Source organism: Microcebus murinus, chromosome 9 (genome assembly GCF_040939455.1).
Source record: "Microcebus murinus isolate Inina chromosome 9, M.murinus_Inina_mat1.0, whole genome shotgun sequence".
NCBI classification, from domain to species: domain Eukaryota; kingdom Metazoa; phylum Chordata; class Mammalia; order Primates; family Cheirogaleidae; genus Microcebus; species Microcebus murinus.
Window position 1 is genome coordinate 17,657,501 of NC_134112.1, and position 144,179 is coordinate 17,801,679.

At 36.7% G+C, this 144,179-nt stretch overlaps 1 protein-coding gene and 1 pseudogene across 2 annotated transcripts; both read right to left on the bottom strand.

The window, feature by feature from the left end:
• Nucleotides 1–7,943: 7,943 nt before the first annotated feature.
• SEPTIN7 (septin 7) lies at nucleotides 7,944–107,968 on the bottom strand. 2 transcript variants are annotated; one of them, XM_076006315.1, is made up of 13 exons: nucleotides 107,732–107,968; nucleotides 70,611–70,713; nucleotides 47,083–47,189; nucleotides 37,575–37,675; nucleotides 36,573–36,707; nucleotides 30,726–30,843; nucleotides 27,694–27,786; nucleotides 26,265–26,361; nucleotides 24,574–24,625; nucleotides 20,237–20,362; nucleotides 14,232–14,367; nucleotides 10,027–10,166; nucleotides 7,944–9,008 (listed from the first exon to the last, which is right to left on the bottom strand). In XM_076006315.1, exons 2-13 carry the CDS (start codon nucleotides 70,618–70,620, stop codon nucleotides 8,969–8,971), a joined length of 1,155 nt encoding a protein of 384 aa, XP_075862430.1. In that variant the 5' UTR covers nucleotides 70,621–70,713; nucleotides 107,732–107,968; the 3' UTR covers nucleotides 7,944–8,968. The 2 variants fall into 2 exon arrangements, with proteins under 2 accessions (XP_075862430.1, XP_075862429.1); XM_076006314.1 differs by lacking the exon at nucleotides 107,732–107,968 and adding an exon at nucleotides 72,957–73,053.
• LOC142872900 (large ribosomal subunit protein eL21 pseudogene) lies at nucleotides 71,031–71,734 on the bottom strand (annotated as a pseudogene).
• Nucleotides 107,969–144,179: the final 36,211 nt, after the last annotated feature.

A 144,179-nucleotide genomic window follows, 5' to 3' on the forward strand; every position in this document is an offset into this window, starting at 1 on the left:
CGTAGAATAGTAGGCGGAGAGGTAAACTTAATGTTTTCCTTTTTGTGTGTGTTTCCTATTGTTTTATTACGGTAAAATATGTATCACATAACATTTGCCATATTGACCAATAGTTTGATGGTAGCATTCAGTGGCACCAATTACATTCACAATGTTGTACAACCAAAAGTTTCCCTCACCCCGAACAGAAACTCTGTACCTATTGAGCAGTAACTTTCTATCCCCTCCTCCCAGCCCCTGGTAACTTCTAATCTGCTTTCTGTCCCTATGAATTTGCCTAGTCTAGATATTTAATTTGTGAAATCGCACACCATTTGTCCTTCTGTGTCTGGCGTCTTTCCCGTTTAGCGTCACATTTTCAAGTTTCATCCACGTTGCAGCATTTGGCAGACTCTCCATCTCTTTTAAAGGCTCAATAATATTCCATCGTATGGATACAGGCCACCTCTGCTTTCCATTCCGTCCCTAAACACGTGCGCGGCTCCACCTGTCGACCACAGTGGGAAGCGCCGCTGTGACCGCTCGCTTACGGTGTCTGCTGGGCCCCTGCCCGCGCTTTGGGGCATGCACACCCGGGAGTGGAGCTGCTGGGCCATATGGAAATTGTGTTCAGCGTTTTGAGGGACCACCAAACTGCGAATGCTTTATGTTTGGTTGTCATGTTCTGTTTCAAGAGTCCTAGTTTCTTTTGCAACATTCTTAAAACTCCTCCCCAAACACATAAAAAGAATAGAAGGTCCTGAAGTCTTTCTGGAGCAAAATGAAAACCGACCGTTGAGTGGCGTGGGACACAGGAGCGGCGGAGCCAAGGCTGCCCCTCCCCCCGAGATTCCCCCTCCCCCTACCCGCGCCCCCGGCCCGCTCCTCCTGGCGAGCGGCGAGCGGGACTGCCACCTTCCGCCCCAGCGCCGCCGCCGCCAGAAGGGCAGCCCCGTGGGAGGTGAGGCAGGGGCCGCGGGGATAAGATTCCAGCCCCCGCTCGGCCCCAAGCGACCAGCGCCCGGGGACCCGACGGGACCCTGCACGAGCGGCGGCCGCCAGGGGGCGCGGAGCCACCACCTCCGCCGGGCGCAATCCTGGGAACCACCGCGCCAGCGGGCAGTGGGCAAGCGGATCTCTGGGCCCGCTGGGGGTCCATCGCCCCAGGACGTGGGGCCTTGGGCCTGAGGGCTCCAGGGGTGGGGAACGTGCGGCCTTAACGCCACGCGTGGCCTTCTAGACCCCGAAGTGCGGCCTTTTGACTGAATCCAAATTTTACAGAACAAATCCTTTGGGCCTTTCCTGGGCCCTTAGAAGGGAAAACAGATTTTGACCATATCCAATTTTCTGTAGACTTTGACCTTGCCCTGAGAGTGTCCCCCTGCGGGATGCTTCGTGCCCATTTTCCTCCACGGCTGTGGGATCCTGGAGGGCAGGAGCCTCATGCACTCGTGTGTCCCGTTTAGAAGGGGAATACGCCTCCTGGTCTGCCCCCATCCCTCCGCCCATGTCCCAGACCCTGAGCGCAGAAGTCTGAAGAATGAGCGAATCAATCAATGGAGGATTTGATGAATGAATGGGAAAGAATAAGGCTGTCTCCCAAAACGGAGAAATGAACCCTAGACCCTTGTGTCAATCCTGCTGCTGATTCCATCCCATCGACCCACAGGGTTTATTGGCACTGAAGGGGGCCAGGCCCCGGACACTGAAGTGATTCTTTTTAAATCACTTGAAGGAAAATGCAAGCACAACATCCTTAATTGGGGACTTCGGGCTTAATGCAAAATGCAAGGTATACAAACATGACTACATAAATATACATTTAAAGATAAGGTGGCAAAGAGTTTTTAAGTTTGATTAAAAGCTCATTAAATTTCAACACATTTTGATCATTGTACTGTTATTATGAGAGTTTCCTTATCTCTAGGAAATACACACCTAAGTATTTATTATAGTACAAAGGGTATCAGGGTTGCAAATGTCTCAAAAATGTTTCAGAAAAAAGGTATTGGCAACCTTTGTGAAGTTGTCTGAAATTATGCCAAAATTGAAAGTTAAAAGAAAAAAGTTCATTAAAAATCTGTAATTGAGCAAGGGGCATTTGGCAATCTGTTGGAACAGCTGGCATTGGGGTTGGGGGCTGTCCTGGGATGTGGGCTTTGCCTGCATGTGTGGCCCATGGAGTAGGGGCCAGAGAGAGGTGGAGTCCCATGATGGCCTAGGTTCAAGGGCTGCCGGGGTATAGAGGCAGGAAGAGGGGTATAGGCCAACAGCCAACACAGGCAAAGCCCCAGGATGGCCCACCTGTTATGTATGGAGCTGGTGCATGAGGCGTGGATCTGTCTAGCTGACCCAAAGGCCCAGAATGGCTGCAGAACTGGCACCTCATTTATCCACAATCCTTATAGGGAGACAAGTTTTCAGGAGCAGTGGAGGTGCTGTCTGGCTCACAGTGGTTCTTGGTGACCACATCTGCACCACCCTCCACACTGGGACTGTCGCAGTTCTTTCCTGGGACTTTTCAAACTCTGAAGAAGAGATCCCACTCGATTTTCTGGTCAGGAAACTGTAAGGATGTAAGCTGGCCTTCTGGGACATCTGGTCTGAGTGGGTCAGGGGCGTGGGATAAAACATTCTGCAAGATGCATCCCAGAAAACTATACAGAGGGTTATGAACTGAAAAGTCCTGAATTTACTGGCTTTGCTCATGTTGATACACAAGCCTTTAGAAATGCTTGCATATTTGGGCAAAAAGATGTGTACAGAAATGTTCACTGTAGCACTGTTTGTAAAAACAAATGTTTATTAACCAGAAAATGGATAAAATGTGGCAGCAGCCTTCTAGTACTCCAGCTCTTATACAGCCCCTTCCCACACTGAACAGGCTGAGCTACATTAGCAATAGCAAACTGGGAAATTACATGTGTGTTCTGAAGCAAGGTCATAAAAAAACACTGTGGCTTGTGCATCACTCCCCCTCTCAGATCACTTGCTCCAGGAGAAAGCCAGCCACCATGTCACGATCACATTCAAGCAGCCCTATGGAGAGGTCCATGTAGCAAGACTGATGCCTCCTGTCAGCAACCTGTCAGTGATGTCAGTGAGCCGTCTTGGAAGCATCTTCCAGCCCCATGCAAGCCCTCCGCTGCCTGCAACCCCTCACCAGAACCACCCAGTCAGCCCCTCAGTTCCTGACCTGCAGAAACTGAAATAATAAATGTTGCTACAGTTTATTGTGGTTTAAATGCTATTGTTGCTAGGGTTGGGGGGGGGCACTTGTGTAACAACAGATAACTAATACAAATGTCATATGATCAATCACACAGGAAATTTTAGTCTGCTTGTGTTTACAAAGTGGTTAAAATAACCACGTCATAGAACTCTCATGAGCTTTAGTTGACAAGCCTACGTGAACTCTCTGCATTTGGCACAGGTGCTCCACACTTATTGCTTGCACTTTTCTGATTTTGTTCTCTTCCCTCACATTTCCAAGTGAGTTCTCTCTCCCTTGGTACTTTTCCCAGTTTGAATATTGTCTAAAATGTTCACATTTGGTAGGATGAGTTCATCAGTTCTTACAGTACAAGTTGGAGAGAAAGCACATCTCCTCTCCAGGAGCTAGAATCGGGCCAGCCCTACCTGCAAGGAGACCACAGAAGGTGAATTTTCATCAGTAGCTCCCACTCCATCTTCCAAGCATGAGGAATAGGGTCTAGTTAAGCACGAATGAGGTGGAGATTCGGGAGAGAAAATGCCAATTTGAGTTCCTGGCACCTCTGCCCTGCAACCCAAAGGTCTAAGGAGGATCTTATTTTGGTGTCTTGACTGAAAGAATTGTGTTCCTAAAATACTACATTAGTTTATGTTTTTTAAAAGTTTACAAGGCTAAGCAAGAGATTTGTATAACCACACTGAGTTTTATCCCCAGGGAAAAATAATTGACAGCCCCTCCTACTCTCAACAAAACAAAATATATTCCCTGACTTCTGAAAAGCAGGGGGAAAGCTCATATTAACACCAGGGGCCATGCCAGGGTACCCATCGCTTCACCCACTATTTGCCAAGCTGCTTAAATTACTGGCTTATCCGGAGACACAGGGAACTTTTCCATGCCTCCACTGGAGTGGAGCATATATTTAAATATGAAAGAGATCAGTGAAATTCAAAGACAAGGGAATTAAATGAAGAGAAAAAAAGTTGTAAGCCTTTGCCAGACCAAGTTAGTCCAGTAACCCCCACTTGGGTGAGCACCAGCTCCTCACCCATGGGGATTCTGTGCTCAGCTGTCATAAATATCCAGGGTGAACTACTGCTCCTTGCAACACACCTGGAAGACAGGGAGCTAAGTGGAGGCCCACCTCGAAGGAAAGAAAAAGAAAAAGTTTGTTGGCAGTGTCTGACCCCACTCCCACCAGCCCACCACCTGTGCCGAGTCTTCACAGACTTCTGCCTCTGCTCTCAGAGGTGTCCACTACCTCCCCCACCCCAGCCAAAGGGTTTCAGGAAGCCTGAGTCGCATTAGATTTAGGCAGGTCCACAAATGCTGCGTCTAAACCAGGGGTTCTGTGGCCAGTAAGGTTTCAGACTGCCCTCTGAGAGCCTGGCACAGAACAAGGTCTCCTTTCACTTGACCCTCCTTTGCTAAAACAAGGCTGTTTGGCTGTGTCCAGCACCCCATGGGGCAAATGTCCAGGCCAAGAATAGTCTTCATTCTTCCCATGAAGCTTTGAAAGGCTTCTAAAGAACACAGGAAGTTGTCAGCCCCTATTTTCTACTGAAAACAGCTGACACTAAACTTTGAACATTCTATGGATTGATCCCAAATTATGAGAACCAAGTTTGCTTGAAAAATAGCAATGTTTTCATTAGAAATGAGAGACCAATAAACCATCTCAGCATTACTTGCAAAGAATGACATATTTTATAATTCCTCCTACTACTACCTTTCCTCTTGACCAAAGTTATTTCCATGGAATTAACTCCAAAAGGCTATCTATCTCTGTGTACAAAGAAGCAGGCCTAGACACTTATCATGGAACAATGAACACTTACTGAAAATGAACCATCACCTAAAACTGGGGAAAAACAATACTTTTTTGATCTGTCATGGCCGCAGCAGATCATCACTTCCATCAGCAACCAAGGACAATCTCTCAAGGTCCCAACACCTTCACATGTACAGTCACAATGTAATCTTACCCCAAACCAACAGAGGAGGTATCGGACCTATTTTATAGGTGGGGAAACAAACATTCAGAAAGGAAAAGTAACATGCACAATTCAGAGCTGGGATTTAAACCTAAAAAATTAGCATATCAAGCATTTTCTACTCCTGCAAGCTGCCTGGTGACCAGCTGACCCCCTTAATTGGGGAGCATCCACTCTGTGCTAACTCTGCAGAACAGCACCCTTTACAAGTGCGGTAGCGTAGCACATTGGGAGGCAAAAGACTGAAGCACACAGGCCCTGGTGTCACCAAGACCTGTTCAACTCCAGCTCTGCCAGTTACCACCTGTCTATTACACATCTCTAAACCTGTCTCCACATCTGTAAAAGGATGATACTGCTACTATTAAGGATTAAATGAAGACAACACATGTAAACTACTTAGCTTATCTCTGGAACAGTACAATTATGGGCTGTTGTTACTACTACAAACGAGAAAGAAATCCTGAATAAAGTACAGGGACTTACATTTACAAGCTTTTAATAAGAAAGGATTTCAATTTATTGGAGTGGCAGACAAATCTTCCTTTTAAATCAAGTAGGATGCCATAGCAATCTTCACTAGTACCTTCTCTGGTGATGCAATAACAACTGAACATTAACTATCCCCCTATGATCAATGGCCTCCAAAGTATACAATGCTAATAATTCGTTGGGGCTTGGGGAGAAAGTGCTAATCTTATTTCACTCTTTGAAGTTTTCTTTCATAATGTTCACGTTAGCATAACAATACATTTATTGATACTATTTTTATTGATGCATATAATTATGGTCACATGTTCAAAAGCATTTTTATAAGGATACAGGATCAGGCTGGAGACAGAGATCTAGATAACTTTCTGAGTCAACATTTTGCTTCTGCTGCATTCCTGGCTATCAGCCATCTTTTCTTTCTTTTTTTTCACTTACTATATCCTGACTTCACTCCTAGATCAAGGTTTCTCCAAGAGGAATGTTGGGTAGTAATCTGACACCCAACTAGTGAGTCTGAAAGTCATGAGTCTGTATCTCCTCAGCTGTCAAGATTACAACCTGAGCTACACAGAAATAAGCTCTATGTCCAATTCATTATTAACTTGACAACTTGTGAACCTGGTAGGGAAACAATTAGATCCCATTCCACTAGGTGGCAGTAAAAGTCTACCCACAAGGTGCCCAAGTGGTTCACTGTGATTAGTGTTTACTTGGTCAGTCCCACTTAATTAGCAGAAAGACAGTGGTTAACAAGATGCCTCAATTATATAACGCCTCTCACAGTGGACAAAAGGCACTACCGTTTTACTTTCTATAGGCTGGCTTTTCCTTATGCCTTCCTGAATTTTACATGTATTATGAATGACCATAACAGTTCTCAGAAATCCACAGGCCATGTAGCACAAATATTAATAGCCCTCAATATACTTAAAAAGCCTGTACTCAACTATCAAAAGCCCCAGTAAAGTTGCATAGGGCCCCTATCAGATTCAGGTAAAACCCTGGGCATAACATGGATAGACTTGTGAAAGTTTTCATTAGGGTGATAGAATAATAAAGGAGTCTTACAAATTTATCATAATAATATACAGAATTTTAAAATAACAACTATTTTCCAGAAACAGTACTTCACTAGGAAGGAAGGCAGTCCATATAAACCATTCCATTTTGTATTCTCCAAATTCAGTAGGTTGTTCTTAACTTTCTATAACTGAACATTTCTGGCTAAAGGTGTTAACCCAATCTCTCAAACACAACAACTGGAAAAACAAAAATTAAACAAAAAACACCCAAGCAAAAATCCCCTGCTACTTATATATAACTACTCCTGAACATCCAATTCTGGTCTTTGGATAACAGCCACGGGGGTAGGTGTAGAGGAAACTCACACTTCTACCTTAGTTAACATAGTAGTCCCGCTGCAATTTATTTTCCACTCACACCATGTTACATTCTCCAAAAGCAGATGGTATTTTAGGATTAACAAAACTTTCTCAGAATTTTCAAATAGTGAAGGCAATGACAGAAGTTATGTTTATGGCAGTATTCCTAAATCATGTTTTTAATGCCCCATAAGATCTACTTTAAAAATAGTACCCTAGGATGGATTTTTATGTAAAGTCAAGATACTATAATGTGAATAGTTTCCCTAGTATGTTTTAAAATTTAGATCTAAATATCTTTGAAAAGCAATAAGCATATTTCAAGCATACTGATTTATTTATATCCTTTTTATAACAAAATTACACTGCACCCCTTAAATTTATACAAATAAAAAAATCCTTCAGCCTCTGAAATAAACAAAAATATTTGCCAATTAGAATGATCATTTTCCTCCTCCTGCTTGAGTCATTAATTTTAAAAAGTAAACAGACATGGTATAACATTTCAAAGTAATAAACTGGGTTGCATTAATTATACTTAAAATATCATAAAGCATTGTTAAAATCTTTATCATCTGACCTTAGTGAAAAGAAATTACACTACCCTCTTTCCAGTTAAAAAAAAATTCAGTTTCCAGGGACTTGAGAGTATGCCTAATAAGAATGAGCTGACAATAGTCCTTTGGAGAAATAAACATATGAATGAGATACAGAAATGAATTAAGAGATATCTCTTAAATTGGAAAATCAGTACATATGCATTCTAAAAGAGACAAACATGAGAGATGTCATCATGGAGGCAAATTCAAGGTGAAAAGCTTCTTCCCAAACATACTCTACTCTTGTATGTCAACTGTAGAATATTTAAGATCCCACACTCTCTTACATCACAACATTGTTTATTATGTGAATTTTTTACAATACGAACAAAAAATACAGAAATGCAATATATGAATACAGCTAAATGCAGAATGGTGACTTTTTTTCTCTTCAAGAGGCCATGATTCCCATTTCTAGTAAAATAAAGAGACTGCATATAGGTAGAAACAGGTTGGTCGTTAGCTTCACAATTTTGCCTAGAAATGATCTATAAATGCATTTTCCCCCCTGCTACTTACCATAAAGTGTAAAAAGGGAGTTAAAGGAAAGTTTCCTTGTTGGTTCCTACCATATGAAAGATGCTATATTCTATTTTAGCAGGGCCAATATATGGAAAATATCTAAATTAAATGTTATTACAAAAATGAAGCAGTAATGAGATTCTGGCTAAAGAGGGCACTAAATGAGAATAATATATATTTAAAATATCCAAAACAAACAAACGAACAAAAAAAAGGTTGTTATAAAAAAGCTCTAGGTGCACTGTAAGCATATAGGATTTTTTTTTCCATGTGTATTTTTAAACAATGGAAGTGTCAAAAAATAGGGTCAACTGTGTTAGACTAAATTACATTATTGTATATGCTGCATCGAATGGAACCTTTGTATAATAATTATCATAGAGAAGCATAGTTTGTATCATATTATGGCAATTTATCCTCAATGAAAACCTTCCAGAGTCCTTTTATTTTGGAATATCCTGTAAACAATCAAACCACCAGAACATGATTGTACAACAGTAAAATGTTCTCTTGCATTAAATTGAAGATATCTGTTTAATAAAAAAAGGAAAAGAAAATGTAGGAAAGGTACTTAGAGCTGTTACTTTCTAAGTACACAACACCCTAGACAAATTCAAGGCATCTTAATCTCCATCAAGAACAACAACAAAAAAATAATTTTTGTCATGCTGTTAAATCCATCATTATGGATAAAACTGGTGCAAATTGGTCAAACGGATCCAACAAACACTGATGTCCAAGCTGGCATATTGGCAACTAATACGTAACTGGTGGTCAATAGAGAGTTTAAAAGATCTTCCCTTTCTTCTTGTTCTTTTCCAAGGTTCTAAATGATTAAAGGAAAATAAGATGAGTGACCACGTTATAAACATGACAAACATGGGTAGCAACAGTTAACCCAACTATAACTATGTTGGAGTTTCAAATACTACTTTTTCTTATAAAAATTAGAAGATTTAGAAGTAAACAAAATAATGCTAATCTATAATAGCATTTTCTTAGACAATCACATATTTGACAAAATTCCAGGATAAGCAGTAAAAAATATGGCAAAATCCCATTTTAATATATGAGGACAACTCTTCCCAAGTGAAATAGCACAAATTAGAAAACATCAGTTATCAGAGTGCCCTTTTCTCCTACTGCCATTTGTATTCTGAGGTGCATTTGCTTTTACAAATATATTTTCCTCTTCTTTGAAAAAAGTTAATAAAAGTATAGTCTTACAGAATAAATGTCTAATCTTGAAAATGTTTTAGCAGTGAGGATAAATTATAGAATCCATATAGAGATGCATCTTTCCAATTTTAAATGGAACTAATGAAGAAAAGAAGAAAACTAAGGTTCAAATATTATTGAATTTTTTATACATTGAGAGGGAGTAACTAATTAGCAGTATTAGAACTTAGATGTCCAATATTTTATCTTCAGGATTTCATTTTAAAGAAATAATTCAACACAGTTAAAACATATCCCTAAATGTACAAAAGATCTTTGTAGCAGTGTTCTCCAAGTATGCCCCAAACTGAAAACTCTATGTCCAGTAACTGAGGGGAAGAGGTAAGAAATCTAATTACGGTGAGTTAACTGGGGAGAGTGTTATGAAGCTGCTAAATTATAATTATGATGATTAAGTCATGGAAAATGCACTAAAAAAACACTTATAGTACACAGACTGTATCCATCTACATAAAAACATTCATCCAAGAAAATAATTATGCTTTAGATACATGATAGCAGATTATAGCTTTTTAAATGTTATTCTAATGTTTTTTTAAATGAGTAGGAAAATAATTCTTTAAAGTATTAATATACACATTTCTTAGGAATCTGGTATTAATTACCTTGAAGAGTTCTGTTGTTCTAAAATACGTTGTTGAGCTTCCCAGTTTGCTTTCTCATCCTCAAACTGACGACGTTTCTCCTCTAATTCTTTGTGCTGTGCTTCCAAATTCTTTTTCATTTGCTCATGGCGCCGTTGGAGCTAAATCACAGTATGATATATAAAATAAAACTACTTAAGAAATCAAAAGCAGAAGTATGTTTCATCCAGACATCCTAATGTTAAGAGTATAAGCACTGAGTCGCCTTGCTATAAATTCAGGGTACTACCTGGAAACCATTGTTGAGGATTCCTCCCACTTTTTAAGACCTGTCACCCAAAAGGCCAGTGACCCCAGAGAATATTCTTGGGAAACAGGAAAAAAAAATGCAACAAATTTACACATGTGTAGCACTTTATAATGGACATTACTATCTTATTATCTCATTTTTCATTAATCACAAATATATTGGAGGGAAGACATCATTGCTCCTACTGTATAGACAGGAAACAGTCACAGGGTTTAAGATCACTAGCAAGAAATTGGCAAAACAAGGACTTGAACGTAAGTCTCCTTGTTCCAAGTTCAGAAAGCTGAGACAGGTGAAAAGAAAGCCAGTTGTTAAGAACCTAAGAGCTCCAAGATCCCAGTAAGGTCCTCTGATTCTTGAAAAGCAGTGGTTCTCAGATGTTGGTCTTCATACAAATCACCTGTGATGCTTGTTTAAAATATAGAATCCTGGACCTCACCCAGATGTACTGAATTAGAATGTCTGGGTGTTAAGTCTAAAAATCTAGATTTTCAACAAGCCCCAGTGATTCTGGGCCTTCCTACACTGAGAATTAATGCTGTATAGAATTCTGGCTGGGGCCTGTAATCTCAGCACTTTGGGAGGCAAAAGTGGGAGGACTGCTTAAGGCCAGGTGACCAGCCTGGGCAACACAGTGAGATTCCCCACTATCCCCACCCCCATCTCTACAAAAAAATTTAAAAATTAGCTGAGTGTGGTGGCATGACCCTAGAGCCCTAGATACTTGGGAGGCTGAGGCAGGAGTATCGCTTGAGCCCAGGAGTTTGATGTTATGGTGAGCTATGATCCATCCGGCCACTGTACTCTAGCTTGGGTGACAAAGTGAGACCTTTCTTAAAAAAAAGAAAAAAAAATGTTGGCTAAGATTGGGGAAACACCCATGCAAAATACTGCAGAAACAAAGAGCTTTAAGTCCAATTAATCATTAAATAAATAATTTCATTCGGGCACTAGTCAATCTATTTCTGAAAAAAACAGTCATCAAATTAAAACAATCAGATTAAATTTGACCACACCAAATATCCAAGTATTATTTGAATTATGTTCTACTAAAGGTTTTATTGCATTGGTGAGTTAACATCTTGAATTTGGATTATAATATAACTTTGTATACAATGTTTTCTTAATTATTTTGTAAATCCACAAAAATTGACTTCATATTTATACCTATTGCAAATACTTCACGCAATCCCTACAAAACAAAACCACCAAGAGTACATTTAAGCAAATATGAGTCAAATCAGAGGTAATCTTGATGACAGCAAAGAAGTTACTAAGAAAATATCAGAAAGCAGGAACATGAGAAAATTATAAAACAAGTTATAAAACAAAAAAAAAAGTGAGGAGTATCACATACAATTCAGAATAGTCACCTCTGGGAAAAACAGAGAGAGAGATACAACAGGGGAGAGGTGCTAAAGGACTTCAAATGAGTGGTAAATGTTCTATTTTTTAAGCTGGGTGGTAGGCTTACAAGTGTTCATCACACTTTACCTTGAATTTACGTTACATGTTAAGTAACTATCTTTTGTGTTAACTGCAGGCAGGTAACTTCCCTCACTTTCAAGAAACACTTGGGGTCAAATGTGTTTTGAAGTTCAGAATTTTTTAGGTATTAAAAAGGCAATACTACTTAGAAACAGGTATATATTATATTTATAAAACATGTTCTAGGCTATTTTGAGCAACAGCTATAATCAAACACATTATTTTTTGCAGTAAAATATATAAATATTCACAGTAAGTGGGATAAAAACTATTAGTTTATGTCAGGTTTTGAAGTTTTCAGAGCTTTTTAGGTTTTGAAATTGTGAAAAACAGGATTGTGAACCTATGTAGTGATTAACAGCAAATTTAAGAATTAACTGGGTTCAAATGCTAGTTTACAACTATGTAGTATTGACCAAGTTATTTTATTCTTCCTCTCATTTTTAACGGGGGGTGGGGGTGGGTGGGGGGTGGGGGGAGGCAGGGATGGGCAATAATATCTACCTAGTAGGGCTGTGGTGTGGACTAAAGGACATGACGCATGAGAGATGCTTGATACTGTGCCTGATACACTGTAATGCTAGATACTACTAGCTGTGCCCCAAACATTTCCAGCACAATGGATTTGAGGATAAATTGTATTAAACAAGGCTAAATGGGTTTCTCCACCTACTTATTTATTTTATATATATCATATTGACATGACACACATATATATATATATATATATATAAAAATCATGATGCTTTCCAAACAACAGGAACCTAGAATAGGTATACTTAATTAGGCATGGCTTTGATAGAATTATTAGCAGGAACTTGGCCTAGATCTCTCACAGGTCCTTTCTATGGTAAGAAAAATTCCATTTTATAAAGAGAAGTTTCTTAACATTGTCTTCATCATTCACAATAATCATGTAAATTCCTGAAGGGTTCTTTGGCTATAGTTTCACAACTACTTGTTTATAACATTTACTCTTAGGAATAGGTCCTAAAATATATCTACATCAAATGTAAGTTATACTATTTTTAGATTTTCAATGGAATCTAAGTGTGGAGATAATATAATTGACTCATTGACTCTGATTATTCCTGTTTTTTCCCCTTAGATATAGACATTCCAGGTTATTTATGAACTAGTGAGAGGCAGAGACTCAAACATATAGATTTAATAACAGGCTGATAAATAAAAAGAGTAAACTTAATCTCTAAAATGTTATCTTAATAATTTTAATTATTTGTATTATAATAGCAACATCTAAGATAGTGAATCTTGATTGGGTGTAGGTGTGCACATGTGCACACACATTTCGGTTTGCCCAGTGATTATGAGGGCATTGCTATTGGCATTTAGTGGCAGGTTCCAGGGATGCTAGTCTTGCAGTACTCAGCAGTCTTAAACCAGGAGGAATTACTACTCCATATCCCTGCTAAATTAAACTCCTGACAAATATAATAATAATGAAAGATTTTTTATAAGAAATTATGAGAAAAGCTCAGTAATGTAAGAGAAATTATGTGGAATAAAAACACATCCATAGAAGTATTGAATACTTTTCTCACACTATGCATTTTATCTGCTCAGTGGGTTACTTTTGCTATGTCTTTAGTCAAAAAAGGTTTCAGTATTTGGGGCAGTAATTTACAAAAACAATGAGATCTACTGTGAGGATGTAACAGAAGACATCTGAATCTCTCTTTAATATATTTAGATACAAATATTATTATATTAGTGAAGCCACATAAAACATAAGGATCTCACTAAATTTTATCACTAAAAGTTATGTGAAACTAAATGTGTGCTCCAACATCTGAAGAGATTTCAAGGTAGCAGATATGTCTGCTAGGATGTTCTGCCACTACCCTGCCCAATGTTGTAACACTGGGAATTACTTTGATGCTACATTATAAATAAAGCCTGAGTTGTCTACTGAACATTACATTCCCTCATTTTATCCCCTTCGACTGTAATTTATCCAGGTATGTCCTTACTTCAGTAAAGGTTATTTCATTTCCTTCTTGCTTATTCATATACAAATACATCTGGTCAATTATTATCCTAATACTAGTTATTATTCTTATATCCACTCAAAACTCTAATCTGATCTTTAGTATTCTTACACCACTTGTATGGAATGACTTATCTTATTTTTCATAACTTAAATTTATTTATAACTAATAATTTATTGAATAAGTATTCTGACTATGTCATCCTACATGGTATACTGTATCCAAGCACTTACATACTGAAGTATATATTATTTTATTATAAACATAGTGCTTGCTTTTAATTCTCCATTTTATTACATTTGGGTATTATATTAATTTTGAAAAAATATATATACACGGTTATATTATCTATATATTTTATTCCATATATTTGAAAAGAAACACTATGTCTGTAAGAGATGGAATATTAAATGGATTACCTCAGCTTCAGAGTCCTTCAGTTTCTGAACTTTTTCTTTGACCTTCATCTCAAATACTTGCTCCATCTCCATCTCCATCTTCTTCATTTTAGCTACATGCTCCCTTCTTTCTTCTTCCATTTGTGCCAGAGGGCTCCTGTCATGAACATTAAGCATAATCATTAAATGTCTGTGAATGAAAACTGTAATATAATACACTGTAATCTAAAACACCTGATTTAAAAAATGAGATGCTATATATAAAAGCCATTATTAAACTCTGTGTTCTGCTTTTGGAAACAGGATCGAAAATAATTTCTGAATTATTTTCATACTGTTTTAAATGACACAAAATACAAATTTAAATTTTTCTGTACAAATGGGTTATGAATTCTTCAGAAACTTTACATTTTAGAAATATATTTATAACCTGCAACTTCCTTCCATGAGATTTCACATATAAACTTAAATCTCTAGTGAATAAGTATGAAAAAACTCTAAATAAAAAAGCAATGGTCAGTGGGATATTTAACTTGGTGCATACCAAACCTAAAGAAGACACACAAAATTAACTGTAGAAGGAAAAGAAAGGAAATATTTCAAGAATACACTCATAGAATGAAGCATTAGAAGGAAATCATTTAATTTTGTACTTTCCATAAATAAAATTTTAATGTGGAAAAAAATGAGTTAATATATGTAGAATATTTTTAGTTTTACTAGAATTTCAAGTGTTATAATCTCTCCTTCTAAGACAACTACTTGACACCACAACAAAACAGTTAATTAACAATAATTCAAACTTATTTTGGTAGCTGAATTGATAAGCCAGAAACAACTACCAATCAATATCTAGAACTATTTAGGGATGCAGAATATTTCTAGACCCCTTGTGATAACTTCAATGCTCTTGAAAATTCATTCCACTTAAATATTTCAGTGTCTTAAATTTTAAAGATGTTCAGTGATTTAAAAGAAAGATATACACGCTGTAGAGATAATCAAGAGCAAATAAATATTCTGATATTATTTTTGAAATGCCAAAAAATAAACGTAAGCATAGTCAAATGAAAACTGTTCACTCCACTGACATTAAAGTCCATGGGCTCAATTCTCTTTGAACAATTTATGTTCAAAATTTCCACACTGAGAAATATTTACTGGTATGCTAAGGCTAGTATACTTAGAGACACACCAGAATGCCAAAATATCAGTATTCTACTATAGCCCCAGAGCAGACAGAGAAGTGGGCTCTGTAGCTCTGAGGATCTCTAAAGATTATTCAATACAATGGGACAACTTAAAAGAGGAAGGCCCTTCTCTGACTTGGTTAATACATATGACCTTGGCCAAAAGGCTGAAAGAGGTCTGACTTTGATAATATAGTTATTTTGCCTCCATCAAAACAGGCTTTGACCATTGAGTTGAACATTTTAAATGGGTGAATTTTATTTCAATACAGTAGTTTTATTAAAAAACTTTTGGCTTAAAAACAAAAATCAGGCCTTGGATTTTACCCATACTTCATGGAACAGTCACTTTAACCCTGATTTGAAATACTCTGATTATGGTGACTTGTCTTCTGATTAGACTGACTATTTCTGACTGTCACAGCACTCTTCTTCCCTATCAAGGAGGTGGACAAGGAAACTAGATAAAAAATATTAAAGAAGGGCAAAAAAGGACAAAACACTGGCTATCAATTTTCCTTAGCAAAAGGAAGAACAAAGATGTGATGTACTGTTGTGATCAAGATGATCTGTTTTTGTAATTAGTGTAAATTAGAATAAAATATTATTAAATCAAGGATATTCCTTCACCAAAAGAAAACTTACTTCTATATGCAAACCTGCAGCATATTTTATGAATTAAGCAATTAATCAGAAGTTCTGAAAATGAAGCTAACCAGACATACTAACTTAGAAAGAGAACCTGCATTCAACAAGTGGGGACAGTTGTAACAAATTTTCAAGTGTAAATTTTTTTGTTAAAAGTTGGGAAGATCCTTAATAACATATTCCTCATATTAATAGCTGGTATTTTTAAGACAGAGGCCTCTGATCTCTTGGGCAGAGAGCATCAGTGACTGCCCTGAAACAGCACATCAAATGTGTGTTTATGTTTGCCAGCATGTTTCCAATGAAAGGGTCCAAAGCTTCTGTCAGATTTTCAAAGAGTCTGTAACCCCAGTTTCCCCTACTCCCAAATAAACTTTTTAGACTCTAGATTATCCAACAATATAGCTATAATTATAAATATATTAAATTAGAATTCAGAGAGAACTGTATTTTAAAGGTAGTTATATATTCCTACTTATCATAACCTATCTATAAAATGCTGATTTTACTTTATCAGCATTTAAAAGGGGCAGGCAATTCATGTAAATATAAAGAATGCCTAGTAATTTTTATAAGGTTACCAAGAGTAAATATTGTCATCTAAATTATTATTTAAATGACTCTTGGGGGAAAATAGGAGACTATACAGAAATATGCAATGATGTTTTGAAATCTGCTTTTAAATTCAAAATTTAAACATTAAAAATTTCTGTACTGTACAGTAAAACTGCTTATGTCTTTGGAAAAACAACCCCTTACATGTCTTCAACTGTACTGTATCTAAAAGAACAAAAATTACAGAGACTTAGTCCACTTAAACCATACTAAAAGTAGCAATTAAAGGCAAATGCATAGCTTTCACAATTAAATAATTAAGGTATGTGTCCTAAGTAAAAAATTTATAATAACATTTGTTAAAGCTAATTAATTTATTTCCCAACTTTCATTAGTAATCATAACAAATCATTATGAAAATCAATCTACTGTGAAAAATCATCTGACAGCCTGTCCAAAATTCTAAACCTACTAAATACGTGTACTTTCAAAAGAAATTTGTAATATCTGACATTTGAGATGTTATGTTTTTTAGCCTTGTACAAACACTTGACTCCCTGACTAAATGAATTAACATCCAAGTATTGAGAAAATGTTCACACATTTCTAAAGCGGATTCTTTAAAGCCTCGAACCAGTAAAATCGACCTTTCTTTTCAGTTATTCAGATACATGTACTTAGCTATAAAAAAAGCACCTTACATCAGCTAAAGCACCACAAGTTGCTGATAATTTTTTAAAAATTAACTGGAATCGGCTGGGTGTGGTGGCTCACGCCTGTAATCCTAGCACTCTGGGAGGCCAAGGTGGGCGGATTGCTCGAGGTCAGTAGTTCAAAATGAGCCTGAGCAAGAGCGAGACCCCGTCTCTATTATAAATAGAAAGAAAAAAAGTAGCCAGGCATGGTGGTGCATGCCTGTAGTCCCAGCTACTCGGGAGGCTGAGGCAGTAGGATTGCTTGAGCCCAGGAGTTTGAGGTTGCTGTGAGCCAGGCTGACGCCATGGCACTCACTCTCGCCTGGGCAACAAAGCGAGACTCTGTCTCAAAAAAAAAAAAAAAAATTTAACTGGAATGTTTTTTAAATTGGCTAACATTTTCAAGACAACTTAAGATACAAGATAGAAAATTTCCAAGTGACTTCTTTCAAATCCAGCAGGTGTTATTCAATGAAGTAGTAAAAACCTAATTTATCAAATCATATCAAATAGTTATTCCAATTACAGCCATTCTTCAGTTGGTTCAATCTTCTAAAATGCTTATTTTCCTACTTAATATTAAAATAAAGTAATGCTAGCTCCTGGGGCAATCTGCTTTTTAGCAATGCAAACTTTTTTCTTTTTTATTTGCATAGCAAAGTATGGCCATGATTCATCTCATTAAAAGGTACATTTCCAAGAGAATTCTACGCTTAATGCTTTCACCAGCATTATAGTTTCTCAAGTATCCCACACAAAATTTTGTATATGTATAAGAATTTTTAATGCTACTTTAAGGTTTATCATTTTTTTCTGAATTACCTTACTCACATCCAATAGCACTACTTTAAAAGCCTTATATGTGAACTATGATAATAAACAATTCCTTATATCTAGGAAATAACAAATGTTTAAAAGAAAAAATTGAACACTAAATGCATACATGTAATGAAAAATATGTACCGATAGTACATTTGGCTTTAACATAAAAAATTATCAATGGCATTGTATGTGTTTTTCCTTTAAACACCTAAAAAGTAGACAAACTAATGAAAATGAATTTAAAGTGGGCTAGGACTTTATGAACAATATTCACTCTACTGGATCCTTATATTTTATGCTAAAGTTGTTTAATATAAATTTTGCTAAAAAAAAAAAAGACAAAAAACCTTTTGCTCTTTTCTCATGCAGTGAAACTTACCTCAAACAGAATCTTGTTATTTTAAATGTAAAAAAAAGGAACATTTTTCTATTCCATTATAAGGAATGTTGGCCACTATAAAGACAGTATAGCTACTTTGAAAACTCGTCTTTCTCATAATTTACAGAGATGATCCTTCAAGATTATCTTTTAATAGTAGATAATATCTAGCTACAAACATACATTATTTAAAATGGTTTCATAACACAGCTATCTATCATATACTGACATTTTGGTTAACATGGACCACATATATGATGGTGGTCCCAGGATTATAACGGAGCTGAAAAATTCCTATTGCCTAATGATGTCTTGATGATCTTGACCCTGAGTAGGCCTAGGCTATTGTGTGTGTTTCTGTATTAGCTTTTAATAAAAAAAAGTTTAAAAAGTAAAAAAGATTAAAACTAAAACAATTTTAAAACAGAAAAAAGCTTATAGAATAAGGATATAAAGAAAATATTTTTGTACTGTTGTACCATGTATTTGTGTTTTAAGCCTAAGTGTTATAAGAGTGAAAAAGTTAAAGTTAAAAAGTTTACAAGTAAAGAACTAAGGTTAATTTACTACTGAAGAAAGACAAATTTAAAAAGTAAATTTAGCATAGCTTAAGTATAGCCTAGTGTACAGTAATGTCCTAAGCCTTCATATGCACTCACCACTCGCTAACTGACTGACTCAGCCAGAGCAACTTCCAGTCCTGCAAGCTCCTTTCATGGTAAGTGCCCTATACAGGTATATCATTTTTTATCTTTTACACCATATTTTTACTGTACCTTTTAGATATAAAAATACTTACCATTATGTTACAACTTCCTATAGTATTCAATACAGTAACATGCTATATAGGTTTATAGTCTAGGAGCAATAGCCTATACCATATAGGTTTGTGTAAGTACATGCTATGATGTTCACATAATGCTGAAATGGCCTAACGACACACTTCTCAGAATGTATGCCCATTGTTAAGCAATGTGTAACGTAGTTATGATCTCCAACAATGCCAAATAAAAGAGAAGTAGGACACAGACATGCTTACCAAGAACCCTACCAGCTTCCTCACTTGTCTCTTTTTTCTATTCTATCATGAAAGCACCACAGATTGAGATACAAGCTTAGTAAGGCAAAGCTACATGCTCGGTAGTCACATCTCTCTAACAACCAACAAAGAAATTCAAACTAATCCAGCTAATTCACTCCCTGAAAATATATAATAGGGACAGAGAAGATAATCAAGACTACATTCATCTAAATATTCCTTTTGTTTGGGCCTTTCCCTTGTTTCCATATAATCTGTTAGTGAAAACTCTACCAAAATGATTTATTTTAAAAAGCATCCACTAAACAGTAAAAGCTTTATATTTACTCTCCTTAAAGAGAATAAGGGATATTTACCTTACAAGTAAAATCGGTTAAGAAATCTTGGTAATAACTATTCTCTTTTCAGTAAGTTTTTGAAGGATGTGTGGTATATGGATTATAAAGGTGATGGCAAATGAAGAGACTGCATGGTATTTTGACTTAAGGAACAAATAATAAAACAATAATCCCTCCGACAATTAAAAAGTAAAATATAAAACTGCCAAAACAAAACTTAAAAATACAAAATTCTGTTCTTGTACAAAGAGAACATTATCCAAATTTTCTACCGAGTAACCAAGAGAAATTTGATGAAAATGAAATATGATTATTTACTACATAAGTAATACTTTTTCTGGGGGGAAAATGTGTACTTACTTAGTAAGCTGTCCTTTATTCTTGTTGTTATCAACTCCATTGTAAGTCACAGCTGCCAGTTTTCTGCTTCTGTAGTTCTCATAGTGTACATTATTAGTAACATCTTTCAAGTCCTGCATATGTGTTCTGTTATAAATAAATAGCAGAAGTTTGTTTCTATTAAAAAGTCTTTGATGTAAATTGAAAATTTTACCAAAACAAAAATTTGAGATTTAAAATGAGCAAAAGACTAAGGAAAGTGGCATTCATCTGTCTTTATTTCCACTCAAAGCATACCAAAATGAACACCAAATTTAGGTTCCAAATGAGATTTTAAGAGCCATAAATCCCCAAAGCAGTTACTGAAGGATGATCTTTCTACAAGAGTATTCATCTTTATAGTATATATTTAATTTTCCCAGAGGAAGGGAGAGTAGATTAGCTACTACTGAAGTTGATAAAACCTAAAGGAAATTTCTTTTCTTTTAGCAATATTAGTAAGGTAATATCTGAGTTTTTACTAAGTCAGTACATAGGGAAACTTCAGGTCACATATCAAGTTGTTTTTAAACTGGGGAATTTCAATTTAGAGTAAATTTCTGATATTTCAAACTGTCCAGCGAATGTGGTATTTTGGTTAAACAAATTTTTGCTCACAGCATTTGTATCATATATAAATCAATACATGTGAGATGATTTCATCATTCTTTAATGAGATGCAGAAGACACCTTGAGCTGCTCCATGAATACCCTTTACCAACGCAGTGTTCTCGGGTATACATGGCGTGGCAGTACTCTGTATTGTTCAATACGTTCTTTTCTCATCATTCATTCTATCTTGAACTTCCTGCATCTGCCAAGTTCCATCTTTACCACCTTACCAAAACTCCCTTCCAGGAGACAAACATAAAGTTGTACTGTTTTTATTCTTCCTTATATCCAGAAATCTTTACTATTATTTCACAATCCAGCTTCTTGAAATACTCTCTCCCCCTTTGTGAGTAAAACGTGACTTTAAATTACTGATTCTTCTCCTACTATCTGACATTTCCTTGCAGTTCTCTGACAGTTTATTCTCCCTAGTCCTAAGTCTGGATTTTCCAAAAGTCTTACCTCCCTTTACACTCTGTCCCTTGATAAATTCTTCCTCTCTTATGGCCATAACAGTTACATGGAAAGCTCTACTACTCTCCACTTTAGGCAAGTCAGGCTGCTCCCTACTCCAAGCATACCTGGTCACTGAGATCAAACAGTTCATGCTAATCTGTCTCTCTTTCTCCAAACAGTTCCACTACCATGGAAGTCTTCTTCCTATCCTTGAAGTTCAAGGCACTCCAATCATGACAATTTTCTTTTTTGTTGTCATTAATTTTTTGGTATAGTACATATCACAGGCGACACCATACTTCTTCAACTATATTGCAAGCTCCCCTTTGCAAGGAATATGTCATTACCTTTTGTACCCCAACCACGGATAGTAGATAATAGATACATTTAAAAAAATGTTAACTAAAGACTAAAGCTCAGACATGATAAACACTGTTGACTTTCTGGAATAAATTATTATTACCAGTTTCTCTGAGTAGAAAACAATAAAAACAAATACTTGTACCAATATAAAACAATTTTTATAATTTTAATTATATATCACATATCATCACTACATCATTGAAAAACAATTAAAGAAGCTTAGGAAAGGTATTTAGAAGATGGAATACAAAATGTATAAAACAAAAATAAAGTGAACTTATTAACTATTAATCTATTTTTGTTAGTGTCATCTAATATTTTAGATAATGAATTATTTTCCCTTTCACTAAAATAATCTTCTGACTACCTAATTATGTTTTTCAGGATACAGAAATCTTTATTTCCATTTAATTGAATATGTTTTATCCTTTTAAGATTCAATCCACTCCCCCATTCTTAAAATAATTCAATAATCAGCAATACAGTTTTCCCCCGTTTCAGGAATTTGTCTCTCCCATTTCCCATTGCTGATATTATAGCTTTCTCTTCTCTCCTTTTGTTTTCCTTCCCTATTTGATTTCTGTATCACCTATCCCCACACCCTGAAAATATCTGTATAATTTTCTTCCTTTCCATTATCCTTCTTGTTTTGCCTACAGCAGCCAACAAAATGACACTTATCTAAACTTGTCTTTCTCAGAAGCAACCACCTATTCCTAACTTTGAAATGGAAGATTTCAATTACTTGGGATTTACAGACATCTGCAATATATTTGTATGGACATTTCCTTCCTTCAAGTATGTATTAAATATCCACTAGCTGCTTTTGTCTTAAAGATATGAGCTATATTAAATATACATCTTTCTTATATAACTTTAGAATTTTTAAGCATGAATGTCTTGCTGCTTTGCAGTATTAAATCTTTCTGTGGGCATGGTCAATTTGCTCTCCTTTTATACCAGGAGTCCCCTTCACCAGCTGCCAGGCTATGTACCTTCAAACACTCAAAATAATCTCTGGCTCAGTAACAGGCCTTTCCTTCTATAGTGCTGTAGGTATGTAGGCAATTACTGATTGTGTATTTTTAAAATACACACAAAAAAGTTATAGAATACCACTGTGTCAATTACTGGGCAAGTACCACAGAAGATTTAAAAACCAGAAGGATATATTCTGATGCTAAGCACTAAAAATAAAACAAAACCAAAACAGAGGGAATGTCAGGGCAATATCTATTAAACATTCCCTACATATATACTGTCATAACAGTTGCATTATTAGTTCTTTTGAAGTCACACCTTATGAATGGGAGAGAAAGGGAACCGTTTGTAATAGAACTTGAAATGATTTTGCATTCTCAAAATCCCACAGGATGACCCTCTCATACCATTTGCTCTTCTCCCACTATGTGAGGCCTAACAACTCCAACTGCTGAATCAGCCCTGTCATGTACTTCCTACCAAAAACACCTGGTCTTGTGTTCCTTTGGAAAAAGATCAGTTACATGCCAATTTCTTTGATTTCAAAATTCACTCTCATCTCCAGTGTATCCCATGAGGTAGCAGTTTGATTCTTAAATTTTCTCACTCTCTCATGACAATGACCTTATTATGCCATGATTTCCGATTATCATCCATATGTTATGTTACTTTCTGCTACATAGCTAAAGAAATTCCTATGCATTTGGAAAGTGGGGATTAGTAAGAAAATGAATAGATAGCAACTTAAGACAGACACCCAAAGCTAGAGGTTGAAGAGAGTATGTGGTGAGGGTGTAGAGAAATAAGATGAGGGAGACGTGGGAAGAGGAGATAAGATAGGAAGAGGAAGGACTATATCTTAACATGAAAACACTGAGGTATACTTTGATCCCCCTTCCTATTCCTTACCTACTATGTCTCTAGTCCTATTAAACTTTTTCTTCATGATTTCCTCTCTGCTGCTGCTTTCCTAATTCAAGTCTTGGTCCTCTAATCAGGATGACCTCAATGTCCTGCTCCCATAGGCTTTCCTTCTCTTTCAGCAGGTGTGTAAGGCACAATTTAGATATGTTTTCTTGCCTGGTAGGAAGATTTGGTTTTGTTTGCTGTGTTCTAGTACATAAAAAAATGCCCTACTCACCAGCTACCAGGCTGTGCACCTTTTAACATTGAAGTCTAGCTTTTGACTCAAAAACTAGTCTTCCCTTCTAGAGTTTTCCCAAGCGCGTTTCACATTAAGCAAAAACACAACAGCCTTTTCTATTCCATTTTCCATAGTTATTTCAGTATTAAACCTCAACATAAAATATAAAGAGATTAATTTTTTTATGTATCTCTAGCCACCCAAATTATTCTGTATTTTTCCGAATGACTTCAAAACCTTGGAGAAAAAAATCTAAGTTGTCTCCATGAGGTGCTTACCTTCATTGCTAGAATGAGATTAACAATGTAAATTAAGGCCGGCACGGTGGCTCACGCCTGTAATCCTAGCTCTCTGGGAGGCCGAGGCAGGCGGATTGCTCGAGGTCAGGAGTTCGAAACCAGCCTGAGCAAGAGCGAGACCCTGTCTCTACTGTAAATAGAAAGAAATTAATTGGCCAACTAATATATATAGAAAATATTAGCCGGGCATGGTGGCGCATGCCTGTAGTCCCAGCTACTTAGGAGGCTGAGGCAGAAGGATTGCTTGAGCCAGGAGTTTGAGGTTGCTGTGAGCTAGGCTGACTCCACGGCGCTCACTCTAGCCTAGGCAACAAAGTGAGACTCTGTCTCAAAAAACAACAACAACAAAAAAAAACAATGTAAATTAGCTACATTCAAAGAAGGCAAAAAGTAAACCTGTCGAACTCTAACTTTATCTATGGAAAGAAAAAACTTATGCCATTTTTATCACTGTTCACACTTACCTTATCAACATATTTCTTAGAATTGTAAAATCACAATGTTCACCATTTTCAACTGTAAGAAAAACAAACAGACCACATATATTATTTTCGTTAAACCCAGTCTTTTAAAAGGAAATTTCACAGAAACTTGGAGGGTAAAAACATTGAGACAATATGCAAAACAGCTTAGATCAATTTTTCATGAAGGTTTAACACTAACATTGTACTCAATTTAAAGGCATGACAGACAAGTGTACTATAGCATTACTTTATTGTAGTTTCAGCCTCATAGATAGATATATAAACCTAACAAGTAATCTGGAAACAACCAACTCTAAAATTTTGAAAGGGGAAATACTAGTAGATGATATAATTTAGACTATTATATAATAATATACACTTTAAAAATTTAGTGGTGTGGGTGAGGACAGAACCACTTCAAGAAAAACCTCCGTAAGGTAACTAAAATGAAAAGGTGTAATGTAAGATTCTTTATTTTTCAAAAATGTATCACTGATAGGAACACTACGTGGGAGTAGGAGCGGGACTGCAAACTAGTATTTTCTCCGAAGTATTTTCTGCAAAGTATTTTCTCCAGTGTGTATTTTTAAGTGGTGTATAAGTTCTAAAGCCTCAGCTCAGCAACTGAAGGTTTGTTGCCTGGGCATGACAGAGAACTGAGAATGAGGTACTGGGTTACTGGTGGGGAAAATCACCCCAAAAATACATAATTGTTCAAAAAAAATCAACAAATAGAAAAAACAATCATGACTTAATCTTAGTTGCAATTTACTATAATAAAGATGGTTAAATCTCACATTAAACCAATATAATGAACACAAATTTGAGGAAAACACTTCTGTGCCAAAAGGAATTCTGAAGTTTGATGTTATCAGATTTTATTGGTATTTAAAAATCCTTACAAAACTAAACAGGATCTTTTAATAATGAAATTGTTTTACTTTAAAGATGTGATGTCAAAAAAGGTGATGTTTGCCCTGAGGAAAGGAGAATGTAAATGTTTTAACTAGGCTTATAAATGTTTTCAATCGTTCTTGAAGGCCCCTGACCCATCTGAGACTCAGATAAAAGTGATGGGCCTTGTCTCCAAAATGTTCAATTTCGGAAGGTTCACCAGATCCCTCGGAAGCAAACTTTGGATCCTGGGTAAAGAACTCCTCAATTATAAGCATGTATTTGAACAAGAAAATAAAAATAGTCTTACTGATGGGGTGGGGATGGGAAGGTGGGGCAGGTTAAGTGTCCCTTATTTGAATCGCTTGGGACCAGAAGTGTTTTGCATTTTTTTTTTTTTTTTTGGATTTGGAGATATTTGCGTTATACTTACTGGTTGAGCATCCCTAATCCAAAAATCTTAATTAGCATTTCCTTTAAACATCATGTAGACATTTAAGAAGTTTCAGATTTTGGAACATCTCAACATTTCAATTTTCTGATTAGGGGATGCTCAACCTGTATTACAATTTTAGGATTTAACATATACTTGCCTGACCTAGTAGGATACAAGATCTGAAAAATAGGAATATACTGATGAGGAAAATGAGACTAAAAGAAACTGAGATCAGAACTATCCTTGAAAATCCAGAATATATCAATGCAGTTTTCATTATTATACAACTTACTATAAATACAATTTTTTAAATCACATTTGTAAGATCTCATGGAAAGTCATTCACTGAAGAAAACCTTACCTTCAGCAACACCCCAAGGATACTGCCTTCCTCTGACCCTTTTGCCATTAACTTCAATGATAGTATTACTACCTACCACCGCAAGAGGTAAACGGTCCTATAAAACAAAGTATTCTTGTTCAAATACAACTCTGTAGCCTTCACAAATTCAAAAATAAAAAGTTACATTACTCAACAGATTAGCAAAAAAAAAAAACTACTTTAATAGTTTCTGCATTCACTTTTAGAGGCCATTCAACAAATATTTAATAAATTACCACTAAATGGTATTAACTACTAAGGTAAACAATAAGTAACATATTTTCTCTGAAAATTTAAGAATGCTAAGGAATATACTAGTCAAATTATTTGCTAAAAATTACTCCAAAAAACTGTCCCATACTGGGGAAAAAAAAGAGTAAAAAATGTATAGAATTTAGACGAAAAACAGTGAAGCTTGTGACCAGTCTGCCTACCTGATCACAAACCAACTCTAACAGTACTGGAAGAAGGGCATAGTATATTTGCTAAGCTCCAACCTTGGAACTTCAGATTCAGGTGACTAGATTTGTATTCATCCTTACTAACTCAGAGTATAATCTTTCACAATTCTGTGGTTATCAGAAATACGCAAGTACCTATTTTATAAAACTTCAGAAATTCTTCATTGGTCAGGTATAAGTATTTCATTATTCCAAGATATTTGCCCACATAATGCCATTATTGGGTACACTGTTTTTAGGTCCAGGGTACTTAGGAAAACACAATAAATTAAAATATAGAAAATTAAATTGGTGTAGATTTTTGGTTGGCTTTTATTATTTTTAATTGATACATAATAATTTTACATATTTATGGGGTACCACGTGATATTCTGATACCTGTATACAATGTGTAATGATCAAATGAGAGTAATTAGCATATCCATCACCTCAAACTTTTATCATTTCTTTGTGTTGGGAATATTCAAAATCTTCTCTTCTAGCTATCTGAAAATACAGAATTATTAACTATAGCCACCCTACTTTGCAACAGAACTCTAGAACTTATTCTTCCTATCTAGCTATAATTTTATAATCCATATTGGTTGGCTTTCATAAAAAGCCAAAAAAATTTTTTTATCTGGCTCTTAAAACAAAGATTAAAACATAACAGAATATATCCTTTCCCTTCTCCCAAGGGAAAGGGAGGAAAATTATATAATACAAAGCCACTTAATTAAAAACTATTTGAGGTAAGAATTGTGTTATTTATCATGCTATTTCATAGAATGCCTTATTATATATGTATTAGCTAATCAACAAAGTTTACTGTAAAGTTGAACTCAACATTAAATAATCTCCCTATGCATTTGGTAAGCCAACACTGATATTTTTAGTCTTTCCTGTGGATAGTATAGTATGTTTTCAGGCCCCAAATCATTTTAGTGTATATATAAGGATGAACCTACCTTTATCTTTTTAACAAGCTTATTTTCTTCTTCATCATCTGTTTCTGGAAATTCATATATTTTAATTTTATGTTCTTGGATTTCTTTCATTATCTAAAATAGGAGAAGTAGTTAGTAAAAGAGCACCACATATAATTAGTACATTAGCCTTATTTTCATTATATGCTTTTGGATTCCTCTATCAGTCTTCAGTTCCAGATTTGTTACTGTTTTTCGGTGAAGCAAAACTGTAATCTAAACTTAAAGTACTATGCTGGTCCTTTTTTTTAAACCATAAAATTGATATATAAATACCAAAATCCAATTACTTAAAAAGTGTTAAAGTCATATGGTTATCATACCAAAAAAGTTCCAAAATTGATGTAAAATTCCAGAAAGTGATTTCTTGAGTTGATTTCTACTAAAATGGCTTTGCATCATTTATTTACAATGACTGAGATTCTCTGTTTAGATATAACTCACCAGTTGTCTTATTCAGTTGAATAAATAGGGCTTAAATTTACACTAAAATTTTTAGTACAATTTAGCAAGAGTAAAACTAAGTACGGCATTGGCCCCAGGAGAAAAATTTGCATACTGATCAGGAAATATCTTTGCATGTACATGTGCATACACACACATCAAGGAGCAACAAATATAAGATTAGGCAAGCTGGATACGCAGAGAGAAAACACACCCTAGAAATTAAGAAGGTCAAGAGTTAGTAAGGAGAATGCAGAAAACTTAAAGAAGATAACTTATTAATAACATCAGAAATGATCTAGTTCAAACTAAATTATCTTATCTAAAATCACTCCAAATTCTAACTAGAATACAAATATCGAAATAATTTTCAATTACCTATCCTATTTGAACCCATAACAAACCCACAGCTAATATACCTAGAACTAGCTTCCCTGCCTTTACTTATATTTTGGCCCAACTCTCATGGTAGGAATCCACAGCAACAGTAAAGGGACTCTAAACAAAATGAGTTACATGGTTACCATACTAGATAGAAGTAAATAGAAGTAAAAACTGTCACTGAAAAAAACAGGACTACACATCTTTCATGATTAGAGTATGTACCTATACAGAAACAAACATGAGAATAAATAATGAGGTGACAAATACATCACTGGAAGAGAAAAAGAAACAATAGTAGCCAGTTCTAAGAGAAGTGCTTCTAGTTAGAGGTTGTATGTTAAAATGACCCAACTGAGCATCTTCAAAAAAGACAACTATATAACCACTAGAATGTGAGCAATTTGAAAGTAGAGATCATTATGTATTCATCTTTTTTATTTCTAAGTTCTCTGTACAAATCCAAATCAAGACACATAATAAAAGAGGAGAAATATATGACACTATTAGCATTTGAAACTTAGAAACAGCACATTACAAAATAAAAATGGCAGTGAATAAAATGTAAAATAAATAGAAAAATAATAAATATATGAAAAACAATGTACTAAAACATTCTGAAAACTTATATGGATTTAACACAACTTCAAAGCAAATTTCAACAGGTTTTTATTTTTATAACAGGCTTCAGGTATATTCTAAAATTCACATTGAAAAAGGTGAAAAAACAAAGTATTTTGTTACAAAGGGGACTATAAGGACAGTAGGAAAAGAATGAAGATCTATTTTAAAATATTATACAAAGTTGGTGTGTTTTAAAAAAATATTAATGCTGGCCTAAAATAAAAAATAGACTACTAGAATAGGAGAAAGTTTCCAAAAATTGACACTACATTCCATAAAATATAATATATAACGAACCAAACACAATAAAGTGAGGAAATGTATCATTATTTAACTCAATATTATTAAGATAACGGGACATGATTTTAGAAAAATAGCTTAGTGGTCTCTCATCTAGCTCAGTTGGTATAACATGCTACTCTTAATTTCACGGTCATAGGTTTTTAAAAAATGGCATAAACTACTCTATATATCACATAAAGTACAATGAAAACAAATAAAAATATAAGGCACAAAAGAGAAAAAAGGAAATATACTTCTTAAAGTGAGAGAGAACTTAATACCCAGAATAAAAAGAACCCATATAGGCCAGGTGCAGTGACTCACGCCTGTAATATTAACATTTTGGGAGGCCGAGGCAGGAGGATAGCTTGAGGCTCGGAGTTAAGAGAGCAGCCTGGGTAATAGTGAGACCCTGTCTCTACAAAAAATTTAAAAATTAGCCAGGCATGGTGGCACGTGCCTGTAGTCCCAGCTACACGTGCCTGTAGTCCCAGCTACTCAAGAGGCTGAGGCAGGAGGATTGCCTGAGCCTAGGAGTTTGAGGTTGCCGTGAACTATGAAGAAGCTATCGCACTCTAGTCTGAGCAATGGAGTGAAACCCTGTCTCAAAAAAACAAGCAAACAAAATAATCTCATATAAGCACATATAGGCAATACTAAGTTCTTTTGCTCAAAAATATTTGAACAGGATGTTCACGAAAGAAATTTAAAAAAAAAGTGCCTGCTTTAAAAAATGTTCAGCCTTTCTGGAAAATAAAATTAAAAGCTAAAGAAATAATTAGGTACCACTTCATTCCAAAAGTTTTTAAAACAAAAATGACCATTCTAGCAAAGTTATAGTGAAACAGATATACCAAAATAAAAGAAATTTGATTGTTTTTTTCGAGATAGCACCATGACAAAAATGCACAGGGGTGGGGAGGAAGGAATAAAGAGCCATAAAAATAATCATACTCTTTGAAAGAATAATCCTATTCCTGGAAATTCATCCTAAGAAAATAATTCTAAAGGGTGTAGGGGGAGGGGACAGCATATAAAGAAAATATTTAAAATAGCCTTATTTAAAAACTGACAAAAGATAAAGGTGTTTAATAATGGAATAGAGTTTTGAGTAGAAAACTAAGGCAGAAGATTATTTTCAAGAGTTATTTTTAATACAATATAAATGACAACACAATAAAGTAGCAAAAGAAATGGATTGCAACACATTATACTAAAAATAATAAAAACTGCATGTTACGTAAATGGTATAAGAGAAACTCAAATTAACCTCATCTGCTCACCTGTTTTTTAAACTGTTGGCATTCTTCTGGTGTGAGCGTGTCTGCTTTGGCAATAAGTGGGATGATATTCACTTTTTCATGCAAACGCTTCATAAACTCAATATCCAATGGTTTAAGTCTGAAATACACAGTATTCAATATGATCAATTTGGAATAGATTCTTCACATTCCAAATGCTAAATTAAATACAGTGGAACCAGTTTAGTTACTTATCAGAAACACTCTCTGAAGATGTACTGGGCCAGCTAGCAGGTAGAACAGGACCTCATGAAGCACTGGAGTGATTAAGAAGGCTTTGGCTCCTGTCCTTGAAAACCCTGGTCATAGGGTTTGGGCCCTAATGAGGAACTGGAAAAACCAGAAAGGCTTCTAATAGAATTTCCTAGAATTGTCTCTTTATTTGCTACTCAAAATATGTGAGGTTTTTATTGAAAATGAAAGCTGGTAGTCCTCTTTCAACTCCTCATTCAGTTCTTACTGCCAACGATCTTTCTCATACAAGATGCTCAAAAATGAATCTTCTACAACATCTCTTTTGAGCACTACTTCTGGTTGCTGCCTCCACTTTGCATCTATACCTTCAAAAAGGCCACCAAATACTTTACCTTATCATTCATCTGTATCCTTAGTACCTAGCACAATGTCCAACACTTGAGAAGCTGTTCAAATATTACCATTACTTATTTGCCTATTTATTATGCAGTATCTTATATCACTTGCTCACAAGCTCTTCTCCCTTCAGATACTTTTTAGGATTCTCTTTGCAAGTTAGACTTTTAAGAGGGACATTCTTCAGATGTCTCTAATTAGGCCCTCTTCTCTTCTTATGATTATCATCACTACAATGGATTTCCATTATCTTCCATGGGCCAATGACTGCTAAATCTTCATAACCAGCCCAGATCTTAAGTTCCAGATTTGTGTTTACCCAGTGGATATGCCACCTGCACATACCATGAGCTCCTTAAAATCAAAAGCTCACCTGAACCCCTGTGTTCCCTCCTCTTCTATGCTTCCTATCTCAGTGAGTGGTACTTTGGGTACTTACAATCTACCCAAATACTCAAGCAGGAAACCTAGGAGTTAGTCCTCCCTCCTCTAATCCTCTTCTAAAGCTTCATCAAGACCTGATGAATAAATACATTTATATATTTTTCTCCATTTCCATTACTTTAGTTCAGGCCACCGAGACTTTTGGGATGGATAACTACATGTGGCTATCTGGTTTCCATCCAAACCATCCACATGAGAGCCACAGTGGTCTTTCTAAATCCAAATCTGATTGAGTCATTTGACTAAAAAGGCCAGATTCCTTAGCTAGCAAAATCTCATAAAAATTAACTCCATGGTCTTTTGTATCAAGTTACTGTAGAATTCTGTCAAAATACATTGAACTTGATGTCTTCAAGACTTAGGAATGAAGTAAAATCACCTCCTCATAGTGAGTACACAAATAAAAAGTAAACACCCCAGGAGAGGGAAAGAAGGTGAAGCTTGTGAAGACATGGATTCTCCAGTTGGCCTCATCTTTTAGCATTCCTGGACTTTCTTTTGCCACCTGCTACTTCCGATGTGCCAACCTTTTGAACTTCTCATAATTCCTTAAAAGCAACATACTTTGACCTCTGATCAGCACCCAGGGTGGTACTAACACTTGAGATGGTGTGTTTGTTGACAAAAAAAGTAAGCTGCTGTGATTTTCCTCATGTCCTTTGGTAATTCTAAATGATAACCAAAGGAAGGGAAGTTCTCACATCTAGAATATGCAGGAAACTAAAAATTAATGTTCCACAAGAATAAATAAAGATAATAAGAATATTGTGCATAGGAATTTCTAAAGTGGTATTTCTTAACTTCCATGAGAAAAATGGAATAAAGGTCTAATTATATTATTCATTTTATTGACTATAATTATATTAACTAACATTTTAAAATAAAGGGAAATAAATATATATTTTAAATGGGGGGTATTGCAACCCAGAGACTAATGAGGTATTCTTTTTTATTTACAAAGGATACTATACCTCACTGTGGTAGTGAAACTAACGAGAAGAAAGACAGAGCTAAGGAAGGAGGAAAGCAAATATGGAGAATTAAGACAGTTGCTTCCTATTCTAATTCTCCTCATCTTGAGTCCCTTGAAATTTGATATTGGCATTCAGAGAACAGGGCATATGATGGAAAAGAGTGTGTGGATAGAATAACACTACACTATCTATATTATCTGTAAACAGTGCCCTTACGTCACTAGTGCTAAGTGAAAGAACTTATTGGTCTTTGAAAAAATTGTTTTACTTCTTTACTTCAACCAACATATAACACTAAATATAAAAGCCACGGACAATTCAATCAATCTCAGATTTCTAAATTTTTATGGTTCACTTTCCAGTTTATACTCATGACAAATTTAAATTGCTACTGCCTCATTAAGCCATTACATCATAGGCTTATAAAAAGATATAAGCCTGCTTAAGCCAGTGACAGAAAAGCAGAGTTCAGTTACTCTAAAATTTTAATAAATCATAAGAGCATTTAATACAAAATATTAAAGTAAAAATCCAAGATTTTACATTTAAAAGTAAAACAATCTGTGCTGAATATAATATTGCAACTTTTAAAGAGAAAGACATTTAAAAATAACAACCATAATAAGGAAATTCAGGAAGTCAACTTTTTAAATTTAAAACAAAAGAGCCAAAGAACATTTATATCACTTTAAAAATTAAACTTTAGAAAAAAACATAAAACCTTGTAAAAGTCCTGATAAAAGCCTTCTGCCCTCTTAAATTAGTATACAAATTTCAGAAGCCTACAAAATGTCAACACAGAAAACATTTAGTTCAAATATAGATTACATTCTGGTTGAAATTTTTCCTGTGTCCATTTAGTTTTATATCACTTCTTTTCATCAACAAACTTAGTTTTTAAATCTTGTTTTTAAACAGTAGAAAGTCCTTTATAGAGTTTCTAGATGACAAATACACATTAGATGGAAAAGACTATTTAACCTCAAAGTTTACAGCATAATAAATTACTACAAGGCAAATGACAAATATTTATTTTATATATGTATGCATGTATGTATTTCTAAGGGAAAAAATCCTCTTTATAAAACTTACTGAACTGGGGGGAGGGAGGGAAATGGGCATTTATTGAAACCTTAAAATCTGTACCCCCATAATATGCCGAAAAAAAAAAAAAAAACTTACTGAACGACATTGATTTTTTTAAAGTTGCAAACAATACTAAAAGGATAAAACACCATTTTAAAATTCAGGCTGGGCGCGGTGGCTCATGCCTGTAATCCTAGCACTCAGGGAGGCCGAGGCGGGCGGATTGCTCGAGGCCAGGAGTTCAAAACCAGCCTGAGCAAGAGCAAGACCCCGTCTCTACTATAAATAGAAAGAAATTAATTGGCCAACTAATACATATATAGAAAAAATTAGCCGGGCATGGTGGCACATGCCTGTAGTCCCAGCTACTTGGGAGGCTGAGGCAGGAGGATTGCTTGAGCCCAGGAGTTTGAGGTTGCTGTGAGCTAGGCTGACGCCACGGCACTCACTCTAGCCTGGGCAACAAAGTGAGACTCTGTCTCAAAAAAAAAAAAAAATTCAAATTCCAAATCAGTTTTTAATTTTAACAGCAATTACAAAACAGTGAACAAGGCAAATGAAGCCATAATGGCTGAAATAATAAATTAGCTCTGCACCCATTGATGCCACTTGGTAGGATGAAGTAGAAGACTGAAAATACACTGTTGGATCAATTTATAATTGGATCATAAACCAGGTTCTAAAAACAAGCTCCCCCTAAAAAGGTAATCAAGAGACTACCCAGATGAGACAGAAACGCCCTCATTCATTCATTCATTAGATTGCATGGAATTTCAGTAGCAGTGACCAGGGGATTTGGAACTCTATGTTGTAAAATTCAGTGTCACATTCTTTCATTTAATCCATAGTATTACATACCAGTGGGCAAAATTGCACCATTTCTAAAAACAGTTAAGCTGAGAAGCTGTTCAAAAAGCACATTTTTATATATAGAAAATAAAAATTTTAAACTCTCATTCCATGTGACAAACAATAAATGGCCCCAAGCCACTACACATCATTTGAATCATATAACATTTTTTCTTTAAAAAAAGTCTATTTCTCATGCAATTTTAAGAAATATAATTTCCCCCAGGAGGGATAGGAGGAATGTGATTTCATGAGAATTACTAAAACTTGGAGAGAACCCAAAAGATCTAAAATAATAAAACTGGTTATAAGCTGACACATTTCTATTGACTTAACTGCAGATTAAGATTTCACTATGCTGGCTTCCAGTAAAAAATCCTAACAAGTTAAACCAGAATGATAAAAAAATACAAATTTAAAAGAAGCTACACAAGTACTCTTAAAAGGTTATACAATGTGTTATATTTTTGAGATTACTTTTTTTGAACCTTTTAAGTAGTTGATTCAATTTAGTGATTTAAACATGTAAACTTCTGAGAACACTGTAGAAGAATATTAGACATAAAAGAAGAAACTGGAAATCAAGAAGGGGGAAGTGGGGAGGGGCAAAAACCTATCTAATGGATACAATGAACACTATTCTTCCTATTCAGGTGATGGGCACACTAATAGCCCTGACTTAAGCATTATAAAACTATTTATGTAACAAAAACATTCATTACTTCCTTAATATTTAGAAATTAAAAAAAAAATAAATGAAAGAAGCATCTTTACCACTCCAATCTGACAGTATAAAAATAGTAACTATATAATTAAGGCTCACTGCTCTGTCAAGAAAGAGATAATAAGCATCAGCCTATCTAGGAAAAAGATGGAAAGAGAAGCTGAAAATAGAAGAGAAAGGTACACTTATGAAGGAATTAGTTAACATTATCACAACCTGGGTGTTACATGACTTAATGCTATTTATTTAGTCTGATGCTACATAATAATCCAGTTCCTTTTGGTAGACAGATAGTGGAGTTACCGTCATCAGATGGTTGAATTATGCTGAGTCATTTACTCAAAGAAAAAGACTGGAGAAGAGTAATTAGAAACATTTATAGTTGACAATGACAGACATATTTACTCAAAATGACAGAGGAAGTACAAAGAACAACAACAAAAAAAGAGTACAGGCTATAACTGCTAACAAAAAGAATAATCAGATCAGATGAATGCCTACACTTAAGTCTTAAGTCCTAACAAGCAGGTTAGTATTGACTATATTATACCTAAACAATATGACTTGATAGCTAAGGTAAAACAGAAGCCAAATAGATTTACTGAAGAAAGAAATGATACAAGAAAACACTGGCACTTCAGCATTTCTGACAACCAACTCCATTATACTTACAATAAATATCATCTTTGGAGTTTCTTAGAACATATCTAAACCTAACTGTCATGGCTGCTTCTCCTCATTTGGTAGTTTAATTAGTGGCAGAATGGTCAAAATGAAAGCGAAATTAGACAAATTGAGATCTCAAACCATGGTGGAAACATTGTTCCTTTCCATGAATCAGGTAAAATCATTATGAATGAGGATCAAAGAGTAAAATCATTGTTAGCTTACCAAGGATTTGAAAAAGTTTTTCTAAGACATTTCTCTAACTGTAACTCGAACTGTACAAAAGTAATTAATGTAACCAAAACATTTGTACCCCCATAATATTCTGAAGTAAAAAAACAAAACAAAACAAAATATATTTCTACATGGAATTTGCTACTTTATTATTGGGTACAGTTATATGTACTCTATAGACTTAAATACTATTAAAATATGCACACAAAGATTAGTAATAGTAAACAACAAAAAAGGTATCAGAAGCTTCAAGGTACTGACCCATGTCCAGAAGGAGCGATGAAGTACAAACAACACTGCACCCTGTTATCAGGCATCTGACGTCTGTTTACTCGAGATTCTGCATTTAGGTAGTCCTCAAATTTACTATCAATGTAGTCGATAACAGGCTGCCAGCTACAGAATGCAGATAAACAAAATAATTATTAATAAATTGCAATCTATATATGAATGAATAATTGATGACTGCTGAAGGACAATAATATTTTCAAATAGGCAAAACCAATCTACCAGCAGAAGACATCTCAAATTATTCTATATACTGATTTAAAGACCAGTATAAATTATGTTGAATAAATCTTGATTATTTCAAAACTTTCCAAATAAAAACATTTAGTGTCAAAACACAGCTAAATTAATTATTAATATATTATTTGCACTAATAAATATATCAATGCTAAGACACATTACAATATGCGAACAATTATATTCACAGAGTTTTAAATTTTAAATGAAGAGATTACTTTAAACAATATAAAAACCTCGTGAGGACCTTATTGAGGAGTTCTAAGGGTTGACAGAAAATAACCTCAAAAATAATGTAGAACTCAAAGAAAAATATTTTTTATAAAATATTAAGATGATTACTTCAGACTAAAATTTCAGGGTTATTTTCTTCACTTATGACTTATGGAAAAACTGAAGGCCTAAAAATCAGGTTTAAATTAGGATGTGACAGAAAATCATTTATACGAATGGGTAAAATTATAGTAAAGTGAAAAGTTTTAAGTTTCTTATAATGAGAGTTCTTATATCTAGCTATGTTATTTTAAAAATTTTACGATAGATGTTATCTCAAATTTACAGAAAAGAAAATTGGTTCAAATAAGTGGCAAAGTTGGTATATGAACCCAAGTCATATCTATCATTTAAAGTTCAGTGACCTTTGTTAAGATGAGAAGTATTAAAATGTTACACAGAAAATGCCTAACCATCCTGGTAACTCAGATGCACTGGAAAGCTGTGAGGACAAACTCGGCTTACCAATTACTATTATCCACTGCATCTCCAAATCCTGGGGTATCAACTATTGTGAGCAGCAACTGAACACCACCTTCTTTGATTAAAACTTTGGATTGTTCCACCTGTAAGAGTCATTGGTGTAGGTGTTAATATTATATATAACACCAGTGGTATCCTACAAGGGGTAAGAGGTAGGGATGCTTGAGTTGATCAACACTAACTGGGAAATTATTTGCACATTAAATCTACCCATAATCACATTTTCTTGGAATCAATGATTGTGGACATGGGAAGTTCTGGTTACTTGAAAGAAAAGCACATATGTAAATAATATGCCAATCTCTTGGCAAACTCATACTGGCTTATAGTTGAAATAAAGAAGAACTAGGAAGTGATAAAATAGCTATATAATACTTATATAACTTAAATGCACATCTTATATTGCAAATAAACAATTTATTTGAGTGGTTCAGTAATTCACAGAGTTCGAATGTGACGAATCAGACAAGTACATCTAATCTACCATTTATACTAAATGCCTTTCTGGATGATTCTCTATCAAGTCTAGTCCAAATTAATTACTCAAGTGAACTTATTACCATTCCCAATTCTTTCTCAGCAGGGCTGTCATTACCCTTGTGTTTATGTCATGGCTAAGGTCCAATCCCCTTCTCAAATGTGATACTTTACATTCTGGACAACGTAATTGGCAAAAGTTCAGACAGTGAAAAAAAAATGTATTCTGGTAGGGTGAAATCCTACTAACTCTGATTAAAATACTGAGTTCTCTTTAGAATTTTTTAAAATGTTCTGTTTGAGACAGAGTATTGGACTTAAGCAATAACAACAGTTCCTGGCACAATTTAAGATATTCTGTAACCCCAAGCTCTGTATCAGAAGGTATTTATCATTCATCCTGGGCATCTACTATTGCTAAATGCAAACTACCAGTTTTTAGCAGCCTAAGATAAAATGAACACACAGACTCAAATAGAAAAGGGGAATGATTCCTCCACAAAAAGACAGGCTTTCATTCAATATACCTTTATATAAAGTGCTTATTAAGGCTAGAGACTCTGGGTATGCTGTTAGGCTAATTTATGAGGCAAGAATTATACTCAAACTCTGAGTTGTAAATGCCCTAAGATGGTATAAATTAAGCACTACCAGACTTTAGAGAAAAATGTGATCATGGGCACTTGAAAAGCAGCTTCAACTATTTATGTTGACTAATAGAATTTGGAAAGGAAAAGTGATTAATTTCTGGGTAGAAAAAGTTTGGTACACCTTTAGATTGTTGTTCTAGTTCCCTTTGGAATTTTTTATAGAAGTTGGCTGATATGAAGAGACTAAGATTGCAAAGCAAGAAAGCCTGTAGCAACATTGTTCAATAACACTTTGATATGATGGAATTGTTCTGTATCCACACTGTCCAATGTGGTAGCCACTCGCCCATGTGGTTACTTAGCCCTTGAAATATGACTAGTGCAAATGAGCAGCTGAATGTTTAATTTTACTTAATTGGAATTAACTTAAATTTAGATAGCCACATATGGCCAGAAATACCAAACAGTGACTGAACAGTGAAGGTCTATAGCAAGTTAAGAGTTTTTTGTTAACATAATTTTATTATCAAGAACAAAACTTATTAAAGTGAAAAAAAAAGTCTGAGACTTGGACATGCATATCTACAGAGGGGCTTCTTACCTTTTAGCCAACTAAGAAGCCAACATCTTTTAGATGAATGTTCTTCAAACTGCTTTGATTCTGGTATAAACTATCAGCAAAAATTTTGAGCATCCCAAATATATTTGTTTATCTACCAAATATGTACAGTTGGCAATTTGAATATTATGTTGGTAATTTGAATATTAAACATTAATTAATATGTATTAATTTCTCTGTAAACTAAAAAAGTAAACATCAATAAATAAGAGTTGTACTATCTTCTGATCATCCTCAGTATCAACAATGGATATGTATCATTTGGAAGATCACTGTTACACATCACATAAATAACATAGCTTGTCTGATATCAGGTTATCCTAATAATATGAACCAGGCAAAAATAACTCAGAGAAAAATAATGATTCATTAGTGTCAGATTATCAAAATCAAAAAAAATTTTAAATGATATAATCTAATCTGGTCCAGGTAGTTCACATTTTATTTATCTAGTGGTCCTCAAGTCAAAGGACAACCTGGTCAAATTTAATATCGCAGTATATAATGAATTCACCCCCATCTCCTTCATAAAAACAGGTAATTCATTATGGTAACTGACACACAAGCAGAAATATCCAAAGTAATCAGACCACTCGTTTAGCTAATAATTCTTTTAAATGACATAGTACTATACAGTATACTAGAAACTGATGCCAAAATATAGTTGTTTTACATGAATCATCTCCCAATTTTATTTCAAACCATTTCTGGTTCCCTATGCCCATTTCTACCTTCAGGAACATGAGGTGTACCAATCACATACTTTAACATAACAACTTAAATTTTAATGTTTCCTTATTTAAAAAAAAAATCAGTTCACCAACTTAGTTACTTATTGACTTGATACGAAAAATTAAGATTTGTATTTTATATTCTTTAAAGTCTGTTTATAAATCTTCTTTCCTACTCTGGCCTATGAAATTCTGTATATCCATACATGGTCAAATACAAAGAAATCAGCACATATGGAAAAGATCCAGAAAACATAACTGTAAACTAGTGCCATTCACAGGATCCAATTGTATCCTATCATCTAGTTTTGCAAGTATCCTCATGGGATCCATGGAAAACAAATTAGTTCAAGTCCAGGAATTTCAAACTTTTCTTAACAAATCTATTCCAAATGGCCACTTTCCCATGCACTTTCCTTAAGCAGGTCACATCAGCATATTTTATAGCATCACTCAGAGTTCTCCAAGATTAAATGCATAATTTAATACCAAAAGAATGAATCAAGGGCATTTTCAACTGTTTCTCCCTGAAAAATAAACTGAAAGCCCATTATATATTTTTTTTATGTATAATCAATTTATTGAGGCCTCTTTTTGCTTCCTACATTTCAGCATTCCAAAATACTCATTTTTCTAATATTGTTCAATTTTTCAACCTGTGGGGTGGGAAAGGTCAAACCTTCAATGTTTATCATACACCTTAATAAACAGAAGACTGTTAAATACACTGAACTTTTCTAATCTAATGTTTAAAAGCCATTTATTAAAGTAAATATAAGATATTATTTAATTAAGCACAAAAAATTTTGAAGAGACGGTTAAAATTTTCAGTCAAGAGCTCACCTCTACCTATAACTTGCTCAGTAAATGAAGGGCATTACGGCCAAAACTCTGAAGACTTAACTTTGCACTCGGATGTCCAGTGTGGAAAATGTCGAGTGGATAATGAGAAAAAAGCAAGCAAGTGCAAAGGGTTAAAAAGCCTAAGACATTCCACTGAGCTCAAACACAGGAACTATCTATTTTGATTATTTAATGGCTCAAAAGACAAACATTATTCTACTTTACCATGTTCCACAATGAAATGAAAGAGGAAATGACCAACAGTACAATAGTTATGCCTAAAAACTACTGCGTCCTCAAGACGCATAATTACTTTCTTAAAAAGAAAGTTGATCCAAAGACTCTATCTTCTACTCTCTGAATCACCACCCCTCACATCCCTGAGACCTCAAATCCCTTCCCTCCTTCATTTTCTATTAGCAACCGCCTTCCCCAAACCTTTATTGCTTTCCCTTTACAACTCAGATCCCATTCTGGATTAACCCATCTACCCATATTTCTGTTCACACACCATAATCACCTTCAACCTCAATAGGAATTTCCCTGCTGTCTAATACTCCTCATATCTGTTCCTTAGTCTCATGCCTCTCCCATTTCCCAGTATGGCTCTTCCAAGTCCTCTACTCTAACATGTATGTCACCATGCTCAGCAAAGTACCTTAACATTTCCACTTAAAGATGAGTACATTCCCAATTTGTCTGAATCAGCACTGTGCTTTTCCTATTGTGTGGAATAGATCTCTTTTCTTTCTAAAGCTAATTTTTCAATCTATGCTGGGGATCTGGATCACTTTCAATTTTAGAGTCAACTTGACAACTGTGTACACTATTTCCCCTATATCATCAATCTTTCATTTCTTAGGGACTGATTCCCCATTGGATATAACCATTCTCAGATCTCTTGAAATAATCAAACCACTCTCTCAGTCTTCTACACTCACCTCTAGATATTCTCTCTCATCCCTTCCTTCATAACTATTACCCACCTTTACTGCCTCATTTACCACTCACTTCTCTATGCACTTCCATCTTGCCCTCAATCCCTACTACTTGACTAAAATCTATCTTGGCAATGTCACCTCTATACTACCTTACAGCAGCATCTTTCTCACTAAATCATAATTATTTGCCTATATTTTTCACATGATTATGAGATCTTTAAGAACTCTGACTACGTCCATCATCATTATAGCCCCAACATGTGGTATAAGATGCACTGAAATGTGCTATATGAATGACTGGTTCAAAAGACTATCGAAACTGAATCAGTACCGACAGCACAGTTTCAAAATTAAGCTCCATAAAAAAATTTTTCAAGAAGTCTATAAAGCATGTTTCCTAGAGACAGGATCCACTGCTTTCACTTTTTATCACTTTCAAAATTTCTGTACCCACTTAATCTACAATAGTGATTTACAGAACTTTATAGACCAAGAAAAACTTCTAAAGGAGACCGACATAAAGTTGCCAACTAAGAACTTTAAAAAAAAAACTAATACTGTCATTTCACAAAAGAATTCTTGTAATAGGATATAATAAGAGAAAATTAATATATTAAGAAATGGGGGTAAAAAAGAAGTGGACTTAATCTCAGAATAAGGGGTAGTTTTTCCCAGAAAGGTCAGATGACATTTGAGACTGGAACATGAAATAGAACTCAAATGTCTAATTTTTTCTATCACTGCATTTTAATCAGTCTACTGGGGAAAAAATATATGAATGAAAATAGAAGTAACTTCATTCAATTTAAAATGTTCTGAAAGAAGTAAGGAAAAACACTTCCCTCTCCTATTTTCTCCACCACAGAGATAGGATAAAACTAGTTTGCAGTAGGCCAGGAACAATACAGAACAGTGATTTTCAAAGTGTAGTATCCAGACTGACAGTAACACAATCTTGGAACTTAACAGAAATGCAAACCCTGCCTCAAACCTATTATAAAGCAAACTATGAAGAAGGGACTAAGCCATATGCATGTTAAAAAGCCTTCCAAGGTAACTGTGATGCACACTCAATTTTGAGAATCACTGGTATAAAGAACTCCAGGACTAGTGTCAGCTCACATCTGGAAATGCATTACTCAAGTCCTGAGACCCAAGATAGGAGTTCAATTTCAGAAAGAGTCAAATTTCAGAAAGCTTCAATCTAATACTGAAAATTTCATTTGAATCAGAACCACTGTTACACAGGAGGGTAAGAATCAGCCCTCTGTTCAGAGTAAACTGCTGCTTCTTCCTTCCAAAACTGTAAATGTGAGTAAATTTCCTCTTTAAGATATAAGTCTCTTATAAATAATGTTTAGGGAGGAGAATATGAGGTTGTGGTCTTTATTAAAATTTCACTCCTTATTTGGCCACATCACAGAAGAGGATTTTTCTTTCCTTTTTTTGACAGCTAGAAGTGTTCCAGAAAGCCTTAAGGTCAGAAAAATTGCAGACATTTGCCTTTTGAATCTCAAGATTGTATGTTTATACCAGTCTAATATGTCTGGGCTGAGATATAATATAACACTGATGACTACTCCCTTCCATTGAGAGAATTTATGAGCTGCCAAGGGCAGATCATCTGCTAGACTACTGGGCTTGGTAAGGAGCCAGCCAACTGTAGAAGATGATTACATTCTATTTTCTAACTACATTCAGGCCTCTTGAATGACTCTAGCCCTGCCCATAATATGTCATGTTCTTTCCTGAGCAAATGGGCAAAAGAGTTTGCTTAGATGACCTTAAACTCGTTTCCGGCATATAAGGGAATATACCATGATTCAATAAGGAAAGAGGACTTTTCTGTGATTCTAGTCAGGATCAGTCCAGTTCTCAGATGCTATAGGTCTTGTTTTTGGTAAAGAAAAAAGATTTAACTGTGGTGCACAAGCCCGTTTTAAATACATTTCTACGGATATGAGTTTAGACAAAAGAATTCTAATAAATTGAGGGAGTTTCACATCTTCTTTAACAGATACTAGTCTGGGAGAAGATAATCTGCAATATCTAAAATGTAAGGGATTACTATTTCAATAAGAAACTCCTACAAATTGTTAAGAAAATGACAGAAAATATTAAGATGATCAAAAAACTGAAAACCCAAATGTCTGTCTAAATAGAAGACATATATTCATACAAAGAGCACATTCATACATACCTATATATACATACAATGGAATGTTATACAGCAATGAAAAAGAAGTACAACTACACTTAAATTATGCCTTTTTTTCCTAAATGAATAAATAACAGACATAATCTTAAGTGAAAGAAAACATAAAGAGTATAACTATATGAAGCTCAAGAATAGGCAAAATTAGTCTATGGAGGGGGTGACAGTGAATGAGAGGAAGCACAAGGAAGCCTTCTAGGGTGCTGGAAGCATACTCTATTATCTTGATCTGGATAGTAGTTACATGGATACATATATATTTGAAAATTCATAAAACTCTATGCTTAAATTATGTCTTTTTTTCTAAAAGGCATTTTTCTGATTATATAAGCATGCTCACTATGAAACTGAGAAGATATAATAAAAAATACAATCTCTCAATTTGATATGAATGCTATTTTTAGCAATATGTAGACCAGGGCAGAATAAGCTCAGATATAACCACATTACAAGCAATCTTTCATTAAGCAAATATTTTCTTCTAGAGCATGTTAAACAGACTTCTGTGTGCTGAAGACCTGAGATTACATATGCCAATAATTTCATTGGTTCATACACTGGCAAATTGCTGCATGGATGAATCAAGAGGGCTAGAAATATAATTCTATTGTCTTTATCAAAGTAAAATAAAACACGGTAAGTTACAAAACTTATGAGCTCATTGGCTCTGTCATCTACCCAGTAGTTTACTGGAATTTCACTCCTAGTACCTAAAGGGAAGTCAATACCTCCCTGAGTCCAGCTAGCAAATTCAAACCTAATAAGCAATAGTAAACATGTGTAACATTTGAGATTTAAAAAATATAACAAAAAAACCCACTTCTTTCAAACCCACTTCTTTCTTACTAGCTAGCCTAAGACAGATTAGCCATACAGCCTACACAGGCATTTTCTATGTTCTTTTAACTACCTTCATATATCATATATCTATGATGAAGAGATGTGTTCACTGATCAAATCAGGGCAACAGAGTGAGACTCTGTCTCAAACAAACAAACAAAAAAAGAACTGATTAATCTATGCAACTAACAGTAAGTATCTATAGTATAGAGATAATATAGTTTGATAAGTACAGAATACAGAGGACTGCTTGAATCTGAATGCTATCTCTGCCATTCACCAACTACATAACCTCAAGCAAAACACCATCTCAGTGCCTCAATTTCTTAATTTGTAAAATGGGATAATACTACTACCTACCTCATGAAGTTGTAAGAATTAAAAGAGTTACTGCATCTAAAGTGCTTAGAATAGTACCTGGAAGATGATAATAACTAAGTTGTTAAGTTTCATTATTAATGTAGGCCTGCCATCATGCTATACATTAGAACTACAAAGAGAACTCCGAAAATTTCCTCACTGGAAATAATCAATAAGAATACTACTGGGAGGTAAATGATAGTTAACATCTAACATATTTTTTACACTAAATATTACTGAACTTAGGACTCTATACTGTAGAGTTCTTTTAAATTTTCAAGTCTAATGATCTTAAATTTAAATACCTACATCAAGCAAGTTAAAAGTTTATTTTCTTGCTCAGAATTAAAATTTTTAATATTGATCATAAAATATATAAACCATGTAGGATCAAATCTTTAGTGCACATTTCTGTAGGTAATTTTAAATCTCGAGCCCTATAAAGTTTACCTCCCACCCCCCAAAAAAAATCCTAGAAGAGAAAAACTTTAAAAAGAAATAATATATTCACTTCACAAAATTACTTCTTAGGGATCTAATTGTTACTAAACCACATTCTGTAGTTTGATACACGTGAGTTTCTGCCCAGAATATAAAGACTGTCTTTCCATCCTGTGCACTGGGATAATCACTGCCACTCCTTCAAATCTAGCCCTAAGCCTCACTGCTTCGATGAAGCCTGCTCCAGCCAAACTGTTTCCTTCCCTCGTCTCTGCTCAGGTGCTATATATGTGTTACCATATCAGTCCACCAATTTTTTTCAATCAATAGTTTAGAGCAATGCTGCCAAACAAAACTATAATGTGAGCCATGTAAGTTATTTTAATTTTTAGTAGCTACTTTAAAAAGTAATAAAAGGTAAAATTAATAAATTTTATTGAAACCAATGTAAGCAAAATATCACTGCAATATTAAATCAATACAAAAAATTATTAATGAGACCTACTTTACATTCTTTTTTTTACATATTATATAAGTCTTCAAAATCTGGGGTGTATTCTACACTTGCAGAACATCTCAATTTGGACCACCGATATTTCAAAAGCTCAACAGCCACATGTGGCTAAAGGCTGCTGTATTTAAAAAGTGCATATCTAGAGTCCAGAGTCTAGCTCCTTATTATATAAACTGGGATTCACCAGCTAGCAGTATCAGTATCACCTGGGAATTTGTTAGAAATGCAGAAGCTCAGCCTATCTCAGACCTACTAAAACAGGAACTAAATTTAACAAGATCCCAAGGTAATCTGAATACAATTAAAGATTAAGAAGCACTAACTTAGACTATACAGAGCCTGAGAGTCTTACAGAATTGCTATTCAACTATGATATTATCACACTGACTACTATAGAACACTGTATTTAAATAACAATAGCTTCTCTATGAATCATGTTTGCTCTACACTGTCCAGTACAACTTTCTGCAATGATGGAAATGTTCTAGATGTGCTGCCCAAAATGGTAGTCACCTGCCACATGTAGCTACTGAGCACTTGAAATGTGTGTGGGACAACTAAGAAACTGCATTTTTAATTTTATTTACCTTTAATTGATTTAAACTTAAATTGCCACATGTGGCAAGTGGCTACCATACTGAAGAGCACAACCTTGTTTGATTTACTAATCTCACAGTGTTATCTCTAGGATGGTCCTCAGGACAAATCTGGAAGGTTCTAATCAAGATAATTCCTCTGTTCAAGTGTACTACTTCTTATGGGTTTTTTAAAATTTTATGAAGTCATATTTACCACTTTACATTGACTAAAGCCAAATTTGTATCTTGCCTCTAGATGAGCATAATAGGAGTCACATGTGTTTTGTTGTGTATTAATATTATTCCAGCTTATCTTCAATTAATAATACTAATATACATACCTGTACAGTCTTTTTAATTCTATGGGAAGGACCTGGATACTCTGGAGAATACAAATCTGTGAGGAATAATGAGTTGATTAATGTTGACTTTCCCAGTCCAGATTCACCTAAAAGGAATTAAGAGGAAATATCTGTTAAACTCAGCCACTTTATCCACCTTAAATATTCAAAAAATGCTGTAATCAAACTTGTTTTTTATGCAAGTACTTCTTGGTGGGATAGGGAAATGACATTAGAAAATACATTACAGTTTCTTACCAAATCAGACTCAAGGATTCTTTTCAGTTTTATACTTATACCATCTGTGTTTGTTAAAAGTAATGTATCTAGGCCAAGGCAGGAGGATGGCTTGAGGCCAGGAGTTTGAGACCAGCCTGAGCAAAAAGCGAGACCCTATTATCTACAAAAAATAGAAAAAAATAGCGTGCATGGTGGCACACAACTGTAGCCCCAGCTACTCGGGAGGCTGAGGCAGGAGGATCGCTTAAACCCAGAAGTTTGAAATTGCAATGAACTATTATGATGCTACTGCACACTAGCCCAGGCAACAGAGTAAGACTCTGTCTCAAAACCAAAACAAAATAACTAATGTACCTACTACAATAATCTACATTTTCAATAATAAAGTATTCCTAAAGACCAAAGTTGGTCATCATGAAAAAGTCCTATTTGGATTACATACTGATGCTTCAGTGAAATAAAAAGTAAAAAACAATTCTTTTATTATAGACAATAATGAATAACCAAAGCAAGAAATCATGCAGCTATAAAGAATAGAAATCTGCTGATACAAAGAAGAAAAATTAATCACACTGCACCTCAGTATGAAACTCTAAATCACACACAAAAAATACTTTCTAATTTACCCACCCATCAGTGTTTAAGTATAAGGGTATTTTTCTATAAACCAGATTCCAAAAGTTCTTAGGTAACTACGTTTTACACTACTTCTGCTTGAAGTAGGAGGCGGGAATGGAGGAAACTAGGGCATGATTTCTACTCTGATCATATGCTCTTCTTATACCCTCCATGTCCAGTGTAGTATACATAGTCTAGTGTACAGTAACTAGTACAAGTATATAGTTAATTTTTACCAAAATATAAATGGCTTCAAGATATATATAACACAGAGTTAAAATAAATTATAAACCGTATTATGGTAATTAATATGACACAGAATTATTATTAATAATTCACTTAGAATATAATAGGCATTGTTAGCCTAAATAACTGATGTCACAATATTTATATATCCAGACTGAGTTCTTTATATATTAGCTCTCAAAAGAGAGAAGATCCTTTCCAAGTGGTCTGGTATCCCTCGACTGAAGGGATACCACTTTTTATTAGATATAAAAATACCAAAAATATGTAAGTCACTGGAAAGTAACTTATAAGTTGTCTAGACCTGCTTCTTTCTTAACTCTTAGATCTGGAATATACGAAGAAAGACTAGAATAAAACCCAAGCATTTGGAGGTTATCAGAAATATCTACAAGCCAGATAGAGAAAGACAAATACCACATGTTCTCAATTACATGTGGAATCTAAAAAGTCAAACTCACAGAAGCAGAGAGTAGAATGGTAGTTACTAGAGGCTGCAGAGGGGTGGAGGGATTGGGGAAGATGCTGGTTGAAGGATATAAAATTTCAGTTAGGAGGAATAAGTTCAAGAGATCTATTATATATGATGGTGACAGAGTTATTAATAACATTGTATACTTGTAAATTGCTAAGAGTAGATTTTAAGTATTCTAATCACAAAATAATAAGTACATATAGTAATGTTCATTAATTAGCTTGATTTACCCATTCCACAATAAGAAAACTACCTGTCAACTGGTCCAAATCAAAGAGGTTTTACCTTTCTTCCTCCTAAAAATATGATTTGATGGCAAAATTGACTCCTCAAAAATTGTTATTTTAAAAATGATTAGGAAAAAGCCCTCAAAATTCTAAACTGTTTGATAAATACCAAATAGAAACCAATTTTTAAGCTCCCAGAACTGTTAGCATTATTAATACTTTAGGCTGCTTACTTCCAACTTTGATCTTTATTGCCATAATTACCGTGGAAAGGAATTTGACCAATTTCCTCAGCTAAGTTTAAAAAGGAGGTAGGTGTGAATTTCATATTTTAGGAATTATACTGTCATAGCTGATTTAATACCTCTAAGTTTCTTTCCTCCTTTATTAGCATAGCTAAATAAAAATGGAATGACATAGTATTTATTTATATATCTCTATTTTTATAGACTTGCCTTCATCCCTTCCACAATTAGGCAAAGAAATTTAAACAAGTTATTGTATAGTCGACAAATATATAAATGAAAATACATAATAGTATACATTTAACTTTGAAGAACAAGGCTCATGATTTTCCTATTTAAGGACTGTAGTATTTACCTTTTTTTTGATCAACTCTCCTTTTTGAACAATGATGGTTTCTCCCTTAACTATAAACAGCATGTATCACATAGTACCATGAAGCTTCTAAATGTCTTCTAGTTTTTTAATACTCTATAAAAATTAACAAATACCTAACTACACTATTACTTAAGATTACTTTTCCCACATTATTTTTTTCTATATCTTTAAAACTCTTGACATTGACTACATGAAGTAATACCCTATAGTATCCTATACACTCCGAATTAAAACTCAGCTAGGAGCAATTTTTAATATATCGGAAGATACATAAATTAAATTCCATAAATTCCTAGACTACTCACTAAGGTTTACTATTTCACCAGCTTATTCCTACATTTTATAATTTTAGACAAATTACAATATAAACCATGACTACACAAACTAGATGGTCTCTATCAAAGTAAACGTCAAACAATACAGGGTATCATTTGGCCAAGAAAAAGATAATTCAGAATCCAATTCAACACTGCTAATATGTAATGGGTGTTTCTCTAATTCTCATCTCCACATTTATGTTTGTTATTTCTAACTTATTTGTAGTCATTTTTAAGTTGGCTCTGGGCAAAGTAAACCTTTCATAATAGATTTTTAGAAGAACTGCTCAATTTCCTCAATTCTAAGATATAGATTTCCCCAACCAACATTGCTAAAACCAAATGTCTCATAATCCAAAATGTTCACTGACTATACTATTTACCTCCCCCAAATCAAATTTAATTATATGTTTCATACGTCTTCATATCTTAGAATCAAAGAAAGAGGAAGATCAAAACGTTTCTTCTCCCAGACTCAATTAGAAAGGCCAAATCAAAGAAAAGAGACCTTAATTATTTTTTCCTGTAATTTAGAACTTGACATTTAATTTTTAGAATAACTTATTCTGAAGTAATTTCTATTCTCTTCTCAATTGCAGGTCCCCAAAGAAACAGGAGGTTTTAACACAAACTTAGAGGAGAAATAAGGAAAGTAACCAAGACTATCTCCCACCTAAGGTTCATGGTGTGAGACAATAAGATCCTCCCTTGAAAGAGTTACATGCTATAGAAGAAATGGTCCTCAAGGGGCCAAGTTTCATTCAGGATAAGGAAGTAAAAGGAATGCATACCAAAAAGTGGTTAAAAATTCAGTCTACTTTTTCTGCTTCTGCATGTAAGGAGCCTGGAAGTTACCACTTCATCGTAGTAAGTATTAATAAAAAGCTGAAGAGAACAGACTTGGAGCCACAAGAGGTGAGGACACAGAGCAAACCACTGCTCTCAAGACTGGAGGGAAAAACAGGCAAATACATACAGAGAGCCACAGCTCACATGAACAGAAACTGAGGAGTGTAAATCACCTGGGGAACCAATGCTAAGGTAGGAAAACCTAAACTCTTTATTGGTGAATTACTAGAACTCAGTGCAGACAACTCAAGAGTTAAAAACTCCAAGGTTATGGAGGGGCACATTTTGGTGCATTTTACCTCCAGGAGCATGACCAGATATTCACAGTAAATATTAGAGAGAAATTTCCTTCAGCTTCCAGAAGTGGGAGGGGAAAAGAACCAATTCTGAAATATGTCAGAGCACTCTCTTCTTCTTAACAAGGCCTGCCCTCAGAAGAGCCTAATATGCTGGGGTATTATCAAAGTCTAAGTGATCTTGGGAAAGGGAAAAACTCTAGCCCATGTTAGTCATTCTGTCCCACCTAAAGGAAAAAAAATTGAGAAATACTTGGAAGTTCACAGTTCAGGAGCTCATTAAAAGACTGAGACCTAATCATAAGAGTATAAATGCTTCCCTTCCTCCCCCACCTCACCATCACATTACTAATGGCCTATGTATAGCAGTTTCTTTACCCAGTACTTCACGTCTTTCTGGAAAAATTTACAAGGCATAATAAAAGGCAAAAACATAATTTGAAGACACAAAGCAAGTATCAGAACCAGAGATGGCAACAAATTTCCAACAACTATGATTACTATGCTAAGAGCTCTAATGGATAAAGTAGACAGCATGCAAGAACAGATGGGCAGTGTATACAAAGAGATGGAAATCCTAAGACAGACCACAAAGAGATGCTAGAGATCAAAAACACTATAACAAAAATGAAAACTGCTTCTGATGGGCTTTATTAGTAGAATGCACACTTGAAGACAGAATCTCTGCACTTGAGACATCACAATAGAAAACTCCGAAACTGGAAAGCAAAGAAAACAAAGACTCAGAAAAACAAATAATATCCAAGGGCTGTGAGACAACTACAAGAGGTGTGAATATGAATAATGGGAATACCAGAAGGAGAATAAAGAGACAAAGAAACGTAAGAAATATCTGAAACAATAATGACTGAAAATTTTCTCAAATTGATGTTAGACACCAAAGCACACATTCAAGAAGCTCAGAGACACCAAAACAGGATAAATGTCAAAAGAACTACAATGAAGTATATGATTTTTCAATTACAGGAAAATAAAAAATAAATTAAAAATCCAGAGGGGGAAAAGCACCATACCTATGGAAGAACAAAGATAAAAGTAACATCTGACTTCTCAGAAATCACATGAGTAAGAAGAGAGAAGAGTGAAATATTTAAAGTGTTGAGAGGAAAAAAAAACACTAACATAGAATTCTGTACCCTGCAAAATTATCCTTCTACAGTGAAGGAGAAATAAAGACTTTGACACAAAAAGTAAGGGAATTTGTTGTCAGTAGACATGCTTTGCAAGATATTAAAAGAAGTTCTATAGAGAGAAGGAAAATGATGTAGGTCAGAAACTTGGATTTACATAAAAAAAGAAAGAGCACTGAAGAAGGATTAAGTGAGGGTAAAAATAAAAGCTTCTATGTTTCTTATTTTTCATTGATCTAACAGATAATATTTTGTCCAAAATAATACCAACCATGTATTGATAATATATGCTTATGCGTATATCTTGTGTTGTATATGTGCATATATATATGCTTATTTATGCTTAGATATAAGTGAAATGAACAGACAAATAGATCAGGGGAACAGAATAGAGAGTCCAGAAATAGATAAGTCAAACTAATCTTTCACAAAGGAGCAAAGACAAAAACAATGAAGCAAAAATAGTGTTTTCAACAAATGGTGCTAGAAGTAGACATCCACAGGCAAAAAAAGTGAATCTAGACACAGATCTTATATAATATGCCCTTGGCAAAAATTAACTCAAAATGTATCACAGATCTGAATGTAAAATGCAAAATTCCTAAAAGATTGCATATGAGAAAACTTAGAAGACCTTGGGCATTGAAATGACTTTTAAAATATAACACCAAAGGCACAATCCATGAAAGAAATCATTGATAAGGTAGACTTCATTAAAATTAAAAAGTCCTGCCTTGTGAAATACAATGTGAAGAGAATGAGAAGACAAACCACAAACTGGGAAAGAATACTTGCAAAAGACACATCTGATAAAGGACCGTTATCCAAAATATATAAAGAATTCTTAAAGTTCAAGAAAACAAACGGCCTGATTAAACAGTGGGCCAAAGCCTTAACAGACACCTCATCAAAGAAGATATACAGATAACAAGTGAGCATATGAAAAGATGCTCCATCTCATTTGTCATTAGAACAATAATTGAGATATTTCTGCATACCTTTTAGAATGGCCCAAATCAAAACACTGACAGTATCAAACACTGAAAAGGACATGAAGCAACAGCAACTCTCATTCACTGCTGGTGGGAACGCAAAATGGTACAGCCACTTTGGAGGACAGTTGGTGGTTTCTTATAAAACCAAACATACTCTTACCATATTATCCAGCAATCACAATCCTTGATTACCCAAGTAAGCTGAAAACTATGTATGTCTAAAAACCTACACATGGATGTTTATATGTTATGTTTATTTATAATTGCCAAAACCAAGATGTCCTTCAGTAGGTGAATGGATACATCCAGGCAATGGAATATTATTCAGCACCAAAAAGAAATGAGCTACCAAGCCATGAAAAGACATGAAGGAATCTTCAATGTATGTTACTAAGTGAAAGAAGCCAATCTGAAAAGGATATATACTATATAATTCCATCTATATAACATTCTAGAAAAGGCAAAACTATGGAGACAGTAAAAAGATCAGTGGTTACAAAGGGGTGGGGGAAAGAGGGATGAATAAGTAAAGTCAGAGGGTTTTTAGATCACTGAAAATACTCTGAATGATACTATAATGATGTATATACAACTTCTTAAAGAAAGGAGGAGACATCTCATTGGTGACTTGGAAAGGAGCCTTAGGTTGTGCTGTGGACCCAGGTTTTCTTTTCCCTTATACCAACATTTTCTATTTGCTAGATATGTGAACAAAATTCACAAGATCACAATCAATAACTCACAAGTAGGGTCCCATGTAGAGAAAAAATTCATAAACACTTAACCAATAAAGATTTCCTTTAGTAATAATTTTTCTTTTACTTGCCCTAATAAAGTCTATATGGAAAATTGAGGCTGGGTGTGAGGGATGCCACTTGTAATCCCAGCACTTTTGGAGGCCAAGGTGGGAGGATCGCTTGAGGTCAGGAGTTCAAGACCAGCCTGGGCAAGAAAGTGAGACCCAATCTCCAAATTTTTTTAAAATTAGCAGGGCGGAAAACCGCATGGAGGGAGAAAATGGCGGAGAGGTAACCCCGCAGAATCCTGCTCCCAGAGAAGGAGGCACAGATCCTGGTCTCCTGCACGCTAGTGGATCTCCCCACTACAAGGACAGCATCAAGAATCCACTGAGGTTCAGCACGGAACTCTCATAAAAGGAAAAACAAGGTGATCGGGAGATAAGATAGTGTTCTCTGGAGAGTGCAAAGCAAACAATAGGGCACGTGGGAGGGCGCCGGCCCACCAGGCCAGGGGGTGAAGTGGGATCAGACCCACAGGAGAACTCCTTGCTTCCCCACTGACCTCCACACCCACCTGGCCAGGGACCTGTCTGACATTGGTGCGAAATCCCGGCAGGAGAAGAGGGTGCTGGAAAACACGGTGATCTTCCCTGAGCCCCGTCCTAGGATGGCTCCAAGACGGGAGGAAACTGAACTGAGCTGAGAGGGGAGGCAGTTAGATGTCTTGCCTCTGGTAACCAAGGGGACTAAGTGGGGGCCTCTAAGCTGGAACTGCCCCAAGCGAATAAAACCACACAGGGCGGGTCAGTAAAAGCGAGGGCTCTGGCTGAACAGGCGGTCGGGCAGGCGGCATAGAAGAGGCTACAGGGCGGGAGTCCTATTGACCCAGGCTCCCAACCCGGCACCTGCTGCACCCTAAACAGTCACCCCCAGTACTGGTGCCCTGCGAGTGAGCAAACAGTCGCCATTGAGGGGGTCCACAGCCCAGCTGTCATACGGTGAGGTGGGCAACCCCCCCCCCCAGCCCAGAGTCACTCCAAATTTGGCCCCTACACAATCTGCAATCCGCTTGCCAGGCTTGGCTCCATCAATGAACTACTGAGAAGTCTAACAGCCAAGGGGAGTTACAGCCACTGGGGCACCACGGTGCAGGGCAGACTGGGGTGATACCTCTTCCCCCCAGCGCGCATCTCTCTTGCCAAAAGTGGTAGGCTCCAACCCTGGAGGTGGGGTGAGACAAGAAAACCCATTCTCCCCCAAATCTAGAAAGAATCCCCTGAAACTACCCCCATCAGGGGAACCTTCCAAGTGTGGTGGAAGAGCTCCGCCAAGTGGCTGATCAAGAAACTACAAGAGAGGACGCCTGAGCTCCAGCAATTAATCCAGATAGGGAGGGACCAGTGTAATTCAAAAAATCAAACCGAAAATACTCCCCCTAGGAGATACACCAGCTCTCAAGAAATGGAGTCTGAACAAACCCAAAACACTAAAATGACAGAAGAATTCCAAAATTGGATTGTAAGAAAGCTCAATGATATGCAAGAAAAGATGGATAACCAACACAAGGAAACTACAAAGAAGATACAGGATTTGGAATAAAGATTCACTAAGGAAATCGAGATCTTGAAGAAGAATCAATCCGATATCCTGGAAATGAAGAATTTATTCAGGGAAATTCAAAACTCAGTGGAAACCTCAAAAATAGGGTGGACCAAACAGAAGAAAGAATCTCAGAGGTTGAAGACAACTCCTTCAAATCAAATAATCACAGAATTAGAGCAGAAAAATAAGAGACATGAGCAAAGCTTACAAAAATTGTGGGATTACACGAAGAAAAATAACCCGCGGGTCCACTGGATTCCGGAGGAGGAGGAAGAAATAACCCAAGGGTTGGATAAGCTATTTGAAGAAATAAGTGAGGAAAATTTCCCAGGTCTAACTAGTAACCTGGAATCAGAAATTCAAGAGGCCTTCTGGGAGATATAATGCAAACAGGAAAATACCACGGCATGTAGTCATCAGACTGACCAAAATATCAACAAAAGAGACCCTCCTACAAGCTGTAAGGCAAAAGAAACAATTTACATACAAAGGAAAACCGATTCGAATAACGCCAGATTTCTCAACTGAGACAATACAAGCAAGGAGAGACTGGGGCCCCATTCTCACTCTTTGGAAACAAAATAACGCCCAGCCTAGAATCTTGTACCCTGCAAAACTAAGCTTTATATTTGAAGGAGAAATTAAGACATTCTCAGATAAGCAAAGTCTCAGGGAATTCACCAAGACAAGACCAGCCCTACAAGAAGTACTCAAAACAGTGTTACGCACGGAACACCATAATAAAAACTCACGAATATAAAAAAAACCAAAACCCAAAGATTAAAGGCTAGACATTACAATGGCTCAAGAGAGAAATCAAAGCAACAATATCCAACCCAACAGAATGAACAATAATTTACCTCACCTATCAGTACTCTCAATAAATGTGAATGGCTTAAACTCACCACTCAAGAGACATAGGCTGGCTGAATGGATAAGAAAATACAGGCCAAGTATCTGTTGTCTTCAGGAAACACATCTAATTTGCAAGGATGCACATAGACTAAAAGTAAAGGGGTGGAGATCAGTATTCCAAGCAAGCGTAAACCAAAAGAAGGCTGGTGTGGCAGTTCTAATCTCAGATGATTTAGTTTTTAAACCAACAAAAGTAGTGAAAGACAAAGTTGGTCATTATATAATGGTAAAGGGCACAGTTCAACAAGAAGAGATAACAATTTTAAATATATATGCACCCAACTTAGGTGCACCCAGATTCATAAAGCACACCTTACTGGATTGATTAACAGCAGCAATTTTGTTACAAGCAAATTGATTAACACCAACTCCATAATTACCGGAGATTTCAACATCCCACTGACTGAACAGGACAGATCCTCCAAACAGAAAATTAATAAAGAAATAACAGACTTAAACAAAACTCTAGAACAATTGGGTCTGACTGACATCTACAGGATATTCTACCCAAAACCCACTGAATAATACGTTCTTCTCTCCAGCCCATGGGACATTCTCTAAGATTGACCATATTCTAGGACACAAAGTAAGCCTCAAGAAATTTTAAAAAATAGAAATCATACCATGCATCTTCTCAGATCACAATGGAATAAAAGTAGAAATCAACCCTAACAGAAACTCACATTTCTACACAAAAACGTGTAAATTAACCTCCTACTAAATGATTACTTCATAAATCAAGAAATCAAGATGGAAATAAAAAAATTCATTGAACAAAATAACAATGGAGAGACAAGTTATCAAATCCTCTGGGACACAGCTAAACCAGTATTGAGAGGAAACTTTATTTCCATAAATGCCTATAATGAAAAGTCAAAAAGATCACAAATTGACAATCTAATGAAACGACTCAAAGAGCTGGAAAATGAGGAACAGACCAACCCCAAACCCAGCAGAAGAAGTGAAATCAACAAGATCAAATCAGAACTAAAGGAAATTGATAACAGGGAAGCTATTCAGGAGATTAATAAAACAAAGAGTTGGTTCTTTGAAAAAATAAACAAAATTGACACGCCATTGGCTAGGCTAACGAAAAGCATAAAAGAGAAATCTCTAATAAGCTCCATCAGGAACAAAAAAGGAGATATCACAACTGATTCCAAGGAGATACAAGATATAATTTACGAATACTACAAAAATCTTTATGCACACAAACTGGATAATGTGGAGGAAATGGACAAATTTCTAGAAACACATAGCCTCCCTAGGCTCAACCAGGAAGAAACAGAATTCCTGAACAGACCAATATCAAGAGCCGAAATAGAAACAGCAATTAAAAATCTCCCTAAAAAGAAAAGCCCCGGTCCAGATGGTTTCACACCCAAATTTTACCACACTTCAAAGAACTGGTGCCTATTTTGCAGAAATTTTTCCACAACATCAAGAAAAATGGAAACCTCCCCGACACCTTTTATGAAGCGAATATTACTCGGATACCAAAACCAGGAAAGGATGCAACAAAAAAAGAAAACTACAGACCAATATCCCTAATGAATATAGATGCAAAAATTTTCAACAAAATTCTAGCTAATCGAATCCAGATGCTTATCAGAAAAACAATCCATCACGACCAAGTGGGCTTCATCCCAGGGATGCAGGGATGGTTCAACATACGTAAATCTACAAATGTAATTTACCGCATATACAGAAGCAAAAACAAAGACCACATGATTCTTTCAATAGATGCAGAAAAAGATTTGACAAAATTCAGCACCCATTCATGATACGAACACTTAATAAAATAGGCATAAAAGGGACATACCTAAAAATGATACAAGCCATAAATGACAGACCCATAGCCAACATCATACTGAATGGGGAAAAATTGAAATCATTCCCACTTAGAACTGGAACCAGACAAGGCTGCCCACTATCTCCACTTCTATTTAACATAGTGCTGGAAGTCCTGGCTACAGCAATCAGACAGGAAAGTGGAATTAACGGTATCCAAATAGGGGCAGAAGAGATCAAACTTTCACTGTTTGCTGATGATATGATATTATATTTAGAAAACCCCAAAGATTCAACCAGGAAACTCCTGGAACTGATAAATGAATTTAGTAAAGTCTCAGGATACAAAATCAATACACAGAAATCAGAGGCATTCGTATACGCTAACAACAATCAAATTGAGAACCAAATTAAAGACTCAATACCCTTCACAATAGCAACAAAGAAATTAAAGTACCTAGGAATATACTTAACCAAGGACGTAAAAGACCTCTACAGGGAGAACTATGAAACACTGAGGAAGGAAATAGCAGAGGATGTAAACAGATGGAAATCCATACCATGCTCGTGGATCGGCAGACTCAACATCATCAAAATGTCTATACTACCCAAACTGATGTACAGATTCAATGCAATACCTATTAAAATCCCATCAGCATTCTTCACAGATACAGAAAAAATAATTTTATGCTTCGTTTGGAACCAAAGAAGACCCCGCATATCAAAAGCAATTCTAGGCAACAAAAACAAAATGGGAGGTATTAATATGCCAGATATCAAACTATACTACAAAGCTGTAGTAATTAAATCAATCTGGTATTGGCACAAAAATAGGAAGAGTGACCAGTGGAACAGATCTGAGAATCCTGATATAAAACCATCCTCATACAGCCATCTAATCTTTGACAAAGCAGACAAAAACATACACTGGGGAAAGGAATCCCTTTTCAATAAATGGTGCTGGGAAAACTGGATAGCCACTTGTAGAAGGCTGAAGCAGGACCCACACCTTTCACCTCTCACAAAAATCAACTCATCCTCGATAACAGGCTTAAACCTAAGGAATGAAACTATTGGAATTCTAGAGGAAAATGTTAGAAACACTATCCTAGACATCAGCCTAGGCAAAGAATTTATGAAGAAGACCCCAAAGGCAATCACAGCAGCAACAAAAATAAATAAATGAGACATGATCAAACTAAAAAGCTTCTGCACAGCCAAAGAAATAGTCATGAAAGTAAATAGACAACCTACAGAATGGGAGAAAATTTTCACATCCTACACATCCGATAAGGGGCTGATAACTAGAATATACTTAGAACTCACAATAAACAGCAAGAAAAAATCAAACAACCCTATCAAAAAGTGGGCAAAGGACATGAACAGAAACTTTTCAAAAGAAGACAGAAGAATGGCCAACAGACATAATCAGGGAAATGCAAATCAAAACCACAATGAGATACCACTTAACTCCAGTGAGAATGGCCTTTATCAAAAAGTCCCCAAACAATAAATGCTGGTATCATGTGGAGAGATAGAAACACTCTTACACTGCTGGTGGGACTGCAAACTAGTTCAACCTCTTTGGAAAGCAATATGGAGATACCTTAAAGCGATACAAGTGGATCTACCATTTGATCCAGCAATCCCATTACTGGGCATCTACCCAAAAGACCCAATGACACTCTACAAAAAAGACACCTGCACTCGAATGTTTATAGCAGCACAATTCATAATTGCAAAGCTGTGGAAACAACCCAAGTGTCCATCAATCCAAGAGTGGATTAATAAAATGTGGTATATGTATACCATGGAGTACTATTCAGCTCTAAGAAACAACGGTGATATAGCACATCTTATATTTTCTTGGTTAGAGCTGGAACCCATACTACTAAGTGAAGTATCCCAAGAATGGAAAAACAAGCACCACATATACTCACCAGCAAACTGGTATTAACTGAGCAGCACCTAAGCGGACACATAAGAACTACAGTAATTGGGTATAGGGCAGGTGGGAGGGGGGCGGGTATATACATACATAACGAGTGAGATGTGCACTGTCTGGAAACTCAGACTTGTAGGGGGTGGGGGGAAGGGCATTATTTGAAACCTTAAAATTTGTATCCCCATAATATGCTGAAATTAAAAAAAAAAAAAATTAGCAGGGCGTGGTGGCACACCTGTAGTCCCACCTACTTGGGAGGCTGAGGCAGGACAATCGTTTGAGCCCAGGAGTTTGAGGTTACAGTGAGCTACCATCACAGCACTGTATTCTAGACTATGTGACAGAGTGAGGCCCTGTTTCAAAAACAAAGAAAGGAAAAAAAATGAAAACTAAAAAACACTGCCAAATTCTGAACATAAATACCCTCAGAGAGCAATGTGAAACACTATACAGTTGTCCCTCAGTAGCCATGGGGGATTTGTTCCAGGACCCCCTAGGGTATCAAAATCTGCAGATGCTTTAGTCCCCTATATAAAATGGCACAGTATTTGCATATAACCTATATACATCCTCCCATATACTTTATATCATCTCTAGATTACTTCTAATTACCAAAAATAGGCAAATGCTATGTAAGTAGTTGCTATACTGTATTATTTTTTAATTGTATCATTTCTAATTGTATTTTTTTTTTTAATATTTTTGATCCACAGTTAGTTGAATCCATGGATGTGGAACCTGTGAATAGAGAGAACCAACTGGACACTGCTTTACATAAAGCAGTGTGAATGGGCACCAAAAGGGAATATACCATGTTTCTAATAGTGGTTATTTCTAAATGGGAAAGGTTATGAAACACTTTAATTTTCCCTCTTTGCATATCAGTTTTTCTACAAGGAATATAAATTATATAGTTTTAAATTTTAACTTTCAATTTTTTAAAGAGGTTAATGATGTGTTATACTACAAAGATGTCAAGAAGAATGTCTGAGAACAAGCTACTTGCAAATATGATGATTAAGAGTATTGGGATCCATTTGATCTGATGGATTGTAAAGCACTGTAAAAATAAAAAAAAATTAAAAATAAGAAATTAAAAAAAAGTATTGGGATCCTTTACAAAGATGAAGTTAGAAAAATGAGTAATGAGTTCAATAAAAGACTAAAGAGTAAATGAAAAGAAAGAATAAGGCACAGGCTATTGCAAATGCTGGCAATGAGGATAGCTGTATCACGGGGATTCTCAAGTCTTGGCAGTACTGACATTTTGGCCTGGACAATTCTTTATTGTGGGAGTTGTCTTCTTAATTGAAGGATACTTGGCAGCATCCCTGGCCTTTACCCACTAGAAGCCAGTCATCAAGCCCTCCTCTCCAGCTGTGTCAATTAAAAATGTCTCCAGAACCTGACAAATATCCCTGAGGGGCATTCTCTGAATTTTGAATCTCTGAATCTTCTAGCACTGAAATGCTATGTGTCAGAAATAGTGACACGACAGCCAACAAGTTATAAATTCTTCTGTGTGCCAGGATTTCACACAATTTAATCTTTATAACTCCATAAGGTAGATACTACAAATTAAGAGCTCCTATTCAAAATGCTTGAGACTAGAAGTGTTTTGGATTTTTTTCAGATTTTGGAATATTTGCATTACTTACTGGTTCAGCGTCCCTAATCAGAAAATCTAAAATGCTCCATGAACATTTCCTTTGAGCATGGTTTTGCACTCACAAAGTTTCAGATTTTGGACTATTTTGGATTTCGGATTTTCAGATTAAGGACACTCAACCCGTATTATCATCACTACCATTTTACCTACCATAGACCTTAATCCAAATTATCTCAAACATTTTCTTTAAAAGTACCCCTAATTGAAGGAGAAAGTAGCTGTTTAAATGTCAGAGTAGTCCATTAGGTTAGAGTTTAACCCTTTGCACTTGCTTGCTTTTTTCTCGATTCCTTTATTCTACTCGGGATTTAATTTTTTAAATACCCCAGATTTTACAAAGTACGGCAGTAGAATAAAAAACTGGAGTTACTTTTCATACAAACTTATTTATTTGGATTTTTTTTATATTTCAAATTATTGATACATTCAAAGAGTAATTTTAATCTCTATATAATTTTTGCTAACCACATCGAGTCCGAGTGCAAAGAGTTAAAATTTCTTTGGAATCTTTTATCGCAGTTCCACCAATAAACTGGTTTTGTGACTCTGGGCAAGCTGCAACTCTAACTCAATGCCCTCATCTATGAAATTCAGATAACAGTAGTAGCTACAATACCACAGAGTTGTTGTGAGGGAAAAAGTGATCTTATTTGAACCACACCTTGACACAGTGGACACCTGAATATTAATAAGGGGTGGTTCCAATGAAAAGTATTTTATTACCATTCATGTTCTCTCACAGAAAAAAGGACCCTAGTACAACTACTAAGAGTAAGAGTCAAAGGTAATCAACATTTGAGACAGAAGGATAGAGTAGAAGGGTAAGATTGGCAGCATAATGACACTAAAGGGTGCTGATCTCAAAATAAATAAAAAGGAATGTTAAAAACAGTGAGGCTGTGCATGAGTTTGAACATTAAATTATTAAAGTTCTATTCACATTTACCAGAGTAATATTTACTTCCATATCAAAATGCCTGATATCCAATAAGACAAAATATAGTAGCCTTGTTCAAATACTCTCAAAGTGACTTACACTATAACTGCTACTTGCTCATTGAGTTTACGAAACGGAAAGGAGTAGTGTCATTAATGCAAAATAACAGAGAACTGTAATCAGTGCTATCAACTCAAATTCTACTTATACAGAATTTGTGTAAGTAACCTAAATCAAGTTTACCTCTACATTATTTAGGAAACATTTAAGAATAACAAATTTGAGAATAATATATATCCTGGTTTAAGAAAACAAAATTATTCAAGAAAAGATAAACAGAGTATCTGTAACATTTTATATTTCTTTACAACTAATATTTTAAATTCTGAACAATCTGTTGACCCAAATTAATGTCTACCTTATATTTAGACTTTGAAATGTCTTTTTATATGTTCTGCAACAATGTCATTATCACTCTCTTATTTTACTGGATTTTAAGGGGAAATAATTGAATTTAATATTTTTTCTGTCCTTATTAAAATATGATAATAATTACAATAAGATGTTAAGTACTTTGTAAAAATTGTGGAATATGAGTAATTAACTAGAGTCTATAACACATGTACTTGAACATAATAAGAGCAAAATAACCCATGAGTTCTAGTCCATAAAGGTGACGTTACTTTCCATCGTCATTCAAGAATGTTAAATTTCAAGCCAAAGAATAAAACATTCATGAAATGTTTGTCCATAAGCTTTCAAAAAGTCACAATAGTATTTATTTATAGTACTTAAGGTCAGGTTCCTTCAGGTCCTTGGGCTTTACATCCTTTAGGATCCTATGGGATTTATAATAAAAGAATCTGAAAAGTCCTACGATTAAAGACACTTGATTATCTTTGTTTTACTCAGCATCTCCTCCACTTTGCAGCAATGTCTTATTAGGTTATTAAGAATGAAATGTCTGATTTCCTTAAGTACTAAGTTTGACATTCGATATCTTTGACATTTCCAGTTTTATTTTTATTGTGAAGGTACATCCTCATTCTTTTAAACACGTGTGTTGGCTTGTGATTATCTTTCAAATTTTTTTAAGAGCAATTTTTGTGAAACCATGAAGAAATAAAAAATTCATGTTATTTTTGAATATGAGTTCTATTGTGGAGCAAATGCAGTGCAGATACCTCAAAATATCAACAAAGTGTTTAGGAAGGATGTGGCTAATGAACACATAATAGTTTGAGATATTCCTTTGTGGTGACTTGAATCTTTAAAATAAGCCACGTGGGTGACCTGAGACCAAGGTGGATAACGATGAGCTGAAAGCTGTAGTAAAAGCAAATCCATCTCAACCTGTGCGTGAATTAGCAGCAAGGCTTTATGTTACTATTCTAACAATACTGGACCACTTGAAACAAATTGGCAAGGTAAAGAAGCACCGCATGAATTAACTAAGTGTCAAAAGAGAAATCATCTCAAAGTTCGTCTTTATTTGCTGTCACGACATAAAAGGCAACCATTTCTACACCATATTGTTTCCTTTGATGAAAAATGAATTCTTTTGGACAATTGCAGGCACAATGGTTAAAGATGAAGTGCCAAAACACAGTTCAAAACCGAATATTCATCCAAAAAAAGTTAACTGTGTTTGTTTGGTGATCCAGCACTGGTATTATCCACTACGGCTTTATGAAACCTGGTTCAATCGATTACAATGGATGTCTACTGCAAACAACTGGAGGAAATGATGAAGATGTTTGTGATTAAGCAGCTGAGATTGGTCAACAGAGACAGGCCAATCCTCTTGCAAGACAATGCTTGACCATATGTCACACAAACAACGCTGCTCAAACTGTAGAAGCTGGACTTGGAAACTATCATCCACCATGTTCACCAGACCTTGCACCAACTGACTACCACTTCTTCCAGGCTTTGGACCACTTCTGGCAAGGAAAAATACTCAGTTCTCAACAAGCTGTGGAAAACACCTTTTGTGACTTCATCACCACTTGCTCTCCAGGCTTCTTTACCGCTGGCATAAACCAGCTACCCTTAAGATGGCAAAACTGTGTCAATAGTTTAGGCAGACCCTTTGATTAATTTGTACTGCTTCTTGTTTGAGAGATAATAAACTACACTTTTGATTCAAAATCAGACATTTCATATTTAATGACCTAGTATTACTCTCCAGATTTTCAGGGAATAAAATAGTACCTGGCACTTTATAGGTGATCATTAAATTTTTATTAAATAAATGAATGGGGAATGCAAAGATAAGATGTAGTCTTGCCCTCAAAAATCTCAAGTATGTTAGGAGAAACAAACAATCATAAGACAAGGCAGAATTTTATGAAGACCATGAATGAAGACCCAAGAGCAAAGGAATTTCAGAAAACTGAGAAATCACACCAGCCAGATGATGCCACTGCACTCTAGCCCAGGCAACAGAGCAAGACCCTGTCCCAAAAAAATAAAACGAAACAAACACACAAACAAAAAAGACTACGATATGTTTCTATACTTAAAGAGTTATCACTGGGTGACAGATGTCAATATTTATTTTCATTTTGCTTTTCTTCATTTCCTATGAAACATGGTAACTATAATAAAAGCATTTTTAAAATATGCAGATGAAATACCTGGAAGGAATACACAAAATTAAAATAGTGCATATGTAGAGGGGGGAAATGGGCATTTATTGAAACCTTAAAATCTGTACCCCCATAATATGCCAAAATAAAAAAAAAAATAGTGCATATGTGGAATTATGCGATATTTTTCTTTCTAAACTTTCTCTTCTTGGTTAAATTACTTTTTAAAAGTAAGATAAAATTCACCATTTTAAAGGGCACAATTTGGTGGTTTTTAGTATATTCATAATGTTACACAATCTTCATTGGTTAAATTACTTCTATTATTAAAAGTAAAATAAAAACATAGAACTCAGGGAATAAATTTTAAAAACATTACTCCCAGTGTTTCAAGTAACCATAAACATATCTTAAAGATACCACTAAATACCCAATAGCCCACATACAAAATGAACCAATATTCCCTTTCATTTTTTTTCAAATAACTCTGGATGTTATTATATCAATTCAAACACCAATAGGTGGTGGGGGGAAATGAAAACCATGACAGTCATGGTATATCCTATCATTGATTAAATATCTGCTATACTTTCTCTAATAAGGCACATACAAAAAAACACATTATGATAAACTATGAACCCCCCCCAAATGGCTAACCCAACATGTTCTAAGCTCTCTCCCACTGGAAAAAATAGAAATTCCTATCTGTAACTAAAGACATTTGGTACAGGTTAACACACTATGACATATCATTAAATATAAAAAAATTTTAAAAATCTCTACCACAAATATTTTACCTAGCTCCAGATTACAGATATGATTAAATTTTAGATTTAAAGAACTCAATTAGGTTTAATACCACTGGTTTTTAAAAAATATTTCAGGTCACATAAAGCAATCTACAGTCTTCTGAGTTCTACCTCCCTGATGGATTCTGGTAAAATCAGGATGTTACAATTAACATTTTATTCTCCATAGTCGAATCTAATAAAGGAGCACACTAAGGACAGTCAAATTCCAAGACAAATAAGTTAAACAACTTCACTGAATAAAGACTTAAGTGTCTTCATTATTTGATATACCTGAAATTGGGTTTTTTTTTTTTTTTTTTTTTTTTGAGACAGAGTCTCACTCTGTTGCCCAGGCTAGAGTGAGTGCCGTGGCGTCAGCCTGGCTCACAGCAACCTCAAACTCCTGGGCTCAGCGATCCTACTGCCTCAGCCTCCCAAGTAGCTGGGACTACAGGCACGCACCACCATGCCCGGCTAATTTTTTTGTATATATATATTTTTTAGTTGGCCAATTAATTTATTTCTATTTTTGGTAGAGACGGGGTCTCGCTCAGGCTGGTATCGAACTCCTGACCTTGAGCAATCCGCCCGCCTCGGCCTCCCAAAGTGCTAGGATTACAGGCCTGAGCCACCGCGCCCGGCCTGAAATTGGGTTTTAAACTAAATTTTTAAATAAAGATTCAAAATCAAGAATTCTGGCCGGGCGCGGTGGCTCACGCCTGTAATCCTAGCTCTTGGGAGGCCGAGGCGGGCGGATTGCTCAAGGTCAGGAGTTCAAAACCAGCCTGAGCAAGAGTGAGACCCCGTCTCTACTATAAATAGAAAGAAACTAATTGGCCAACTGATATATATATATAAAAAATTAGCCGGGCATGGTGGTGCATGCCTGTAGTCCCAGCTACTCGGGAGGCTGAGGCAGAAGGATTGCTTGAGCCCAGGAGTTTGAGGTTGCTGTGAGCTAGGCTGACGCCACGGCACTCACTCTAGCCTGGACAACAAAGCGAGACTCTGTCTCAAAAAAAAAAAAAAAAAAAAATCAAGAATTCTAATCTCCCCATCATGGTGGCAATCAGTCTCCAAACTCCAGACTAGTCTATCTTTCCAGCCTTATTTCTAATTGTAAAGTCACATCTTAGGGGGCAGATCCAAAAGTGAACATGCAGTGACAATCTTGAAAATCCCTTATATTACCCATAAAGCACAAATTACATATATGCTAACAACCTGTTTTAATAGGTAACAGTTTCTTTGAGCACTTTGCAAAAGTGACTCATTTAATTTAGATGTTATATTGTCACCAAACATTCAGCAAGGTGAGACACTCACACTATCAAAGTATATGGAAGCTGAAAATGACCAGGGAAACAGCAAATTCACCTCTCCCACTTCACGTCTCTATAGTCAGTCCTCATTCAGGGGAATGGCAGAAATAAACTTGCTCATACCATCTGTGGTGTTATGATATATATATTGGTTTTATATATGTAATATGTTATGTATATGATATATAACATATATATCATATCACATATATGATATATATATATAGCCTATATATTGGTTTTCATCCAAGGTTCCTAGCTTATAACTCCCATAGTCCTTGTTATAATGTTGGGGCACTTTAGGCCTCAGGAGGCAGGGCTCAGGAGATAGAATCTCTCTCTCTTTGCCTTTTCCTGTCTTCCTTTCACCTGCCTAGGGCAAGAATCTAATCTGCTTGTGGGTCAAAAGACCCTCATTCCAGAGGGTCCTGCCTCATACCCTGGAGAAAGGAATGCTACAGAGAGAGGCCAGAAAGAATCTGAATGGACAGGCCTTACTGGGTTTAGATCATGTGTTTTTTGTCCATTCACATTTCTATATGGTTGTCAATCATACCTATGTAATGAAGCCTCCATAAAAATCCAAGAGGACTGGGTTCAGGGAGCTTCTAGATAGCTGAACACAAGATGTTCCTGGAGAGTGGGATGCCCAGGGAGGGCGTGGAAGCTCCGCATCCCTTCCCCTATACCTCACCTAGGCATCTCTTCAGATGTATCCTTCATAATATCCCTTACAATAAACCAGTAAAAATAATTGTTTTCCTGAGTTCTGTGAGCCACTCCAGCAAATTAATCTAACCCAAAGAGGGAGAGGGTCATGGGAACCCCAACTTGAAGCTGGTGAGTCAGAAGCTCCAGAGTCCCAGACTTGCAATTGGTGTGTGTGTTGGGGGCTGGTGGGGGAGAGGGTCGTCTTGGGTTCTGAGCTCTCGCCCTGTGTGATCTGACACTATCTCCAGTTAGTCCTGGAACCGAATTAGAGGACACCCAGCTGGTTTCCACTGCTTGGTGTGTGGGAGAAAATGCCACATTTGGTCATATAAATCCGCTTCCGTGTTGACTGTTACAGAGTTTAGAGGAAAGCACGGTTTGTGGAGTGTTTTTCCCAAAGCACTAATTTCTCTAGTTCTCATTTGTTCTCTCTCTCATTTTTTTTAGGGAAAAAAGAACATCTACTTGAATTCATTTAAGTTCAAAGCATATTGTTAGTAGATGCACTCTGTTAAGCCTTGCACTATATCTAGTATCCTCAAATGAGCCTCCGCATGGTGCTTAAGAACATACCAGACTAAATGAGAAGGACTGGGTTTGGTTCTGGCATCTGCTAGCAATGTGACCTTGGGCAAGGTAACCTGATCTCTCTATGCTCCATTCCCTCATCTCTAAAATGGGATAACAATACTTGCTTTTTAGGGCTGTTACAAGAATTGTATGAGTTAATGTCCATAAAGTACTTAAAAGATTGCTTGGCACATAAAAAGTTATGTGTTAGCTATTATTTTCCCAACTAAACTGTTCCCTTCAATCTCCACCCCAATTCTACTCTTCAGAAGTCTGCCCTAATACCTCCTCCACAAAATAAGGCACTAATAGTCTCCAACAAGAGGCAAGCTCTCCTATACCCTTAAACTTCTATGGCTCTTAACTTTTTGTATGATTCTAGTGACTCATATTTATTTCCTGGAAATGTGACTATCTTTTCATAGGTAGCTTATCTTGTCATATAAATTATAAGCTCCTTTAAGAAAGAAAACATGGGAATACACACCAGCTCCTACTTTCCATGGGTTAAAATGTCACCCTACCAGCTCCTTGCACATGTTTCAGTTGCACACGTGTGGACCCCCAGTGCCATGCTTGCAGTGCTCCATTCTTGGAGCCAAATGCTGTGTGGGAGGTGAGAGACTCAGAGGGGCACGAGTGGGTGCCATGAGGTTGCACCTGCATGAAGGCAGTCAGAGCCCACCCAGCGGTGGCTGCTGCAACTGAGGCTGGGACAAGACAGGTAAGGCCACCGGTATCGGAAGTGGCATCCACCAGCCATCTGATCATCAGCCTGCAAGCTAGATATACTATGCTTCTATTCAACCAAAGATAGGCAAAGCAACCAATTCTGTCAGACATCAAGTTTCCAAACTTTGTACACTATTTTAACTATGTGAACTATTATAATGCTTTCAGCTTCCAAACAGCTAGAAACTGACCAACAAGTAAAATATTCTGGTCAATAGATAAAATACTCTATCTCTCAATGAAGGAGTACTTCATAGCTAATACAATTAACTAATTCAAAACCAAAATAAAAGACCAGATGTTGGAATGTATTTAGCAAAAATTAAACACTATCTAAAAAGTCCAATATCAACTCAATTTTCTTTGTCAGGGATAGTTAATCCACTACCTTGCCTTTCACCTTCTTAAAACAAGAGAAATATAAGAAAGTTACATCATACAGTATTGATGACTTAGGTTCTAAAGTTAGCCTATATGAGGTGAAAATATTGTATACCACCTTCAAGAATAAGACTGTCATTGAAGATTACTAATCTTACATGTTGTAAAGGTATAGTGTTTCTTTATATATAATGATGATGTCAACCTACAGTCAATATAATCCTTAACAGTTTCTTCAAATAAACTATAAGCAGGGTATGATGCTCATAGGATAAAACACAAAAGACAAGACAGTGAACAAGGAGAGTCAAATGTCACTCACTACAGTCAGTGCTCATACACAGTGAATAGAATTTTAAGAGTAATCAATTGCATTATGATCCTTTACCCCATCTTTCTTTTTAAAATTCAGAGCACCTTAAGTTAAATGCTCTTGTGATACTTCACTCTAGCATATAAACCAGAGAACAAAATTATCCTAGAGTAATAAATAAACACCAGATGCTATTTCCTTTTGTAGGATTATCTACTGAAGAAAACTTCTCTGCTGCTCTACTCCACTATTATTACCTACCACTTCTGAACTTTTACTTAGTTTCCACCATAAAAAAGAAGTCAAGAAAATATACAAATCCAATCATGCAACCAAGTTAAATTTAAAAATGTATTTACGTAATAAAAGAAAATACATGATCACTGCAGATATTTGGGCTATTATTTCTTAAATTTATTCAGAGTTGATTAACAGTTTAAAACTTAGACCAAAATTCCATTTGAGTGAGAAATCATAGCTTACCTACTACCATAAGTGTGAATTCAAACCCTCTCTTCACTGATTTTCTGTATACTTGATTTGGGAGATTGGCAAATCCCACATAGCCTTCAAGGTTCTTCTGTTGCTGAGAAAAGCAAAAAGGGCAAGTTATTATGTTATCAACAACACTATTCTGTCACATATTTCAAATTCCCTTCATTGTCCTATTTTTTAAATTATATGAACTATTATTCATAGCAAATCAAACTGCTTTTAAGGTATTACCAATGAAAGTATTAGTTTGGTTAACTGCTTATAAGTTATAATAAGATTCTGACCAACCAACTAAAACAAAATAACAAAGGATTTTTCACTATGAAAAAATTCAAATCCCCTTAAAATTATATTAAGAACCCTTTCTCATTATCTCCCTTGCTCTCACTGACTAATTACCACAGGCATGACATTCTTTTTTTTTTTTAGAGTCCAGCAGCTTTTATTAGGTTTGTCTCCTATACCATGAATTCATAGGGAATAGATTCTGGCAGCTCAAGGTCCTTTCTTTGCTTCTCACAGGTGTGCTATACCTATTACTCCATGAATTCACAGGGAACAGGTCCCAACACCTCAGGCTCCTTTCTGTCGCTTCTCACAAAGTGTGAAACACCTATTATGCCATGAATTCATAAGGAATAGGTTCCAGCAGCTCGGGCTCCTTTCCATTGGTTCTCACAAAGTGTGCTTCTTGTGCTTCTCTGGGTGGAGCAGGCTGTCGTTTCAGCTGAACCCAGGTACCTTTCTCTTTGGCTTCCTTCTTTTTCTGATCATTTTCCTTCACACGCTTCAAGAAGTTATCTCGGCTCTTAGAGTGCTTAATGTGCTCGATACGTACATTAATCCTCTTGGCAAGAATCTTGCCCTTAACTTGTTTATTTACAAAAATTCCAACAGCATGCCGTGTAACGTTGTAGACTCTTCCAGTTTTGCCATGGTAACATTTGTGGGGCATGCCTTTTTGAACAGTACCCATTCCCTTGATGTCTACAATATCACCTTTCTTGTAGATTCGCATGTATGTGGCCAAAGGAACAACTCCATGTTTTCTAAAAGGCCTAGAGAACATGTATCGGGTGCCTCTCCTCTTTCCCTTTGTGTTCGTCATTTTGGCGAATTACTGGAAGATGGCGGCTCCAGCCGAAAGGACAGGCATGACATTCTTGACATTTATCTTCTTATTCATGAAATGAAGTCAAAATGTTGAATTAAATCAATTTTTCATAAATTCTTGAAGACTCTCATATCAATGTCAATCACCAAATAATATTTTTCAAGCTGTTATGGGAGGTCCAGTTATGTCACTTCAAGGTTTCACATGATCCTGCTGCTTCTATCTTCAAGTAAATCAGATTTATCCAGGTTTTAAAGTAAACTATAATTTTCTAAATGGTTTTTGATTCTTTGATGACTTCAACAATAGTTTCATGGGAAATTCAAGGAAATCTACTTCTAAATTGGTGTAATTAAGTCTGCTTTTTTAAATTTATCTATTGGTGAGAAATACTGTCCATAATTCAGCCAATATGAGTGAGTAGAGTTTTACTGGTTAATTTTACTTTAGAGGTAGTTCTTATTCATCATTAAAATATAATGGCAAAGGGCCAGGCATAGTACATCACACCTGTAATCCTAGCACTATGGGAGGCCGAGGCCAGAGCAACAGTCAAAAGTTCAAGACCAGCCTGTGGCGCCTGCCTGTAGTCCCAGCTACTAAGCCAGGAGTTTGAGGTTGCTGTGAGCAGGGCAGATGCTGTGAGCTGGGCACTCTAGCCCAGGCAACAGAGAGCAACTCTGTCTCAAAAAAAAAAAAAAAAAAAAAAAAAAAAAAAATATATATATATATATATATATATATATATATATATATATAAAATGGTGAAATATTCCTAAAAGGTACACATTTTTCTTAAAAGTTTTTGCCATATTTAAATTCTCATTTAAAAAAACCTCATGAGATCAAAGCATCAATTCAACATATTTGGATTTAACAAAAAACAGAAGTCTACATTCTTCACTACTATTACATACATAGCTAAATATTCCATCCATAATCTTTTACTCTTTTTTATTCATATAAACTTATTTTTAATACAAATGTCAAAAAGCTAAGTTAGCCAATTAAATTGAAAATCTGACTATAAACATGATAACTAGGAGGACTGATCAGAACATAGTATTTTAAAGTCAAATATTTGAAGGCCTACTATGAGTAGAGCTAAAAATATGTATTAAATTTAAGGTTTCCCTGACTCATAGTTCATCTAACTGTAAGTTAAATTTAACTATGACTGAAAAAAAAAAATCTTTGTATAAATTATGTAGTGTACTCACAGCTACTTTGTAAAGAACAAATTTCCATCATTCCAGTGTTCCAGATTCCAACAGAACAAATCCACAGATGAATAGTAAATGAAGAATTCCAAGAATTATAATGACACATTCAGTCCAAACAGGAGGCAAATCCATTGAAACATAGTAAAAGATTGAGAGAAAAATGAAAGTTACTTACATGTAACTCAACAAATTAGAGGTAAAGTACAAATAAACTCAGGTCAAAATTTTTTCTATAGATGTCAAAGTAATATTTTTTTTGTTAACTATAAGGCCCTGTGGATTTAAATCTATTTTCAGCACTCTCCTGGTGAAAAATAGACCAAAAAGGCTGATTATTATATCTTGCAATTGAAGTCTTATAGGAAATGGTGGAAAAGACATAAAAGTATAAAGTTTCAGGAAGGTATACATGGACCAAGTTTTAAATTCCATGAAGAAAAAATTGTAAATTTCATGTGATTTTGCTTTGTCAGTCACTGGATTGAGACAGCCCAGAACAGACAAATGCAAACATTTTAGCTAAAATCTTTTTATGCAATGCTATATTGCAAGTTCCATTAATTAAAATGAAGTCCAGAATTGGAAGAAATGTAGACTTACAGATACAGAAAAGGGAAGGAAGCTAAAGATGGTAAGCAGAAACAGATGGAGAGATAAATATGAGCTGAGAAAAAAGGCAACTGAGGCATACAGAAGACACACAATCCTTCGACAAACTGCCTGTGAAGAGCAAACATTTTTATACTGATTAAAATCTATGAGTTATATCACAACCTATTTCTAACAATTTGAGGCAGTTTTAAGGCATTAACATAGTTTTATAGTTAAAGTAATTAAATTTAATAAATAAGAATACATTTTTAAAATCAATTAATTACAGAATTATTTTTCCCATGACAAAACCCTCCAATAACTTCCCATCTCCCTCAAAAGTAAAAAACCAAAGTGCCAATAAAGGCCTACAGTGGTTCTCAATCTTAGCCGCATCTTAGAATCACCTGAGGAGCTTTTATAAAATCCCAGTGTCCTGGCTGCACCCACAAATTAATTAAATCAATCTCTGAGAGTGGGACAACTCCTCCAACTTTTTTTTTTCCTTGAGACAGGGTCTTGCTCTGTCACCAGGGCTGGAGCAGTGGTGTCATCATAGCTCACTGGAACCTCAAACCCCTAGGCTCAAGTGTTCCTCCTGCCTCAGCCTCCCAAGTAGCTTGGACTACAGGCATGTACCACCATACCTGGCTAAGTTTTCTATTTTTTTTTTTTTGTAGAGATGGGGTCTCACTCTTGCTCAGACTGGTCTTGAACTCCTTCCCTCAAGCAATCGTCCTGCCTCAACCTCCCGAAGTGCTAGGATTGCAGCCACCTCATCCAGCCCAATCAGTATTTTTAAAGCTCCTCAGATAGTTCTAATGTGAGCCAAAGCTGAAAACCACTAGCTGACAAGGCCCTGCATTATCTGGCTCTATTGATAATTCTGGCCTCATCTCTTACTATTTTTCCTCCCTTGCTCACTTCCCTTCCAGCCACAATGGACCCCAAACAATTACTCCCTAAATACACCAGGCATGCTTTCACTTCATGGCTTTTGCACTTGTTGCTTCCCCTACCTGAAACAGATTATTTTTATTACTCAAGCATTACTTACCTTCACAGAGAGGCCTGCCCCGATCACCTTATTTAAAGTTACAACCTGACTCCTCACACCAGCACTTTGCTGCTTGCTTTATGTTTCTCCTTACCACATAACTAACATACATGTTAATCATCTTGTTAATTGTGATCTTTGCCCCACCTCACCCTGCCTCCAACTAGAATGTAAGCTCCATCAAGGCAGAGACTGAATAAATTATATAAATTGTTCATCAGAAATGAAGAAGCCATCTGGAGAGTTAAAGAAGTTTCAGAGAATATAGTATCTTAGGTTGCACCATCAAGGAACCCACCAGACAAAGGCATAACAAAAATGTCTCAGAGTCTGCCCTGTGTTTCATTTATTGCTTTATCCTCAGCAACTCAAATAGTCTTTGGCCCATAGTACTATTTTAGCATTGAATTAAGAAAAGTGAAGAAAGCATTCCAGGCAAAGGAGTGGGCCCTAACATGGGGACCAACTAGGTACTTCCAGGAACAAAAAGAAGGTACGTGAACTGAAATGCAACAAAGTAGTGGACAAGGGGATAAGTGACAGGAAACAAGGTCAGGGTGGCAGGCAGGGGCCAGATCATGTGGGATTCAGCCAATGTAGGAAGTCTGGATGTTATTTTAGGCATAATGGGAAACCACTGGAGGGTTTTTCACAGGCAAGTGACCTGATTAGTGTTTTAAAGATAGCTCTCACTGCTAAGTGAAGAAGGAGCGGAAATAAGAAAACTAATAAGAAGGACACTGCAATAATCCAAGAAAGAAAGAAATATATTAAAGAATATATAAGAAAGAAATATATTAAACGAAGATGGCACTGAAGCAATGGAAGATGAGAAGGATTCAGAAGATGTTTTTAAGGTAGAGTCAGCAGGATATTGCTCATGGGCGGATGATCAGCAAAGGAAAAAGACAACTCCTCGGTTTTTGACTTGAACAACTCAATGACTAGTGATATCTCTTAAAGGAAATAGGGAGAAATGGGGTAAGAAAAGATTGGTGGTGAGGGCCAAAACCAAAGATAGCTTTGAATATGTTAAGTTTGAGGTGTCTATTATATGTTCAAGAAGAGATGTCCAGTAGACAGTTAAATACATAACTCTAGACATTTCAGGGTTGGTTGGTGCTGAAATAGAGACTTAGGAATCATGAGCATGTAGATACTATTGAAAGGGGATTGGATTCCCAAAGAGAGACTCCCAAAAAGATTCCCAAAAAGAAAGAGGTCCTGCCAAAACCCTGGAGCACTACAACATTGAGAAGTTAGGCAGAGAAAGATCAGCCAGTAATGTAGGAGAAAAACAAAGACCATCTCAAGGATAGAGTAGTCACTCAACTGTTGAATATTACAGAGAAGTCAGATGAAATAACAAAGACATGGCAATAAAATTTGAAAATAAGGGTACTGATAATTTTTTTTTTTTTAAGAGACAGAGTCTTGCTCTGTAGCCCAGGCTGGAGTGCAATGGCCCAACCATAGCTTAATGTATTCTCAAATTCCTAGGTTCAAGTGATCCTCCTGCCTCAGCCTCCCAAGTAGCTAGGACTACAGGCATGTACCATGATGCCCAGCTAATTTTTTTTATTTTTTATTTTGTAGAGATGGAGTCTCGCTATGTTGTCCAAGCTGGTTTCAAACTCCTGGTCTCAAGCCATCCTCCCACCTCAGCCTCCCGAAGTGCTGGGATTATAAGCATGAGCCACTGTGCCTGGCCTACTATTAATAGTAACTTAACAAGAGAGGCCTTAGTAACACAGTGATGAAGAAGAGTACCTCGTTGATTTGGAGTAGACAATTTACATATAACTATTGTGACAGAATAATTTTAAATAATTTTAAACATTTTACTTGTCAGTTCTCACATATGACTGATTTCTCAGAGGGAGAGAACCATGTCATATTCATCTCGATATTCTTAGCAAACTGCTGATGCACAGTAAATATTCAAAAAAGCTGAATGAGTACACTCTTTCGGGAAAATTTCTTCTGAGGAAGAAACTTTTCTAAAGACAAAAGATTGGTTTGGCTAGTGTTGTAGAACAAATTATCCCAGAATTCATATACAAGTGTCCCATCCAATACAAAAATGTAAGTCAAGAGAACTGCCACCAAAATACTATTTAGGAAATATACTAATAATATAACATTGGTCAACTAAAACAGATAGATAATAGATTTTTCACATCTCATAAGAATCTTTCCTTACCCCAAATTCTAAAATCAACCACAGTTTGTGCAGAAGACTTAACCACCCACTGATTCTTTTCCTGTACAAATAAAATGTTCACAGTGCCAGTATAAAATATCTCTGGATAAGGAAACATTATTTATAGATGTGAGTGATATAACTGCGGCATTTATAAGTATGTGAATATAAATAACAGTATATTCACCCAGGCTTCTACCAAAATACCCTTAGATCTTGAAAGTATTCCTTGATTTCAAATATCAGTTATATAAGAAGAAACATTTATCAAATAATCTTTTCTAAAAGCATATCTAAAAACAATATCTTTTAGTTAATATGTTAAATCTCTATGTCAAAATTTGTATTTTAAAAAATTGAACTACAATAACTCCCATTGTTTTATGGAAAAAATCAACTTAAATACAGTATCCAGTCACTTCAGTGTTGAACTAATTTAACCTATTTCTAGATATAAAATACATTTGAAGAATAAGATGCTTCAAATAGGTTCTAATAGATAATTGAAACTGTTTAAGAATTCTTTATAGTCTCTTACCATTTGTTCCTACTTCAAAGAATAAAGCTACCAAAAATCCTGGTATCTAAAATCCCATTATCATTTTTAAGTCTGAATATTAATATTTGTTGTAACAAATTTTCCAAGAGAACAAAGCAACAACTTATTTTGAAAACTTTTGTAGTAAATATACATTTTGATAACAACAACAAAAAATTAATCAAGGGGAGTTGTAACAGAATGAAAGCCTGATAAAAATCAGAATTTGAGAAAAATTAACATGATCCTGGAAGGAAGTACAAACCTTCAACTCCCCCCATCTTCACAAAATGAGAGGTTGAATAAAAATCTAAAATGGCTAGGAATAATAATGCATACCCCAAATTACCTTAATATGCCCAGAATTCTTTCTCCTCTTAGTAACAGCAATTAAAACATAAATCAGGCTACCAAGATTCAAGGTTTACATTAACTTTTAATTTCAAAGTTAAATATTTCATCTTTCTTAAATAACTTTAAATTCAATCTGCCTACCTTTAGATTTAAAAATATATCTGTATTTTTAAATATCTATATATTTACAATATTTACTGATGTAAATAATTATATTTGTTTCTCCTAAAGTTTAAGTACTTCTAAATATGAAAAACTACAGACTAGAAAAAGGAAAGATACTGATGTAGAGGAGGTGAAGCAGAAGAATGCACACTCACATTAATCCACATGCAGAATCATATTCATATTTTAGAAAATTACCACTGACAAGAACATTGATGATTAACTAGAAAAGACAATTGTAGCAATCCCCAAAGCTGCTATCGTAGCCCTGGGGAAAAATAAAGACTTGAATCAAGACAGAAGCAGTAGAGATGAAAAGAAATATAGGTTAGAACTCTACTGTCCATTAAGATAACTACTAGCTACATGTGACCACTGAGCACTTGAAATGTAGGTACTCTGAACTGAGATGTGCAATAAGTGTAAAATACTCACCAGATTTTGAAAACTCAGTATGAGAATAAAAATGAAAAATATATTAATAATTTTTATAGCAATTGCATGTTGAAATAGTATTTTAGACATACTCCTTACATAAAATACAAAAGTTAATTTCACCTGTTTGTTTTTACTTTTTAAATGTGCCTACTAGAAAAGCTTAAATTACACATTAACTTACATCAAATTTCTATTGGACAATGTTGGTTTGGTATTAAAGAGATGAAATGACAGGTCTCTGTAACTAACTTGAACGTAGAAAGATTCAGATTTCTAAATTGAGGTTTCAGAAACTCAATGAATAGTAGTACCAATTGCTAAAAGTAGGAATCATCTGAGATTAAGATGCTAATTGGATTTTGGAGAGACAGAAGTCTAGTAGGCAGCTGCATATATGAAGGTTAGAAATTCTAGAAACATCTAGGTTAGACAGATAATATTTTAAATCATCAACATTTAAATAATAGCAAGGCCTTCAGTATGAATCCAAAGGCCTTCAGTATGAATCCAAAAACAGTGTAACACAGTAGGAAGCAGGCTTAAGACCAACACCAACATCCCACTACAACCACCTCAATAAATCTAGGAAAAGGTGCAAGAAAAGAATAATCAGGAAAGTACTGATAGTTTACTGAAGCATTTTAAAGAAAGCCAATTGTAGTGGCTTCCTACAACGAGAGGCTCAATGAGGTGGCTCATACCTGAGAGGGCTGAGGTAGGAGGATCACTTGAGCTCAGGAGTTCAAGACTGGCCTGAGCAAGAGTGAGACTCTGTCTCTACAAAAAATAGAAAAATTAGTTGGGCCCAGTGGCGCACAGCTGCAGTCCCAGATACTTGGGAGACTGAGGCAGGAGAATCACTCCAGCCCAAGAGTTTGAGGTTGCAGTGAGCTATGATGACATCACTGCATCCCAGCCTGAGCAACTGAGAGAGACTATGTCTTAAAAAAAAAAAAAAAAAAAGGTCAACTGTATCAAATCCTCAGAGTAGTCAATATAAAGATATAGAAAAATCTAATTATTGTTACCAGGCACCACTGTCAAAGTTATATCAGTAAAAAGATAGGGGAAGAAGGCAGATTGGGAGGAAATAAGCAGGGAAGAACTGCAGGCGGTATTAACAATTCCTTTTGAATGTTTATCTCTGAAGAGAAGAACAAAAAGATAGAAGCTAAAGGATAACATAGGGTCAAGGAAGGTATTTAAGCATTTAAAAAAACAAAAGTAGTTTCATTTGTTTAAAAGCTGATAGAAAAGACCAAGTAGACAAGTAACTGAGAAGAAGAAGGTAAGTAAGGACACTGGTAATATTTACAGAGTGAAGCACCAGAGATAAAACCACCTGCTAATCCTAAAAAAGGAGGGGAGGACTAGAGGATTTTAAGAGGTAAAGATGAGAAAAGGCAACCATAAGAATAAGGAGAGAGGCTAGGAATACATAGCAGGCAACCAAGCAATTCTGTTCACCTGTTAAGGCTGAAGACCACAAATCTTTAAATGTATGCCTGAAACCATGTGATCTTTTTTGCCAGGAGCAATCCATAACTTGTTCATCTGAAACTGTTATTTTGCAGTAGGGCACAAAAAAGTACAAGAGGTAAAAAGAGCTGAATGAAAATGGTGAGGATCAAAGATGGAAAGAATGAAGGACGCGAGATAGTAAAAAAATGTGAGGTTTTGATTAGAATACACTATATAATTAAGATGTTAGAGGTGAAACAGAAGTTCTAGATGATGAGCCCACAGGGCCATTAAAATGCTGGCTCAAGCACAATCAAGAAACAGACACTAACTTATTAAAGAGTTTTACATATTGGTACCCAAAATGACGATGGAGATTGGAGCAGAAAGGAAAGGTGCAAAGCAGAAAAGTTAGGTGCAATCTTTAAGGAAGGTGAAGTAACAGACGAATTTAAGAAGAGGATAAAAATGCTGTGTTAAACAGTATAAATTCTACAGTAGCAGGGTTCCTTTTAAGGAAAATAATCTAGAATCTAGATCAGCACATAGAAATATTAGCTGAACCACATATGGAATTGTAAATATCCTAGTAAACATTCCAAGAGCATAAAAAACTAAAAAGGTGAAATTAACTTTAATAATATTTTATTTAACCCAGTGTATCCATGTTATCATGTTAACATGTTTGACATTACTGATTATTCTGCATTCTTTTCATTTGTAACAAACCTCTGAAATTTGATATGTGTGTTAATAGTTATAGCATACCTCACTTAGGACTAGTCATATTTCAAGTGTCCCATAGCCACATGTGGTTAGTGGCTAACATACCAAACATACAGGTATAGAAAATTTTCGTCAGTGCCAAAAGATCTATTACAGAGCACAAACTGAGCTAGGTGCAATAGTGCATGTCTGTAGTAGTCCTTGTACTTAGGAGGCTAGGACAGCAGGATCACTTGAGGCCAGGAGTTCAAGGCTGGAGTGTGCTATGATCACATCTGTAAATAGCCACTGCACTCCAGCTTAGGCAACATAGTGAGACCCTGTCTCTTTCAAAAAAAAAAGAATATAAATTGAAATGAACAGTTAGTAGCCAGTACTAGATGAGAACATGGGAAACAGGCACTCCCCTACATGACTGGTAGAATACAAACTTAAACCATTTACCTGAAGAGCAATTTGGCCATGTGGACCAAGAGCTTAGTTTTCATTTTTTAAGATAAAACAAATTTCGCTTCCACAAATTAATAATCTTGAGAGTATGCAAGATGTAAACAAAAGAATATTCAACAAAGCACTGTTAATAACAGTATAAAACCACAGAACAAGTTCCAAAGACAAGTGAAATAGAAAAATTATATTACGGTATTTCCATATATTAAAATACCATGCAAACATCAACAGTAAAGTTTTAGAAGAATATGTATGGACAGAATGATATATTGCACAGAAAAACTATTATTAGTTACAGAATGACATCAAATAAATTGGTGGAATAATGAACTAAAAAAATGTTCTCCATTAAAAGTAAGAAAAAAACTGGCAAAAATTGTCAAAATCAACTTAGAATTCTGCAAGTTAACCAAACTTCCAGCAATCTGGGGAATGCTTATTCAAGAAAAAGGGCTGAATCCTGGTAAAAACAGCAGCTCTTATAGCATTTTAACTTGCCCATTCTCATCTCTCTTCCCCAGCTCCACAGTTGCCTTGAAAATCAACAGCACACAATCACAGCAAAAACCATCAGCCTAGCAGCAGCTGGAGAAGGCAGAACAGGATAGAGCATCTTCAAAGCCCCATACTCAAAGAGCTATCATTATTTGACTTGTCTGGTAGTTCCCCTGGAAAATTCCACTTACAAATAACCACTCAGATAACCAAGCAGACTTTAGTGACAACACATGGCAAAAACAGACTTTACAGAATTAGTTCAAAAGTCACTAAGCGAATAATAAAGAGCAACAACAATAAGCCTTATGGGGAAGGTAAAATCTGCTTTCCAGAGTTGCCATAATGTATTATTTAAAATGCCCAGTAGTCAAGAAAAGGTTATGAGACTTGCGGGGGGGAAAAATGCATGATCTAAACACAGGAGAAAAAAGGTAACAGTTACTGAGAAAGCCCAGATGTTAAACAAATACTTTAAATCTGCTATTTTAAAGATGTTCTAAAAACGAAAGGAAACCATGTCTAAAAAACTAAAGGCAAGTATGAGGATGATCACCAAATAGAGTTTATCAATAAAGACATAATTATTAAAAAAAAAAAGAAAAAAAAGAAAGAAATTCTGGAGTTGAAAAATACAACAATTAATACGAAAAATTCACTAGAGGCTCAACAACAGATTGCAGCTGGTGGAAGAAAGAATTAGCAAACTTAAAGATGGGTCAAATAACATTAACCAATCTTAAGTAAAAGAATTTAACTAAACAGAGCCACAGAAACCTGTAGAACAGGCATATCAACATATGCATAATGGCAGTACCTGAGATAGCAAAAGGGTAGGGACAGAGAGGAAGGGGCAGAGCGTATGTTTGAAAAAACATCAGCAGAAAATTCCCTAAATGTGAATAAAAACGTTAGTCTCCACATCAAAAGTTCAACAAACTCCTAAGAAGATAAAATCCAAGATATCCACACATCATAATCAAACTGTCAAAAATCAAAGACAAAGACAGAATCTTAAAAGCAGCAAGTAAGAAGCAAACTGTATATATAAGGGACCATCAATAAGAATAATAGCTGACATACTATCAGAAACTATGAAAAAAAAAAAAAAAAAGAAACTATGAAGGCCAGAAGGCAGAGGAATGACATATTTAAAATATTAAAAGAAAAAGATTGTCATCCAAGAATTCCACATCTAGCAAAAGTAGCCTTCACAAGTGGAGAATTCAAACATCCCCCAATAAACAAAACCAGAGAATTCTTCACAAGCAGACCTGCCCTATAAGAAACAAAAAAATCATTCAGGATAAAATGGAAGAACAATAGACAGTCACTGAAATTCACAGGAAGACCAGACTATTACTGGTAAATGTAATGAATGAGGAAATATAAAAGGCAGCATAAACATATTAATAGTTTTTGATACTCTTCTCCTACCTGATTTAAAGGGCAACTTCATGAAGCAGTAATTATAACTGTGTTAATGGGCTTATAATGCATAAAGGTGTAATGTGTGTGACAATAACATGATAAAGGAAATGAGAGAGAATGAAGCCATACAGAAGCAAAATTATTTTATTTTACTGAAATTATGGTGGTATTAACTCATATAATAATGTTATAAATTAAGTTATTAACAGTAATCCCTAGGACAACCATACACATAAACACAAAAATCTCAAAAATAATACAGCAAAAAATAAGAGAATTAAAATAGTACATTAGAAAATATTTTTATAAAGGGAATTCAAGAACAGAATAAAAAAGACAAAATATGTAGAAAACATAACAAAATGATAGATGTAAATTTTATCTTATCAGTACTTAGATTAAATGTAACTAGATTGATGTATTTTGCTAGATTAATGTATTTTGTTGTCAGGTAGAGTGGGACTCCAAATAAAAGGCAAAGTGTAGATACATGGATTTAAAAACTATGATCCAACTATATGTTACCCACATGAGACATTTTTTTAGTATCACAGACACAAATAGGTTGAAAGAAAAAAGATAGAAAAGGTAACAAAAACAGAGCTGAGCTGCGTGCGGTGGCTCACACCTGTAATCCTAGCACTTTGGGAGGCCTAAGCAGGAGGATCACATGAGCCCTGGAGACTGATGTTGCAGTAAGCTATAATATGACACCTCTGCACTCTAGCCCGAGCAACAGAGTGAGATCCTGTCTCGAAAAATAAAAGAAAAGAATAGCTGAAATGGCTACACTAATATCAGACAACATAGGCCAAAGACAAAAATTGTTACCACAAAGGATATTTTATACTGATTAAAGCATTGAGATGATTTAACAGTTATAAACATGTATGTCTCTAACAACAAGAACCCGAAAATACATACAGTTGATAGAATGAAAGGAAAAAATAAGATAATTCAACAATAATATTAATAGTTAAACTCTGATACCCTACTTTCAATAATGAGTAGGTAAAAACAACTAGATAAAAGACAAAAAGAAACAGAAGACGTGACAATACTATCAACCAACTAGACCTAGCACATGGCTATATAACATTCAACCCAACAGTAGCAAAAATATATTCTTCTCAAGTGCACAAAGAACATTCTCCAGAATAGACCACAAAACAAGTCTTAAATGGATTGAAATCAGAATCAATTACAGAAGGAAATTTGGAAAATTTACACATTTGTGGAAATTAAACAATACACTCCTAAATAACTGATGGGTCAAAAAAATAATTCACAGGGGAAACTAAAAAATACTTTGAGTGAATGGAAATAAAAATAAAACATACCAAAACGTATTGACTGTAGCTAAATCAGTGCTTGGATGGAAATTTACATCTATAAATGCTTATATTAAGAAGAGCAGAAAGAACTCAAATCATAACCTAACTTTCCATCTCAAGAAACGAGAAAAAGAACAAACTAAACCAAAAGCAAATAAAAACAAATAATTATGACTTAAGCAGAAATAAATGAAATACATAACAAACACAATAGAGAAAAATCTATCAAACCATCAATTAGTTCACTGGAAAGATCAACAAAATTGACAAACCATTAGCTAAACTGACAAAGAAAAAAAATAAAAAGAGAATACCCAAATTACTGAAATCAAGAAAGACGAAAAATCACTATCAACCTTTCAGAAATAAAAAAAAAGGCTTATAAAGGAACGTATGAAGATTTTTATACCAACAAATTACATAACTTAGAAGAAACGCAAAAATTACTAGAAAGACACAAACTACCAAAACTGACTCAAGAAGAAAGAGAAAATCTCAAAAGGGGGGCGGAGCAAGGTGGTGGACGAGAAACACTGCCACACAGAGTGTCTCTGCAAAAAAGACAGTTTCTAGAAGAAATTAGAAGAAAGAAGCAGGCAGACAGGCATACATCAGCCAAGGGTCAGAAGGAGGGGTACTGGAGACTAGGGAGACTCCACGGGAGGAGATTGTAGAGGAGAAGTGGAAGCAGAAACCTCCCAAGTAGCCTGGAGACCAACGGCAACGGTAGGTGGAGCAGTTAACTTTCCCCTCCCTTGCATCTTGGACTGCTGGTGGGCTTCCCAACTGGTGGAGAGACCTGCGGACACGAGCCCAGAGACAGCCACAACCAGTGAGCAGTAAGCCTGTAGCGGATGTGGCACCAGGCTCCCAACTCACTTGGGGCACCTCCGAGTGCACAGACCCAAGCCACATGGCAGGCGCCATATTGCTACACTTTCCCCTCCCACGACCCATGACTGCCGAGAGAGATAATACAGCCACCAGCAGGAGGCATTGCCAGGGAACGGGACCTTCCCTTTTGGGGCCCTTCAGGTGACTGAGGGGTACTCAGACTGTGAGCTCCCTACCTGCCAGCCCTACCAGGTGCTGCTGGCCCAGGGACTCCAGGAGAACGGGGCAGACCCTGAGGCTGAGAGACATCAACCCAGCTTGGGCTCCCTGTGGATGAATTAGGACTGGCACTCCTCTCTCTGGTGGGGTCAGGGATTGAATTGCGGGGCCCAGAAGTCAGACCTGTGGACCAGATCCCATGCACCAAGGTCTCTCACTGCCCGGGGCACAGAAGGAATATTCATGAACAGCCTACTAAGGTGTGTGTGCCTTTAAGGGCAGATCAGCATCCTTGAGGGCAACCCTCCTCCTGTGCCCAGTCCAGGCGGGGACCCTGTGCAGGGAATCTCTCAGCCCGCATCACGCCCAGGGGAGACAGGGTGGCGTGAGGTCTGGCCTGCTGGCAGAGGCCCAGGAGAAGCTGTGGAGTTGGGGAGGGTGGAAAGAAGTGAGGCTCGCTCCAGACTGCAAGTCTCAGATGGCCCCACCCCTACACGCAGACTTTCTGACCGAGCGGGGCCATTCCAGCCCCTCCCTGACAGCTTTTCCCAAAAGCAGAGAACAGAACTTTGACCCCTGCTAACGGCATTTATGGTGCCTGAGGGCAGGCTTAACCAACCCAGCTCCCCCTAGACTCACTTCAAGACCAGCTCTCACTGAGGTGGAGAATAAGGACATACCTGGAAGTCCCAGAGCCCCACCCACCACCTGAGGCACTAGAGTGCCTCTCCAGAGGAACAAGAGCTGGTTACAGGACACAAAAACAATGTAGCCTGCTCCTCCGAGGAAGCGCCACCTACTGACAGGGAGGACATTCTGCACATCCTTTTCACAGCACCTACTGACTCATCATACAGGGTGTGGTTGAATCTCACCCACAAACACCAACTACCGGCTCAGAGACTAAATAGGGTGTGTCATTACCCAAACGAAAACCTAAAGGAAACAAGCAACAACTGATCCAGATGGGAAGAAATCAGTGAAGGAACTCTGGAAATACGAAAACTAAAACGAAAAGCACACCCCCTAAGAGGAACACCAGCCCTGTAAAAATGGAAACCAACCAAAACCAGACCACTAAAATGACAGAAGAAGAATTTTGAGCGTGGAGCGTAAGAAAATTCAATGAGTTTCAAGAAAAGCTGGATAATCAACACAAAGAAAACGCAGAAAGACTCCAAGACCTGGAACAAAAATTCACTAAAGAAATTAAAACAATGAAGTCTAACCAAACTCCTGGAAATGAAGAATCAATTCAGGGAACTACAAAGCATAGTGGAAAGCCTCAAGAATAGGGTAGAGCAAACAGAAGAAAGAATCTCAGAGATCGAAGATAACACCTTCCAATTAAATAAATCAGTCACAAATATAGAGCAGAGAAACAAGAGAAAAGAGCAAAGCCTACAAGAAATATAGGATTATGTGAAGAAACCTAATGTGAGGGTTATAGGGTTACCTGAAGGGGAAGAAGAGAACACTCAAGGGTTGGATAAGTTATTCGAAGATATAATAGAGGAAAATTTCCCAGGCCTTGGTAAAAATCTTGATATACAAGTTCAAGAAGTTCAGAGGATCTCTGGGAGATTCAATGCAAACAGGAGGACATCACAACATGCAGTCATCAGACTGACCAAAATATCAACTAAAGAGGGCCTTCTATGAGCTGTAAGGCAAAAGAAGCAAGTTACATACAAAGGAAACCTAATCTGAATAACGCCAGACTTCTCTACTGAAACTTTACAAGCAAGGAGAGACTGGGGCCCCATTCTCACTCTTTTGAAACAGAATAATGCCCAGCCTAGAATCTTATTCCCTGCAAAACTAAGTTTTGTATACGAAGGCGAAACCAAGACATTCTCAGATAAGCAAAGTCTCAGGGAATTCACCATGACAAGACCAGCCCTTCAAGAAGTACTTAAATCAGTGTTACCCATGGATCAGCACAATAAACAGGAATGTAAATCTACTCAAAAGCTAAAGAACAAAGCCCAGAAAACCACAATGGCTCAAGACAGAAAACAAAGCAACAAAGTTCAACCCAACATAATGAACAGAAATCCACCCCACCTATCAGTTATCTCAATAAACGTGAATGACTTGAACTCCCCACTCAAAGAGACATAGGCTGGCCGAATGGATAAAAAAAATAGAAGCCAAATGTCTGCTGCCTTCAGGAAACACATCTAAGATGCCAGGATGCATACAGAGTAAAGGTAAAGGGGTGGAGAACAATATTTCAAGCAAACGGAAGCCAAAAGAAAGCTGGCATGGCGGTGCTGATTACGGATAACATAGTTTTTAAATCAACAAAAGTAATAAAAGACAAAGAAGGTCACTATATAATGGTGAAGGGTACAGTTCAACAAGACATAACAATTCTAATATATACCCACCCAAGCTTGGTGCACCCAGATTCATAAAGCAAACTCTACCTGACCCAAACAAATGGATAAACACCACCACCATAATAGTCGGAGACTCTAATACCCCACTGACAGCACAGGACAGATCCTCCAAACAAAAAATCAACAAAGAAATAACGGACATAAGCGGAACTCTAGAACAAATGGGCCTGACTGACATTTTCAGGACATTCTACCCCACAACCACTGAATATATGTTCTTCTTATCAGCTCATAGGTCATTCTCTAAGACTGACCATATCCTAGGACACAAAGCATGTCTCAAACAATTTTAAAAAACAGAAATTATACAATGTATCTTTGCAGATCACAATGGAGTAACAGTAGAAATCAACCCTAACAGAAACTCTAATTTTTACACTAAGTCATGGAAACTAAACAACCTTCTGCTGAATGAGCACTACATAAATGGGGAAATCAAAAGATTATTTGAACTAAATGACAAAGGTGACACAAGTTATCAAAACCTGGGGGACGTAGCTAAAGCAGTCCTGAGAGGAAAGTTTATTTCCATAAATGCCTATATCCAAAAGTCTAAAAGATCACAAATACACAACCTAATGAATCGTCTCAAAGATCTAGAAAAGAAGAACAAACCAACCCCAAACCCAGGAGAAAAAGTGAAATCATTAAGATCAAATCAGAACTAAACAAAACTGACAACAGGGAAGATTAACAAAACAAAAAGTTGGTTCTTTGAAAAAATAAACAAAATCAACACACCTTTGGCTAGACTAACAAAAAGTAGAAAAGAAAAATCTCTAATAAGCTCCATCAGGAACAATAAGGGAGAAATTACAACTGATGCCACAGAGATACAAGATATAATTCATGAATACTACAAAAACCTCTATGCACACAAACTGGAAAATGTGGAAGAAATGGAAAATTTCTTAGAAATACACAACCTCCCAAGGCCCAGCCAGGAAGAAATAGAATTCCTGAACAGACCAATATCTAATACTGAAATTGAAACAGCAATAAAAAACCTTCCTAAAAAGAAAAGTCCTGGAACAGATGGTTTCACACCCGAATTTTACCACACCTACAAGGAAGAACTGGTGCCTTTCCTGCAGAAATTATTCCACACCATTGAGAAGGATGGAATCCTACCCAACACAGTTTATGAAGCAAACATAACCCTGATACCAAAACCAGGAAAGGATGCAAAAAAGAAAACTATAGACCAACATCCCTTATGAATGTAGATGCAAAAATTCTCAACAAAATCCTAGCCAATCGAATCCAGGTGCTTCTCAAGAAAATAATCCACCACTACCAAGTGGGCTTCATTCCAGGGATGCAGGGATGGTTAAACATATGCAAATCTATAAATGTAATTCACCACATAAACAGAAGCAAAAACAAAGACCATATGATCCTCTCAATAGACGCAGAAAAAGCATTTGACAAAATTCAACACCCTTTTATGATAAGAACGTTCAACAAAATAAGCATAGATGGGGCTTACCTAAAAATGATACAAGCCATATATGACAAACCCACAGCCAATATCATACTGAATGTGGAAAAATTAAAAGCATTCCCATTTAGAACTGGAACAAGACAAGGTTGCCCACTGTCTCCACTTCTATTCAACATAGTGCTGGAAGTCCTGGCTACAGCAATCAGAAAAGAGAGGAATTAAGGGTGTCCAAATGGGAGCAGAAGAGATCAAACTCTCACTCTTTGCTGATGACATGATATTATACCTAGAAAACCCCAAGGATTCAACCAAGAGACTCCTTGAATTGATAAATGAATTTGCTAAAGTCTCAGGATACAAAATAAATACACAGAAATCATAGGCATTCATATATGCTAACAACAATAAAAGTGAGAACCAAATCAAAGACTCAATTCCCTTCACAATAGCAACAAAGAAAATAAAGTACCTTGGAATATATTTCACTAAGGAGGTAAAAGACCTCTACAGGAAGAACTATGAAACACCGAAGAAGGAAACAGCAGAGGACGTAAACAAATGGAAGAATATACCATGCTCATGGGTCGGCAGAATCAACATTGTTAAAATGTCTATACCACCCAAAGTGACCTACAGAGTCAATGCAATCCCAATTAAAATACCACCATCATTTTTCACAGATATAGAAAAAATAATTTTACGCTTTGTTTGAACCAGAGAAGACCCCATATAGCAAAATCAATCCTAGGCAATAAAAACAAAATAGGAGGTATCAATTTACCAGACTTCAAACTATACTACAAGACCATAGTCATTAAAACAGCTTCGTAGTGGCAAAAGAACAGGGACATTGACCAGTGGAACAGAACAGAGAACCCAGATATAAAACCATCCTCATACAGCCAACTGATCTTCGACAAAGCAGACAAAAACATACACTGGGGAAAAGAATCCTTATTCAATAAATGGTGCTGGGAAAACTGGATAGCCACATGTAGAAGACTGAAACAAGACCCACACCCCTCTCCTTTCACAAAAATCAACTCACGCTGGGTAACACACTTGAACTTTAGGTGTGAAACTATTAGAATTCTAGAGGAAAATGTTGGAAATACTCTTCTAGACATTGGCCTAGGCAAAGAACTTATGAAGAAGACCCCAAAGGCAATCACAGCAGCAACACAAATAAACAAATGGGACCTGACCAAATCAAAACGCTTCTGCACAGCCAAAGAAACTGTCACAAGAGCAAACAGATAACCTACAGAATGGGAGAAAATTTTTGCAAGCTGTACATCCGATAAAGGGCTGATAACTACAATCTATTTAGAACTCAGGAAAATGAGCAAGAAAAAAATCAAACCACCCCATCAACAAATGGGCAAAGGACATGAAGAGAAACTTTTCAAAAGAAGACAGAATAACGGCCAACAAACATATGAAAAAATGTTCAACATCTCTAATCATCAGGGAAATGTAAATCAAAACCACAGTGAGATATCACTTAACTCCAGTGAGAATGACCTTTAGCAAAAAGTCCCCAAACAATAAATGCTGGCATGGATGTGGAGAGATAGGAACACTCCTACACTGCTGGTGGGACTGCAAACTAGTTCAAAATCTGTGGAAAGCAATATGGAGATACCTCAAAGCAATACAAGTAGATCTACCATTTGATCCAGCAATTCCACAACTGGGCATCTACCCAAAAGATCAAAAGTCACTTTATGAAAAAGACACCTGCACTCGAATGTTTATAGCAGCACAATTCACAATTGCAAAGCTGTGGAAACAACCCAAGTGCCCATCAATTCATGAATGGATTAATAAAATGTGGTATATGTATACCATGGAGTACTACTCAGCTTTAAGAAACAATGGTGATATAGCACCTCTTGTATATTCCTGGATAGAGCTGGAACCCATTCCACTAAGTGAAGTATCTCAAGAATGGAAGAACAAGCACCACATGTACTCACCAGGAAATTGGTATTAACAGATCAATACCTAAGTGGACATATAGGAATAACATTTATCGGGTGTCAGGCAGGTGGGAGGGGGGAGGAGGGGCATGGGCAATATACGTAACCTTAACACTTGTACACCCATAATTCGCTAAAATAAAAAAGTTTAAAAAGATAAAATGGTAAGATCTTATCAGGTACCAACTACTGACAAATTGATCTTAGCCAAGTCATTTGAATCTCTGAGCCTCAATTTTCTCATCTGTAAAATGGAGCAAATAGATAGCATTAGTATTTCTGAATTATGTTCTATAGAAACTTAATAAAAATTATCTGGAAGAAAAAAAAAAAGAAAATCTCAACAGTCCTAAAACAAATAGAGAGATTAAATTAGTAATTTTAAAACTTCGCATACAAACACAATATTTTTATTTTATTTTTGAGACAGAGTCTCTCTCTGTCGCCCTGGGTAGAGTGCAATGGCATCATCATAGCTCACTGCAACCTTGAACTCCTGGGCTCAAGCAATTCTGCCTCAGCCTCCCAAGTAATTGGAACTACAGGCATGCACCACGATGCCCAGCTAATCTTTTCTATTTTTAGTGGAGATGTGGTCTCACTCTTGCTCAGGCTGGACAATAATAATTTTAAAACCCACAAAACTTTCCAGAAAAAAATATCCCAAACCCAGATGTCTTCACCAGTTTTCACTGGTTAATTCTACCAAATGTTTAGAAATTGCCCAATCCTTCACAAACTATTCCAAGAAAGAGAAGAGGAAGGAACACTTCCCAACTGATTTTACGAGGCGAGTTTTACCCTGATAACCAAAACCAAATGCATCAAATGAAAACAACAAACCAGGAGATATAGGTCCTTTATATAGTGCAAAAAGTGTCAAGAAAATACGAGTAATCAAGAAATACTAGCAATAAAAAAGGGATTACACACCACAACCAGTGGGATTTATCCCAGAACGAATATGCTGATTTTACATATGAAAATTAACCAATATAACACACTAAATTAAGTAAACACACACACCCCAAATACATGATCATCTCAATACACAAAATTCATTTCATGGAAATTCAACACAGTAAACACACTTAACAAACCAGGCAGAGAAAGGAATCTCCTCAACCTCATAAAGCATCTAAGAAAAAGTCACAACTTATATCAAAGTTAATGGTGAAAAAATAAATGCTTTCACTTTAAAATCAAGAAAAACATGTCCACTCTCGTCACTTCTAATCAACCTTGTTCTGAAGTCCTGGAAAGGCATTTGGCAAGATGTGGAAATAAAAAGCATCAAGATTATAAAGTAATATAAGGACTAAAACTGTATCTATTTGCAGATGACACAATCTTATAAATAAGAAATCCTAAAGAATCCACTAAGAAAACTATTAGAACTAATAAAGTGGCATAAGACCAATATACAAAAATCAATTGTATTTCCACACACTAGCAAAAAAAATCCAAAAATAAAATAAGAAAACTCCAACTGCGATAGCATCAAGAATAAAATACTTAGAAATAAATTCAACAAAAAGAAATGCAAGTCTTGCATAATGAAAACTATAAAATATTGTTCAAAGAAATTGAAGACCTCAATAAACAAAAGATCTTCTGTGTTCATAGACTGAATGGCTTAATACTGTTAAGATGGCAATCCTCCTCAAATTAATCTACAAATTCAACCCCATACCTATGAAAATGCTAGTTGGCTTCTTTGTAGAAATTGACAAACTAATGCTATAATTCATATGGAAATTCAAGATACTTAGAATAGCCAAAACAATACCGAAACAGGACATAGTTGGAGGACTCACACTTCCTAATTTCAATATACAATACAAAGTTATAGTCACTACAAGTGTGTTACTGCTATAAAGACATATAGAGCAATGGAGTACAACTGAAAATATAGAAATAAACCTTTACATGTATGGTCAATTGTTTCTCCACAAGATTGCCAAGACACAATACAAAAAGACCAGTCTTTTCAAAAAAAGTGATAGTGGATATACACATACAAAAGAATGAAGAATGAGGTAGATTTCTACCTCGTACCATATATAAAAATTAACTCAAAATGAATCAAAGACCTAAACATAAGGTCTGAAACTATAAAACTCTTCAAAGAGAACAGAAATGTAAATCTTTATGACCTTGGATTAAGCAATGGGTTCTCAGATATGACACCAAAAACACAATCTATATAAAAAGTAGAAAAAATGGACTTCATCAAATTAAAAATATCTGTGCTTCACAGAACACTATCAAGAAAGTGAAAAGACAACCTGTGGAATTGTAGAAAATATCTGCAAATCACCTATCTGATAAAGGACTTATTTCCAGAATATATAAAGAATTCTTACAACTGAACAATAAAAAGACAAACTATGATTAAAAATTTGAAAAAGTATTTTAATAGACATTTCGGCAAAGAAGATCTACAAATTGCCAATAAGCACATGAAAAGATGTTCAACATCAGTAGCCATTAAGGAAGTGCAAATTAAAACCACAATGATACTACCTCATACCCAGTAGGATGGTTAAAATTAAAAAGACAGATAATAACAAGTGTAGACAAGGATGTGGAGAAATTGAAACCATCATACTTTGGTGGCAGGAATGTATAATAAAATGGGACAGCTGTTGTGGAAAACAGCTTGGCAGTTCTTCAGAAAGTTAAACTAGAGTTACCCCATGATCCAGCAATTCCATTTCTAGGTATATATCCAAGAGAACTGAAAACATGTGTCCACACAAAAACTTGTATTCCAATGTTCAGAGCAGCATTACTGATAACAGCCAAAATAAAAAAGTAGAAACAACCCAAATATTAACTAATGAACAGATAAACTTAATGTGATAGTATATACACAATGGAATAATATCCAGCAATAAAATGGAATGAAATACTACTGAGATATGTTTCAACATGGAAAACATGTTAAGTGAAAGAAGCCAGTCACAAAGACCACATGTTATATTCCATTTATATGAAATGTCCAAGGTAGGCAAATCCATAGAGCTGGAAAGTAAATTAGTGGTTGTCAGAACCTGAGAAATAGAGGGAATAGGGATTGACTGCTAACAGGTAACAGGGTTTCTTTTGGGGCTGATAAAAATGTCCTATAAGTCAATAGTGACAATAGTTGCACAACCTTGAACATACTAAAACCAGAGAACTGTACACTTTTAAAAAGGTGAATTTTATGGCATGTAAATTATCTCAATAAAGCTGTTTTAAAAACAAGCATGTATTGTGTAAAATACTGCCTTTCATATATAATTTTTATATCTCCCTTCTCACACATATCATCTCATTTGTACAGAAAGATAGGAAAAATAAGCCAAGAAACTTATTTTGGTTCCCTTTTTAAAATTGGTTGCCTTTTTAAACTTGGTGGGAAAGTGATAGAAAGAAAGGAGGAATGACAACAGGGTAAAAGAAAGGTGGGAGGGATACTTCTGGGTATACTATTTTACAGAGTTCACTAATTTACATCATGGTAATGTTTCATATCCCACAATTAAAAAATAACCAAAATTAGCCAGGATGTGATAAGAGCCCAAAATGGAATAGAACCGTGACAAATGAAACTAACTATGTTTTGAAAGAAAAACATAAAGATACTGAAGGGGTACGAAAGAAAAGAACATAATTTTGGAAAACAGTATTTGAATTAGTATAATGTATTTTACAGTGTTTTAACTAACAGTATCACTTACTGTTAATATACTATAAGGCTAAAGAAACTATACACAAATATTAATACTATCCTCTAGCAAGTTATATATTTATGATAGCAGTTCTTAAGCTACATCTATGCATATAATAGGATCTAACAAATATATAAATTGTAGATGACAGCCAGGTTTCTCAATTTTGGAAAAAAGAATTACAAATAAGGAAAAGAGAAAAGCTAGAATGAAGCCTGCATTAATAGACTGGAATTGGTGTGCCAGTATAAATCCATGATTTTTAACATATTAACATATGTAAAGAAATAAAGATGTGTGTATGTATATAAATTCATATATTTCCTACCTGTCTATTCAAAACACCTAGAAGCAATGATACTCCAATAGTGATGAGCACTTCCAGTAGCCAAATCTTGGTTTCTAAATACTATTCTCAAATAAAAGGAACCTGGACTCTTGGAAAATGGTTGATTCCAGGGCTTAGGCAGAAAAAATTTAAATGAACCAGAAAGTAAAGAAATACTCAAAAAAAAGATGGGAGCATGTTGAAAGGAACAACAGCCAACTTGAAAGAGCTCCCAATGGACAATTTAAGCAACAAACCAATGAAAAAAATTAGTATTTGTGTGGCCATACTAATAATAATTGAATGAATTAACAAATAAATAAATGAAAAGAGCCCTTCCTTACAACAGAATCCCAACTTTAAAATGTAGCATGATGTAAACAGAAAATCACTATTAAGGCAAACATCACAGTAGTAATTGCCACATATAAGAATTATTGACAGATGCTAAAACTAATTGGTCAAAGTAAAATAAGAAGATATTCTCATAGTCCATCAAAGAACTAATATCTAAAAATATATAAAGAATTCTTAAAACTGAATAGGACAAATAATCCAATTTTAAAATGGACCAACGATTTCAAAAGACCACCAATGACAACATATAGATAGCAAATAAGCACAGAAAATCCTCAACATCATCAGTCATTAGAAAAATACAAATTTATAATGAACTAACTCTACAAATCTATAAGAATGATTAAAATCAATAAGTTAACCATTCCACGTGTTGGTGAGTATGTGAAACAACTGGAATTTTTACTCACTTCTGATGGAAACGTAAAATGTTACAAAGTTGGAAAAGAGTTTTGCAATTTCTTAAAAAGTTAAACATACACCTACCATATGACTTAGCCCAAGTATTCACCCAAGAGAGATGAAATCATGTGCCACCATTATTACAGCTTTTTAAAAAGTTTACAGAAAAAAAGTTTGAAAGAAAATACTCCCCCAATTTTAACACTGGTTGTATTCAGCTAACAGGCTTGGAGGTAATTTGGCTTTCTATTTATTATGTCCCATTTTCCAAGTTATTATTAAGGAACCTGAAGCATTTCCATTTTTAAAAAATCACATAGAAAGAAAATGAAGTTATATGCACCAAAAGTTCGTATGGGTTTACTTTTTAATAGAGAAGTTAGATTTTCTTTATTTTCCCTTTATTACAAATTTATTAGACTGCAAAGGAAGAAACTATAGAAGATAATTCTGACAAGATCTCAATCACGATGTGAAGATGGGCAAGGTAGAGAAATATAGGATAGAATACCAGTAAAATACGATGAATGAATAGCATGTCAACTTCAGCAGAATTATACACCATAAGGAGCCGAGTTCAAAGTAAAGGAAAAATCATCAAGGACTCAAATAGTTGGAAAAAGTTTCCCAGAATGGGTAGTTTTGTCCTAAGCCTTCCATAAGGACTGAGGGACTTCAAGGTAGGTAAGAACATCATAAGCAGAGGCAAGAATACCAAATATTACTCAATGTGAGTAGGAGGAAAAGGTCAAACCAAAGAGGTCCTAAAGGATTGCCCAAAGTTTTTAATAAAAGAATATACAGGAGAATCAAAAGACAGTATTAGTATAGCTAGCCAGAAATCTGAATTCTAGTATCTGCTGTAACTTAGAGCTATGCTCTGGTTGGCAACTTATATAACCTTTCTGAGCCTTACATTGGGAAAATGTCTTGATTAGGTTATTTGTAAAGTATTTAAGGAATAATTAATATAAAAGGTTGGTACTTTACATACAATACAATAAATGACAGTTGTTATAGTGGTTGTACAATAAATGATAACTATTATTAAGGCCTCTGAACTTTTTGTCTTAAAGATAAATGATTCCCAAACATGGTTGTAATCAGAAGTATCTGGGGAGCTTCTGATAAAAACAGGTTACTTGGGCCCCAGCCTAGAAGTAGAGAATTAGAATCTTGCTGGTATGGCCCAGGACATAATATTTTTAATAAGTATCCTAGAAGCCAGTATTATGAATAATTGATACTTTAAGTTCTATAATACGTAAATTATTTTATAAATGTAGTGCTTCAGGCATAATAATTTTACAAAGAGTTATTAAATGAAGTTGGAAGAGACTATCAGCAATAAGACCAGTGAGGAAACTACTGTATGGGGAAAAAGGTCCCTTGTTCACCTTGGCTAGATTCTAATTTGTTAAATGGAATCCATTAGCAACCAACTATACCTAGAATACCCATCCTTCAATTAAAAAGCAATGGAATCTCCCAATCCTACCTAAAAACTTTCAACACAGATTCAAATAAGAGATGTTTCCAGCAAGCATAAAACTCCTTATTTCCTTGACATTTCCCTTAATCCTGGCCAGTACTAATATTGATGGTGCATTTACCTCATATACTGTGCTATATTTGCATGCCTATGATTTTCTTTCTGCATTTCCTCCATGCTGACCAAATACTTCAAAAAGAGAGGAGCTATAACTTTTCAGCAAATCTAAAATTATCCCAAAACTTCTAAAAAGGAAAAGGGGCTACATCGATGTAATTATCTTTCTAGCAGCACAGCACCATGCTCTAACACAAACTCAATGGGTCTACTTGCCAGCTAAGTCATTTTAGTTATCTTTTTGGCTCACAGTTGAATTAATCATCTCTCTAAAGTAATTCCTAATTGTTCTGTACTAGACCAACTTTTACATTCTAATATAAAACCCTAGACAGGACTGACTAGCTCTATGTGGTATCACTAATTTTTATCCATTTGTGGCAAGTTCTCATTTCTCCAAACACTAGCTAAAGAAATGTTATCTACTTGATTTGCCCTTCCTAGCAACAAGAAAGCTACCAGACTACAAAATGTCCTCTGACAATCTATAGTCCTTGCAAATTATACAATGACCTATCATATTTTGGTTTTGATAGTTCTTTTTTATTTGCACAATTTTATACAACCATAGAACAGAAACCATTCCTACTTAAATTTATTTCCCTTTCACTTAGCATATCAGTTACATAGAATATACACAGGAACTATAAATGGAAATCTAGCTCAATGCTTAGATAGCAGACCCTCAATAAAGAAATAAACCAGGAAATAAAAAACTGAGCAACTAAAGCACAAAGACTTATAATAGTAAACCGTGTAGCTAAAAACTTCAAGAACAGAAGAAGGTAGGTACAACCATGAGAGCAGAAGAATATGAAAAGCTATGTAATCGCTTTTTTAAAAGTCCCGTATTATATTACTTAATAACCCCATATTATAAGTCACAGTGCAAAACCAAATATTTCAGATGGTGATTTTAAGAAGCTCAGTGTATTTTGCTGAAAGTAGGGGAGCTAATCATTTTATACATAACAAATCTCTCTCCAGTAATATAAGAAATGTAAATTAAAACAAGATTAAGCTGCTAAACTAACAAACACCTGGGGGAAATAACTAGAGAAGAGGTTTGCTTAAAGATGCTCTCAAAAATACTATTAATATTTTTATAATTCTAAAATGTCAAAACGACAAAATGTCCCAAAATAATAAAATGACTAGGCAAATTATAACACTGGAATATAATATGCATATTTAAAATAACCTGCATATAAATCAATACACCAAAATCTGTATTAAATATTAAGTGAATAATACCTTGGTTTTGTAATAAAAATTAAGAGTTTACAAAGTACTTTAACTTATGTTACCTCACAATATAATTCACACCAGAGGTTCTCAGTTCTGGCTTTTCATCAGAATTACCTAGAATACTTAAAACACAAACTTTTGGGCCCCACCTGGTGAATTAAAGAAACTCCAAGTGTGTGAAGTATTGGAAATGTTTCAGGATTTAGAACCACTAATATACTCCCAATTAGAACCATGAAAAAAATACATAATTAAGAAAGAACAGAAATTAACCTATAATCATTAAAATAATTTAATATTGTCACCCTCTTGGTTAATTTGTTTAAATTAATCATAAAAGGTACTAACTTTATATATTAAACTTTTTGTTATTACAAATTATTTAAAATGTTGATATCTGAAAATACATCAGTTACTGGAAAAACTTTTCCTTGTACAGATCATCTCACATCCCAGAATGTTACTTGTAACAGTTGAGGTGATACCCTAGTTATTTTTTAACAATAGTATAAAAGCAGAAAGCACTAAGATAAAATTACTGATGAAAATCTTGCCTTCTCTTACACAAATAATGATCTTACTCAAAATATTTACAGTATTCTCTAAAACTGAAGGACAACACATACCAAAATCTGCTCAAAAAGAAAGAATTTTGATTACAATCTGAATGGACGATTTGAATATATAAGGATAAAAAATGTCATAGTGCAAATAAACACTAGCATAACCCTTAGTGTGACAACTCTACTGTGAAATGTGCCAGTAGAAATTTTAAATAAGTAAACATTTCAGTACTATCCAAGAAACAGTGACCTCCATCTGACTTTGAAGGACATGGAAATTTCACACAAATCACTTCATTGCAACTCTGCTCACAAATTCACTTATTAAACATAAAAATTCAAGGCCGGGCGTGGTGGCTCACGCTTGTAATCCTAGCACTCTGGGAGGCCGAGGCGGGCGGATTGCTCAAGGTCAGGAGTTCAAAACCAGCCTGAGTGAGACCCCGTCTCTACTATAAAAAATAGAAAGAAATTAATTGGCCAACTAATATATATATATAAAAATTAGCCGGGCATGGTGGTGCATGCCTGTAGTCCCAGCTACTCGGGAGGTTGAGGCAGCAGGATTGCTTAAGCCCAGGAGATTGAGGTTGCTGTGAGCCAGGCTGACACCACGGCACTCACTATAGCCTGGGCAACAAAGTGAGACTCTGTCTCAAAAAAAACAAAAAAACAAACAAACAAAAAAACATAAAAATTCAAAGCACAAATGAATATATTTACAATGATCTTAAAACATTTATTTTCCAACCTAAATGTCTCTCCTAGTACTGAGAGACCCTAGAAGACATGCTCACTTGGATATATCCCAGGCTTCTCAATTTCATGTTTAACTTACCTATTTCAAGAAATGGTACATACTCATCTACCCATTCACTCAAGCCAAAAGGCTCATATATTCTGGATTCATTACTCACGCATCTTCCCAAATACCTTACAACCATCCCTTCCAGGCCCTTTGCCACTACCCTACTTTTGTCCATTTTTTAGAACTAGGACCACTGCATTAGCCCCCGTCAATTCACTAGCCCCACCTTGGAGCCCTATCCGAAACTCCAGTGAGAATTATCATGATGATTCTCATGATTACCATTCTTAAAATCCTTCAATAAAGATTTTTTTAAAAATCCTCAGCATGGCATAGCACGGGTCTGTTTACCTCTCTAGCCTCATAAACTGGGACTAACATGATTTCTCAACCTAGAATAAATTTCTTTACTCCTTCGCCTCTACCTAATCACTCCTATCCACCTTTAATGATACACTTCTCCAGTTTGAAAAAGGTATCCTGCTCTGTATTACCACTGTAAACTCTATATAACTTTAAGACATATCACAAATTATTTACTAAGTCCATGCCACGTCTAGGGATATAAAAGTGAATAAAACACAGTCTTTGACTTTAAGTCACAGTGGAGGAAGAAAAATAAACAGTCAATTGCAATGTACTCTGATAACTTTCTTTTAAGCTGACATCTGAATACTTATTATATGCCAGGCATCATGCTAATGATTTGCCATGTGTTATCTCATTTAATTCTCTAATAACCTTATGAGCTCCTCCTTTACAGAGAAGGAAACATAAAGTTTCTATGATTTGCCCAAGGTTCAGTTAAGCTTTATTTTAGAGTTGGGATCTGAATCCAGGTCTGACTCTGGAACCTAAGCTTTTAATCACCATGCTTCTATGTCTACTGTGATAGCATTTAATTCAATTTCCCTAGTGCCCAGCATACAGCAGTACAAGACATATATTTGTTTAATGAATGAACTTGAGTGAAGTTTTAAACTATTACTGATGTAACAACTTTACATCAATACTAGCACTTTAACTGGTAGTATCTTGCTTCGAAAAGTTCAAAAGCACCGAGATACTAACAAATGTAAAATGATCAATGTCCCAAGTTACTAATCATGTCACAATTTGTAATAGCAAAATATTGTAAATTGATGTCTATCAAAGTGGACATGTCAAATCTATCCACATGCTATGATCTAAATATACTCCTCCAAAACTCCTATATTGAAAATATCACCAATAGTATTAATGATCTTACTAAAGAGGTGCATGGAATCTATTCACCCCATGTACCCCTTCTGCCATGTGAGGACATAATGTTAGTCCTCTCAAGAAGCAGCAGCGTTTAAGGTATTATCTTGGAAGCAGAGACTTGACCCTCATCAGACACCAAACCTTCCAGCACCTTGATCTTGGACTTCCCAACCTCAAGAATGGTAAGAAATAAGTTTCTGTTCTTAATAAATTATTCAGTCTCAGGTATTTTGTTGCAGCAGCCAAATGGACTGAGACAGACACCAGACAGCTGTATAAAGAATGCTGTTTATGTACTGACATGAAACAATCCAAGATACACTAACAGAAAATAAAAGGTGAGAAAGGATGTGTTTTATGCCACCAAACGTGGGGGCAAGAAGGATATATGTTTTTAACTTCTATATACAAAAAAAAAAAAAGACCCATGGAAGAACACACAAGAAAGTGTTAAATAGGTTATCTGAAGAGTAGGAAACTGGGTGACTTGAGAATAGGAGTAGAAAGATTTCACTGCATATCTCTTTTGAATTTTGAACCAAGTGATTATATTATCTACTAAAAAATTAAGCTCCCAATAATCAAAAAGCAATTTCAGAAATAAAAACACAAATATTATAACAAACAGGGCATGGGCCATAGCTTTCTTGATTGCTACTGTTTCAAAGCATCTGATACTTGTTGGAGTCAAATATTTGTTAAATATTTTGTAAACAAAGTTTACAAAAATATCAAATTGCCACTGTAAGAGTATTTCAAATATATTTTTAAAAGAACAGTGAAACTGAGGAAAAATGGTTTTGATTTTCCTGAAAAACAGTCAATCAGAATCAAATATTTTCAGGGCCCCATCCCAAGCCTACTACTGTTTACCAAATGCTAGAACACTATCTGTATGCTTTTAAAAGTACCATGGTGAGCATTCTAACTATTTCATGTTTTCTCTGTGTTTGAAATCTTACATAATAAAGAAGGGGGGCTTTAAAAAGCTACCCAGAAATGACTTTGAATAAGTATATACATATGATATCTCAATAAAACTGTTAAAAAAAAAGAAAACAATAAAACAATATACTAATCTATGGCTATTAGAAATCAGAACAGGGGTTACCTGGAACAGAAGGGGGATAACGGCAATGGGGTACAAGAAACTCTGGGATGGTGGAAATATTCTGTATCTTGATTGGAATAAAGGCTACAAGATGTATGTGTACACATATGTCAAAATTCACTGAACTAAATAATTTTACTATATGAAAGCCATAACTCAATAAAGTTACTTAATAACTTGGGAAGCATTTGGACATGCAGATTCCTGGGCTCCTCTCTCAGAGATTGTGAATCAGTGGGTCTGTAGTGTGAACCAGTTAATCTGCATTTTTAACTATAGGCCATGGTTGACCCTTCATGCATGAGGGTCATCAATTATAGTTTGGAAAATACTGACTTAGCATAATGTTCTACGTCCAGTAATTACTTGTAACACTTTGTAAAAAATACATGAATTAATGATAAATTTATACCGAAAAAAAAAAAAAAAAGCTACCTAGGTGATTCTGATTCTCAAGTTTGGGAAATATTAACAATATTAAGTGACAGGAGTTACAGGAGGAAGAATTAAGTAGTAAAATGGTTAAGGAAGACTTCTTCCTTCTTCTCCATCTCCTACAATTCTTCAATGGCTCTCAATCACCTAGTGCAATGGTTCTCAATTAGGGGCGATTCTACCCAAGAGTTGTCATTTGGCAATGTCTGCAGACATTTTTTCAATTTCACAAGTGGAGAAGGCATGTGCTACTGGCATCTTAGTGGGTTGAGAACAGGGATGCTGGTTAATACGTACAATGCACAGGACTACCCACTCACTCATAATGAAGAATTATAAAACCTCAAATGAGAAACTCTGACCTGGAGCCTCGCCTCAAATGAAGCCACCAAAAGTACTCAGTTGTGGCCTCAAAGCTAAAAAACACAAGAGAATTAACATGTTACATCTTCAGGCAAGTCGATTTTTACTTCCAGATTAGTGGAGAAGGAGAAATAGTTTTATCTTTATATTTTACATAAAGCAAACAAATATAGAATAAAATGCAAATGTCACATGAATACATAAGACTTAAAAAGCTTCAGGCTACCCACCTCCACAAATCACAGAGGAAACTTACTCTCCTCAGCCTTCAAAGTATGGTACTTTTGAAGTTAAGAAACACTGGCCTAAAATACTGTACATAAACTTTAGCATGACTGTTTTGTTACTGCAGCATTATCTAACCTAGTACTATCTAACCTAGTACTATTCGAAGTGTATTCTGTGGACCAATGAGCCAGTCTGTTAATAATTGATCGATTTATATGAAAGAAGTATAGAAACTGAGAGCACAAAAGTTGATTTTGTATAGCAAAATAATTTTATATCTATTGGATCTAATAAAAAGTTAGGCTTATATTTCATCTTTCTTATTCCATCTTCATTTTTTAAGAAATTTGCAGTAAAGTCATAAACTGCATAATGACATTTCAATCAATGATGGACTACATATTCGACAGTGATACCACAGATTATAATGGAGCTGAAAAACTGCTATCACCAAGCAGTCATAAGTCATCCTGCTAGTCATCCTAGCAATCATAAGTTCATAGTACAACGCACTATCTTTTCTATGTTTAAATATGTTTAGAAGCATATACTAACCACTGTATTACAACTCCCTATGGTATTCAGTACGGTAACATGCTGTACAAGTTTGTAGCCTAGGAGCAACAGGCTAGGTGAGTAGTAGGTTAAACCATCTAGTTTTTTGTAAGTACACTCTATGATGTTTACACAATGATGAAATCACCTGATGATGCATTTCTCAGAATGTATCCCCATCATTAAGTAAGCAATGCATAATTGTTCTTTTATATTTTATAATGACATCAATCCATGGTAGATTAAAAAAAAAAACTTTAAGTCCCTCATCAGTTTGAGAAGCACTGACCTAACTAACCTATTCTGACTGATACATCTAGTGAATGGCAAAGCCAGGATTTGAATCCATATCTGACAACAAAACTTTCTTAATCATTATACTATATGCTTCCATTATCATTAAGAATTTGAACTCAAACCCCTGTATGTAATTCCTACCTCTTGAGAGTTAGACTGCACCAGGTATGAGTCACAAGGACTTTCTATATGTGTCTGGCCTATGGCCTTCAACACTGAAAGCAAGTCAAGCTCCCTTTTTGACCTCTCTTTCCCAGGCCCATGCTCAAAACTTAGTCTCTAGCTCTCTGATAATGCAAAAGGACAAGAGAAGTCAAAAACAAAGAAAAGATCATATTTCCCCTCAAGGCCTGGTGCAGAGCCATTGAATGCTACCATTTTCTTTAAGGACTCACCCTAGTTTCTATCTGACTTTGCGGGATGATGGCCTCGTCTTAAGTAGGAGTAGCCCCAGATCTTTCTAACCACACTAGCTATATGAAGTATAGAATAAATAAATCCAAATTAAAAAGCCACCTGGACCTAAGAGCCTTTAGTAAAGTCTTCTTTCCTCACACCAAGACTTCCAACCCTGAAGTCTTAAAAACCTTAGATTTGATCCATCTAGACTGAACGTTGACCATGATCTTTATTTAAAAAAAAAAAATGTTACATGCCAATCCAATACATAATACTTCAAAAACACAATTTAACTCCCCTCAAAAAATCCATACCAAGTGCAATGGTCTGCTAATTTTTATTTTTAAATATTAGTAGAAATTCATAAATTGATTTTAAGACCCATGAATAGGCAGCAATCTACAAAACACTTCTGTAAAGTCCAACAATCTACATTTAACAGTATGCTTTCATCTGACAAACCAAACCCATAATCAAGCTACCTTAAACTTTTATTCCTTAAAAACATAATTTTTCTACATCAGTTTCCATTATACAACCTTATGTCATTTACATTCCAAATTTTGTACAGAAAAAGAAATATACAAAATGTTTTGTCTCAAAACTTAGTAAAACACATAAATTGTTAAAATAAGTATGTTCAACTTCTAATCAAAAATTGAAGATAATGTATTAAGTCAAAATGTAAAACATGATTCTCTCTGCTGGCAATTTAGTCAGGTAACAATACTCTACTGTCAATTCCCAGAATACAGTCTACAGTGAATATGTATACAAGTTTGAAACCAACCTGCTCTACCACTATCCTTATTTTGGCTGGTCCCCTAGAAGCCACAGATCTAACTTTTCTTCTTCCCTCTTTCCTCCCAAGCTTTGTTGTTGTTGTTATAGCATATCCCTCTAAATTGCCCTAAGGTCTGTCAGGAGTCCTAACTTGTCTCACACTAGCTCAGAAGTTCTGGTATGGACTTATTTAAACTTATTTTTATGGGAAAATGCACAAATTCAAACAATCAATTTTGTAGCAAACTTCCAAAACATAGTCCATTGATAATACTACCCTTCAAGTAGTTATGCATCAAATTACCTTATCTGAAAACCAAAACCATCAACTAAAATTGTTAAACTAAATTAGATAAACATCATATCCTTTCTGTGAGTTAAAACCAAATTAATATAAACAGAAATTTCTGTTATCATTTATGAAATTGAATTCTGTAAGCTGAAGAGTACATGTGATATTTTTAAAACTGCATTAAGAGGACCTAGTTCCATCGTGTTGTTCCATCACAGAATGACACAATGCTACCATGCAAACCATCTATGTAGCTTCCACATATATTTCATAATTCCACTCAACTCTATCTCCTTTAATCCCACCCACTGAACAGCTGAGTGGGATGAAAGATTGTTTCCTACTCCCCACCCCACACAACCACCACCCCTTGCTCATTTCCTTGTAGTTTGGAGGAATAAGAAATCCTGGCGGCAGTACATGACTTAGTAATTGTTTATATTGTATTGAAGCAGTACATGACTTCAATCTATCAGGATTCCATAAATTTCAACCCTATCTGTACACTTAAAGCCTAAGGACTCCTCAACTTGTGCATAAACTTTAGGAGGAAAAACTAAGTATGTACATAAATATGTAAAATAAGTAAAATGCTTGTAAATCTAGATTATCTGTTCATTTAAATTCTCAAGGGCACTCAGGAAGATATTCTTCCATTTCATCAAAATAACAAAGCCAAAAGAAGTAATTCTTAAAGCTGAACTATTTAGCAATAAATTCGCAAGAATTCAAGTACTATGTTATTATTTCAGTAACTAAGCAAACACCTGAACGTAACAAATTCTTTCCTACAACTATAAAAACCCAGATTTGAAACAGTGTACTCTCAAAAAGTAACTTAGCAAATGGAAATGTGCTAGAAAAATCTCAGTTGCTTATTTCTTACCATACATAGTTGAAATGGAACTCAGGAGTGGAAAAAGTGAATGAAATGGCCTGTCCTTTTTCCAACATGTGGGGGAGGAAAGGAAATGGAAGGGCTTCTAAGGAGAATAACTGAGAACACTGAAATATTTTCACAAATTAATTTCCTTAAACTTCACCAGCACGTATCTCCACTCCCTCCCTTTTCCAGGGACCCTTCCCACCCTTTCCACTTCCTCCGGAGGGCGCCCTTCCCAAACGTTCTTTTCCCCCTATTCCTAAAAATTAAGCCCGAACCCCAAACCAAGCTCCCGATCCTCCAGTCTCAAGGCTCGCCCGCCGTCCACCGACCCTCCGGGCTGCGCCTGGGGAAAAGCAACCCCGAGAGACCGGGAGAGGGAAGCGAGTAGGCGAGGCGGTTGCCGGAGCTGCTGGAGCTCTGGAGCTGCTGCTGCAGCCGCCGCCGCCTGCACCGCAGCTCCAGCCCGGTGCATCCTTCTTCCTCCCTCCCCGCCGCCGCCCTCCCGGGGCCGGCCCACACAGCACCCCGGCCCCAGAGCTCGCACACACATCCCCACCCTCCTCGCCAGGCCCGCTCCCTCACGAGGGGAGCTCCGCCAAGGCTGCTGCGGCCGGCGACAGGAGAAAGCAGGGCCGCGGGAGCCGGCGGGCCCGGGAGGCGGCGAGCGGATGGAGGGAGGCAAGGGCTGAGCTAAGAGGACCCCGCTCGAGCAGCTGCAGCCGCGGAGGCCGCAGCTCCCGTCTCCCCGCGCCCCAGGCCCGCCTGCCGCGGCACAGGAAATGCCGCCGCCTCGGCTCTCCTCACGTTCAATTCAAACTGTCACCGCCGCCACCTCCCCTCCCCCCGGGCCCGCCGCCGCCTCGCCCCGGGCCCGCCGTCGCCCCCGCCCCACCTCCCCTCGCCGCCGCTCCCCGCCTCGACTCAGGGCGTTCCCCCGGCTCGGTCCAGCGGCCGCAAAGCCTCCCAGGAATCGGAGCCGCCGACCCCGAGTCGCGACGGCCCAAAGCTGAGACTCACCCATGGTGCTGCTGTTGACGCTCCTCTCCTCAGCAGCAGCGGATCTCGCACTGACCGACATCCCCTCCCCCCTCCGCGACCAGCCCCGGCGCAGCGCAGCCCGCCGATTCTCCAAAGCCGCCTACGCCGATTCCGCGGCGTAGCCGCCCGGCGTCGCTGCCCAGCTTACGCACGCGACAGCAGGCGAACTCCTCCACTGGCTCTCTCCCGACTCCCGCTCCCTCCTCCGTCCCCCGCCCCCTCAGACGAGGCTTCCGGGCCGAGCAGAGACTGGCTTCGATATCGCGAGATTATCCCCTCCCATGCCTGGCCGCCTCACTCCATTTCGAGCATGACTTCATGGGCATCGGCGACGTTTTTGATGCTCGGGTTTAGCCGCCATGTTTAAATTGGCCGGATCTGGCACCTTGAGGTCATGGATAGTCGGGTTTCTTTGCATGTCCCGTCAACACTGCCTCTAAATTTAGCCGCGTTACATTTGTCGGAGAAAACCTGGGGCCGCTGAGGGAGTGGTCGGTGGGGTGCGAGGGTGGGGTCTTGCCCGAATTAAAGATGGCCGCGGCCAGTGCCGCCCCGCGCAATTTCACGTCAGGATTTGGAACTGCGGGAGCCGCCCGTTTGGCCCCAGCGCCTCTTTACGGAATTGGCGTAAGGCAAAGAGGCGCTGCTGGATGGAAGTGCTAGACTGGGCAACTGCCCCAGGGCGGGGGCCGCGTCTGCTCCTGGGCTTCTGGCTACTGACCTGGCTGGCGGCTTTGTGAGTGCAAGTGAAGAGATACTTCGAGGCAGGTGTCTACGCCCTCGTCCATCCCTGTTTCCTCGGCTTTCGGGGAGAAAAATGAGGTTAGACCTCGATTGCCCCGGCACTTCCTCGTGCTGTCACTTTGGTGGCCTTTCACGTCCAAGAGGTCGTTGGCTGCTGCAGCCTCCACTGCTGACTGTCTGCTGCCACGCTCGTCTGGGCGCACCTGGTTGATGCCCGGTTCCGTCCGCTTGGAGCTCCCACCCTAGTTGTTGAAATGAATGGACACATGAAACTTGGGTAACAAAGAGTAAAGAAGGTCTAAGATTGTGGGGTCTTGTACTATAGCGATGGATGTGGCTCTGTCATTGGAACCTTCTCCAAATGCTTTCTAATGAAGGCCCTACTTCACTGGGAATAACCATAGTCTCCCGTACATTTCTTGAAACTAATGACTCTCTTCCTTGAATACTTCATTCACATGTGTTTATTTTCCTGTTAAACTGCATATTAAGGAATTGCATATATATATGTATATATAAAGTTAAGAGCACGTGCAAGAATGTTCAGTGCAGCATAGCCTGCATTATTAGTGAAGTAATAAATGTCCACTAATAGAAGAATGGATAAGTTAACATCTTTGAGCAAATTAACATACATGGGATACTAAACAATGAAAATCAATAAACAAAAGCTACCATTTTTAATATGGATAGAGTTCATCAACATAATATAAGGAAAGAAGTAAGTTTCAGAAAGATGTATATGACATACCATAAGTAAAGGTTTAAAAATAAGAAACGTGAGATCAAATTGTAAAAATCATATAAGGAAATGATACATGCCTAATTCAGCATAATGGTTATTTCCAGAGAGGAGGAGAAGGGAATGTAAAATAGGAAGGATTCACTTGTATCTATGTTTTATTTTCTACCGAAAGCAATCTACAGAAACTGTGGCAAAACATTAAGATTTGCTAAAGCTAGGTGGAGGTACATGGGTATTCAATTGTAATTTTCTTCCATACTCTTCTGCATACTTGAAATACTTCCAGTTTTTTAAGGAAGGAAATTTTATCCAAGGAAGCAACTTATTTTGTGTCTTGTGTTTCTTATGCTGTTTCATAAGTCTGCATTCTTACTGAATTACTCATAAAGTCTGTTCCAACTCCTCTGCCCAACCAATCATTGTGTTAAATTTCTGAAATGTCACATGAGCATTTTACTTTGGGAAATTTCATTAAATTTCTATTTTTGAAAACGGCAGTGTAAAAAGCAGGATAAATGTATAGCCACTGGATTCAGATTGCCTGGGTTCAAATCTCAGCTCACCATTTATTAGGCATGTATCCAAGGATAAAGTACTTAACTTTTCTGTGATCCAGTTTCTTCATCTATAAATGGAGATAATAGTTATCCAGTAGGGTTTTTGTGAATGCTACATGGAGTAATATATGTGTCCAGTGCCTAGTAAATGCTTAATAAATATTACCCTTATATAAACCATTTTAAAATATTAAACCAAATGCTAGTATTAATATAATAGTCTAAAAGAAGAAAAGCTTTGCCTCTCCTCTCTATTGCTATATTTCTTTGAGGATGATCTCTTAGTGGGTATTAAAAGGTTGAATTGTGTTATTTTGTGCTCTGAAAATAAATTCTTAATATTAAAAAATATTAACTTCTTTGCTTGAGGTTTGTTAATGCTCTAATTCAAACTCCATTCCACACAAGAATAGCTTCACTATTTTTCATTGAAAATTACATGGAGTATTACTGACAATGAGATGATATTCTATGGAACTTTATAAGGAGGTTTAATAGTTGATGTTATATAATGTATATATATATGTGTGTGTGTATTATGCAAATTATATGTGGGATGTGAGGAAAGTTATAATTTCTATTGCACTGTCTATAATATTACATTTGGCAATAAAATATAGCCTACCTTAATTTTCTTATTCAGAAACAAGTTTAAAAAAGAAAAGTGATCTGAAATTCTGGATGGACCACGTAGATTGTTTCCACTACTTATTTACAGTGTCCAAACTGAAGTGGGCCTTCAGCTTTACTAAGCAATACTTGTTTCCCTAGTTAGCTCTATTTCCATTTTCCACAACAGCCAGTTCAGATTTTCTCCATTGTTTTTAAACCACCTCCCTCCCTTATTCTCAGCAAAAAATAGAAACTGTCAGAGAGGCGCTCCAACAACTTCATGCCTCCACACTCATAAACTCGCTCGTGCCTACAGCCATCCTTTCAAATGTCACAGTGGATTAGGTGTCCCCCTGTCTGAGGCACATATCTCTGCCCATTCCCTGTATTCCATCTCTTCGTATCTATTCTCTGTGTCCTGTCTCCTCCTGCCTTCTGAGAACTTCACTAAGTGGGTTATTTATTCAACAAGCCTCTGCATTCTGCAGTTACCACTGCACTGAAATTCTCAACAAGGTCAACAAGAACCTCTTTGCTCAATCCAATAGACTCTTATTTTACTTGACCTCTCTGCAGCATTTGATACTAGCGACCTGCATTCACATCCCTTAATTTGTGAAACCACAATTTCCTAGTTTTCCTCCTAGATCTTTGTGTCTTTGTTTTACCTTCCAGGACCTACTTCTGCTGTCATTTAATTGTCTGTGTGCCTCAGAGTTGTGTCCTAGTTAGTTTCTTCCTGACTCACTTTTTGCTCTCTCCTTTCTGTGGTTTCATTCACTCCCATGGCTTCCGTGACCATATATAGGCTACTAAGTCCTAAATATAAATTTCTAGTCCAGTTTTCTCTCCTGACTACAAATCTACATATCTGTCTTCAAAATATCTGTCCTGGATGTTCTAAGATATCTCAAACTCATTTTACCTGCTTTTATGTTTCTAGGCTCTAAATAATCAACCTGGTTGAATAAAGCACTCAGCCCCTTCCTCTCTCACCTCCTACAGCCATCAGAAAGCCATCAGTTTTTCCTTTTCAACTCTCTAATTTCTACATTACTCTGCATCTCCATTACTATTCTAGTTAAGCCAATATTATCTTCTGCCTCAACCCCTTGCAATAGCCTTTCTGCCTGGTGCCTTGTTCTACAACGCATTCTTCACATTGTACTCAGAATGACCTTTCTAAACTTTAACTATGTTAATCCTCTGTTTAAAGTCTTAAAACTTTCCCTCAGGAAACTTGCATGATATGTTTCCTCATTTATGGCTTGTTCTCTCTAAACCCTAGCAAGCCTTGCTGCTCCCATTGTCTGGAATACTTTACTCCCCTTTTTACACTTGCATTCCTTATCTGGATTTTCCTTTAAGTCTCAGCCATCATTTTCTCTAAAAGCCATCATTGATTTCCCACGACTGGGCTAGGGTTCTTCTAGCCTCCCACCATACCTTGTGTTTACTCCTATGGTGGTACTGATACCACCATTTACACAGTTTTGTAAATACTTGTCTCTCTTCCATTAAAGTCTAAATTCCTTAAAGGCAGAAACTCATCTTGTTCACCTCTGTAGCCCCAGCACCTAGCACAGGGTATGGTATTCATTACTTCATTCAGCAGCTACTTCTTGAGTGATAACTAGGTACTAGACACTAGCACAGGGACTAAAGTATGGAATGGGGAGCCCTCAAGGGGGATCTCTGAGATGTCTGGGAATCCAGGCAGTCAATGTTTTAATTATGATACTAAGACTTATTTTTTATCTTTTTTATTCCCATTCTCTCACAAGCACATAGTGTCATTTCCAGAGACTATGTGAAGTATGATAATTGCAACAGATTCAATGTAAAAACACATAAAATAATCCATCTTCTGTTAAACTAAACATTAAAAGGATTTGCATAGGAAGGGATGAGGGATGAAAAATTACTGATGGGGTACAATGTACACCAAAAGCCCAAGCTACACCACTGTACAATGTATACTTATAATGGAATTCAACTTGCACTCCTTAAATCTATTAAAATAAAAATTGTTAAAGGATTTTCAAAAATGTAAAACAATGGTACTCTTCAAACTATTTTTATTTGATTTGGAAGATGGAGTTACGTTTCATGAAAATTTGTTTTTTATGTTACCATGTTTATTTTTTAATGTATTCTAATGAATTATTTTTTAAATGAATTAGTAAGTAATATTTTTAACCTTTGTTTTAATTTCTAATAGAGTAAATATCAGTCAATATAGTCCACATAAACAAAGACTCTTTGGGGTTTTCAATAATTTTTAAGAATGTAAAGAGGTCTTGAGACCAAAAGCTTGAGTTCTGCTGCACTAGCACACATGATGTGTGCTCAATGTAAATATGTTAAATATAAGCGAATGTCAGTTTGCCAGAACTGTGATGCACAGCTACTTTATGTTTCTTAATAAAAAAATTCCCCCAAATTCCCAGACTTCCTATCTGAATAGGTTAATAAACAGGGGTGGGGGATTAATATCTGAATATGCATAAGTAAAATTATTCTTTAGGTGAATGTGATTTGTAAACTATGGAGTGCTGTACAAATATGCTTGTTTTGGTAATTGTCTGTGATAAGTATGGACCAAGGTTCTAGCTGGTAGTAGAACCAGGAATACCTATAATAACCTGAAAATGAGAATTTTTAAAGCCAGCTATTTCATATCAATCTAATCCATACAACAATTTTGTGAAATAGGTATTACCCTCATTTTTTAATTGAGAAAGCCAAGATTCAAAGAATTGATTTCACTTCAGTCTTAAAATTCTGTAAGGGCCTGAGACAACATTCAGGGAACTCATGTTTTTCCAATACATAACAAGATCTCAGGTGAAGAGATTTGTTCCTCTGTTGTCCTGAATCCTAGCCCTCATTTGCTACTCATTTAGTCTGGTGAGAGGGTAAAGTAACTGTTGCAATTTTCAGGTATTTTTACCTTTAGTGCAAGAAGAAGGACCGGTGAATGCTCTGAGGTGTACATGAAGGTTCTCTTTAAGAGCTAACTCAGAAAATGACAGTACACATGAGATGGCACCTCTCCTAGAACAGATCCTGTCCTATTTTCTACATTATTAAAAATTAGCAGACATGGTCAGATTGAGTGCTGGGGGTGGAACTTGAGATTTCAGTTGTGAAGTGGGTTAAGCAATCTACACTATTTCCCAGTTAAGAGTAATAATCCAAATATCCAAAAAATCCTTGAGTACTTTTTTCCTCCTTTGAAAGATAGTGGAAGAGGATTGAGAAATGATGTGAAAAAGAAAGAGCTATTAACTAGCTGAAACTTTTATCTTGTGAAAATTAAAAATATTTAACTTATTCATAAAGCTGAAACTAGTTTAGTTTCATATGAATTAATATAGGGGTATTTTTTCTTTTCAAGTCAAATTTAAACTATGAAAACTCATAATTCAAGATACAGTCAGCCCTTCATACTTGTGGGTTCTACATCCATGGATTCAACCCACCACAGATGGAAAAATATTTTTTTAAAAATCGCATCTGGAGGCAGGCCTGGTGGCTCACGCCTATAATCCCAGCACTCTGGGAGGCCAAGGCAGGAGAATTGCTTGAGGCCAGGAGTTCAATGGAGACCAGCCTGAGCAAAAAACAAGACCCTCATTTCTACAAAAAATAGAAAAATTAGCCAGCTGTGGTGCCATGGGCCTGTAGTCCCAGCAACTCAGGAGGCTGAGGCAGGAGGATTGTGTAAGCCCAGGAGTTTGAGGTTGCAGTGAGCTCTGATGATGGCATTGCACTCAGCCCAGGCCACAGAGAAAGACCCTGTCTCAAAATAAAGTATCTGTACTGAAGATGTACAGACCTATTTTTCTTGTCATCATTCAGTACTTTGTAACAACTATTTACATATCATTTACATTGTATTAGGTGTTACATAGTAATCTAGAGACGATTTAAAGTATACAAGAGGACGTGCATAGGTTATATGCAAATACTATGCCATTTCGTGTCAGGGACTTGAGCATCTGAAGATTTTGCTATCCACAGGAGGTCCTGGAACCAATCCCTCTCAGATACTGAGGGACGACTGTGTTACACAAGAGAAATATTCTCCCATCCACAAAATCTCTTTTAAGTGTCATAAAATACAAACACAAGGAATCAAGGTAAGTATGGTTTAAATATTTTTATATTTAACTTTTAAATATTTGGAAACCAATAGCACATTCTAATGTTAAATTTATGATTAAATAGCATAGTAATTAGAGGAAAGTTCTGTTGAGATAAAAGAATCTAACTAAAATAATTTTCATATTCTGCAAATTACAGGGACTAGATATTGGCATGCCCTTTTATAGGTTAAGAATATGTAAGGTACAAGAAGTCAAGTGACTCTTGCAAGCTACACAACTAATGAACAAAAATTATAAAAAGCCTCATAGCTTCCTTTTTCTTTTTAAAGATCAATCTTTACCCCACAGAGGAAGAAAAGCTAACAGACATAGTAATGATAACAAAACAAAAGAAAATGAGAGAACCATGCAGCTTGAAGCCCAGAGATTTAAACAAATAGCAAAAAATGAGAGCAAATCTTAAATTCTTCACCTCAGGAGGGGTTTTTCTTTTTCCCACCAGCCAAGAAGTGAGTGGGGCAGGAAGCAGTGCAGAAATAGGAAGTTTGAATCCAGACCTCCCCGAGAGGGTGGATTTATCACAATTTATCCCTGGAGGCTCAAGGAATTTTCAGATTGGAGGGCTCTCCTGGAAATTTAGTTCTAATGCAGATGAGAGCCACACCTCTGTCTGCGGACTTCTTAGCACTGGTAATGGGCTAGCAGCACAGTTGCTTCTGGGACTGAGGAAAGAGAGGAGACCATTTACTTCAGAGTTCTTTTGCTAATCAGTGCCTTATTATAGAGCTATCCAACTTGATTCCAAAGTAGAAATACCACTGAACACAATACTGGAGGAAAATCCAAAGGACATAAAAGAAAATCTATTAGAAGTGGAAAAAGCCATCGTTGCCAACTCCCTTTGGTGTTTCCTACCAGCGAACCAGAAACTAACTGAAATAGGAAATTAGGGACTCATGAGTCTGTGGAAAACCAGCTGCTTCAACAACCAGACTTAATATATTGACTTTAGCATTGCCTAAGTGCCTCCTGTGATGTAAGAGGCTCCTGAAAGTGAATCGGATTGAACTTAAGTTTACGTAGATGCAACGTGTAAAGTTAGAAAAAGGCTGTCACTTTCACAAGTGGTAGGAACCTGCCCTCTCCAAGTTGTCCTTTCTGCAGACCTCTGATGAGTGACTATTTCCTGAAGTTGCCCCTCAGAGACCTCATATCCAGGAAAACAGGAAATTTGGAGAGGAAGCAAATGCCTGTATGAGACTGATGTGCTTGTTTTAAGTGAAGCAGTTGCAGTGGATTACCATGGAGACTGACTGGAGGAAGACAAATGCTTAGTAATAGTCAAAATAGTGTGTCATTACTCCCCTCCTTTGTAAGGCTCCCAAAAACTCAGACTCTTTCTTGTACTGTGTCTCTAATCATTTGATATTGATTGGATCCTATTTTAGGGAGGTACTTAAGCATCTGATAAAAAAATAAAAGAGCAAATGATGGTGTTTTGTGATTGTTGTCTATGACGTGATCCATTCCGTGGATGGAATCATGATTATGATTTATTTATGGTTTTTGGTTGATTATTCTTTCTTCTTTTATTTGCTCTCAGAAATTTAGCAGTAAATGATAACATCTTGCTAACCAACCATTATAAACATAAACAGATTTTGTGAAACCAAAATAATGGTCATCTTTGTCATCTAAAATGGTAATAGCAATACAGCATTAAACACTGGTGTTGAACTGTAGATATTTCCCTCTCAAGTTCTTATTCCAAAAGGCTATATTTGTGTCCTAATAAAATCTAGTATCTTAGAGTTGGAAGAGACCTTGTAATTCTAATCTGCTACCTACCAAATTCAAGATCTTCCCAATTATGATTTTTTTGTCATGTGTACAGCCCGCAATACCAACTATTAAAACTCTAAATGTTAGGATTTGAATTTAAATGAAGCAGCTGTATTGCAGGTGATATGACATTGCCTCGTAGCTCTATAGCTCACATATGGCATAAGCATAATTCCCTTTCCCTTTCACGACTTATGACACACAAGTGAGCAAACTCTTTAGAAATCCTGTTTCTGATAAAAGTGTTCATTTAATTGTCCATTATTTTAAAATACATTTTTGCTTTGAGCTACATGTCAGTGACATTTGGATGCTGTCAATGAGCACCGGACATTTAAAATGTTTTCTCTTGTAAAATCCAGCTGTTTTTGAAAATCTAGGAGCAAACAAGACTATGAGTTACTTTTGCCATGGGACTGCAGACCCCAAGGTAGACTAAATCTTAGCTATCTAATGCTGGACCTAGCATAAGGCCTCGCACATAGTAGGCACTCAAATATTCACTGGAAATGATTGCATTTATTTGGGGGATTCCTGTGTGGATTAGGAAATTAAATAGAGTAGAAAAAGTAACACCAAAAGACACAAAAAGTAGAATGTGAGTCAGATGAAAGGCTCAGTCTCTTCTGCCATTGGCAAGGTTGGGTGCAGAGAACAAGTTCACCTTTACTTCTCTTGTTTCAGCCCAGCTGCTTCTAGCCCTTCTCCTTCTTGATCAGTTCTAGATAAGAGGCAGGCTGACTCTTAGCTTCCTAAGATATATATTAAATTATTAGGGAAAAGTAAGCACAAGCCTTCCCAGACCTGTGGTGCAACCAAGGTGAACTCTGAAAAGAGAGAAGAGATGGAAAAGATCACAAAAGTAGAACCCTCTTTTCAATCACTGGCAAATGCTCTCCCCCTTCCTCTGCTTTTGTCACCAATGTGCAACAGTCTCCAGCAAAACCACCTTTCACTTTACGTGTGAAATAATTGCTGAAGGAAGAAAGAAATATTAGACCTTGGGACCATTTTCTTCTGGCTACTATGGCTGTGTCATTCTGGCTGACTCACTTCATTGGGATATCTGAAGAATGTCAACTATGTGAAGGTGACTGAGGATGGCTGCAGAGCAGAATGTAGATCTTCAAGTAATTTCAAATTTCCTTTCTATCTCTTTCTCAAAGAAGAAATAAGGATTCAGAGATGGGTGGTCAGGGAGAGGAAATGTGTTAAAACCCAGCTTTAAAGCATGCATTAAATTTACCTAGCCATTAGGTCGATCTAGGGTGATTTAATTACCTCATTGTAAAGACTAATGTACTATAAATGATCTACCACAGGTGAGCTATGTACTCTCATTAATTAAAGGAGAAAATTACGTAGGAAATATTTTCTTGATTTTCTTCTCATTGTTTTGCAGTTTATGTAATGAAAAGTGGGGATAATTCAAAGGGAAAATACTTTAGTAACTTCTTCCTGTAATCTTAATGCCATGCCAAAATGAAGTACATCAAAATACAAATTGTTTGCAAACCTCCAAAGATCCTTGAAATTCCCCAAGTTTCACAATGAACATCTCATTAAATAAACTGGAACAAGCAAGGAAGGTAAGGGCAATGAAGGAAGGAACAGAGAGGAGTGGCAGGAGCAAGAGACTAGAGCAGCTTGCTCACACCACAGGGACCTCAGCCCAGAGCAGAAGGAAATGACTTCTCCATTGGTCTATTTGGGCTGCTGTAACAAAATACCATAGACTGGGGGGCTTAAACAACAGAAATTTATTTTCTCACAGTTCTGGAGGCTAAAAGTCCAAGACAAAGGTGATGGCAAATTTGGTTTGTCCCAAGGCTTCTCTCCTTGGTTGGCCGACTACTGCCATCTCACTGTGTCCTCACGAGGTCTTTCCTATGTGTGTGTACGTCTTTGGTTTCTTTTTGTGTGTCTAAATTTCCTCTTATTAGGACACCAGTCAGATTGGATTAGGGCCACCCTAATGGCCTCATTTTAACTTAACCACCCTTTTAAAGGCCCTGTCTCCAAATTCAGTCCCATTCTGAGGTACTGGGGGTTAGGGCTTCAACATATGTATAGTTCAAGGCAACCTCTTGAGCTTCTGGGCTCAAGCCATCCTCCCACTTCAGCTTCCCAAGTAACTGGGACTATGGGTGCAAGCTACCATGTCCAACCAACATATAAATTTTTGAGGGACATAATTCATTCCATAACATTCTCCCTGTGAGTAAGCAAAGTCTGGTTAATATGTATACCTTTTGACTTGGTAATTCTTCTTCTAAATATTTATCCTAGAAAAACAATTAGTACAATTTCAAAGGACATTTGCATAAGGATATTCATCGTAGCACTGATTGAAACAGTGAAAAATTGTAAACAACCCAATTGTCCACTAATGGGAGATTTGCATCATAAATTATGGTCCAACCATACAAACAGAATAATAAGCCTGGAAAGATGTCTGTCATTAGTCAAAACCTAAAGTCGCAAAACACTATATATAGTCTAACCTTATGTTGAAAAATTACATCATATATTTGTATGTACCTAGATAAAGATCTGAAAGGATATATATCAAACTGTTAGGAATGGTTACCTCTAAGGTAAGAGCTTTGGAATGGGGCCTTTCACTTTTCATTTTTCTACTTATGTAATATGAATTTTTGTAACATATGTGTTTGCCTTTGTAATTAAGAATTAAACCAAGAATTGTTAAATGATTTCCTGAGGATCATGAGGTGGACAGGTTTAAGGCCTCTAAAATGTGACAAACAATATCACAAATAACCAAAGCTACCTCTATTAAGCATCTACTACTTATTTCTTTGGCAAATATTTTTGAGCCCCTATGTCCTAGGCATTGCTGGACACTTCATGTATATGAAAACTTATCCTCACAAAACTTCTCAAGGCAAGTATTACTATTTTTGTTTTATCATGGCAGAAAACAAAGCTCAGAGAAGTCAAGTAATTTGCAAAAGTTGCACAGTTAATAAGCAACACAGCTAAGTCCATTTTATCATGCTGCCTTATAAAATTACTTTCTCCTCTTATGTATACAGGATATAGAAAAATGCCATCCAGCTTGACATTATCTTAGAATATTACTCACAGGTCATTACTATATTCCCTCAGCAAATAAACTACCATCTCTAAATCTAAATATATGTATTTGGTAGCCACTAGTCAGAAGTATTTGCCAAACCAATTTTGAACTCACAAGTGATATTGACAAGTAGAAGAAGATCCCGGGGTGTTGAGCTCTCAGTAAACTGTCATGGTGGTGGGGTGGGGAGGAGCCTCAGGAGAGCCACTCTTGTTTACTCTGTTTATTGTAGCATGGGGTGGTGCTAGTGTTTGGAATACTAATAAAGCAGTGTCTGGGTCTATAACTTCAGCCATCAAAAGACAGAGGCTTTGATGGATTATGACCACTGATGACCGTCTTTGTGAGAAGAGTACACACACTTATTGTTCCCTGTGAAAAATGAAGACTTTGTATAAATAGGCTTGTACAGTGGTATGAAAAGTACTTCAAGAGAATCTCTGAAGCAGCAGAACTCTTGACCATCCGTCTCCTGAAATCTTATCATTTCTCCTCCTTAGGAGCCGTTGGGAGGTGCTATCGTGTATCTACAAGTGTGATTTCAGGGAATTCAGCACATCTTCCCACCCTCTCTAGCTCCTGATCTCACCTTCATTCCGCTAAGCACCTGATCTCTGTTCAAAGGCAGTTGGTCCCCAAAGCACAGTGCTCTATCTGTCATCAGACGTGTGCTCTTTGATGGCAATAGAGGCGAAGAGTGTGAGAATAGTAGGCCCTTCCTCTGGCATTGTGGAAGAAACAGGTAAAATTGAGGAGGATGTAGGCACAAAGAGAAACTTGCCAGTTTCCCTATGTTGCCTGGGTTGTAATGCTGGAAATCACGAGAACCCTGTCAGTCAGGAGTCACTGGGAGTTTGTGTTCCCCGCCACTGAGGGGAGTATGGAAATAGCCAGGTGCCTGATACCTCCTGCGAGCAGAGCCCCTAATGCTCAAATGGTCTCCCTCGCTACCGCCCTGGGTGAGCCCGAGAAGCCTTTGCCCCAGTCCTTGTAGGCACCATAGAGGGACAAAAAGAACAGGGACTTTGCAAGTAGGATGGAGTTAAGCTCAAATCACAACTCGGCCACTTACCGGCTATCTGACATTGGGCCAATCAACCTGTCTCACAGGGCTATCGTGAAGAGCAAGTGCGATTATGTGCCTGCACAGTGCCTGCTACATGACAAGGACAAAATACACAATTGATCTTTGTTGGGGTCCTTGCTTAGTATTCCACCAGGACCAAAGCCCATACTTAGAACTAAGCCCCAGTAGCTCTGAGTACTGCCCCTTGCCCCAATCCTGCAGATTCTTTTCTCTAGGCTTGGTCCCTGTTTTCATAATCCTTCCGGCATCAGGATGCAGCTTCACACAAATATCCTGCCTGCTTACACCTGCCAACTGTACTGCAAGTGAAACACGGTGCCAGCTTCAGTCAACCTAGAGTCTGCTGGGCCCTTTAGACTTAGTGACTTAGGCCAGTGGTTCTCAGTCCTTCCTGGGACCACCTCAAACTTAAACCCCTCTGTGGGTAAGGCTTGGGATGGGGGAGATCCTGCATTTTTTAAAAGCTCCCCTTCCCTCCCTAGAAGGGCTACCTTTCTAATCTTCAACTATTCTTGCTTTCCTGTAGAAGTTCCCAGCATGCTGTGTGACCAAGGCCTTGGTATCCACTTTGCAGATAATAGGTGCTTAATAGATGTTTATTGTGCAAATAAATGCTCTCTGTTGGATGCTATTTTTTTCCTTACAAAGATATTTAGCTGTGGAATTTATAAAATAATTTTAAAATAATGGCACATACCAGGTGTTCAATGAGGAATGGTTCATAAATGACCAGAACTTATTGCATTCTCAGGATGGATTTTGGGAGGACAACTATTTAGGAAAAGCCTGTGAATACAGAAATTCCATGGGAATGAATTAATTGATAGCACATGGAAGAATTTTATGAAGCGCGAAGGAATATGAAGAATAACAATGATGTTATACCATCCATATTGTAGTGTCAGTGTGTTCTAAGAGAACTGGAGTAAGCAACTTCTCACAGGTTACAGTGTGTGTCAACAAGAAGGAGAAAAGCAAGAAACGGGGCTTTTTGTTGTTGTTTACTTTTTATTATGAAAAAATTTAAAACATACACAAAAGAAAAAAGAAGAGTATAAGAAACTCTCATATCCACCACACAGCTTCAACAATAATCAACATTTTGTCTATATTGGACTACCCTAAGTAATGCAAAATAGGACTTCTCAGTTTACTTTACAGATTGTTTGAAAAGAATTTATAAATAAATGCTCTAGGACTAAGTCAACATTCTTTGGGACGATTTAGAGATAACATGCACTCCCAGAGCCTATTTACATATATTTTTCAACATCTGGCTAACAATTCCTCTTTGAGTTAGCTGATTACAACATCCCAAACTCTGCACAATCTCCCGATGAGTGTATATAATAGAGTCACTGTACTTGTCTCTAAAAAAACAACTTATTTATTTTCAGAACTTTAGAAAATTGTGGCTGTGTCCCCATCTGGGGTACAAAGGACCAGTGAGCCCAGTTTGTCATGGTTCCTGCATTTGATGACTGCAGATGTACCACCACCAGGCTAGTCTTATGACAACCCAGGAGCAGACTCAGTGAGACAGGCTGTGTTTTCTGGGTTCATCAACTGTTTACAGAAAGACTCTCTGAGTGTGAAAGTTTATACTCCTAAGGCAAAACATTAGGGGATGATTAGCAGTTTCACAGTGAATACAAGTAATTTCTTGGAAATCACTATCATTTACATGGTTCAGCCATTTATTTAAATATATGGTGATGTTTCATAATTACTGGGTTTAGCTTTCCTATCTTTTTTTCTTCTTCTTCTTCAAATAACTGGTTTGTATTTTCTACTTTTAGTGCAAGTTCATCCATCAGGTGCTAAGTTGTACTCTGACATAGGGAACTAAAATCTTAATATTGCTTGAGCCATCATCTAAAGAGGTATCCATCATATCATGCTTATTGAATGTGTTTTCACATTAAATACATCATAATACTCAATGGGTATTTGTTGAATGAACAGGGTTGGGTGTCCTCCTTCCAAATATTTTTCTGGCTGCTCATGTTTTAATACCATATTAATGTGGCTTTTATCATTTTAAAAATTCTCAGCTGTAACTAGAGTATTCTTTGGGATTCAAAATTTATTGTTGATAATCTCCCTAACTCTCTGACCTATCCGTTCCTTAACTTTATCTTTGTGATGTCCACCTCCTTCTGCCCCAGATTCTCCATAGGACAGGCAACCACACCTTAGTTTTCACCATCACCCACAACTTCTCCACATCAGAGACTCGAACTTGAAAAGTTTCCTCTGACCACCACCTTCTCTCTCTCCTATAACCTCACTCCTTCTAGCCCACTCTTCACACATTTAGATCCAGTCACTTTGCTCTTTCCCCATCCACCAGGCTTGCTAGCCTCATGGGGACATCATCATAAGGCACCTTATGCGTCCCAGGGACAATTATTCCCACTGTGCTCTCACCTGGATCCCCATGACTCATCTCACTGTTCTGTCATACCTGTTCTGCCAATTTCCAGTCCCAGTTAAGGTGGCCATCTGTATCTTCTTTTCCTTTTTCTTGGCAGCTGAACATTTCTGGAGAACGGAGCGTAACCAGGCTGATTGGATACTCTCAAATGTATTCTAGCCAATTTGTCTGGGAACTCAACAACACCCAGCATTCCTTTTCTCACCTCTCATTGATTCCTTCTTTAAATACTCATACCTGTTGTTTTAATCCTCTGCACTCTCATTAAATTTCTATATCTACCTCTTTCACCCTCTATTGCCACCTATTTTATGGAGAAGCTGGAGGTCATCTGATATGCATGACTTTCATCACCCATTCACCTTATCTTCCATCTAGTGTCTGAAGAATTATTTTGCTGATTCCCTTCTAAAGCCAGTGTTTCCATGCTCTTTTCCTTTCATGTGTCCTTCTTGACTTTGCTCCATCAGCCATCTACTACCCTTTTATTTTCTGGGCCTTCTTTCCATCCAGTCCCTCCCTGGTACTTGCATACCTTTTTTTCTCCTGCCCTAAGGAGACTCTCCCTTGACTGTGATTGCTACACATGATATTTCTGTCTCTATCCTTCTTCACCGACAAACTTTATCCATCTTGGTTTTTTCTCCCACTTGACCCTCAGCACCATCAGCCTATGAACGTCCTAAAGTCAAAAACTTCTTATACCTTCTGCTGAAAACAGAATTTGACATTGATCACCCCTTCCTCACTAGAACTCTCATCTCCACTGGAATCCATGGTACATTGTTCTGGCTCTCCTCCTGCTTTGCAGACTGCTTCTGTTTAGTTTCCTTCCAGGATTCCTCTTCCCCCTTTAAAGCAAGTCTGTTAACTGTATAATATAAGATTTCTGAAGACTCAGTGTTCAGGCCTCTCCGTTTTGCTTCCCAACAATCCCTTGGTAATCTCGTCCTATTTTATGGCTCAATCTACCTCTCACCTTTGTGAAAATGACTCCCAGCTCTGTACCTCAGCCCTTGTCTGTCTTCCCTTAATGAGACCCTTATTCCTAAGTAAATGCTGAGTGTCCCATGCTGATATATTGCAGACACTTTAAACTCTGGTCTAAATTTAACTCATCATTTTTAACTCCTGTGCTTTGATCTTGGCTAATCAATCCAGTGGCCGGCTCCTTCCACCATTATCTTTCAAATCAATCTCCTCAGTTCACTACTCTTCTTCAGAAACTCGTTAACTCTTGCTTAGACTATTGCAATAGCCTTCCAAATGGTCTCTCTGCTTTCAGTTTGTCTTTCCTCCAATTAGTAAAATAAAAGAAAATTAACTATGCCATTCACATGTTAAGTGCTTTCTTTGAATTTTACACTTCCAGCTCAAAGATTTCTATTTCCTACCCTTATCCTCCAGTCCTTCCCACCCCCTCCCCCTCATTCTGGCAGCCTGGTCTGTAACAAGTTCCCCAAACAGACCCTGTGCTCAGTTGCCTTTTCTTGGACTATTGTCTCTGTCTGTTGGCCTTCCTTCCAGATCAGCTTTTGCAAGGAAGGCCCAAGGTAGGCTAGAGTGAGGCCCTCGAACATTATTAAGAGCCTGTGATCAGGGACCTTCAAAGTTCAGTTCAAATCATTTTCTTTCAAAATTCTCTCTCCTCATCACCAAAGTCAGAAATAAAAGCCTCCCCACATTATCAAATACTTGGTTTATATCTGGAACACAGAACTTAACCACAATCTACCTTGGCAGTCAAATATTTATTCCTCTTCTCCATTAGAGCATGCACTCTTGGAAGAGAGGGAAAGAGCCTAATTCATTTTTATATCCAACTCAATGAATGCACAAGATTCCTATTAATAAGGTTCTTTTTGTTTATTAAATTGTTGAATTCTATATCAAGGGTTGCCTTGATTTAATTTATAGAATTAAGGATCAAATTGAACATATTTTGAGGAGCAAGAGTTTTATTTTTTTCTCCCTCAATAATTTGGTCTTTATAGTAAGGTAAATTTTCCACTCACAATAGAACTTCTATGGTAGGAAATATTTAGTGGCCAAAAATTCATCATATTCATCATATCAAAATAAGCCACTGGCTAATATAACAAATAATATGTTAAAAGGAAGATACAGTGCAAGTGAAAGAATATATGCAAAAATCAGGGAAGCTTCTGATTATAATCGAAAGATAATGTATGTAAAATGTTGGTATAGAGTCAGTGCTTGATAAATGTTGCCTAATATTATACAGCAAGTAAAGTCACTAGAAAAAATAGTTTCCTTTTTCCATGTAGTCTACATAGTTTTGTGTTACAGTTAATATTAACTTTGAACTACATTCACTTTATGAGTCAGAGTCAGATATATCTTTTCATAATTTCAAATGCAAGTAACAAAGAGTGAGGCATGTGATAAAATAGCATGATGTAATTAACCATGTGCACTATTGATGAGGACTTGGCTTCTCTCTGTACTACTTGATATTCAGCGAAATAAATAATGGTGATAATTGTCACATTCCTAACAAAGACATCTGCTAAACCAGGCAACTCAAGCAAAGCTGTTTGCTACTGACAGCTTGCTTCAAATGTGAATGTTGCCATTAAGAAAAAATAGCGTTTCTGTATTTATCACATTACCTAATATGTTGTGTTGGCAATATTTCATCTGGGGACCAAAAGACCTATGCCTGATAGTTAAATTCAGTAATTAAACTTCTATATTTGCATAATGGACTATTTTAAGATCTTTAATATTTTGTTGTGTTAATATAAATCTGATATATCTACATGATAAAAAATCCCACAGTTCAGAATAGTATCAACTGAAGGGTAAAATCTTTCTTTCCATTCTCTCTACCCTTATTCCTCCTCCCTAGAGATTACCTTTTGAATCACACACTATGTAAAAAGCACACAAAATTATAATAAAAACCAACCAACTCCACCTTATTATATATTTTTTTGAGACAGTGTCTCGCTCTGTTGCTCAGGCTAGAGTGCCATGGCATCAGCCTAGCTCACAGCAACCTCAAACTCCTGTGCTCAAGTGATCCTCCTGCCTCAGCCTCCCAAGTAGCTGGGGCTATAGGCATGCACCACCATGCCTGGTTAATTTTTTCTATATATTTTGAGTTGTCCAGCTAATTTCTTTCTATTTTTAGTAGAAGGATGGGTCTCGTTCTTGCTTAGGCTGGTCTCAAACTCTTGAGCTCAAATGATCTATCCATCTCGGCCTCCCAGAGAGCTAGGATTACAGGCCTGAGCCACTGCGCCGGGCTTCCACCTTAATTTAGATGTGACCTTTAACTTCAGAAAATCCCAATGTTGCATGATGCCAAAAGACAAATCATTAACATCTTTTGATTTGTCTTTATTTGTCAATTAATATCCTAATAAAATAAAATCTCTGTTTTGGAGTAATATTCCAAAGGATTTGGAAGAATGACAGCTTTACTCTCTATCCCTTCATCTAATGACTGATCACCAAGAAGTACCTGAAGCAGTGTTACCGTTAGGCCAGGGTGACAAAGTTCCCTGACCCTGAGCCCCAAACTTTTGAGGCCTCTACTCTGGCCTTCCTCATTTGGGGTAACCAAGACAGAGGAATTCCCCGCTCACATGGCCCAAGCAACTTGCATGGCTTCTTCCCCACTGCTATCCTCCCAAGGATGGGTGGCTATATCTTCTAACACTTGTATTACTTCTTAAATATAAAGATATTGGGCCTCAGGTTCAGAGCCTTCAGGAAACTACAGCATTTAATAATATTATATTATTTTCACTGCATTTATTTAGGAGATAACTTTCTATTTCTGGCAAATAATGCTGGTTTTCCATTTATACTTGTGATGTAAAGGTTTTTTTATTCATTTATTCACTCAACAATATTTACTGAGTACCTCTGTGTGCCAGGCATTGTTCAATGAATTTGTGGAAAAAACATAGGGGAGTAAACAAAAACTCCTGTCCTGAGGACCTTACAACATAGCTTATTATTTTGCTTAATTATTATTTTTTAAGTTTAAAAAATGGGTTCAATTTTAAATTAGTAAGTAAATAATGATGCAGATGATAGCAGTATTGAGTACAGGTGGGAGATAGTGTAGAGGAGAAATGACGATGAACATTGCATCAAATTGGCTAAGTGTTAATCCTGGTTCCGCCACCTCAGTTCTTGACTTTGAGTAAGTTGCTTACTTATTTGTGCCTCATTTTTCTCCCCTATAATATATTGTGAGAATTCAGTAAATGCTGACTGTTGTTTTGGTATCATTATTATTGCAGAGATTGTCAAAAATCCTGAAATTGATATTCAAATAACTGAGTTTGGAGAAATATTGGAATAGGGTCTGGGCTTACTTTTCTTTTTAACTTTTTATTTTGAAATAATTTTAGACTTATAGAAAGTTCACAGAACTAGATCAGAGAGGTCCTGTGTACCCTTCACCCTGCTTCCACTAATGTTAACATTTTATAAACCATAGTACAATTATCTAAACTAAGAAATTAGCATTGGTATAATACCATTATTAACTAAAACTACAGACTTTATTTGGATTGTCCTGTTTTTCCTTAATGTCATTTTTCTTTCCAAGATCCCACATTGCATCTAGTTGTTACATCTTCTTAGTCTCCAACCGTGTAGACTGTTACTCAGTCTCTCCTTGTCTTTCATGACCTCAACACTTCTGAAGAATACTGGACAAGTTTTTGTAGAATGTTCCTCAATTGTTCTACGTCTGATGTTTTCTCATGATTAAATTGAGCTTGTGCATTTTTGACAAGAGTACACAGAAGTGATGTGCCCGTCTCAGGACCTCATGATCAGGGGGTTCATGATATTGATATGTCTTATTACTAGTGATGTTGCCAGGTTTCTCCACTACAAAATTACTATTTTTACCCTTGTAATTAATACGTATCTTGGGGGAGATATAGTGAGATTGTGGAAATATCCTGTTTCTGTTCTAATGATTGTAAGCATCTGTTGATGGATTTTGCCTGCAACACATATTACTGTGGTGTTCTGTTTTTAATTTTCTGTTTCTCTTATTTCTTCCACATTTATTAATTGGAATTTTATGTAAACTAGACTATCTCTTCTCCCCTATTAGCTTTTAAAAATTCAAGCATTTGTTAATATCAGTATGAATTCATGAAGGTTTATTTTATTATGTAGATTATAATTTAATGCTACTGTTATTTACCTCTTGCTCAAATTGTTCCAGCTTTGGCTACTAACAGCTCTTTCTGGCTGGCCCCTATGTCTTTTTGATGTGTTCTCATTATTTTTTGAGCACTTCCTTACTTTTCTTTGGCACCACGATATGCTCCAGACTCACCTTGTATTTTCCCTGTCCTAGCCCTGCAATCGACCACTTCTTCAAAGGACTTAAACAAAACAAAACAAAATTTTACAATATAAAAATTAAAAATTTTAAAAACATAAAATTTAAAATTAAAACTTTAATTAAAAATAAAAAAAAACAACAACCACAAGACAAAATTGAACATAGTAGAAAGTGGCATAACTTTTTTCTTAAGATTTGACTGATACTTAAATTACAATTTTCCTCTCAGTGCTAGGTTTCCAGAACTTATCAGATGATCTAGACATTATATCATGGGGCAGTGGAGGGATGTTATGTTTTGATATAATTCACAGCGTGAAAGTTAAGAGCATACAGTCTAGAGTCAGATTGGCTGGGCTCAAATCCTAGCTCCACCACTTACTTGTTGTGTAACATCAGGCAAGTAAGTTCCTTAACTTCTCCTGGATTCAGTTTCCTCATGAGTAAAAATGAGGCTAATAAAAATGAGGTAAAGTATTTAGAAGAGTTTCTGGCACATAATAGGCATAAAATGTTACCACCAGTTTATAGTGCTCTTTAAATCTTACAAAGAACTTTCAATTATATTAGCTCATTTTTATCACATAATAGCACTTAGTGTATTAATATTTCAAACTTACAGATAAAGAAGCTAAGGCTTAGAAAGGTTAAGTGACGTTCCAAGATCATATTGCTTAAAAGTGGACAAAGGCAAGACTCATACCTCAATCATCCAGCTATAACTATGGGTAGGAATATAAGCACCAACTGTGGAGTAGAACACTAAAATATGAAAACATTAAAAACACTAATGTGACAAAATTGCCCACTAACAAACTACTTAAGAATTCATAGTATCAGAACTTCAACAAGGTCTTTAACTGAATCCATCTGGATTTCTTAACTTGATCTATGGCACCAGCTTCAAAGAGTGCCAACGACACTCAGATATATTTATGCAAAATTGTATATATGTGGTTTTCTTTTCTGGGAAAAAATGTTCATATGTTTCATCAGATTTTTCTAAGGGGTTTATAAGCCCCAGGAAGTTAAGAACATTGGCGGGACTTCCTGAGTTCTCTAATAAGCTAGTTACTTGGAGTGGTTATTATTTGGATGTTTATTTGAAGAGACAGGTAGGCTGCAATTCTTACCTTGATGGAGAGATAACTAATTTTTTTTTCTTACCTCTTTTTAAACTTTTTGTTATATAATTTTCCAACATTCACAGAAATGCAACCTCATAAGCCAATCACTCAGCTTCAAAAGTGTTCAATATAGCCAATCTTGCTTCATTAATAACCCCCAAATAATACACATTCCCTTTGGATTATTTAATAAAATACAACATCATTTCATTTTTTCCTGAAGATATTCAAGATTGTCATACAACTAAATCTCAATATAATCCCAATGTACTATAGAGAACCAGTCGTAAAGTCTGTTATTTGTTCAATCATCCATTCGTTCAACAAAATTACTTGATACTGCATATTGCAAGGTTCTATAGGAAACACAGGTATAAGTAAGATTTTCATTAACCTTAAGAAATAAAAATACCACATCACACACTACCTTTTAAAGTTCTAAGATTCAGTCCCTTAGATGACTTAAAAATTGTTCAAGGCCAAAAGTTAGGATTCATCTTTGATTTCTTACTTTCTCTCAGCAACCCCTCTTCCCTCAGCAACCCCTCTTCCCTAGCAAATCCATCAGCAAATCCAATCACCTGCATCTCCAAAATATATACCAAATTTCTCCATTTCTCATCTCAGTTGCTTTACCTTAGTCCTAGCCACCACCAGCTTTCTGTTGGATTACTGAAGAGTCTTCCAATTGGTTTTTGTGTGTTCACTCTTGCCTGTCTGTTTTTCCATTGCCTTTCCAGGGAGACAGAAACAAAAACATTGAAAACAACATAAATGCCCACCAACCAAAGAATGAATAAATTGGGATATGTCAATACAAGAGAACACCAAATAGCTTCTAAAAATTAATGAATAAGAGCTCTCTACACCAGCCTGGATAAATCTCATAATACTGAGCATTAAAAAGCAAGTACAGAAGAATATATCCAGTATGGTACCATTCATGTAAAGTTTGAAAACATGCAAGGTAGTGTTAAATACTGTTTATAGATGCATATGAGTATGTGTGGTAAAAGCACAAAAACATGCATGGGAATTACAAGCATAAACTTCAGAATAGTGGTTACCTTTAAAGAGGTAGGGAAATAGGACTGAGAAGGGTACCATGGGGATTTTAACTGAACCTAATTTCTTGACTTATTCATTTTCTTGTTATCGATGCATTCTTGGATGCTTGGAATATTTTATAATTAAAATAAAATACATAAAATCAAATCACAGCCACTTACTCATGTAAATTCTCCAATGGTTTTTCATTTTTCTTAAAAGGAAATCCAGACGTCTCATGGAGCTACAGTAGGTTCTGTATGATCTGGTCCCTGCCTGCCTCTACAAAGCTCATCTCTTCTCCTCTCCCCATCAGTGACCGTAGTTTGACCTTACTGACCTGTTTTTCTGTTCCTTGAAGATGTCAAGCTTGTCCCAGCCTCAGGAACTTTGCACTAGCACTTGCTGCTACCCCAAGAACATCCCCCAGTATATTCGTTCATTGGCTTCTCATTGTTTGGTCTCAGCTCAAACAAGGATTGCCTTGACCATCTTATGTAAAATAGTCCCTACCAAGTCTGTCTTTCTCTACGCATCACTGTTACATACCCTTCATAGCTCTAATTACCCTTGAAGGACTCTTGTTTGTTTATTAACTGACCTCTCCTACTGGAACATGAGCTCCTTCTCTGTCTTTCCTTCCCATTGCTATATTCCTGGCAATTGCAACAGCACCTCATGCATAGGAAGCACTCAGGAAATATTTGCTGAATGAGCGAATTTATTCTTACTCTGAATAAACAGAGAAATCTCCCTAGACTTCCTTTTGTCAAAGAACCTAGGAATCTAAACTACTTTTTCCCCCAGATGTCTCAGGTTTTCTTTACCATGATCTTCATCAAAGGATAATAAATCCAACTGGTATTTTGATGATAGGCACTGATATTAGATCCTTTTCATTGTCTTTAATGTGGACTATAAAACTGGGTGATTTGATTAGTCTGTGTGTACTTGAATGTACTGTTACGAGTCCATTGCTGGCCCATGTTGCACTATCTTCTACTTTCTCTAAAATGCTAATCTGGAAATGTATAAACTATCAGTTCCTTTTTAGAATATAAGAGTAATCTTAAGGGCATTCTGACATATTTTTCCTTGTCCTAAGTAGAACTATGAATTGTTATTGATACTGTATAATGTTCTTAAAACATACAATAATCCTTAGTGAATTCAACTTTGGCCTTTTGTAGATAATGGAGATTCTTTTGTTAGGAAGGTCCCTTTGATTAACAGTGATTTCTCTAAGGACTGGCTCTGCCTTGCTGAGACTGCTCTGAGATAACCCTGGCTTGTGATGCATAGCTAACTTAATTAGTTTTCCTCTGGATGTTACTTCAAATCTTTATTTTTCAAATAAAAGTATTTTTTTAACAATTGAATCTATGCTGCACATTTCTTGACTTCATCACTTAATTCGATAGCAATTCAAAAAATCTCCCAAAGTATATAAGTTTGATCTTTAGGTTGAAGATAAACATATATGCTTTTCTTCTTTCTGCCTAGGCCTAGCTTGCCAGCTAAAAACAGAGCATATGTCTTACATTAGCGAATCTTATCAGGCTCTGAAGATGTACTCCCATTTCCTGTTCATACCACGCTTACGTGCGGTGGAGCTAAATTATAATCATAGCTGCTATGCTATTTTTAAAATGCAGTTACAGTTTGAGTTCCTGGCTGCTTTAGAACTATGACCATCTTGCCATTTCTCCCTAAAGGTGCTATTTTACAGTATGTGTATGACTGAAATAAGAAACATCTTTATGTTAACATACTTCCAGAAACAAACAAACCTTGCTACCTTGCTGGGAAGTTTATTTGGTAAATGAGATACGCAAGAAGTTTCTGTGGAAATTCAATAAAGTGATTTGATGCCTAAATTGAATTCATTTAAGAGAGAGATGAATGGAAAAAGTTAATCTAATGAGCTAATGAATAAACAACAATCTTGTTTTGGAATTAAATGATATATCATTTTAAATCAAGTAAAGCAGAGATTTGAGGTTTAGCAGTTACTTAATCTGGGGGAAAAAGTAGCTTGTGTAGTGGAGTTTGCTTGTTTGTTGTTGGTGGGAATTGTTGTTTTTTGTTTGCTTGCTCACAATATCTGACTTGGCTGCTTACAATTATTAAATTACCTAGATAATTTTGTGCTATCTAGATACAGCCATCATCTGTTATTGGTTTTCATGTACAAAGGTTTGGGAGTAAATAATATTCAGAAGAGTCCTCCTCCTGGTTTCATAATTCAATGTAGAGATAAAGTGCTCAAAGAAGAGGGAGAGGAGATTGAAGTCAAACTAGAAAAGAGACCTGGATTTTAGTTATTAATATTCTCACTCAACAGAAATTTTTATCTCTTAGAATATAAATGGGCACAGATAAAAAGGTAGGTCAGGAAGCCACAGAATAAATCTTTCAACTGTTTGCCTCGAGAAGCCTTACTGAAGTTATTTTTCATATGTTACAATTCTAACGTTCCTCTTCAGAGCCCTAATTTTGGCATCAAGAACTTGGATCACTTGGGTTCAAACATCTGTTGTTTCTGGATGGCTTTAAAATTCCATTGCAAGCTCAAAAATGCTCAAATTGCAAGGCACGTCCTTATGAGAAGTATCTATTTGGTGTATGTTTGCCCTTTTCTCTCACGAATCTTCCACGAACACTTCATTTGGACCTTCAATTTCTGTTCTGTTTCTCTCTATGTAGTAGTACCATAACACATTTCTTCCACTCAGATTCCAATTTCAAAGACACAATTTTAGGCATGGAATGCCTTTCCCTTCTAAGTTTATTCTTTATGTGTTTGGAATGCTCTGGAATGTATGTAAATACTTTCTCAAAGTCTGGACTCACTGTGTTTTCCCTCTTGTACTTGCTATAGCCTGATTGCTCTATACCAATGTCTGTGAGAACTTTGCAAATTCTAGCAAGATTTTTTGGAAAAAAAGATAATTGCAATCAGATACCCCTTAAAGGGCAAATGTAGTACAAATGAACTTCTTCTTTTTCTGAGAAATATCCATGTCAGAGCTTTTACCATTCCATGTAGCACCCCAACTAGGAGATGCAGGCTGCAAATGAAGTAGCAGAATAAATTTCTTCATTTTGAAAAAACAATCTTTGATGAAAAGATAATGAGGGAGGTCCAGCTCTTAACACTCTTCCACCAAGCTACTGACCTTCCTAGCTCTGCACTCTCCCAAATTTTTTGAACACACTTACAAATAAAGATGGATAGACATTTATGAAAAGTAGAATTTTGGTGGGGCGACCACTCCTTTGCCAATGTGACTGGAGTTTGTGGTCACTTAAAAACTGCTGGAAGATTAGATAATGATAGAGTGATTTCAACCCTTCAAAGATGAGTCTTGGCATTGATTCCACCCTCCCCCCAAGTCATGTATATAAAGAAAACAGTTTGGGAGATTTTTCTCTTTTTGTATACAAACTTTGTGTTTTCTCTCTCAACTCGATAATGATCATGTATGTTAATACAGCTTGTACTATCTATCCTAAGAACTATCACGTATTAAGTGAATGATTTATAGGAAAACAAAATAAACCAAGAAGAGGTCTTGGCCTCCAAGGGCCCTGCAGTGCTCATGGTTAATTCTTGACTTGTCGGTATCTGTGCTCTTCTGATTGTAGCAGCCACCACTCTGGTGTCAGGGGGTGACGGCCAGAGGACTTCTAGTCCATGCGGCTCATTAACTCTAATCTTTCCTCAGCCCTCTGGCCCCTTTATCTCCAGATGCACATGCAAGTCTTATCCCCACCCCAGCCACTGACTTTTTGGACTGTTTTACCCCTTCAGTCTTGGCCCTGCTTTTCCACAGAAGTAGTTGTGATGTTTGGAAAGCTGCCTGTCTCCGAATATGCTCTGTGGTTTTCTCTTTTCTCCAAGTTCTTTTAAAGAGCATCACATACAAATTAAAAGTTTGCTCTTTTAAAGAAACCATTGCTATTCTTTGTCTGTTGTTTACCCTGAGAGGATAATATTAGGTGGCATTCTGTCATTTATTATTATATTTGTGAACCTTTTAAAACATCTTTGCTACTGGATTCCACGTTCCTTGACTGACTGAGCCATTTCATCTCTGTATTCCTGTGCTCATCGCTGAGAGCAACAGGGTTGAGAGCTTAGGCCCTGACATGAGGTCCACTTGTATTGGAGAGCTGTCTCTGCAACTGAGTAAGTGACAATTGGGCTATTGTTTAACTCTTGTAAGCCATGGTTAAATAAGATCATGTATGTGAACCACTGGGCAAGTGTTTTGTACAGAGTCATTACTCAAAATGTTAGCTATTAGAAGTATGTATCTACATGTTGAATCAAAAGAAAGAAAGAAAGAAAGAAAGAAAGAAAGAGAAAGAAAGAAAGAAAGAAAGAAAGAAAGAAAGAAAGAAAGAAAGAAAGAAAGAAAGAAAGAAAGAAAGAAAGAAAGAAAGAAAGAAAGAAAGAAAGAAAAGAAAAGAGCCTGGGTAATGCTTTGATTCTCATAATTTCTGGAGTATGCATTTCTGTAGAAGAACCCAAGCAAGTCTCTGATGCAAATTATTTATGTTGATAGCACATGGCTATACAAACTAGTCAACCAAAATCTAAGTGGCAGCTGCTTCTAAACACTGCTTTTAAAATTAATAATAATCGGCATTTTCACATTCAAGTGACAAAATGTATTGATAGCCCCAGTCTGGGCAGAATCTGTGAGTCTGGAATGTGCCTAGTAGCAGGGCAAGGACCTTAGTCAGTGGCCTGGTGGCTAGAACATCAGACCCTGCTCTGCCTTTGAGTCTAGGACTGGCAAGGCTCTCTGGCAATGAATGTTCTCTGGATCATGGAAACCTTGGAAGTGTGAGAGAGCTATGCATAGCTAAACATGTATGGGCGGGCAGAGGTACACAGAAATAGAGAGAAAAGCGAAGGAAGAGAGGGAGGAGAGGAGGCACGAAGCTGGAGTGGGAGCAAGAACCAGAGAAAAGCAGTAAGATGCTACGTTCTGGATTCAAACAGACTGTTTTAAATCTTCATTTTCAAGCTATGTGATTCTGGGCACGTTACTTAACCTCTACAAATCTCGTTTCCCTTATCTGTAAAAAGGACTAAAAAAAATTGCCTACTTCATATGGCTTTTGTGCTATTTTATAACTTTCTCATTTCATAACACATGGAAGACCCTTTCTCATATGTGGTATTTATTTGTGTTTGTTTGCTTATTTATCTACTTAGGTAGTTATTTGTTTTATTAGAAGGGAGAACTAGAGCCAGATGCATGTGGTTTCTTGCCAATCTGGAAAGATTCTTATTGCTGTTTTAATGGGAACGATTGCAGACAGGTGATGCTGGGGGCTCTTTCTTTTCTAAAGGACTGAACCATGTTAAGAAATATTGATTTAATGGTTCAAACACCAAAACGGAAGTCCCAAGGCTGTCATCATCCATTCTTTTTCTCTACCCAAGTTCGTTAGGGCCAAGCCAAGTACTGGGGTAGGCAGGCACTGAGCATGGGGCGGAGGTGGGCATTCAGTGGTGAGCAAAACAGAGTCCCTGCCCTAAGTGAGTCCAGCTATTTGGCTTTTTGCTCTGCCCCTCCTATGGGCAGGAAAAGCTTCTCCTAGAGTTCTGGAATGCATTGTCACAGGTTCCTAAGTCGTTAACAGTCAAAGGGGGCAAGGAGTTTGAAAGGGAGGCCCAAAGTAGATTCTGGGAAGGATTTCTGCTCCCTCCATCCCAGTCTCAGAACATTCTATCCTGTCTAGGACTGGCAGACTACTTCCGAGACAAGCAGCTTGCCCTTCAGTTTTCTTATCCGTAAAATAGGATAATGGGGGCTGCCATTCCCTTCCTTCAGGGACTGTTGTATCTTGTAAAAATTAGCAAGTTGGAACGTATTCTAGCCTCACCATTGAAAAGCAGAGAAGTGGTTCGGATAATTTCCTTTCGTATTATTTCCTTCAAAGTGGGCATGAAGGTTTTCAATTTTATAATTCAACACAACTATATTTACTGAGTACCAACCTATTACAAGAAAGATAGAAAAAGACTCCATCTTTGCCCCTCAGTTGATAAATTCAACTTCTTCAGATTTTACTTGGGAACCCCCAAAGGAACTTATTTGTCTGTTTGAATATATAAATTTAACATTTGTTCACCAATGGGATCCTTACCTATTCTCCCATTGACACCACACAAATAGTTAGGTTGGAAAAAAATTTGATTCTTAGCATCTGACCATTTTAGTCTACTAAAGATTTCTGAACACAAGGTATATCTGACAGGGAAAGGGATCTTCCTTTATCCTCTTTACTAGCTTAGAACTAGGGTGAGATGGGGGCGGGGGAGAAAGGAAAGGGCTGCTGACATTTGGACAGCTCTGTTATCAGCAAGAAGACCTCAGTAATTTATGATTCTTCTCTTTTACTCCAGACTCACCCAAGCCTTTGCTGGGATTTGAAACTTATCCCTATTATTTGCAGATTGAAATCAAGATAAGAGGATGAGGCATCATATTTACTTTCAGCAAGTAACTCTACTAGGGGCTAAACTGTTTAACTAGAAATAGTCTCCAATTTTATACCTTCCCAATATGTCACTAGCACACTCCAAATCTCCAGGCGGGGTTACAGACCTATTTTAGCTGGCTCCATTTTCCTCTGGGCCAGATAAAGCAAAGATTGCAACATCAGAAGCAGTTCAACCAATCATTATGTATAAACCTCAGCCCATTTGTATAATGCAACCCTTCTGGTAGTACTGACATGAAAGTTGCCAATAGGGAAGATCACAAGCCTGTCAAAGTCCCAAGTCATCTGTGGCACCAGGGCCACAGAACCTCTCTCCACTTGGAAGTAAAATAGTTGTTCTAATAGTAACCAAATGCCCTCCTTCAGGACAGTATTTCAAGAAGGAGGAGGTATACATATAATATACAAACATATTCATTCCCTTTAGGGGATAATTATCAATATCATACAGGGAAGCTGGAACACACAAAAAAATTAAGTACTCTGTAGAAGATCATGCTGCAAATCTCAAGAGAAGCAGTGAGTGTTCGGGGCCTGGGATGCTTTATCTTGGCCATGAGATAGCACAGCCATGTGAAGAAAGGGCTGGCTGGTTTTCCAGCATAACATGGTATTTTATTTCACCATAGCAGACTGCTGGGAAATCTCTGGAGGCCCTTGCAGCTGCATCTTGTCTTTAATATGAAGCCTGGGGGGAAGAAAGAGAGAGAGAGTCATAATTCACAAGAGGCCCAGCCATAAGAAAGCCATTCTGAATAACTGAATCAGACACCGAGCGGGAGCTGCCGTTCCATTCCTAAGGCAAGAATGCTTTTTGTCTTTCCTTCTTTCCTTACCGGCTGTGTCCTCGTGAAAAGATCATTTATGGATGGTGGAATGAGTGCATCAGAGCCAGCTTCTGTTTCTCCCTTTTTCTTCCCTCCCTGCTGCTATCCTATAAAAAGACCCTTTGTTAAAGACTGAAACAGCAGATGCAGCTCAGATATTATCTTAAATAATTTTGGGGGAGTATTTTATCTTGAATCGGTGTAACACCATTTTCATGTGAAAAGTGCTTCTACTGCTGATCCAAATAGTCTAGAAACTTGAGAGACCCATATGGCAAAGAAGTCATATCTCTTTAAAGTAATGTAAGGTATGGGAAGAACTGATAATGTTGATCAAAGAATACATAGACCCCAAACGGCCTCATGGGCTGAGGGAGTCAGGGGAGGCCTCGTGAAAGAGGTAGGAGTAATAAAAATGCTGGGTTGGGTCTAAGTCCTGGAGGTAGGAATGGATTTAATGGATCCCAAAGTAAGAAGACTTGATTACGGGGTGCATAGACTTAGAAGTAGGTAGAAGAAAAAGATGGTCAGGTTTTTACAAAGACTAAAACCCAAGCTTAAGATTTTAGACTGTTTCAATAATTAGTTGCTATCCATGTTCATTGTGGACAACGCTTTAAATATAGATAACAAAAAGGACAGTAACTTAAAATCCTACCAGTCCTAGAATAGTAGCGGTGAACAGTCTGGTGCACGCTCTTTCACGTATTTTCTTTGAAAATTTATTGTCCTAGTTCAGGTTCTCCAGAGGCAGATCCTGAGATGAGAATTCAAGTGCGAGTAGTTTATTCAGGGGGTGGTTTCAGGAAACACTGGTAGGGGAGTGGGTAGGAAGACAGGGAAGGGAAGGAAGCAGAAGAAGAAAGGTCATGTTCTCAAACAAAGGGGTCACTTGGAGTGCAGTCATGCTGGGAACTCTGGAAGAGAGAATAGAAGAAGTCTCAAAGCTGTCTTGCCCAGGGATGAGGAAGCTGGAATACCTACCCATTAATTTTTGTCTACTGAGAGTTGATTTGAGGGGCATCAACCCTGTGAATGAGTCTCCCTGGACCAGAAGGAAAAGCCTAAGCAGAGCTGCAGGAATTTGCATCACACAGCCCTCAGTGTGTAGTGGGGTATGGGTATGACAAGAATACATATTTTCTATTTATAAAAGTAGCTTTCTGGTCAAGCACAGTGGCTCATGCCTGTAGTCCCAGCTACTCAGGAGGCTGAGGCAGGAGGATTGTGTAAGCCCAGGAGTTTGAGGTTGCTGTGAGCTATGATGATGCCATGGCACTCTAGCCCGGGCAACAGAACAAGATCCGGTGCATTAGCTCATAGAGTCCCCACAGAAGCCCTATAAAGGAGGTGCTACTCTTGTGCCCTGAGGGTTAGAGGCTAGTCGCAGTAGATATTAGAATCATGATCACGAAGATTAAATACCTGAAGTCACAAAGACATGATACACTCTTCAAGAGAGTTTTGATGACAAGCTATTCACCCAGCTCCTCTCTTCTGCACACTTTCTCCTCTTTCTATCAACAAAGAGTTTTTCCCTTGTAATTGTAAACGTCCTCTCTGTTTTCACAGACTTTTGTTGGAAAACAACACAAAACCTTGAGACATAAAGGATCTGTAATGGACACTTGTCCATTGTGTCTATTCAGCATCTTCTCCCCCACCTTCTTCTGATACCACTCCTCCTTTCATAGGAGGGAAATGAACCACCCCTTCTTCTTGTGGTTCCAGTGGGCTGCCAACCAGTTTTCATTCTACAGGGTGAGCATGAGATCCAGGCTGCATCAACCATAGTCCCCATTCACTTGGCTACATCAAACTGAGCCAATTAGACCCTTTCCCTGGGAATTTATATGCAGACTTTGGGAAAAGTAAGCTTTCTCCTCTGGTGTCATTAGACTGAGATGTCAAAACCAGGGCTTGTCTGAACCAAGCTCCACTTCCTGTCCACTGAAAGGTGATCAAGCTCATCTGAAGTGAGGGGAATGTAGCCCCTGCACAGAGAAAAGCAGAGGATGGGGGAGGGAGAGAGATATCTGACTATACTGTTAAGTATCTACAATCCCCAAAGGCCCACTACCCCTAGATTACCCATTGCTTGAGCCAAATAAACAATAAATTATAAACTTGTGGAGGGAGGGATAAAGAGAGGTTGATTAATGGATACAGATATACGGTTTGATAGAAGAAATAAGATCTAGTGTTTGATAGATCAATAGGATGACTATAATTTCCAGTAATCTATATTATATTTCAAAATATCTAGAAGAGAAGAATTTGAATGTTTGTAGCATAAAGAAAAGATAAATATTTAAAGTGATGGATATCCCAATTACACTGATTTGATCTTTACAAATTATACGAAATGTATTAAATTATCACAGGTGCCCTAAAAATATGTACATCTATTCTGTATCAACATAAAAATAAAATTACAAAAATAAAATTTAAAAATAAATATAAAAAAATCATAACCTTACTCCTTCCTTCCTTCCCTCCTTCCTTCCTTCTTTTATCTTTCTTTCTTGTTTGTTTATAGCTGGTTTTGATTGGGTTTCTATTTCTTGCAACCACAGAGTTTTAACTAATGCTTATCATGAAGTATATCTGTGGCCCTGCAGTTATATATTGGTGAAGAGAGCAGGAGGTGGAGAGAATCAAATTATGCCAGGACTGCAGTGACCTCTTTCTGTCCAACTTTATTTGCCTCCATGATTTCCAGGTCGATCCCAACTCTCTGAGGCATGAAAGAGCGTGAAGGGGACATCTGCCTTCAGGAAAACTGAACTGCAATAGCAACATGAAGCACAGTTTCCTATTGACTGCTGCCTTCTGCCTGCAGCTATTGATGGCAGTCACCAATCGGAAGCTAACCCATTGGGACTAACCAGTTTTTCCCTCCTACTCTTGTAACTCAAGGACATGGAGAACTCTGGTTTTAGGGGCTATAAGCTGACGGTTCTGTGAATTCTTTTTTTATTATTATTTTTTATTTTTTTATTTTGGCATATTATGGGGTACAGATTTTAAGGTTTCAATAAATGCCCATTTTCCCCCCTCCCCCCACAAGTCTGAGTCTCCAGCATGTCCATCCCCCAGATGGTGCACATCTCACTCATTATGTATGTATATACCCGCCCCGCTCCCCCCTCCCACCCGCCCAATACCTTATTACTGTAGTACTGTGTGACCACTTAGGTGCTGTTCAGTTAATACCACTTTCCTGGTGAGTATATGTGGTGCTTGTTTTTCCATTCTTGGGAAACTTCACTTAATAGTATGGGTTCCAGCTCTAACCAGGAAAATATAAGATGTGCTATGTCACCATTGTTTCTTAGAGCTGAATAGTACTCCATGGTATACATATACCACATTTTATTAATCCATTCTTGGATTGATGGGCACTTGGGCTGTTTCCACAGCCTTGCAATTATGAATTGTGCTGCTATAAACATTCGAGTGCAGGTGTCTTTTTTGTAGAGTGTCATTGGATCATTTGGGTAGATGCCCAGCAATGGGATTGCTGGATCAAATGGTAGATTCACTTGTATCGCTTTAAGGTATCTCCATATTGCTTTCCACAGAGGTTGAACTAGTTTGCAGTCCCACCAGCAGTGTAGGAGTGTTCCTCTCTCTCCGCATCCATGCCAGCATTTATTGTTCGGAGACTTTTTGATAAAGGCCATTCTCACTGGAGTTAAGTGATATCTCATTGTGGTTTTGATTTGCATTTCCCTGATGATTAAAGATGTTGAGCATTTTTTCATATGTTTGTTGGCCATTCTTCTGTCTTCTTTAGAAAAGTTTCTGTTCAAGTCCTTTGCCCACTTTTTAATAGGGTTATTTGATTTTTTCTTCCTGATTTTCGTGAGTTCTAAGTGTATTGTAGTTATCAGTCCCTTATCGGATGCATAGGATGCAAAAATTTTCTCCCATTCTGTAGGTTGTCTGTTTACTTTCATGACTATTTCTTTGGCTGTGCAGAAGCTTTGTAGTTTGATCATGTCCCATTTATTTTTGTTGCTGCTGTGATTGCCTTTGGGGACTTCTTCATAAACTCTTTGCCTAGGCCAATGTCTAGGAGAGTGTTTCCAACTTTTTCCTCTAGAATTCTAATCGTTTCATACCTTAGGCTTGGTTCTGTGAATTCTAACCTCTGGCTTAACCAGTCTTTGGCTTGTGTGATCCTCCAAAGATTCAGCAGTTCTAAGATCTCAATATGATTTTATTAATTTGGAAATTATGGCTGGGCACAGTGGGTCATGCCTGTAATTCTAGCACTCTGGGAGGCCAAGGCAGGAAGATCACTTGAGGCCAGTAGTTCAAGACCAGCTTGAGCAAGAGCGAGATCCTGTTTCTACCAAAAATAGAAGAAATTAGCTGGGAGTGGTGGTGCACGCCTATAGTCTCAGCTACTGAAGAGGCTGAAGCAATAGGATCACTTGAGCCCATGAGTTTGAGGTTGCAGTGAGCTATGATGATGCCACTGCACTCTACCCTGGTGGACAGAGACACTCTATCTAAAAAAAAAAAAAAAAAAAAAAAAAAAGAGTAAGTGATTTGCTTTTTAAATGGATAAAAGTGGTTCATTTCCACGGGGATTAATAAAGATTTACAAATGCCTTTAAAAAAAAACAGAAATTATAAGACATCCTTGAAAGAATAGCTGCCATTCATTAAGCACAATGTATTTGGACTTTGTGTATGCTCTCATGCTGTAATCTTCCCCAAATCCTGCAAAGTAGGTATTATCAGCCCCAGTTAAAGATGAAGAAACTGAAATTCAGAGAGGTTAGCAGCCGACAGTCCCCCAAACCCAGGCCTGTGAGACTGAGGGCTTCCCCTACCCCATGCATACTCCACTGCCTATGCCCTAGAGTAGGGGTCCTCAAACTTTTTAAATAGGGGGCCAGTTCACTGTCCCTGAGACCGTTGGAGGGCCGGTGAAGAGTGCGGCACACATTCCACACATGCACGCTGTGGGCCCTGGACGAGTTGGCTGCTAAGCAGGACAGGCAGCGGCAGCAAAAACACCCCGAGGGCAGGATAAATGTCCTCAGCAGGTCTCATGTGGCCTTCAGGCCGTAGTTTGAGGACACCTGCCCTAAAGTAAAGCAGTAACATCCTCCCTTGCTGGTAGAGTTTTAGGTTTAATGTGTTCTATCTTAGGATATGCAGCAAGTCTTTACATTTCATCCTAAACTCACAAGCACAATTTTCAGAAAGGATTTCTGGCCTTTTGTCATTTGTTAATTCTGTGATCCTTAAACTGGGTATGGAGACTCCTATTGGGTAGATTTGTAGGTCAGCTCAGCTAAGCTGAAACTGGCCCCCAGAATTCCCTTCCCTGCATAGCCCTGGGTTAGAGTGGGCTTCAAGAGATATTTTGTGTCAGGTTTAGAAAGAGGAAGTAAAGCAGCAGGAGCTACATCCTTTTCATTCTTTTTTTTTTTTTTTTTAGACAGTGTCTTGCTTTGTTGCCCAGACTAGAGTGCCGTGGTGTCAGCCTAGCTCACAACAACCTCAAACTCCTGGGCTCAAGCAATCCTGCTGCCTCAGCCTCCTGAGTAGCTGGGACTACAGGCATGCACCACCATGCCCAACTAATTTTTTCTATATATATATTAGTTGGCCAATTAATTTCTTTCTATTTATAGTAGAGACGGGGTCTCGCTCTTGCTTAGGCTGGTTTTGAACTCCTGACCTCGAGCAATCCGCTTGCCTCGGCCTCCCAGAGTGCTAGGATTACAGGCGTGAGCCACCACACCCGGCCTATCCTTTTCATTCTTGGAAGGTGGTGCAGCACAGGTGCTGTTGCAGCTCACTCGTGTTGCCGCTTACTTGCCAGCTCGTGTGGTTACAGTGGCACAGTGGCTGGGCCTGGGCCTCCAGCCTCTCTAACTTCTGGACCAGATGTGTGTGTAGCTCCCTGATGGGGAACACCAGCTTCCCCTACCAAGTACCTAGCGTGGAAGTTGGCAGCTTGGAGGCAGTAAGATACTGATGCGGACTCCAGCCCATCCTTGTGGATTTCCGTTTTCCTGTGCTTCTCCCCCTTCAGGGCCATCCTTCTTTCCCAAATGCCTTCTCTGAGGAGTTCAGGCTTCAGCACCAGACATAGAAACAATAGCCCCTTATAGACTGTGGAATCAGCATCCCCAACTGAGTAAGATCAAATCCCTATAATAAAATCCTGCACTAAATACACACCCACACCCACATCCACGCACACGTGTATGTATATTTCCCAGTGTCCTACTTTTGTAATTGAATTCTGACTGGTTCCTTCTTACACTTTTGGATAAATGAAGATTTCAA

Coding starts and splice junctions, on each gene's coding strand:
- SEPTIN7 (XM_076006315.1), bottom strand. Junction 30,844..36,572: donor ATCGCTCCTTCTGGACATGG/GTCAGTACCTTG, acceptor TGTGTATTTCAG/ACTTAAACCATTGGATATTG. Junction 26,362..27,693: donor AGCTTGTTAAAAAGATAAAG/GTAGGTTCATCC, acceptor TTTGTTTTATAG/GACCGTTTACCTCTTGCGGT.